The sequence below is a fragment of the Schistosoma mansoni genome, chromosome 5, assembly GCF_000237925.1.
Source record: "Schistosoma mansoni strain Puerto Rico chromosome 5, complete genome".
NCBI lineage: Eukaryota > Metazoa > Platyhelminthes > Trematoda > Strigeidida > Schistosomatidae > Schistosoma > Schistosoma mansoni.
In genome coordinates, this window is record NC_031499.1 from 8,625,256 (window position 1) to 8,769,434 (window position 144,179).

General features: G+C 37.1%; 8 protein-coding genes across 8 annotated transcripts in view; 5 read left to right on the forward strand and 3 right to left on the reverse strand.

Annotated features, from left to right (window-relative positions):
- Smp_155240 (nyd-sp30 tubulin tyrosine ligase-related) overlaps positions 1-16,314 on the forward strand; it is a gene marked incomplete at both ends in the record, with an annotated part of 39,860 nt that extends 23,546 nt beyond the window's left edge. Inside the window, 5 exons of the mRNA XM_018797810.1 lie at positions 192-260; positions 3,844-4,497; positions 7,749-8,010; positions 11,584-11,746; positions 16,176-16,314. Coding sequence (XP_018652815.1) covers positions 192-260; positions 3,844-4,497; positions 7,749-8,010; positions 11,584-11,746; positions 16,176-16,314 — 1,287 coding nt within the window. The remainder of the gene's footprint in view (positions 1-191; positions 261-3,843; positions 4,498-7,748; positions 8,011-11,583; positions 11,747-16,175) is intronic.
- A 19,956-nt stretch (positions 16,315-36,270) lies between these two features.
- Smp_061510.1 (nardilysin (M16 family)) lies at positions 36,271-67,442 on the forward strand (the record flags this gene model as incomplete). The annotated part of the gene is made up of 14 exons (XM_018797811.1): positions 36,271-36,343; positions 36,379-36,577; positions 38,389-38,470; positions 38,993-39,220; positions 40,053-40,148; positions 40,310-40,432; positions 48,496-48,553; positions 49,972-50,042; positions 51,277-51,346; positions 53,868-53,945; positions 58,998-59,121; positions 63,964-64,278; positions 65,463-65,604; positions 67,336-67,442. The coding sequence occupies exons 1-14, from the start codon at positions 36,285-36,287 to the stop codon at positions 67,440-67,442; spliced, it is 1,752 nt and encodes a 583-aa protein (XP_018652816.1). The 5' UTR covers positions 36,271-36,284.
- A 944-nt stretch (positions 67,443-68,386) lies between these two features.
- Smp_061500 (methyltransferase-related) lies at positions 68,387-69,016 on the reverse strand (the record flags this gene model as incomplete). Its single annotated transcript, XM_018797812.1, has 1 exon — positions 68,387-69,016. The coding sequence occupies one exon, from the start codon at positions 69,014-69,016 to the stop codon at positions 68,387-68,389; it is 630 nt and encodes a 209-aa protein (XP_018652817.1).
- Positions 69,017-69,317: 301 nt separating this feature from the next.
- Positions 69,318-100,354, forward strand: Smp_155220 (family M16 unassigned peptidase (M16 family); the record flags this gene model as incomplete). The annotated part of the gene is made up of 13 exons (XM_018797813.1): positions 69,318-69,323; positions 72,079-72,175; positions 73,562-73,613; positions 75,029-75,112; positions 76,650-76,716; positions 78,232-78,365; positions 80,055-80,214; positions 81,447-81,515; positions 84,204-84,347; positions 85,963-86,205; positions 88,503-88,619; positions 93,264-93,359; positions 100,004-100,354. The coding sequence occupies 13 exons, from the start codon at positions 69,318-69,320 to the stop codon at positions 100,352-100,354; spliced, it is 1,620 nt and encodes a 539-aa protein (XP_018652818.1).
- A 3,164-nt stretch (positions 100,355-103,518) lies between these two features.
- Positions 103,519-115,538, reverse strand: Smp_061480 (putative ubiquitin-protein ligase BRE1). Its single transcript, XM_018797814.1, has 4 exons — positions 115,510-115,538; positions 112,132-112,301; positions 107,106-108,208; positions 103,519-104,686 (listed from the first exon to the last, which is right to left on the reverse strand). Exons 3-4 carry the CDS (start codon positions 108,198-108,200, stop codon positions 104,210-104,212), a joined length of 1,572 nt encoding a protein of 523 aa, XP_018652819.1. The 5' UTR covers positions 108,201-108,208; positions 112,132-112,301; positions 115,510-115,538; the 3' UTR covers positions 103,519-104,209.
- Positions 110,060-110,236, reverse strand: Smp_182060 (hypothetical protein; the record flags this gene model as incomplete). The annotated part of the gene is made up of 1 exon (XM_018797815.1): positions 110,060-110,236. The coding sequence occupies one exon, from the start codon at positions 110,234-110,236 to the stop codon at positions 110,060-110,062; it is 177 nt and encodes a 58-aa protein (XP_018652820.1).
- Positions 115,539-125,681: 10,143 nt separating the features above from the next.
- On the forward strand, positions 125,682-126,547 carry Smp_155210 (hypothetical protein; the record flags this gene model as incomplete). The annotated part of the gene is made up of 1 exon (XM_018797816.1): positions 125,682-126,547. The coding sequence occupies one exon, from the start codon at positions 125,682-125,684 to the stop codon at positions 126,177-126,179; it is 498 nt and encodes a 165-aa protein (XP_018652821.1). The 3' UTR covers positions 126,180-126,547.
- A 1,182-nt stretch (positions 126,548-127,729) lies between these two features.
- Smp_210980 (putative protein phosphatase-1) overlaps positions 127,730-144,179 on the forward strand; it is a gene marked incomplete at both ends in the record, with an annotated part of 20,548 nt that continues 4,098 nt past the window's right edge. Inside the window, 4 exons of the mRNA XM_018797817.1 lie at positions 127,730-127,936; positions 136,176-136,412; positions 139,390-139,878; positions 143,301-143,996. Coding sequence (XP_018652822.1) covers positions 127,730-127,936; positions 136,176-136,412; positions 139,390-139,878; positions 143,301-143,996 — 1,629 coding nt within the window. The remainder of the gene's footprint in view (positions 127,937-136,175; positions 136,413-139,389; positions 139,879-143,300; positions 143,997-144,179) is intronic.

Here is a 144,179-nt window from a genome sequence, read left to right on the forward strand (position 1 = left end):
ATATATCGGGATTAGTTTAAAATCTGCATTCCTTGTCATTGAAATGGTGGAAAAGATTTGTAGCTCAGGGGGATGTTTTTGATGGAGTTTTGTTCTCTGAGAAAACCATCTAGCTTAGAGAACAAAACTCCACCAAAATTCATTGTCATTCTTTTTTCATGTTATGTTATTCTCTTCTTGATTTTATCTAGGAAGATGATATTTATGATGAATTGTCAAAATTAATAAAAAAGGAATCAAAATTGAAACCTGGAATAAATGTAAGTCGATAGATGCATTCATTCATCCATTCATTTCATACTAATATCGAAATTCGAAACCATTCTTCTGTTTTCTTTGATTATTCAATTTGTAGGTCCATCAAAGAACTGTTCAGTATTTTTTTTTATTTTAACTGTTGTCAGTTCCTTTATTTTCATCATTTGAATACTTCGATATTGTTTATAGTCACAGTTTAAATGTTTACATATAATGAAGAATAGAGTAATAAAGTACTTAAAGCACATTTATAGTGGTATTGGTTCCTAACCATACGATCTTCGGAACTACATATAATTACTGAGAAGATTCATTTTCAACGTGCAACACAAAGCGAAGGTTAAAAAAGGTGAATACGAGGACATTAATCAATCGACATTGCGTGGTCATCCTTGTGTAATCTATACCTTTCCACATTAAATGTATTATTCTATCTCCAGCCAAAATATGTTCTTCCTAAGGATTAAACATCATATTACGGATTGTCATGATATGATGAGTCGGAGTAGATAATAAAGTGACTTCCAAATAAGATCTTATAGATTAGGTAGTCACATAACGATAAATCCACAATTTTAGGATTAGGTCAATTGTTCTATTGTTACCAATAACGAGTTAAACCATAATTCTACATTGGTGAGCCCGACTGTAGTTGACGAGTCTTAAGTAGAAAGAAGCATGATTTATTGAATTACATTGTTAATTATGTTTGTAAATCCACATGTTTGTTATGTGCACTAAGTTTCTTACAGAGATATGCAGAATGGTGATATTTAATTGAATGTGTTAAATCAAAACACCATTATCAGTTCATGAAATCATTGTCTGTTAGTCTGAGTTGTATTGGTAGAGATGAAGAGTACTTGATTAGGAACTGTTCAATAATTTCAATCAATGTTTGAAGATCTTGAGTAACATGACTAAAAATGAGTCGAAATGTACATATGTACATGCATTCACTCTTTATCTTCCTTGAGCTTTAAAATTACTTTAGTCTCTTTTATTCTGCAAGTCTATTCTTTCTTCTTGAATTATATGGTGTATGTTTAATGTTTTCTACTACCACTGATACTATAATTACGACAACTACATCACTCTCGCATTTGTCTGAATTAATTTCATCTCATTGTATTGATATTAGTATGAGAAAGTGAACGACCGAGGCACAGATATGTGCAATATACTTTACTATTTACAACTGAACCAACTGAGATAATTCAGAGAACAACATATACATTATTTATTTATTTAAACACATAAATGTTGGTACAAGGGGGCATCAGATACATATGCGCCACACAATTCTCATTTGATTTGTGTGAGGGCTGTGATACTGTCCAGGTGCCCAAACTGAAGCAGGTGGTTTTCTTAGGCGGACACACCCGGGGCCTTCGATCTGAATTAGTTGTATACTTCTTGTATGTAATTGATATCAAAGAAAGTTTTCCGTTTGACTTATGATTTAAAGAGGCTATATGTTTATCTCACTAGTCGACGTTTACTTTTACGACTTGTAAATTTTTGTATATCATCAATCATTATTGACTGTTCTCCATTATTCTTTCTCGAGCTTTTAAGAAAAGATTTCTCTGTATTACAGAGAGTGCTAAAGGTAGTTAGCAGGATGTGTGGTGATTATTTCGATGTCATTATGAATATGATTATAGGTAGACATTTAAAATCGTGCAGACTCCTGGAATGTGTTATCTTATCAGATTCTAACAAATTACTCCATTCACATATTTATCCTTGTATATTACCTGGTAAAATGAGACACCGATACATTAGAATCCATGCAAACAAGCAAAAGTATAAAGGCTCTACAATACCATATTTAGTAAGTATACCATCCAACGAACAGATTGTAAGACTTGACCTAATCAAAAACTTGTATTCTTAGACATGTTGCTAATTAAAAGTTGTATAGAGTCTTATCTTATTCAAAAGGACATTCCCTATAATTTCGGATAGTTTATTTATTTTATATATAATTTTGTGCAGTTATCGATTAATTTGTATTTCAGAGGAGGTTTTGTGAAGAATTTAGTATTTTCACAGTTGAAATCATGAGTCAATTGAAGCTAGACCACCATCGAAAACCTGGAAGCACTGGACGGCCGTTTCGTCCTATTATGGGACTCCTCAGCAGTGCGAATGCACGAATCCGCTCTCCACAAAACCTCCTCTGATCTATAATCATATGCTCACTAGTGACTGACTTCAGAGATATTTCCTTGAGTTCTAGTGGGAAGCAGTGGCCAGTGGAGTTCTACCAGGTCTGTTGTAGAGATATCATCTCACTGAAGACAATTGGTGAACGGTCGCTCAAAATCGTGGATTGGTTGAAGTTAGACATTAACACCGTTGTATGCCAGCTCAGTGGTCTATCGGTTAAGGGCTTCGGCTCGAGACTGGTAGGTCCTGGGTTCGAATCTCGCTCGCGAGAGCGGATTCGTGGATGCGCACTGCTGAGGAGTCCCATAATAGGACGAAACGGCCGTCCAGTGCTTCCAGGTTTTCGATGGTGGTCTACCTTCAATTGACTCATGATTTCAACTGTGATAATTTGTATTTGTTTTGTAAAAGTAACTTGTTGAAATAATTTGTGCTGAGAATTCCAAATTGTGCCAAACAGATAATATTGCATAAAGCCATTAATAATAATAACAGTGGTAATAATAATGATGAGGCTGAATGTTTCAATCAACGAGGAAGGATATTTTATTTGTAGTTAACAGAAATAGACCAATCATTATGGAAAATGTTCAGTTATATTTAGGGTGCACACTCTTCATTTTCCCAGTCAAAATTAAATTCTTAAATATCTTACATCTTAAATTCACTTAGTATTGTTTGTTTGAATCTTCCCATTGTTGTTTATCCACTCGGCCACTGAGGCCTGATAGCTACTTGCTTGTGCAATGGATAACGTGATGGCGTTTGAAGCGAAAGGTACTTGGTTCGAGTCCCAGAGTGAACATCAACTCTGAGGTGCAGGTACATCCAGCTGACGAGTCCCAAATAGGACGAAAAGCGCGTCAAACTGGATTCCACTGCTAGCCACTATCCATCTTTGCTTACAATGCTTGTGAATTAAGGCTATATCGAGGCAATACGCACAGTATTCATATGTGCCAATTAGAGACTGACCAGTTGCAGTCCTAAACATCAATGGGAAGATTCAAACAAAGCAATACTAATTGAATTTAGTCATAAACATGGTTGTTGATTTATATGGCATTGAATGTTAATTAATCAGAAATATTGGTTAAACAGGTCTTTTTATTATCAATTGTTTTCAAAGAGGATGCACTGTGATATTGAATCATTTAAGAGAATTGACGTATTGTAACATCATCGTTAGAATTTGAACGAAAATCAGCGAATGAACAATATGATATTGGTTATAAACCCATCACATTCAAGCTTCTTCATCTTTATTGACCGTTTAATGGTTTCAATTATTGTTTTTTTTTACTTTAAATCACAATATCTGATTATCCATAGGAAGATGACAACCAATCAGAGTTAAGAACTTTTAAACCAATCAGAATAAAAATGGGTTTTTTTAAAATATCACTTTAGGTTGAACAGTATTTGGCTTCAGTATGGTCACACTGTGTAGACAACCGTGACACAAGTGATAACATTGATTCTTCTTCTTCTCTTGAAGATGATGATATACACAATGGGGGTAACTTTGTTCATAACAGTCTCAATGAAAATTACCACTTTTCTTACACAAAACATAATGAAAACTCTACAAACCGAATTCATTTACAAAATGATTATTTTATTAAATCATCAATAGATAGAAAAATGAAAAGTATGCCAACATTGTCAATATTACCACCGTTAAAATATGTATCTTTTAATGGTGCTAATTTAAAACTCAATTCGGCCCCAGTATCTCCATGTAAATTCTTATTAAATGAAAATCCTAATGTAACGAAACAGATGACAGATAAGCTATCACTTGGCAAGAAATGGAAATCATTGGACATTGAACGAAATTTAAAACATGCAAACAAACGAATACAAACTAATGATTATGTTAATAATACTATCGCTCAGGTATCGTTTCGCCCTACTAACCAAAATGGTGGTCATGATAATACTCAACTCGTTGGCGACATTGGTGATGATCAAAGTTCAATGGGTTATATTGATTCGACCAATAAATATTTGTCGTGCACTACTAGATCGGATCAGAAGAAAACAAGTAATTCAAAGTCAATAGTAAGACTATAATTTTTTTTTAAAAGTAACTTGATATCCGTGTACATTATGGATTATTTTCATAACTAACTATCATTTGTTGTAAAGCTGTTAAAAATCATGGTTTACTGATCATCTGTTTTATTGTTATGACTTCTTAACAAAGGGAACACATAACCCTATACAAGATGATAAGATCTCTCACTTATCTAAAAGTTGGTCAATAAGTTTTGATATATTTCGACACTTATGAGTTATCCATATTGTATTGGTTAATCTAATCAGTGAATAAATGTCACTTCTTTATATAGTTATCTAATTTGGTTAAGTCTATAAGTTAGGCGTTTCTTCCTACCACAGCAATCTTGTCTTGGAAAAATTGTTATGGAATTTCTAACCTTTATTCACGATTCACTGTATATTTATTCAATATCATATTGCCTTCACAAATAAAACAATCTAATTGTGACAAAACTATACCAATGACCTACAGGGAATTTATGTTTGGTCTCGAGGTTAACCAATCAATAATGGCCAGTAAAAAAGCACCTTTCATTTACGAGCTCTATAATTTAGGAATACGATAAAAATATTGGGGTTTGTGAGTTGTAAAATCATTAATCAACTTATTACTGCTATATACCGATTATTTAGGTTGGATATTATAGTTCTAAAATCAGGATAAGACTTAATTATTATCTTCACATCTTTTAGGACCTAACTTCAAAACTATAAATTCCTTGTCCCTACCTCCCAAACCTACACCTCCTCGACTTAGACTATTAACTCTAATACTTCTTGCCAGTGGCTCTCAACACTAATTCCCCTAACCTTGACAATCTTAGCCTAAACAAACACCGGCCTTAACAGTTCATTTGAAAAGGAAAACATCATCCAATCATTTAGAAATATGAAATGTAATAAAAGTCATTAGCTTTGAAAACAGGTTATCCGGAACAGCATTTTAAATTTGTGCATCGTATAGCATAATTTTGATTGATCGCTCAGGGCTGTTGAAATGGTATAGCATTGCTCAGTCTTTTTAAATCCCCATTTACTATTTTCAATACTTCATTCATTCATTTTTGTTATGACACTTAGTGTCCCATAGGTAATACCAATACACACTTCCTATACATGAACACTGTTCTAAAGAAAAAAGGCGGAGGGTGAGCAAGAACGTTTATTTAGGTATACCGAGTAGATCTCATGTGGATTCATTTCTCTCTCTATGTCTCTGTTCGCCTCTCTTTCCATGCAGTGGAAAGTTCTTCTGGAGGTACCTGGAAAGGAAACTGTTTTAGAGTTGGTCTTAGTGACCTAAGAGCATGACCGCAGTTTTCAAGGGAAAACTACTAGAGGTCGGTCACACACTACCTTTTTGTGGGTACTTTTCATGTTACCTCCGTACTTGTTGGTACCCTACCTCCGGAGATGGATATCCGTGGAATAAGGCGAGGTGTGCATTTTTAGGGTCGACCTTTTCTAATCCCACCCTTCCTTGTGGGTGTTATATATATATATATATATATATAAACTATGTTTTCAACGTTCAACAAATCTTTTATATTCATCAATTCCAATCCTGTTCATTTAATACGTGAATGTTGTTGGAATGCAATTATTACCAAGAATTTCTTTTCAATCTAATGAAATGACCCTTAACCGTCTACTCTGAACATATCCAGTGTAGCAGCGCAACTCAACATACCAGATGAAATACATAAGTGTAATATAATTTTATAGTGTATAGTGTAGTCTGTTACGAAAATTACACTATCCAATTTACTAAATAAACGAAAAAATAAGTGAATTTATTGAATGGAACACTTTTACTAAACTTTGAAAACGTTCCGGATAGCCTCTCAACCTTTTCTATCAATAAAAAGTTTTATGCTATCTATTTATTAGTACACTTTTTAGCTTGTTTATTGTGGTGTATGCTACTGATGTTGACAGTTCTAAGTAGTACGTATTACCAATCGAAAGTGGAATAAATAGCGGCAGAAGGTTGAGAAAATCGAAGAGATAAGAACGAGAACATTGAGTGATTGGTATAAAAACCAAAGAACAACAAAATATGAGACGATTTAAGGATATATAGTGTCGATTGATATGTTAAGCCCATATACCTTATTTTAGCTTCTGGAGAAGCTAATTTACCTATCCATCTTGAGTCACGTTTTGGCTTTATTAATTATTCACTTATTAACCTTGACTGTTTTTATATGAGCGTAGGTATGTGTACACTTTTCATCCTATTCATCACATGTCTGTCATTTATTTTTGTCTGACAATAAATATTGATCAACGCTTGCTTAAAATGAGTTGGCTTCCCCTCCATCTCCAATGCGTGTGATTTTTGTTTCGCTCGCTGATATTTACTCATGTGCTTATGACTTTCTGGCCTGCGTCATTTGTCAATAAAACTGTAGCTGCCGCTTCTTCTTTGCTTTCTGATTTTTATGCACCATTAAGATTTGTATTATAACGGTTATCGAGGTGAACGATTAACGAAGCATGGCACTATAGATATATCACAAATGAAGTATTGCTGTATGGCTCTCACATTTTACTGATAGATTCTCTAATTGTGTATTAAAATACATTTGGTTATCCCTACTGGCGTTCTCTTTCACTACATTTTAACGTCCATTAGGAATTCTTATTTGTTACGAAAATTACACTCTTTAATTTCAAGCACTCATTTACTAAATAAACGAAAAAAATAAGTGAATGTATTGAATGGAGCACACTTACTAAACTTTGGAAACATTTCGGATAACCTTTCAACTTTTTTTATGAATAAACAGTTTTGAGCTTTTTATTTACTAGTATACTGTTTAGCTCGTTTATTATGGTAGGTGCTACTGATATTGACAGTTCTAAGTAGTACGTATCACCAATCGAAAGTGGAATAAATAGCGGCAGAAGGTTGAGAAAATCAAAGACAGAAGAGCGAGAACAGAGAATAATTGGTATAGAAACGAAAGAATAATAAAATATGAGACAATTCATGGATATATATGGCAAGTGAAGTATTACTGTATGGTTCTCACTTTTTACTAAGAGATTCTGCTGAGAAGTCCCACAATAGGACAAAACGCCCGTCCACTGCTTCCAAGTTTTCCATGGTGGTCTACTTTCAATTGACTCATGATCTCAACTACATATAAAGATTCTGTATAATTGTGTATTAAAATACATTCGATTGTCTCTTAAGCTCCTTCTTTAATACATAGATATACTTTTTTCTTTTTCTTTTTTCCAAGGCAAGTATCAAAGTAGGAAAACATGAAATGAATATTCTATTAGATTTCAACAATACATCTAATAATTTACATAATTTCAAATTATCATCATCTCATCTCATAAACAATAAGGATGATTATTTAAATAAATCATCTATGAATGATCAATTTATACCAAAACAATTATGTTTATTACCAATGATACATTGGAATTATTGTACATTGAATGAAATTGTACCATCATTATTTAAAAATAAACAAGATCAATCTACTTTAATTAGTAGTATAAAACAACAATTAATCAATTATTTAAATAAATTTGAAAATATGATAAAAAATCAAATTAATTTAATTAATTATTATTTATTAATTAGTTTATTCAATAATCAATTATCCAATAAATCGATATATTTAAATAAATTAGATCAATTAAATTCTAAATCATTAAATAAAGAAGATTTATTAGATTATTTTAATATTCAATGTTTTAATAAAAAACGAATCATTATATATCAACATGATGAATGGATACAATCAGTGATACATAATTGTTTAAATTCATTAAATTTAATGAAAATTGAAATCAAATTAGAAGGTAGGTCCTGGGTTCGAATCTCGCGACAGCGGGATCGTGGATGAGCACTGCTGAGAAGTCCCATAATAGGACTAAACGGCCGTCCATTGCTTCCAGATTTTCCATGGTGATCTAGCTTCAATTGAATCATGATTTCAACTATGAAAAAATTCTAAATTCTCCACAAAACCCCTTCTGATGTATTATTATTTGTTGTATTCGTTTATTTGTTATTTTTTTTCAAATTAATTATTCCGTTTGACATATCTAGAGCTTAGATTCTTAATATTATCGCGTATAACTTGAGCACTTGAACACTAGGACCCTCCAAGTTACAAATGAGAAGATAAATGAAAGGAATGCTATTTCCAAACAGTGTCATAGTTAGAGCTTAGATTTCTTAATGTGATTACATATCACTTGAGTAGTTGAATGCTAGAACCCTTCAAGTTACAAATGAAAAGACAGAAGACAATTGAAAAAAATGTTATTCCAAACAGTGTTAATTATGGTACAAAACTGTCACGCATTTGTAGTTTTTTCGTAAAAAGAAAGTCGTCATTATAGTCTTTCAATCTGGATAGAGGAGGTTATTGGCATTTGTCCAATAGGGAATCTAGACGTAGGGATTCTGGAATATTCTTCCAAAAGATGATTAGATAGAATATCTTCGTCTATTTCTAAGCTTCTTAGAGCTTCCTCAAGTTCACTTGTGGGTTGTCCTCACATTATTGAATCATAGCATTCGTATAACGTAAAGTATTAGCTAGTGAAAATTATTACATGAAATTATTTAAGCGAGGGAACTACCAGATAATAGTTTTTTTCTACTGGTGTTTGTCGAACTCGTTAACAGTTACTTACTTACTTACGCCTGTTACCCCCCGTCGAGGAGCATAGACCGAACACCCGCATTCTCCATCCAACTCTGTTCTGGGCGATCCTTTCCAGTTTTTATTCATCCTTTTCATATCTGCTTCTATTTCCCGGAGTAACGTGTTCTTCGGCCTTCCTCTTTTCCGCTTCCCTTCAGGATTCCAAGTTAGGGATTGCCTCGTGATGCAGTTTGGTGATTTCCTTAACGAATGTTCAATCCACTTCCAACGTATTTTCCTAATTTCCTCTTCAGCTAGAACCTGGTTTGTCCTCTCCCATAAAACGGTGTTGCTGATAGTATCCGGCCAATGGATGTTGAGTATTTTGCGTAGACAACTGTTTATAAATACTTGTACCTTCTTGACCATGGTTGTAGTTGTTCTCTCTTTAACAGTGCAGAATTACATTTCCCCACAGGGAGTTGAAAAAAAAGGATTTTTATGGTGAGCCATGAAAATTTATTCACCATTACTGAAAACCAATAAGCACTCACGGCGTTCTTCTTATATAAGAACTTTCGTCTAAATTAGAGCGAATAGTTTCACAGTATTTGAGCGCCGAGTTGATGTAAGACATTAAATAGGAAGAATAATATATTTGTAAAATCTCAGCGAATGAATTTGTAGTAAATCCAACGTTTCGCCTGGCAATCTGGTCCAAGCTTTTTCAAGGAATTATAATCAAATATCAAAATTATCGAATATAAATAGGTACATGGTTCTCCGGGTTCATTGTACACTGAATAGGTCATCCAATCAACGTTAAAAATGTCTAAACTAGGTATATGTAATAGATGTGTGATGTGAAATGATAAGCGTTAATATAACATATTGTATAGAAAACGTAAGTGGTGAGAGGAGAAATTACATTCACACTATATATTGTCTCTTATCGGTGAATTTATAACGTTGGATTTACTACAAATTCATTCGCTGAAATTTTACAAATATATTATTCTTCCTATTTAATGGCGTTCTTCTTAGTTTGAGGATACCTCAGTAGTGTGAATCTATACCATTAATCAAGTAAGTTGGAATTGGTCAAATTACACAAAATATCTACAAAAGTAATCTAAATGAATATCACTATATTTGCATATAAGCAAATTATCGATCCCTACATAAATACTATTTGACAGTTAATGTATCTATAGTAAAAAAGTATGAAAGTTGATCATCTCTCTTTTATTAAAGCGGTTTGAAATGAGAGAAAAAATTACTGATTTTCATGAGTTAACTGGAATGTACCCATTGATTCTCTGGGTTTTTTCTTTATTGTTCTTGTACTGGAGAAGTGTATGTGTTGAGATATTTCCAGAAAATTAGAAAAACAAACTATCAGACCATCATTGATCTTTCACATAATTGCTGAAATTCATTTTGAAAACCTATAATGCAATTCATTTATTTGTATCTATTTTTCATCATAGAATAACGTCATTTAGAATGCAAGTGAAAACCAAATTTAAAAGATAACCATTCAGTTTTAGTATATGATTTTTCAATACCGAACCCTGCTTGCAATCCAGATGGGGATTAATAGTTAAAAACATTTAGGTTTTAAGACGAGCTGCTAAGCTGCCACCTGAAGGTCTACATTTTGAAATGCAGTCAGTTCGTGTTCTACTGAGTTCCATCTCAGAGTAAAAAATCTTACAGATACTAGGTATTTAATGGTAAACTATCCAATGAAGATCAGTCAGCTAGTCATAAGTAGAACTTGGCAAATATATGCATCGGTTCAAGTTATCCCACCATATCAGTATGGTGCGAAGAAAAAATCAAGATAAACCCCAGGGTAGTAAAACCAGAAGGAGTAACAGTAGTAGAAAAAGATTAAACATAAACGACATTATGATACAAGAGGAAAAATTAGATTCTTAGGATAAACATTATAAGATCATTTTTAGACTCAAGATCTGATGGAAGACATAGAATACATCCATCCGCGCCAGCATCACATATTCTAAGCCATGTTATCCAACGCCACTAATCATTGGTTACGACAACCACTCTGACTCTAACCAGACAACCTTTACCTATTGACACTACTTATTTACTTACTCATGTTATTCCTCGTGGAGTATAGGCCGCCCACCAGCGTTCTCCATGCAACACTGTCCTGAACAATCCTTTCCGGTTCTTCCCGGTGGCTATTCATTATTTTCATGTCTGCTTCCAACTCCCGACGTGGTGTGTTTTCTAGCCTTCCTCTTCTTCACCTTTTGACATAGCTAAGTCTAAACAGTCAGTTACTTCGTAGGCTGATATCACTCCATGATTAGTCTACTTCTACTTTTCCTTTAACTTAACTATACCAGTTTGTAATAGAAAATAATTAACAAGTTGAACTACTTAAAAAGACTTCGTAAACAAAGTCTATCCCTTTACTTATAAAAACATTTAGGTGATTATTTGCCCAATGAAGACATATGTAAACAATTTGAAAATGGTTTAATGAATAAATTTATTCGTGGTTTACGAATAACACGTTTATTAAATCGAATCAAAAGTCGACTATTAATAAATCATGGTTATTTATTGAAAAGTATAATTCAAATGATACCGAAGTAAGTTAAACCATTAATAGTTTTTTTTTCTTGAAATATTGTTTGAAAGATGATCATAACCACTTTGACTGTCTTGTCGATCAATTGATTAAATGACTTCAACTACATTAACTGATTACCATCTGTTGAGGATGATCATCGTCATTGACTGATTACAACTTGATAGCGATTGGAAAAGTAGTACATATGTTTTATTTAAATTCTGGACTCCTCAATAGATGAAGTAATGAAAAGATGAAGATGATCAACAATTTAGGTAGATGGTTTCGGTGTTATTCATTTTACTGAGTTGAGTGGATTGATTGCAGATATTTCATTGCTGTTTTGGATAACATTATCAGCGTTTACTTCATGTAGAAGTGAGCTTTTTTGGTTATTTGTTAAGGGCTAAAATAAAAAACATCCTGATGGCTCTGGTTATGATGGATTGTCTTTATAGCTTCCCTTATTCTGATTTGTCCATTAATTTTTATGAACTGTCTTGTCTGATTGACTTCTGACTTAGTGATTGATTGACCTTATCTATATGGGTTGTTAAATAGGATCTACGCTGATGCGCCTACTTATTGTTAGTTACTTGAATTACATGCTTCTAGAAATCCCCTGCCAGTCGGTACTTTATCGATCTAGAATATTGGCGTATTTCCAATCGGTGTACAAACATAAACATGCACAAATAAGACTATCAGGATAAACCAATTTGAGGCTTGTGAAATAAGTAAAAAGATCACCCTCACATGAAGTAAAGAGGTAATGATATTCTCTTAAACGACAATGAAAGCTCCATAACAAAATCACTTTTATTCAGGGTATTCACAACAGCAAACGATCAATTAATCGATACTTTAAGTAGTAGATCCTCTAGATCTTACTATTTTATGGAAACAATATTAATAAACCAGCCGATTCAGTCAGTCACAACGTAGAACTTCGTACGTACGTACATCAGTTTGAGTTGCCATACCACATTAGCACAGAGATGCAGTTGTCGATTCAAATTCCATAGTGGTAGAAGTAGTAAGAGTATAAGCATTATGTGAAACATTAGGGTTATTCAAGGAGTATAATACAGTGAAATAAATTTGGAAAGAGAAAAAGGATGGGGACATGAGGAATTCAGAAGATTAGAATTTAGTAGAACACACAAAGAGTGGATGCACCTTCGCCATTCCAAACGATTTTGAGCCATGTCATTCAAGGTCTCTAACCATCAATTGCTATCATCTCGTGGATCCCAACCAGGTAGTCTCCACCTACCAACGTGGCTCAGCCTACATGTCAGTGACTTCATGGATTTATGCCATGTTTTGGTCTGGTCCAACCTACTTCTACGCCATAAAACATTACACGTCGAGGAAGTCGATGGTTGAGCATACGTAACATGTGTCCCAGCCATCTCAAGTGATTAAGTTTCACTACTTCATCAATTGATTTGCCACCCTTACCTCGTACCCGTTTCCTAACAACTGCATTACTTACCCGGTGGTCCCAGGATATACGAGCAATGCTTCGAAGATACCTATAATCGAATACTAGTAGCCTACGAATACCCTCTACTCTTACCGGCCATATTTCACTGCCATAAAGTAGGACGAAACGAACTTCTGCACAGTAAACCAGCCGATTGATCCATTAAAATCTTCTTTATTAAAGTCAGTTATGTCATTCTATGCCAAAAATATTCATTTATCTATACTGACTTTCTATTTGTTTAATTTTTTATGTAAAAATTCCAAAGAGAAGAACGGTTCTTCAATAGAATTTCATTATTTTGATTGTTTTGGATGAAGATCATAGTGATAACATAATATCAGATAAAATTAATTTGGAACGTTATCTTCGAACATGTTCCATTGAATAGTATCTGCACTTGGAAACTGGATAGTTTAGTATATATTGTCTTCACTTGTCATCCTATACAGCAAAATCAACACACACGCTTTTACTGAATCAATAAGAAGTAAACAATAAGAACCCCATCACCTCATTATCTAAAGATAGTCTAATAAGTTCTGACGGAAATTTGCGTCATGAATTGACTGTATTTAGACAAATATAGAAATTTGTAGAGTACTGGACAAATGTTTTGTCCTAATTTGAGACTGGCCTCCTTAACAGTGCCCTCCAACAACCTTACCTTAGGTGGAACCAAGGGATTTCAGGGTTCACGAAAAGCGCTTAACCTTTGGGTCATTGAGTCACATTTGCTTCCTGAGTCACTTCATTATATTATGTGACCGTTATCTATTGATGATGGTGATACTTGTCTCACTGCTTAAGAATCACATACTGAGATGAAAAAACTGTCTGAAGTTCCCTAATTTTCAATGGATATCTAAGTAATACCACGGTTCTTTAATGCATTTCCCGGTACGGTAGTGGTAATCCAACTTTTATTACCTTTTCCAAACATTTTCTTCATTGGATTGAATAAATCTTACGAATTTAATCCTAGAGGCTTTAACGACACAGTATTTTCTAACGTGGGTCAGTTTAGGTTAGGAGTATGTGATTATAGGATACAACGATCAGTCCTCCACGATCTATGGGTCGAGTTCTTGAAAACCATAGCGGATCAGTGGCTTAAGACGTTATCAGATAAGGTTTTAAAGAACAGAAATTACTTAATGAGGCTAGTCGTAATGAAATCTTTATGAATTATAAATAAAAATAAGGAATATTCTATCTTATCGACTGAATCTTATTCGAGGAATCGAAATTCAAACACTTAAACTTCGTCGATTAGATGTGATCAACACAGGTGACTGAGTAGAAAACTTTACTTGTCAAAAACCAAATAATATTAATAACTCAGTGGGTATGCTGACCAAGATAACGATGTAAAGACTATGACCTTCGCTACGAAGATAATTCCCTCACACGAAACTTTTTATTAATTATTGTATTTCATCGACTATGTGATACATCTTATGATCTATCTGGTTGCATTTGGCTTGTATCTTCCCTCAGTATTTTAGATATATCGATCTTACAAGTACTAATTATCTCGAAACGTAAAAAACCAGAATTTCTTAGAGATAATGTTCAACTGCCTGACATTAATTTAATTAACACCTAAAGGTTGTCAAGTTTCTATATCATGGGAGTGCATCACTGCAAAGTATTTGACTTATGAACAGTCTAGTAATTTATAAAAACTACATTTAACCTCAAATCTCTATTGGTATATATGCAACCTAAACGGATTGCTTCGACATTGTAATTTAGTTACAAGTTTTTAGTGTTATTGGATACCGACTATCCGTGGAATCCAGGGTGAGCGTTTGAGCCTATTCGAAACTCGTCAGCTGAATACATTTTAATCCCCACATTACTAAAAACTTTTGACCAAATGTCAAAATAGAGACAACGCACATATGCCAAAAGTAGACTGGTCAGTTACAATTTTAACCGTCAATAGTAGTGGAGTAAAAATCTTTAGAAATAAGATTCATACCTGTTTTACAAGCTCGTAAATATTTGAACTCAATAGCTTATCTTGTTGAGCGTTTGAAGCGAAAGAATTTATTGAGAACCTTGATGTGGGTATCACTATAGATGCTCTTAAATCCAACTAACTTGTCACTAATATCAACAAACGCCAATCGTCTATTCCACTACTAGCCACTATGCAACCCCTTCATAAATACTCATTTCAAACGACAGTGAATATACGCTCCCAATATTATACATGTATATAATACATTTCTTTATATAATTTTTATATCAATCTATTTTAGTCTATCAATAGTGAATGAAACAATAATGGAGATGCCCATGAAATATTTACTTACTGAACCATTGTTAAATGTTGAAGAATTATGTTGTAAACATTTTCTTAGACTTTGTATAGAATCTTTTATTTTAGATTATTTGAAATATTTAGATGGATTAATCAAAACTACTGATAACAATGAGGATAGTATACATTTCAAAAAGATTACTTAAAACATATATTTAGACATAAACAATATTTTCATAGTTGAAATTATGAGTTAATTGAAGCTAGACCACCATGGAAAACTTGGATGGCCGTTTCGTTCTATTATGGGACTCCTCTGCAGTCCGCATCCCATAATAGGACGAAACGGCCGTCCAGGTTTTTCATGGTGGTCTAGTTTCAATTGATTCATGATTTCAACTATGAAAACATTGAAATATCCACAAAACCCCTACTGATCTATAAACAATATTGTTTGTCTTAAAAATAAATCACATTCTTTCTAAGATATATGTCATATTATATTGTTGTCCTACTGAAATACAGATACACATACGTTTCCTGTAAATTGGGCCCCACACCTGCCATGCGTAAGAGAGGGAGATAGAGAGAGAGCTGATAAATAACAGATAAGAGCTAAGATTAGCTAACCAAATAATTAGATATACAAATCATTAGCACCTTTATACAACCGTCCTTTTGTTTCAGACAAAGAGAAGATGTATTCCAGACCTTAACTACGACAAGTGGTGCGGTCCGAGTATTTTTCAATAGCATGTGGTTAGTTTATCGAAATATGGATAAATTGAAATATTTCAACAGTACAAGTTTATTACTACCAAAATGACCACCTAAAAAGATACACACCAAACCGTTTGATTCTAGAGGTAGAATGACTATTGCGGTGTCTCTAGGTTTAAGGAGGAGGAACTAATTACACAAAATTTGACTAAATTACATATAATAACTTTTCAAAATCTTGTAGGTCTATCTCAATCTTGCCGGTTACTTTCAGAGGTTATTAAATAACCTTCTTCTGAGATAAATATATGAAAGGAATCTGTAAGTACCTGTGAAGTGAAATGTAATTTTCTAGAAGTTTATCAACAAATGCAATAAATCGTGTTTTTTCAAACTATTAACTAACTAATCAAACTATCAAAATACTTCAGTTAACATTTTATTTTACAATTACTGATAGAAAAATTCATTAAAGTTATTTTGATTAACATGAAGCTCTTCAGCTAACCTATCACTTATGATTTCCAATAACATATGACTATCTATTACATTAGTAGTTTACAATAGCTACATTTTGTTCATATGATAAGAATACATCATTTCATCTTTGAACTCAGTAAATTAGTGGACTTTGTGTCCTAATTTGGAGCGATGAGTATTGGGTTCACCGAATGGGATTCAATTATAACTTCGAATATTATGAAAGACACATATCTAATCACACTACTAAACACACTCCAGAAATATAGTTAGAATTTTAACTAGAGACACTATAAAGGTTTTTACATTAGATGAATATACATGCCAGGACATATTAATCAAATAAAACGCTGAATATCATTCATGCAGAAATACAAACCTTTATAAACTTGAAATTATTTATTACTGACGTTCATCACTGAAGTGATTGGTTCCAACTGTTATCCACGACTAAACTTGGTCTTAATAATGATGACTGATAGTCATTCCTCGATTTACAAGATTTGAACAATATTTTGTGTAAAAATGCACAAGTGACTTTAACAACTGTTAACTATTCGTATGAAAAAAACAAACACTATATCTCAGCAACAGTTTATCAAAGGAATTTGTTTAAATGTTTTAAGGACAGTCCGGATAGTTCTTTAATGAAGTCTTTCTGAGGGTGATACAAACATAACTTGAAAAACTGACTGATCACTCACTAGTGGCCGACGTCATGACTGTATAGCCCTTTAAAGCTAACCGAATTCCATCATTCAAGTTGCAATATGACTATTCCAAGCGACTCATCATCGTGTTGAAACGTAAGATGGTGGTTGAAAGTAGTTGACACAAAAGCTGATTCCAGGTTTTGTGCTATTCAATGCTCACCAGCAAGGTGTACCTGTTAACCTTAGGGCAGTGATGCCCCCCGACTGCCTCGATCCTATGTGGATTGAATCGGACCTGCATTAGGAAGAAATTGTTACATAAAGTCTCGGTCACTATTAAGAAAGCCATTAATTATAGGTGCGTCTGTTCTACAAGATGCTAGTTATCGCATGAAGAGTTCAGTGGTAACGCCACTAACTGTGAAGTTAAATGACACATGATTGAATCCACCAGTGCAAATCAGCATCTTCAAGATTACAGGTAAATGTTGTAAACGAATACAAGACAACAAGAAACCTAAGTTTGCTGTAGTTTCCAAACACCACTTTATGACTACGGATATTTTGCACCTCAAAATTCCAGTTACCTATTAATGTGTTTAGAAACAATACATTTCCCTTTATATTTGTCTACAGTCACTTAACGCATGGAGGTAAATAAACAAAATGTGGAAATTTAGGCGGATATCGTAGTATCTAATAACGGTGATAATGCATTTACAATAAGTCGACAACCGCAAACCGAATGCACCTATTGCCAGTATAACATTCAGGAAAGCAAAAGTTCAGAAGCATTGTCCTAAATACCTCACACATATGACTCGAAATTTCGGGAATCACGGACAACGCGCAACACAATAAGGCTCTTCTTTATGCAATATTCATCGAAGTCTGGTATAACCAAACACTAATTACAGAATGTATCTCACGAGATAGAGTTAACATTGCGAAAAAAATAAGAGAAACGAACATGATTTAAAATAGGAAAATGAACAACATAATCCATCAAATGAGCTACAATTCGCATAACAATGCAGCGAAGGACTTCTAGTTAATAGAGTTCTTCCCACTATTGCGGAGGGAATAGGAGAAATTCCGTCAAGACCGCCAGTAGATATTATCCCCCGAAGCTTATAAGTGCTCCCAAACTTAGCCCGCAAAAGAGACAGATATGTCGCAAGTGCCTCACGCAACATCGTAATGTTTTCGAGCTATGCAGGCGGGCCATTAGGTGACGGCAGCTAGCGCTAGGATTCTGGTCAGCATAGGAAACCAATGAATTTACTACAGCTGAGAGGAAAATACAGTTATCGGATATCAGTTTGACCAAAAACTCGTGAGTTCAAGTTTAAATGAGTCTTACTATGGAAAAATGAAACCCGACTTGACTTACAAGACTATAGGATCAGCAAGCCAGGTCGTGAACTGTCGACAACCATCTAGCCTCAATTCCAATAGTAACGCAGTAAACACCATGGGGTGTGAGCGACAACATTGACTATACAACGATCCTAACTAATGAGTAGCTGCAAATAGTTCACCCACCTTTACATAATAAGCAACAACTTCCATATTGTTTGTTATCACTACTAGGTATCTAGATGAAGGTACGCCCTAGGACGCTGATATTTTGACAATGAACTTGCAGGAACATGTTAAGAGATAGCCACTTCCATACAGACGTGAGATCATCCATAAGCACCAATATCGGAAAAAGTGACCGTTGAAAACGTTCTAACTGACAATTTCGACCACCAAAGTTATTTTAGCACCCTCATTACATACAATACTCGAATACCTAAAAGCGAGAAGTCATACTACTCTGATTTACCAACTTCAGATATACGCTTGCCGAGTCAACTTTGCTGTTGGGACTGAGTTTTTGGCGAAACACAATATCAAGATAACAGTTTAAAGGCGTTTTACTATCAACATAGAGCCAGTCTTACTGTAATAAGGACAAACATTTAATATGGTAGCCAATTACGGTAACATACCCAATTAGTCGCAATAACAACTACGTAGCTAGTTAGTCAACTATAAATTTGAATACTCAACAACCAACACGAGAAGGCCTTCGCATCGACAACCTCAGTCAGTCAGTCAGCGACAACGTAGGACCAGGAACATTTACGCATCGGTCCAAGTTGCCATACCTCGTTAGCACAAGATCAACACCGGCATCGACAACCTAATATTATAATACAAACTTTGAAAGAATTTTATTCAACAAAAATAGTATTTGTGAGGTTTACGTTTGTTGCAAACCAAGGTACACATAGAAAGACAGAACTCCATGATCCCGTAGTCAATCTGAAAAAGAAAAACAATCGTGTGACAATATGTATTGGAAACTTCAGACTCATTAAACCAGCTAACATTAACCGACATTTAATACGGACAACAACAATCATCATTATACTAACCTAGTCAACATACAGTTCAGCTTTCACCGGCAATCTTTGGCTTAAAAACCAAAAATTTTTGAGCATTAGGAAAAAGACCATTTTTGCGGTACTGAGAGTTCCCGAATACATACAGTAACGCCTCCCCAATGACAATGCTACACCAGACTTGATTAATTCAACAGCTTGTGATTCACATTGCACGCTTAATCTTCGAATGATGATTAGTTAGCTGTAGGGCAGCGCCTAAGGAAGAAACAATTGGTTATCATTTGACTCAGAGACATTGTAAATCATGTTATCATAGGATTGACAGATTGTGAAGTTACATCACGTAACCAACGGATTCCACTACTTACCTAGAAAATAAATAAGAGTAGAGATAGTGACTTGAGCATGTCAAGTGAAAAATACGCGAAAAAAACTGCATGAAACCTCAGACTTCTCCTAAATCAGCGCAGCGCATTTTCACACGGTGGGTTCTAACCGTGCTGTGAACAATCACTAAAAATTACGCTCTGAGAACGGAGAATTGTCATCACTATATTAATACGCAACCAACACTCACATACCTGTCATGCCCACCATGCGACTGTGTCATGCTGCACGCCACAACACTCAAGTATATATAGGCACTTTTGACAATGCACAAAAACAAAGAATTGTGTACGACTGAATGTTCAATATATTGCATTTTATTAGAGAGGTGTAGTTTTTTAATTTCCATAGCTTCTGAATCAACGGAGTCAAAATCAAATTCCGATCATAAATATCATAGTTCATATTACTGATAATGTCTATTCAAATGGTTTTGGACGGAATAGATGTAGCTTTCGCTTAACTGGCTTCCGTGTGTAGTAGCAGTGGATCACCAGTAACTCCAGACAGAAACCTAGGTATATTATCGATAAAAGAGTAAAAAGAAATAGTAACTCATAGTAAGATGCCGTTCTTAGTCCTTAAGAATATATCAAGTTTTCTCTTAAAGACTCCTCGGATGTCGCTTGGACTAGTAGCTGCGAACTCCAGCATTTGACTGCTGTGTTTTGTCTCCAGTTTCTGGATGTTACCTTTTAGGTTTGTGTTGCAGGTAAACTTAGGAGGGTGTTCAAGGGGATGTACGGAAGTGTTAAGGATGCTGTAAGATATTAGGTCACCTCTAAGACGCCTGTACTCTAATAAATAAAGGTTTAGTGGTTGAAGGCGCTCTTCATAAGACTTGGAATCGAGCGCCTGGACTGATTTCGTGACTCGCTGTTTGATACGTTTCAAAGTGTCCTTATTCTTTTGGAGTGATGGAGGGACGGATAAAACTTCTGAAGGTTATGTGAAAAGCCATTCCGTCGAACTGGCCGAAAATGCGCTCCAATGTTACCAGTGCAAGGTTTTCTCGAAAAGCATTTTTGTCACAGTTATCTTAAGACTTCAAATCGCAGGGTACCAGCGCTCCTAAATCTTTTTCAATTAAGGATACTTTTAGAGAAAAGTTTCTTAATTTGTAACTGTTGTCTGCAACATGTCTCTGATGGAATTCTTTACACTTTGAAGTTTTAAAGGTAAGTCCGTTGTCGTCTGCCCAATTTTGATGTCGAGGCAGATCCTCCTGAAGTGCCAGTATATCCTCTTGTTTGCGTATTATTCTCCAACGCTTCACATCAGCAACAATAAGTAATAAGTCAGGTGATACTTGCTGTAGAAGATGGTTTATATAAATCACGAAAAGAGGTCCTAGTAATGAACTCTGGGTGATCCCACCAGGACATTCCATGGCCTGAGAGAAAGGGAAGTTAACCCTGACTTTAAAATGTCAATTTTTTAGATATGCAGTGAGCTAATCAATTAAAGGTTATTTGGTACCTTAAAGTTTAAGCTTATTGATAGGACATATTTGGTCGACCGCATCAAAAACTTTTGACAAGTCAAGCATATCAGGTACTCCATAATTTTCGAGGATGTAGAGAGAAGTGCCACCGGTTGTTAACTTGAAGGCTCACTGAGTCGAACTCCTTTGAAAATTGGTGTAATGCCAGCCAGCTTCATAATTTCAGGTCATGTACCTCGTCTCAGTGAGTATGAGGAGATCACGCTTAGTGGTGTTGCCACGATTGAAGCTGCTTCCCTTAGTATGGCAGAATGAACCATACCCGGACCAGAAGAAGTGACTTTTCTTAGGTGCTGCAGTTTCCGGTTAACTAAGTTAGCACTCAAGTTCACTCCCGAACGTCATGTGGAGTTGGAGATAAAGGTTCTATTGACATGGTTGTTGTGGGTCGGTTAAAATGTCCGAGGGTATTGTTCAGCCAGAAAGTTTGCGGCGTCACCATCGTTGGTGGAAAACCCCAGTTTTGGCTCGCTGAAGAGAAGCTGTACGTTTTGTCAACAGCAACCTGACCAAATCATGATCTGAACTTTTTAATGTCATTTGAAAACAATATTGCATACATTGTTTATTTAGAAAGTCTGGATTTATTCTTCAATTTGCCAGTTATCTTCGTTATCATTATTAGTGTTAGCTTTATTCGATATAACATTTTTAGTACAATATAGAATTCTGACCACACAGAGTATTTCAACAAGTTTCCATCTCTTACTTCTTAGTCGATCCTGATGATAAAAATTGGGTGATCGTCAATTATAAATTAGCAGTCCAGTCAATCGACATCTAACTAACGTATATTTTTTTCGCTGCATATTGCCAGTGACCACGATATCTCTGATCGGGCCCTTTGTAACCTATACGACGAAAGGTTGTACACATATCAGAAACGCACCTGAATAGATTATGCAATAAATAGTCATAATAATGTATTGAAACAAACGAAATGAGATAAGTTGTTGAAATATCTAGATGACAGGAACAAGTAGCCCAGATGTTCAAGCAGGTCGCCATGATATAGACGAACAAGGAAAAACTGTATGTACATTTTTCTTCATGTGAATATTATTCTTTTAATGTCAAGCTCGAAATAGCTGAAGGTAACAAAATAACCACTTTTGACAGGTATTTGATATATTGGTTGCATTAAGTGTCAATGAACAAGAGTACGTCTGACGAAATGAATTTCTATCTCACAATTACACAGCTTCATACGAATGAGTTCAACTGCATCAATTACTGACGTTCAATTTCAGTGTAATAAATAAAACCCTACATTTATTTACCAGACGCCAAAATGAGAATTATCACTAAATTGAAGCATTTTTGTTAAATTCTGCATGTACCATTGCCAGACAGATTAGTGTACATCAAATGACATAGACATTGATGAAACTTATATATGTATTAAATGTATATAAATGAAAGGCAATCACATTATTTTTGATCTCAATTGACTATATTTCTTAATCACTATGGCTAGAAGCGATCAGTGTTGGTTTAGTTGATCTTTCCCATAAAACTAATGTCACTGTACTAGTGAACTGATCGTAGAACATTCATCTACCGTAACTATGTGATAAACACTGAAATATTCTGATTAACTTTTGTGTATACTATTGTTATACGGATTATTGTTCATTAGATGAGATTTTCTTCTATACGAAATCATTTACTTAAACCTTATATTTAATAAACCTTGAAAACCGTCTAAGAGTACGTGAGCGATAATGGCATTATAATTATTAATCTCCAATGAAATTTTGATAGTCTCATCACCTAACCTTTGCCATGGAAATGAAGAAATGGAACATAAAAATTTAAATCAAATTGTGGTGACCCTGAAAATAGCCTTTACTTGGTTTTTAATAGTCCAGATTTTCCCGAACAAAGGCGTTGCCATGATTCTGTTATAACGCCGCATATGGGACAGCGGACTCCATGGACGTGTGATGATGTGTTGTGAGTACAAAACGAATAAAACATTGCTTCGCACAGACAACAGCCGTGAACAATTTCATTGACGTTATGACTTCTGTCACAGGGATGAGCAAGTTACTCTTCAACAGGTGACAGGCGGAGGGCGTAAGTTTCTCTTGAAGACGATGTAGTTGAGGCTCCCGACAGATATTTGCTTTTTTTGGGACAATCAGATGTGTATTTTTGAAATCGTGCTTCCATCCAATATTCAATGAGAAGAAGCACACTGAATATAGGATCCAGAACAGGCGTTTTCCTATTCAGTTTATATATCTTCAGAATTCGATGACTTGTCTCTACGAAGTTCGTATTACTTTGTTAAAGAAGCGCCACTGATGGTCGAAAAGCATTTGACTACTTTCGTTGTTTAGGCAGCAAGTGATCTCTCACATATCAATAAAAATATCTGTCTGATGCTTTAATTAATGACAAATAACTGTGGAAACTACGAATGACTGTAATGCACATTTTTATTTACCTTTCCACACTTCGAGTGAACACAGGATGGGGGAATAGTTGTACAATTTCAGATCGTAGCCTCTGCAATGATAGTTGACGGGTTATAGTAAAGGAACGAAAAACTTGCCTTCTTTGTAACATTACGAATAAGGTGTACGCGACACAAAATGTGATGGGAATTCGGATACACCTGGGTAATAGCAGCAGCGATAGCAAGTGAATCATCTGTAACAATGCCAAACACCTCTCGATTGTTAGTTGACCGGCGGAAGAACGACAGGAAATGAGGTAGCAACGTCGATGTTTCGCGGCTAACAAATTCTATACAAACAGGTATTGCCCTGAAATTAATACTCAGTGGTACAACCTAGTACAAATATATGTTCTCGTTATTGGTTCTGTAGGTCCCATCAAAATCAACAACATAAAAAGGAATTGACAGGTTCATTTGATCTGCACTTGTGAAAAAGAAATACAATAGACAATTATATTCATCTAATTGATAATCACAAAGCCCACCAAGTGACATGATGTGAACTTCCAGTATGGCGTAATCACCTAACATTTACAATATGAATAGTCACACCGATTGTCAGGATGGTTGGCATGTGAGAACACTTTGTGGCGCATATTGAAAACATCTTGAGCATTCGGACTCTTTCCATAAGATTGGTAAACAAAGTGCGTGATAGTGAATGCTTCTGTCCCAGATATCAGAAGTGGTCGCACTATTTCAAATTCAGTCTCCGTTAACATGCACATTCAAGAATTGCTGTCGTACCTCAGGGGATCGCACTTATGATTGTGATGTACATTCCCAAGGACAACAGTTCAGTGATTCCCAACAAACTTGCTAAAGATAAGTTTCGGGCATTCAATGCTCATGGAAGTCCCTCATGAAAAATGTAATAACACTAATCAATTTACCTCCTTCGTCTAGTCGGCTATGAGGAACCGTTAGGTGTTCTACGGCAATTTGTCCAACATACACATTTAAGATATGGCTTCTGATCTCTATGGAAATGAGGACCTCTTACAGCATAATTGCAGTACGTAGCTCTTTCATAAGTTCTGATGGGGCTTTTCAACGCTTCAAGTGATTTGAACGCTACGAAATATAATGTATTCGAAAATAAGTTATCCCTTTCCGTGGCAATGTGAGAAACAACAGAGCTTGCACTTTGTACGCTACCATCGTCTATGATGTGAAGAAAATGTTCTCTGTCGACAAGTACTGATATTTTATACCAATTTTAAAAAATAAGTAACGAATTACGAAGAATTTAAAAATAACTATTAAATTAGACGAAACTGAATGAAAAACATTGGAAAATTTGATGAAAAATTTTTCGAAAGGGATGAGAAAATTCATTAAAAAAGATTTTTAAAATGGCCGTGCGTTTAATGATATTCGTTAAACCTCCGTGCTTGGGAATATTCTTTTTCTCAAGTTTCTTAGGGTTCCCAGACATCACTAGTAAGCACAGTGGATGTGATGTACCTGTTGAAATCGTGTGCTAATGTTTTCTCGACTGCAAAGAACTGCGCACATGGGTCTGACAGGCTGTGCTCGTTAACGCCAGCGTCTACGTGGCATTATCAAGCTTTGATATTGTCCGTCTAGAATTGCATTAGCCGAAATGATGGTGGCGTAAGAGTCTTGATCTAAGGTAACTTAAGAGTCTGTCCGGTCATGATGAATATAAAGTATAGCAATGGGTGAGAAAAAACCGAGCATAATAAAAATATATCTCACTATGTTAACATCAAAGTTAAAGAAATGTTAAATAAAGTTCCAACAAGGTACGGACCCACAGTTTGAGAATCGGTGTATTAAATCACGTCGGTTTCACCTCTAAGACGCCACAAATGTTCGAAGTTCGACGACGCCTTGGTGAGATGTGTAGCACGGTGTGCGCACACGTGACCTGGTGCAGATTCACAAACGAGCGCCTTCAGTCAGGTGAGATAAGTAAAACTAATGTCGTCAGCATCAAATGTCGAAAACTCTCAGAGATATTGGTTTTAGGGATTTTTTTGCCACTACACCATCATTTGGTCTACTTTTGCAGAAAAATAATAGTTTGCTTATTCATTTGAGTTTGATCTCCGAATTAGGGTTTTCCCAAATTCCTTTTTGATGATATACATTTAATTTCTGTTGTCATGATGAATAACGACTTCGCTTCCATTTGTACTTGATCGAAAAAACTTCATCCCGATATACATTCACTGACAGTATAGTTGGTGTCGTTTTTTTCCCAAGGTAAAAGTTTTTACCAAAACTCGAATGAAACAGTCAGACAGAACTATTTATTCTACATTAAAATTCAAATGTAAAATTTCAAATTCTCAAATCCAATCAAAGCACTTTATGTTATTTGGATCTGAAATAAACAGATCACAAAGACGTACATTTTACAGCAAATTAAAAATTATTACAAGTGACAAAATGTTTGTTTATTATCACTTGAGCACACATTTTCAAAAACAAGTTCAAAAATTCGTAATTTTTTAATCAAACACTAAAATTTCTAATAAATAGGTAGTAGGGAATCATGATGGCCTTTCAATTATTTCAACCCGATTTAACCAACCGACAACTGTTAGACCAACTCTTCAACAATATCGAACTGCAGCATGGCTGAACAGTAGAAACGTTGCTGCGAATAGGTCATTAGCCAACAAACCTGTGACGATAACTTGTTTAGACACCATTTCTCGTCCAAGCTTCCACAACAGATAAAGGCGGTGATTGTCTAACTTCAAAACAACGCTGTAGACTAACTGGCTGCAACTACCCACCGGATTCTGGAGATCGCTAGAACTCGCAAACCTCAGGTTCATTTAAACAATGAAAAACCTAGAACGACACGAAATGACGCCACAGACCTCTGCCATACTTTGGCACTTACCTTCGTATTTATCACTACCGTAAACGATCAAAAACTCCTCTATGGATCTCTTAACGAAAACATTCTGCCCCTAGATCACGAGAGACAGGTAACCCCGACTGATGCCAGCATCCCAATCACTATAGAAAATCTCGAAAATGCAGAAAACCTTGTATTTTTCCGAATTTAAAACCGACCGACACGAAAACGTTTCGGTAGACTTCCCATGAGACACGCTAATAACGGCAATGGTAGCCGGAGAATATAACCATCTGTTATGTATTACTGATCATTATCAGCAACAAGTTACTGTGGGAGACAACAAACCAGATTCCATCGGAGGGAGAAATCAGGAGGAAGCTCTGGAAGTGGATTGGGCACACTTTGAGGGAATCACGCAATTGCATCACAAGACAAGCCCTCACATGGAATCCTGAAGGCTAAAGGAGAAGAGGAAGACCAAAGAACACATTACGCCGAGAAATGGAGACAGACATGAGAAGAATGAACAGCAGCTGGATAGAACTAGAAAAGAAGGCCCAGGACAGAGTGGGTTGAAGAATGCTGGTCGGCAGCCTATGCTCCATTGGGAGTAACAGGCGTAAGTAAGTAAGTATGTACCACTGATGTGATAACGAAAATTTACTACCTCGTCGACACTGGTGCGGAAGTTAGCTTTCTTCTTTCAAACTCTAACGACCGGTTGTACGGAGCAGTTTTCAACTTGCAAGCAGCTAATGAGAAGCCTACCGCCACATATGGTAAGCTATATGTTTAGCTTAACATGGGTTTATGCAAACCCATTCACTGTATTTTCGTTGTTCAGTATGCTTTTACGCCAATCACTAGTAAAAACCTGCTACAACATCATGATCTACTCATCGACTTGCGCAAACGGACGAAAAATACTAATTTATAGGTTTTTGTAAACTCTTTTTCCGGTTGCAGATTATCCCCAGTTGCAGTAAGGTACATGGTTGACCCTTACTACCAACAAATATTCGATAAGTACCCTGAGGTATTGCTGGAGCAAACAATGTAGTTGTAGATGCCTTATCTCATCGACTTTCTTGAAGTGTCCAAGAAATCGACCTTCTTAAACTAGCCCAGCCTCAAAAAGACATTGATCTTCAGCACGAGTTATATTCGACGACCCAAAAACTGAGTACCAAACGGACGAGAACAATTAAGAAAACTTTACTATGCGACACATCTACAGGTAGGGATCGTCCAATCGTGACGAAATACTATCGGCATAACATCCTCAACACGTTGCACAAGCTTTCTCATTCATGCGTTTTAGCAACCACCAAGGTCATCTCATAACGATCGGAATTCTCCTGTGTGAGTCGTCAGAAATCTAGGGCGATTATATACAACAAATGTCCCTTAGGCTCACTAACAACTCCCAACCCTCTCTTTGACCACGTTCATCTGCATTTGGTAGAACCTTTACTGGATTTAAATGGATACTATTATCTCTCAACTTGTGTATGTTGTTTAACTGGGTGGCCAGAAGCAGTACCAATCGAAGACACTGTTGTTGAAATTGGCTCGTGCCTTCGTCGAACGATGGGTAGAAAGCGCCATTACCCCTCAACTATCACTGCTGACCATGGACGCCAGTTAGGATCTGGACCTTTCAGTTGTCTGACTACATTATTAAGAATCACGTTATTCCGAAAGACATCCTATCAACCACAGGCAATGGATTGGTTGAACGATTTCGCCAACACTCGTTTGCTTCACTCGTAGCTACGAGAGGTCCACAGTGCACTAACACTTCTACTCGTTTTACACGGCATTCATAATGCGGCGCAAGCTGACAATGGGTAGACTGCAGAACAGCTCGTCTACAGAACGACGCTCCGACTTCCAGGAGGATTCGTCTTCTCCAGTGAATATAGATCCCAACTCCTACACTAGCAGACTTACAAACGCTATGAGTTCAGTTAGATCAATCTTCAACAGACCTTAGTCAACTGACACTTTTGCACAACCTGTCTCGCGACACAGCACACACGTTTTTGAACGTCACAAATCATTACGATGGTCTTCCGAAATAGCATACGACGGACTCTTTAAAGTCTTTCATCACAAAGCCAAGAACTTTACCACTGAAAAGAACAGGATCAACCAAAGCGTCAGGACTGGACGTGTCAAGGTTGCTTACTTGGAGAGAAACCCTAATTATGTAGATTTTTCACCTAGACAGCAGAACGATACGAACCTCACGCTAAGGATCCCCTCTTCGATGATAAACATCCACGACAAAATTTCGCTGGTGTCCGAAAACTGACTGAAGACTACGCGTTCTTGAACAAGGTAGAGGTATCCACAACATTCAACCGATCACTGAGCAAGCGATCTTCCGCAAGTCAACACGATAGTTTATGCCATTAAGTGAAAAACATAAACACTATTTATCCAAATGTACTTGAATATGTGTGTTTATTATTTTAGGAAAATCGAAGGAAACAATTTGTGCAAAACGTTTTCAAGCAGTCTCATAGCATATATACTAATATCGGGTTTTGTTTTCACGTTTTGCTTCGTTACACACCCGCGATTGTATTTTGACTTACACTTACACTTTCTTGTTTTCTTTGCCAGGACGTCTGAGAAAGACGAAAAACCGACGAAGAATACGATGAATATAGACTTTTATATTAAAATTTTTATTGCTATATTGTTTCACGGGGTCCCACACATAAGATGAAAGACAGCCAAATACTGCGGGACATAGCAAGCTATCAGATGGGTGTTTAAACTTTTGACCAGCCACGTTGTAGGGTCACCGATACCCCACTAGAAGTGGAGTGGACTGTAGCAGTAAATAAATCCCCAGAATTAATGGTTTGTAGTGGCATTAGATCTTAACCACACAATTCTCAAAGCTGAACACGAGACAATTGGGAAAGTACATATTCAACATTTAGCGGGGAGAAAAAACCCAGCGATGGAGAGGGAGGGAGGAACGAATTCAATTCATCAGATGGAATGGCTTGACTTTGCAGGCGTGGTCATTCTTGTGTGACTTTTATACATATTACACAGTGTTCTATCTCCAGCCTAAATATTTGCTATATCATATACTGGGGATTATGAGATGCGATGAGTCAGTGCAGATAATTATGTGACTTCCGTTTAAGATCCTATAGATTAGGTAGTCACATCATCACAAATCTAAAGGTTTAGGATTACATCCACTATTTGGGCAGTACTAATGAAGAAGTAGGTCATGATTCTACAGGTACGCTCTGTTTGGCATTGATGCTGAGTTCATTAGTTCTACTGGACATACCCTAGCTGGCGGACCACAGTCACGAATCCGCATATTTGTTTCTTAAAACTTGTACCTCTTTGATGATGGTTGTGCTAATTATCGAAGTTTGAGATCCGTACAGTAGAACTGTCTTGACGTTCGTATTGAAGATCCTGATGTGGACATTGGTTGGCATTGTTTAGAGTTCAATATGTTCGTCGACTGTGGGAATGCGGCCCTTGCTTTGCTAATCCTCTCCTTTACCTCTGAATCCGATCTTCCTTGTTCATCGATGATACTGTCCAGGTATGTGAATGTTTCCATATCTCCCAGAGTTTCTCCATCAAGTGTGACTGAATTGACGTTCTGTTCGTTGTATTTTATGATTTTGCTTTCTCCGATGTGTATGTTGAGGACTACTGATGCAGAGTAGCTGCTACACTAGTTGTCTTCATTTGCACATGTTCGTGTGGATGGCATAAATGGAATAGGTGGTCTGCGGAGTCCGAATCGTCTAGTTGCATCCAAGCTGTTCATTTTATTCCATGTTTCCCTTGAGATATGGAGGTCTTCATAATCCAGTCTACCATCAGAAGAAAGAGAAAAGGAAAGAGTAAGCAGTTCTTTCTGACACCGGACTTCACTTGGAATGAGTCTATCTTCTGCTGTCCATTCACCACTTTGCAGTGTGGTCTGTCGCATGAATTCCGTATGATGTTGATGATCTTTTCAGACACACCATAGTGCAATGGAAAGTTGCATAAAGTTCTCGTATCCACGCTGTCAAACGCTTTCTGATAGTCAAGGAAGTTTATGTATAGTGACGAGTTCCACTCAATTGGTAGTGTCGCGACTTGATCTACACACGACCTATACTTATGAAACCCAGCTTGTTGATCCCGAAGCTGGAGGTCTGCTAGATTTTTTCATCCGGTTAACAGGATTCTGTTGGTAACTTCTCCTAACACCGATAGTAATGTGATGCCTCTGTAGTTCTCACGCTTGCTCAGATCTCCTTTCTTTGGTATCTTGGTGAAATATTCGTCCTTCCAGTCCGTCGGCACTTGTTCCTCCCCCCAAATTTTCATTAGCAGATCGTGAAGTATCTTCGCAGTCTCCTTAGTGTTTGACTTCAATGCTTCAGCCGGTAAATTGTCAGGTCTTGCTGTTTCCCCACTCCTGTGTTGTCTGATGGTCATCCTGAATTTTTTTGATTATTGGTGAAGTGACATCTATAGGAAGGTCTGTGTGTGTTTCTGCAATGTCCAGTGGATTTAACGTGTTCTTTGGTCTCTCTTTTCCTTCGACCTTCAGGGCTTGCCTTATGGCGCAGTTGGGTGCTCTCCTCAGTGTTTCTTATCCACTTCCAGCACTTCTTCCTCTGCTGTAATCTGGTTTGTTCCCTTCCACAGTAGGTTGTTGCTGACAGTCTCTGGCCAATGGATCCGAAGTATCTTGCGTAGATAACTGTTAATAAACACCTACATCTTCTGGATGATGTTTTTCGTAGTTGTTCAGGTTTCCACCCCATACAGTAGAACTGTCTTGACATTTGTATTGAAAATTCTGATCTTGTCGTTGGTTAACAGACAATTGTTTTGAGTTCCAAATGTTCTTCAGTTGTAAATATACTACTCTTGCTTTGCCGATCCGCGCCCTCACATCTGCATTAGATCCACCGTGTTCATCGATGATGCTGCCCAGATATGTAAAGGTTTTCACATCTTCCAAAGCTTCTCCGTGAAGTGTAATTCGATTGATGCATACTGTGTTGTATCGGAGAATCTTGCTATTCCCTTTGTGTATATAGAGACCTACTGCTGTTGAGGTTACTGCTAAACTGGTCGTCTTCTCCTGCATTCGTTGTTGCGTGTGTGATAGAAGAACCAGAACATCTGCTAAGTCTAGATCTTCCAGTTGCATCCTAGCTGTCCACTGTATCCCATTCTTCCCTCAAGATGTTGACATCTTCATGATCCAATCGATCAACGGGAGAAATAGATAGGGTGAGAGTAAACAACCTTGTCTGACACCGAGTCAGTGAGTTGTCCTTCATGAACAATTTAGCAGTTTAATCCATCATGGGAATTCCATATGATATTGACTATCCTTCCAAGTACTCCGTGATGTCGAATAAGCCTTCATAGTGTTGTTCTGTCCGTAGAGAAAAAAAGTAGGGGACCTAAGATGGCTTTTTGGGGTACACAACTTTTGATCGGTTTCCATTAGGGTAGCTTTCCATTAACCCTCACTCTGTCTGCGGTCACACGAGGAGTTTCCTACTCAGTCATGTGGGGCACCTGTTATTCCGAAGCTCGAGAGCTTCTGCGTAAGACTTAAGTGCGAAACATTGTCAAACGCTTTGCTGAAGTCTATGGATATCAAATTGGCAGGCAGACCATTCTCCAGAGCTGTTGTACAATCCTCTCTCGCAATAAGTATGTTAGTCAAGCAAAAATGCTTGTCTCGAAACCCGTGTTACTCTTTAGTTAACAGACTACGAATTTCTGTGACCTAGTCAATTAACACGGATTATCTTTTTAAGTAGCTTAACGACTGTGCTGGTTAGGCTGACAGGCTGGTAGTTAGATACGATGGGTCTCCGACCATCCTTAGATATAGGACTGATTAGAGAGTGTAAGATCCATTTCGAAGGTTTTGTGTGTGAAAATCCCTTCATGCATACATCTGCAGCTTTTTCTCATTGGTTTCTTTAGTTATACATTTTGTTGGTCTTTCTGATGTCACTTGAGATTGTAATGTTTCGTTTTATAATAGTTTTCTCATTTTTCTTTCGCTTTCATCAAGTTTCTATGTTACTTCCTGGACAGCATTTATGTTGTTTTAGTTGATTTTTAATCTTGGCGGCAGCCTATTGATAGTTTTGCTTGAGTTGACTGGGATCGTGCATTTTGGTTTTGAATTGAAGTACTTTTCCAGAATTGTAAACACTTTGTGTTATAAAGCAGCAAACTATTATCTTTTGAACGGATTTTTACCTAGTCTATCCAAAAAAGATAGAATAACACTTATTTTTGGTGCGTTCGGTAATTTTCCTATATTTCTTATCACTTTGCTATATATTGTAACTTAGATAGATTATTGTGAGAACAATTATTGATTGAATAACTGAGTGATAATATTTGTTTAGGTAAAATTTTACATTTGTATTTATGATGAAATTTGAAACCGTTATTTCCACAATCACCTTGTTCTGATTTCAAAGGGGTAATAAGGTATCCCTAGTCACCGAGACAGTTATTTTTCAGCCAGACCCCAGTTTGGTTTTTACAGAGCCTCTTTCCAATCTCTAGGGAAGTTGAGCGGGTGAAAGGAACATGTTGAAGAGCGTTGCGAGATGTCTTGAAATAATGCCCGCAAGCGATAACAGCAAACCTGGATGTAACCCTTCAGGGCCCGGTACCTTACAAGGTTAGAGGTTAGTTATGAATGGAAGAACAGTTTCCTCAGTCATATGTACAGATCGCATGGTTGGTATCTCGGCGTGATTGGAACAAGTACTTGCAAAAATACACGTGGAGTAGACTTCACTAAAATAGTTTGAAAAACTCTCAGGTTTTGCCCGATCTGCTTGAGCTAGTAAATCTGAATTTTCGTGCTACACCAACGGGAGAATACCATCACTTGGTTTTTCTCGCCGTTTAACGTACGAAAACAATCGTTTCGGACAAGTAAGGCTATTATATCCCAAATGTTGTTTGTAAATATTATGGGATTTAGCTATGATCTTTATACAAATATTCTGGATTTCTTTATATTCACACTTAAATGATGCCTCTCCTTTTGGCAAGAATAAGTTCAAGAAGTGTTTTCTACGCTTCAACTTCCAGGTTTCCTCATTAATCTATGGAGGGCAATGCAATAGCTTGCGTGTTGACCATGGTATAATGGTAATGTGACAGAAGTGAATGTAGCCTTAAAATTATTCCATTCGTCTTCGATCGATCCATCAGCATAGATCAACCAGTCAGCCGAGATAGCACAGTCTCTGATTGCCGGAGTATATCTTCAGATAGTGGAACGAGGTGGAGCGGATCCAAACTGTATACCATGTGTCCAAATCTTAAGTTGAAGTACAACGTGATAATTATTCACTAGGGGGGAAGGTGCTGAATGTGGATGAAATCTTCCCAGTGGTGTGTGAGGACAAGTTCCAGCAATGATTGGTCATATATTATGCTTCCCCCTTGAGACTTATATATCTACCAATTCTAATACAGATGTAGCCTGCAATGACGGGAGAGCAGTCTATATCTGCGGTGAGCCAAGTTTATGTGATGACTATTATATCGGGACCCAATTCATCCACCATCAAACTTGCTCGGACATTTTATTTTAAAGACTATGAGCGTTCGTGTCGCACACATTTAAGGTGATTTTAGGAATCATTTGTCCTACCCATACAGGTCTCGAAATCATTGACTTCCAAGAGCTGACCACCCGAAAACCTTTGATTGTAAGGTTCGTTTCACCATATAGCCTCCGAGTTCATAAATCCGTAAGAGCATTTTTCCACTTGATTCGATCCTCAAGCAGCCAATCTGGTCAGATATGAATATTTGAATCAAGAACTTTGTGTGTGTTATTCAATATTACGTCTCTTTCTTCAAAACTCTCGAGTACCAACTTCAAGATCCTTATTGGTTGGATCTCACCTCCACCCTATTAACCGAGTCTTTTTACCTTCGAGATACGTACCCCTGAAATATCTGCAGGCAGTACATTTCTGATGACAGATTCCACTGACTGCAGATCGTGTGCGTGTCTTTTAGCAGGGTCACTGTCTTTCGACTCCTCTAGTCTCCAAATAATTAAATTAGGAACGGGTTCAACATCTTTGAATGCCGTGTTCACGGCTTTCAACCGTAATGTCAGATCCTGCCTGTCAACTGCTGGCATCTTACCTTTGTTTTTTGTAACAGAGCCTTGGGAATCGAGTGAGTGACTCACAACAATGTTTGCTGACGACAAACTTTTCCGATCTACGATAGGATTAAATATTGTTTTACTTTCGGACTTTGTCAGGGTGATCTGTAACGCAGAATGCGAGTTCACCAAGAAGTTTTAAACTAAACGGCCGCTTTCTCTGGCTATCTTTCTTTTTCTTCTACGTTTCCGCGTCGTCCGTTTCCCATCAGTCGCAGTATCCACATTAGAACTACTTGAGACGATTATGGTTTTGTTAAGATCATCAGTGCCTACTGTGGAAAATTGACCACCATTATCTAATGGTGTATCGCCCGTTAATTGATTTAGCATAGAAAGGTCTATTGCGTGTTGCACAGTTGGGTGTATGGCACGTGCCATGACTGCACTTACGTCACTTACGCATTCCTCCCTATCAGTACCCATATTACCGACACAGCCCTCATCAACCTCTCTTCTAGTCAAAGCCAGAAAGATAATTGTTTCTTGGATGAGTAATGTTTCGCTCGAACAATAAAACCTACATAGCCGATGAGAGTTAGGCTTTGAGCACCTTTTAGGGGCAGTGGGAATTTAACGGGTGCGCATCTTATGGAACTACTTACAATCATCACAATGCATTCTTTCTTTCACAGGGGATGAGCTATATGGCTGATATCTGATCCGGCCATCTTGAAAATGAACTAAAAATGGTAACACAAAATGTATATGTAAAAAATTTCATTTATTAGCTAAATAAATCAAGTCAAAGTTGACGAAGTATGCTTTGATGTAATAAATACACAAAAGCAAAATCAAAACAGAGAAGTAAAATATCGCTTTAACTGAAATAATTTCAATCAAAGTGTAAACAGTAGTTTTGATGAGTAATTTACTATCAAAACAGTAAATTTGACTCGACGAGAGACAATACTACTGTCCTTTTTAAATAGTGAAATGTACTACTCTCATTTGAAGACAGGTAGTATTTTCTTAGCTTTTACCAACTTTCTCCAACGGCAGACGACACGAAAACATTTGTTACAACGTAGCGAAAGAAAAAATTATCCTTTTTGAAGGTCGAAAATGTTGAGATCCTCGTGGCGCTCCAATTAGTTGGCACTATAGAGCGCTGAGTATGAATTGTGACGGCTTTGCCGAGTTGGAGAAAAGTCGGATAGATTACCGCAGTTACAGGTAAGTTCGATGATGTGATTTGACAGCCGACAAAGGTATATCGAGTTGGACAATGGCCTGAGGGCCATATTAGTGTCCAACCTAAAGCCTGGGGAGGAAGCACCCGATGACTCCTTGCCGGATTCAGATCTTGAAAGTAATAGTTCAGAAAGCTTGGAAGACGAAGATGTTGATATCGAAGAAAACGCTATTGGCGATCAGGAGGCGAAGGCAAGATTTAATTATATATTTCCCGTTGTTTTGCGAATGTGAAAAAACTATGCTTTCTTACCTACCATGGTAAACGGTATCCTCAAGAGACTTTAGTTTTTGAGTTTACAGCCAAAATAGGAAATATTTTAATGTGGGGAGTACATTGTGTCGTAGGTTACTAGAAATTGCTTCACATAGCTATATCCTTATTAATAATGACAGAACGTAAGACCATGGTTTATTAGCTAATATTATAAGCCATGTTTAATGAGATTTTAAACAGTTGAATTGCAAAATTTTCAGAATTAATATTCGGAGTTTCTTGTCACAACAAATTCAAACACAACATAATGACCTCCTAATTAGCAGCGTTATGTAGCTTGATCATATTTTCACCAAGTTTAGCGAATAATGCGTAGTGAAAGCCTCTCGGGATAATTTGTCGATAGCATTTGGAAATAATTCACCATGATATCCTCAAAGGTAAGAATTGTGGGTCAGGTCTCTCTTGTTAAACTGCAACGAGTATGAACGTCTGGATTAGAAACTAAATGTCCCACCAAAATGTTCTAATCGTTAACGTTAATTGAATTTCTACTACGTCGATCAGTCGTATAAAACAAGTCACTGTTTATGATTTAAAACGTTAATATAAAACCACTACTTATTAAAAGACTGACAGTAGCTGTGATAAGTGTCCTGATACGCTTCTACTGGGATTAGTTTCTAAGATGTAATGTTCAGACCATCTAACCAGAGTTCTTAAGCTAATTTATATTTCATAATTGTCACTGCGTATTATTCTTTATTCGTCAACAATATCTGCAAATAAAAGGAGTAATTATTTGAATTTCTGGTCATTAATTGATACAAAACAAAAAAGTAAATGACATTGCTTAATTTGTTAGGATTCACTGTCTTTAATGGGTTTCCCATATAAAAGTGTTATGTCTACCACAAATTTCTATCCTATTACGCAGGAAATACTTGATTTAAGCAAAGATATGTAATGTGTTCAAATTTAGCTTTACGTATGGTCCAATATTAGACATCAAGACCTCTTCAAAGGTCAGTATACACCACCTCAGTGGATTTGTTAGTATCTAGCCCAAACCTTAAATCACAAACAGGACAAAACTCCTACTTGACTGATTCGTTTATCTCTAATCGTAACTCCTAAACTGACAGAATGATAGTTTGATTCAGTATCCCAATTTTATATTTCAAAAATAAGAATAACTACAGGATCTTTAAAGTGATAATCCATGGCCAACATCCGTCAGCAGTAAACATTAGTTCCATCACCGGGGAACTAATGATCCAGTTGTGATATGGATTTCTTTCCAGGAAAAACTTCACTGACACTCGGCATAATTTCAACGTTGCTTGGTTTGGATTCTCTTAGAGTATCTTAATTCTCGTACCTCAAAAACCAGTGATTTCACTTATTTCTTCTAGCTCCCTTGTGGGAAAGCAATCATTGTAACTTGGTGTCAAGGCATCTTTATGCTATCTGCCTTTTTGTACACGATGAAACCTTTTGAATAGTTAAAAGTAGTTAGTTTATTGTTTTGATAAATTTTCCAAGAATCAAAAGAGCTTTAGTGACAGTCAGTCGTGTGTTTGATAATTCCGCATTCTAATTATTAAAGCGGTATATATGACTGTGCCAATAGTTTTCTTCATAATAAAAACCGTTATCAAACAAACTGCATCAATCATACTTACTTTAGCCACTTAATACTGAAACCCTTTTATTATTATTCAGGTCAGCTACATTCTAATCTGGGTGTTGAAAGTGCTCACTATTTTTGTAGCCTAATTTGTAATATGTTGTATTTTGAATTCCTCAGTCTGCTGCTGCGTTGTGTATTAAAGTGGGAAGTTTCTCAGATCCAATAGAAGCTCAGGGCTTATCACATTTTTTGGAGCATAGTAAGTTTCATTGAGTTGATACTGTTGGAAATTTTGTGTACTTCTATGTATAGTTTATACTTATAATCAGTACCGATTCCTCATATTTTTTGACTTCTTGAATCATTACCACCCAGTGTCAGTCCAAGAAAGTAATTGACTCAAACTAGATATCTGAAAGATTAACCATATAAGAACTTGTTTTTTTGTCATTGTTTAACAGTGATTATTGTGTATATCAGTTTAGATAATATTATAGTCTATTACATAACAGTGTAATTTCTCGGCTTATCACGTGCCCAGCTGTTGATAGCTTACATTTACAAAAGATTACCAAATGTTTCTCTATATAAGTCTGTCAGGAGTATACTGTTTTGATTCCAGTAAAGCGTATCCATGGTAGACGATCGTAGCATTTGTATTATAAGGTGAATTTACTTAGGAATTAATTTGTTAATTTCCTTCATAAAATACAACATACTATTTGATACAAATTAACATTTATTAATAACACACATATATTGATCTTTATTTTCTTAACAGTGGTATTTATGGGTAGTTTAAAATATCCAACAGAGAATGATTTTGATGCATACCTTAGTCAGCGGGGTGGAACTAATAATGCTTGGACAGGGAATGAATACACTTTATTCCATTTCGATGTGAAACGTAAACATTTTGCTAGTTGTCTCGATAAATTTGCCAACTTCTTCATTTCACCACTTTTAAGCAAAGATAGCACAGATCGTGAGATAAATGCTGTTAATAATGGTAAGTAAAGTACCCCTTGGGTATATATAGTTCTGATAAGATTTGTTTGTATACATATATAAGCGAATCAACTTCTGTATAATTGCTTTATGAACACTTATTTGATCATTCTTGTACTTTTGTCTCAAATTGAATTCACACATTTAAAGTGTCTAAAGTAAGGGATATTCACTTGAAGGTGATTTATAGAGATTAGTTCCATATGTAGATTGCATTTATCATAGATTTATCTGTATCGCTGAAAACGAGGGGACCATTGTGGTGTGACTGGTGTTCAGATGTGTCAAAAGTGAAACGATTGTCACCAATGGCATTGCATGGCCGTTTTTGTCCCAAATTGATCGAAATTGAAATTGTACCGTTATATGCTAGCTCAGTGGTTCTTATTGTCAGACGTTCACTGCAAGACCTGAAAATACTGGGTTCAATCCAGGATGTGTGATCGTGTTTGCGCATAACCGAGGAGCCTCATAGCATGACGAACCAGCTATTTAACATGTTATATCCGAAGGAAGATTAATTGAATGGTATCTGCTAAAAATTATTTGTCGACTATTATTACATATGTTCCTATTAGACAACTATTAAGTAACTAGGTTATATGTATATTCATATTCCTTTTATCACTAACTTTCATTTGACCTATTGAATACTGTTATACGACTTACTATTCTGAAGTTATTCCCAATCTATTAGTTACATTCTTACACTCATAGCTACTCTTGGCTTAATCTTGTATAGTTATTTTCATTTCATGGTGTGACGCGGTTTGATGTGCTTGTACATAAACTACGTATTGTATTGTTCATACAGTTTTTTTTCTTTTTTACAGAATTCGAACTGGCATACACCAAGGATTCTTCACGACTTCACTATTTAATTGGACATTTGTCTCGTAAAGATTCTCCCTACAAACTGTTCGGTTATGGTATGTATGTTCATCTTTTATTAGCCAATTTTTTATGTGTTTATGGTTCATTTTCCACTGTTCGATACCTTCAAATGTGAATTATTTAATAAAATCCTTGTTTTAAGCTTGTCGTATGTAAATTATCTTTGAGATTGTTTCTTATCTTCTTTTGTCTTCAGGCAATTGTAAATCGCTGCGTGAAATCCCGGAACAAAATGGTACTGATATTTATTCACTTTTGAATAAACATCGAAAGAATTTTTATTCTTCTGAACGAATGACACTTGCTGTACAGTCGAAACGTAAGTCTCTTGAAAGTGTGTATACTTTAAGGAGTTGAAATGAGTTGACAGTTGACTTGATCTATGCTTTTGATACTGCTTTTAGAAATTGAAACTTTTCGTTTGGAAAAGTATTCTGCTACATTTGGATGCTATTGTATACCTTATTTTATTTCTGGCATATGTGTTGATATAGTAGGATACAGCAAATAGATTATAACTCTGGGCTATTACATTAACCTACGTTTTCCAAATTTTATATAAATCCACAGGAAAGTTAGGATAAGCTGATGCTTTATCTGGACTAATCGCGAGTCAGAAGCTGAAAATTTAAGATGCTATTATTACATTATCGTTGGAAGACGATATTCACCACATACTACAAGTTGCTATAAAGGCAACACCATTATCTGATGAAGATATTAAATGTTATGCTCACGAAGCTGACGAGCTGAAACGGATTATTAGTTATCTCGAGCATGGGTGGCCTATTCATATAGACAACAAAAACATTGAATATTATGCTCATTGACGGAATTCCTTATCACTCGTGGACATGTGCCCAATGTTTAGAGATCGGATAGTTATAACCCTTGATCTTGCGTCCTAAAGTGATGTCAGATTTGCATGCTGCACACACAGTGATAGCACGGATGAAAGCACTTGCACATAGATACGTCTACTGCCCCCAAATGCCCTGGTACGGCCGAGAGTGAGGAGAGTCCACTCTCCCTCTCGAAATGCTCTCACATGGCCAGCGAATATATAGCCTCTGCCACACAAGTCCTACTCACTGCCTTCTCATGGCGGGGGTGTTGTTCACAAAAGTGAGAGGACGAAAAGCGAATGTCCGGCGCTTTAACCGGGTTGGTGGACACGGAGGGTCCACCTAGGGGAGTTGGAAAACCCTGATTCCAAACCAATGGTGTACATGGGCTCCAGTATCCTGATGGAACGAATGGCGAACGAACCTGCTGTTGGTCATCGGCTACCATGGGACTGCATCTCCTCACGATGCGCTACTGCCTTGTGGATCAGACCTTTAGGTCAATGGCTTGGGGTGTGGCCCCCTAAGAAAACCACCTGCTTCGGTTTGGGAACCCGGGCGGTATCACAACCCACACACAAATAAATGAAATGATGAATTCTATTGACGATACTATTCTCCCTCATATTAGAAGCAAGACAATTTACACTACTATTATTATTATTATTACTATTATTTACTACGTCGCTTTTTCACTCCCTTTATTCCCAAATTGTGTATCCTTCCTTTCCAACTTATGCAGTAGCTCGCCCATGGTAGAAACTCTGTCCTATCTAAACGATCTCCAGTCACTGTCTGGTTGAAAATGAATGCTTCCACCGATTACGAATACTGACGCAGTCTTTCTGAAACCACGTACGCCGTTCAAGCTGGCTTCCTTCAACGTTCGCACACTAATGCAGATCGGACAACAGATGGGGCTGGCTATGTCTTTAGAAAGTCTTAATGTTGATGTTTGCTGTCTATCCGAGACCCGTATTCAAGACTCTAGTGAAGTACTACAAATTCGTTCTCCATCTGTCGCTTCGAAAAGCTTGTTTCACGTGCACTTATCCGGGGACTCTGTGGCATCTTCGTCTGGTCTTGCTGGCGTTAGTGTCGCACTAAGCGCTAGGGCTGAGGCAGCACTAGTCGATTGGATCCCCATTAACAGCCGGTTATGTGCTGTTAGATTAGAAAGTTCCATCAAAGTGAGAAGAAACCGGCGTGAGAAACGGTGTCTCTTCGTCATCTCCGTCTATGCCCCGACAGATTGCAGCCCGGATGCAATGAAGGATGAGTTTTACCACCAGTTAACAGTTCTTCTCCAGAAAGCGCGTTCGACAGATATTGTAGTATTAGCCGGAGACTTGAATGCTCAGGTCGGGCGTCTAGGCACAGAAGAGAGTCGTTTAGGTGGCCGATGGGGACTTGTTGGTCGCAGGACAGATAACGGGGACCGTTTGCTGCAACTGTGCACAGACCACAACCTGTTTCTGGCTAGCACTAACTTCCGGCACAGTCATCGCCGGTGTGCCACCTGGCGTCCTCCCTCTGCATCTCAAGCCTGGACTCAGATTGATCACATCGCGATCAGCTACCGCTGGCGTGGTTGTGTACAAGACTGCCGCTCCTTTTGGAGTACCTATCTGGAGTCTGATCATGCCCTGGTCTGCGCCAATCTCACCTTACTTTTCAGTGGCCGAAGGATTGACCACCACCAACGGATTGATGTTAGTAAACTGGCTGCAACATCTGTTGCAAGTAAGTATCGAGCGGAATTAGCCTCTAGGCTAGCTACCATCCCACCGAAAAGTATAGATGAGCATTGGTTGCATCTTCACGACGCCATGAAAATGGCGAGTAAAGCCGCTTGCGTCTTCGCGAAACGTCCCGCTTACAAGCACTGGGTTTCTTCTGGCTCCTTACAACTGATGGAAGCCCGTCGGTCTACTCCGGGTGACCGTGAGTTTGACCACAAACGAAGGCTGTTACGTAATGAAATCGGGCAAAGCTTGCGTAAGGACCGGGAAGCCTGGTGGTCGGAGCGTGCTAATGAGATGGAAGCAGCAGCTGCATCTGGTAACTGCCGGAAGCTCTTCCAACTCATCCGAGCCACTGGCAGCAAGAAGTCTGGTGTGAGTGAAACAATCTACGAGGATGACGGGATGCCAATCACTAACATCTGTCGACGTCTTGGACGATGGGCGGAATTTTTCGAAGGGCAGTTCAACTGGCCTGCTGCTCCGGCAACATCAACCAGTTTGTCCTGCCCCCCATGGCCGGTGACGACTGTTCCACCAAACGAGGCGGAAGTCCGCAAGGAACTCCAACTCTTGAAACGTTACAAATCACCGGGTCCAGATGACTTACCTCCGGCTCTTTTTAAAGATGGTGGTGACTTTCTGACTAAGGAATTGACTGTGTTGTTTGGAAAGGTTTGGGAGCAAGAAAGTGTTCCAACATCATGGAATGAGTCAATAGTCGTCCCTATCTCTAAAAAGGGTTCACGTTGTTCCTGTAACAACTATCGGGGGATAAGTCTACTTCCGATTGCGTCCAAACTATTGGCTTCTGTCATTCTTCGTAGGTTGATTAAAACCCGAGAACGATTGACTCGCGAGGAGCAGGCTGGTTTTCGTTCTGGTCGAGGATGCATTGATCACATCTTCACCCTCCGCCAAATGTTAGAACACCGTCATACTTATCGCAGGCCAACAATCGTAGTGTTTCTTGATATCAGGGCTGCCTTCGATTCGTTGGACAGGACTGTTCTCCGAGATTGTATATTGAAGAAGGGTGTGCCTGAGAAGTTCATTAACATCTTAAAGGCCCTGTATACGAACACCTCAGACAGAGTGAGGGCATACAACCACCTTTCTCCCTTGTTTCATTCGAGCAGTGGGGTTAGGCAGGGTTGCCCAATCTCACCATTCCTCTTCAACTTTGCCATCGATGACATCCTGGAAACAGCTCTGATGGATGTAAGTATTGGCGGTGTGGATATATTGCCTGGAGAACGACTTCTCGACCTTGAGTATGCGGACGATATTGTCTTACTGTGCGATAATGCCCAAGGCATGCAATCCGCACTTAATCAGTTGGCAATCAGTGTCCACAGGTACAGCATGTGCTTTGCACCCTCCAAGTGCAAAGTACTCCTACAAGACTGGCAGGATTCTCATCCTGTACTCACCCTAGATGGTGAGCAGATTGAAGTAGTTGAGAAGTTCGTGTATCTAGGTAGCTATATAAGTGCTGATGGTGGTGTGAGTGATGAGATTGATGCACGTATAATGAAAGCCAGAGCGGCTTGTGCCAATCTGTACCGTCTTTGGCGCCTTCGTGATGTTAGTCTGGCTGTGAAAGGTCGGAGTTACAACGCGTCGGTGAGAGCAGTTTTGCTCTATGCTTGTGAAACCTAGCCTCTCCGAGTTGAGGATGTTAGACGTCTCTCTGTGTTCGATCATCGTTGTCTCCGAAGGATTGCTGACATCCAGTGGCAACACCATGTTAGTAATGCAGAGGTTCGGCATCGTGTGTTCGGGCGCCGAGACGATAATTCGATTGGTGTCACCATCTTGAAACACCGACTTCGGTGGCTTGGACATGTTTTACAAATGTCGTCCCAGAGACTTCCACGTTGTGCACTATTTGCCGACTCTGGGACTGGTTGGAAAAAGCGGAGAGGAGGTCAGTGTATGACATGGTGTCGTGGCATGAAAGAAAGCTGCAAAGGACTGGCTTCTGTTGGTCCTTCACGACTCCCTGGATGGGGTCCGAGAGATGGTGCAACACAGTGGCTAGAGACGTTATCAGATATGGCTCAGAATAGAAGCCAGTGGCGATCCTGCTGCAACCTTCTTTTACTTTCTACATAAAGAGTGGTTCTAACTTTCTTAACTGAAAGAGTCTTCTGGTTGTACATTTTAGTCCGCGTTATCTTTTCATCCTTTCTCTTCCTACTTTCATTATTTTGTGTGGCGCATATGTATCTGGTGCCCTTTTGTACCAATATATATGTGTTTAAATAAATAATAAATAAAATAACACGGATGGATGTTCAAATCGAAGAATGTATTGCGAAATTTTCTGCATGTGCTCAAACCGCTAAAGTTTATTGAAAGACAAGAATGAAAAGTTAGGGAGCTACGACAAAGCCATAGTCAAGAGTGCACGTGGATTTTGCCGGTCTCATAAAGGGGAAACAGTTCTTGGTAATTATCGATGCTTCCTCCAAACGCCCAGAAGTTCACTACATGAAGTATGTATTGACGAAAGCTAATGTGGAAAAGTTGAGGCAAGTATCCAACATTTTTGAGTGTCCAGATGTGTTGGTATTGGGTAATAGACCTCAGTTTACCTCCGCGGAATTCTCCAAGTTTATCATCGCCGATGCCGTTAGACACATCAAGACACCCCCTCTAACACCTTCAGTCTAACGGTTTAGTTGAGAGATTTGTGGTCACCTTTAAAAAAGCACTGCTTAAAGCTGAGCGAGAAGGAGAAATGGAGGATGTCATTCAAAGACGTTTGCTAACTCACAGCGCTATTCCGAATCCAGAAACAGTTAGTCAAGAAAGTCCAACATAAGAGATGTTTGAAGGGAGATTAGAGTACCAATAGAACAAATAAAACCAAAACCCAAAACTAGTCTGTGCAACGATAAACGAATGGAACAACAATTTAATAAGTGACATGGTGGATTGTCCAGAGAGTTCATTAAGGAGCAAACGGTAGTAGCAAGAGATTTCCATGGAGTAGAGCCAACCTCGAAGATTGAGACTATTATCTACCGAAAAAGAAACGTCATTTATGAAGAAAAAGTCGGAGAACAAATCTGAGTGCAGCATGTAAGCCAACTACGGTCGACTAGACAAAAGTGGGAGACTGGGAGTGATTTAAAGCCGGATATGCCATTAAACATATTAACTGAATTGGATAATGAAGCCAAAAAGGACTCAAGTAACAAGAGAAAGTGTACAATACTTCCAACGCTGTCTCAGCTCACTGGATAGATGTTTTTCCGTAAAATGAAACTCATCAACAATGCTCATCCACCATCTCACCGGTAATCAAGCCCGGTCAGTACCATATTAATTGTATTGAGGATGGTTACACAATGTTACGAAGTAACTGAAGTTAGACGTGTAAATTGTTAGATGCTATGTCAGTGGTCCAAATGTTGAGCGTTCATCATTAGACCTGAATGTCCTGAGTTTAATCGCCTCTGGTATAGTGGATTCATATTGCTAAAGAGTCCCATATTAGGAAGTGTTATAACTTGTGGCTGAGTGGCTGCCCAGTTGTTAGATCGATTGTCTGCGTGCCCTGTTTGATATATGACGTTACAAGACCGCCAATCAGAGAGGAGTGAATTGTCGATCAGAGCAATGATACACAAAAGCCGTATGAGCAGTCTAGAGCACTACTCGATCCTGTTATCTGCCTAGCCCAGCCAGTTAAGTGGAGAACATCAATAACAACCTCTGCAATATGAATCATTTCTCTCAAACACACTGGGTTTATATACCAAACAAACTGAACACATTGTACCATAGAATAGAAAATAACATTTGTATAAGATTTGGCTAAATGTGGCTGTGAATAGGGGGAACAGTAATTAATAGACTGGTCATAACTCAAGAAAGGTAAATCGTACGGTAATAGTCTATGGGTCAAAATAAAGCTTATAATAAGAAGAACATGAATAGGAATAGTTAATTTACTTAACAATTATACAATAGGAAATACACATATCTTATTGGTCCATAAATAGTTCTCAAAGTTGCCATTCATAATTCTCCACGAGGTATAACAGGAAGAAAACAACTTTCCAGTAGTTTCTGATTTTTAAAGAATTTTTAAACTTAGGCCGTTTCACACTGTAAATTATCAAGTTCACTAATCTCAATTAACATATTTTGATCGTGAGTAAATTAGTCAATACTTGTACAACTGATTCACTTGCTCTTTTTAACCGTAAAACTTGGCACAAACCAATTCGTTAGTATCGTCTAAATTTAGTATTTAGCCAATCACTCTCTTCACATAAAAAAGAACAATATTGTTTACGTAATCACTTCTAGCAATTGAATGCAAAATGAATAATCAACACATTTGTATAGTTTTAACATTACATAATATATATTGCAAGTTTTAATGGTCGCTTCTGATTTGACCAGAAATCCTAAACTAGTTGTTTGAATTCACAAGCATTAGCACTGTTTAGGATAACTGAAATATCGGAACAAAACAGCGTTGAGCATGTAAACTGGAATCCGGAAATATCTTGACTGTTAAATTTTGTGATTCATTTTTAATAAGGAAATACGTAGTTGAGTAGTTTTAACGTATGAATATGTTATATCCCGAAGCGATTTATGAATGGTAACTTTGAAAACTATTTATGGACCAATAAGATATGTGTATTTCCTATTGTATAATTGTTAAGTAAATTAACTATTCCTATTCATGTTCTTCTTATTATAAGCTTTATTTTGACCCATAGACTATTACCGTACGATTTACCTTTCTTGAGTTATGACCAGTCTATTAATTACTGTTCCCCCTATTCACAGCCACATTTAGCCAAATCTTATACAAATGTTATTTTCTATTCTATGGTACAATGTGTTCAGTTTGTTTGGTATATAAACCCAGTGTGTTTGAGAGAAATGATTCATATTGCAGAGGTTGTTATTGATGTTCTCCACTTAACTGGTTGGGCTAGGCAGTTAACTTATTATTCATTTATTTTATTTAAACACAGAAATATTGGTACAAGGAAGCACCAAATACATATGCGCCGCACAAATCTCATTCGATTTGTGTGAGGGCTGTGATACCGCCCACGTGCCCAATCTGAAACAGGTGGTTTTCTTAGGGGGCCACACCCGGAGCCTTCGACCTAAAGGTCTAACCCACAAGGCAGTGGAGCATCGTGAGGAGATGCAGTCCCATGGTAGCCGGTGATCAACAATTGATTCATACGCCATTTGTTCACTCAGGATACTGGAGCCAATGTGCGCCATTGGTTTTGAATCAGGGTTTTCCAACTCCCCTAGGTGGACTTTCTGTGTCCACCAACCCGGATAAAGCTCCGGACATTCGTTTTCATCCTCTCAATTTCGTAAACAAAACGGGTGCCACGAGAAGGCAGTGAGTAGGACTTCCCTGACAGAGGCTATATACACGTGGCCCTGTGAGAGCATTTCAAGAGAGAGAGCGGACTCTCCTCACTCTCTGGCGTACCAGGGGATTTGGGGGCTCTAGACTGCTCATACGGCTTTTGTGTATCATTGCTCTGATCGACAATTCACTCCTCTCTGATTGGCGGTTTTTTTAACGTCATATATCAAACAGGGCACGCAGACAATCGATATAACAGAATAGAGTCGATAGAGATTAGCGCCCTTCAGTAGTAATAGTAGTAGTAGTAGTTACTCACCTCGTACAACGCTTCACCTCCCCGTCATTAAACTTTTATTTTAAAAAAACACAATCTTTTTATTCAAATTTAGTTAATTTATTTGTCTAAAAAAAAATCACTTTTCAGATCATTTAGACGACCTGGAAGTACTAGTACGAAAAATTTTCTCTGATATACCAAAAATGTAAGTTGTATGATAATATATTATCACTATTAAGAATAACTTGACCTAATAGTAAATATATTTTTGTTATGTCCGAATGATGTTTCGTGACTTAATGTAAGGCACTTCTTTACTCTGAAGGAGGGAATTAGATTGATTCCCAAACATCTGAAATGCCATCTTTCTACTCATTTGGATATAAAAAATATATTTCTTATTAAATTTCCATCCAATGTTTCAACTATCAAGTCTAACCTTGGCATTGATACTTATAAACGCTCAACTAAATTTGAATGAATAGTTTCATAGTAGTTGGGCTCCGAGTTAATGTAATGCATTAGGAAAGAAAACTATATTTTTATGATCTCAGCGATTGAATTTTAAGTAAATCCAACGTTTCGCACTAGGTTATCTGGTCCAAACGTTTTCAAGGAAATATAATCAAACATCAAAATTATTGAATATAAATAATTACATGGCTTTCTGGTTAAGTGTATACTCGAAGAGGTCATCCGATTATGTTGACAATGTTAAAAGTAACAATTCGCTATAGTATCTATGAGACATCTGATGTGTAAAGAAAAATATGTTTAGATAACATACACCTGTTTGATTATATTTCCTTGGAAAAGCTTAGACCAGATTGCTGAGCGAAACGCTGGCTTTACTTGAAATTTAATCGCTGAGATTTTACAAATATGATTTTTTTATCCTTAATTTGTTATCAGTCAATAAAAATGCTTCTTTGTGTACGGGATATATAGAGATTATCGAGTTGCGTAGTTTGTATCACAAACTGACCTTAGTTATACAATCATTGAGAAGTAGGAAGGACTACACAACTGGTCTTAGTACTGTAATAGTGATGATCAAGAAGTAATTCATGAAGTCCTACTGATAAACTGTGACCTATGGAGTTCAACCGTGTCGAATATGAAACTGTTACCCACCAATGACATTGGTAGATGTTTGCGCAATATTACGAAGAGATTGAAGTTGTAGGTGTGAAATGTCGGATGCCAACTCATTAGTCTTATAATTGGACATTCATGTCGAGGCCCAAAAGTTCTGGTTTTGATCGATGGTGGCTATGTACTTCTGGGGAGCCTCACAGTAGGACGAAATAGCCGTCTTGAAGGCTCAACCGATTCCAATCCTGTACAGCTTTCTTCCAAACCACGACACCCTGTCATATACTGACATAGTCTTCATGTAAGGCATGGAATTCGTTGGTGAAAGCTGTTAACAGATCGTTGTCATCTCTGTACCATATATATCACATAAAGTGTTAACATGACAAAACTAAGTGGATAGAATTATCTTTTGACAATGGTTGAACGAAAAATATCCCTCAAATAAGTCTTGAATTTTAATTTTGATAATATAATGATTATTTATATTTTGTTCTTATATTTCTGTTTTATCATTTATCATTCTAGTGGACTACCTGTAACAAACTTACAATGTGTTGAACCTTTCGATGTTAATTCATTTGCTAAATTATACAAAGGTGAGTATAAAATTATTTCGTTACAAGCTAACATTATCGGAAGAGCCATTGAAAAAAATTAGGTCACATTAACTATAACTAACTATTTTGTCTGCATTTAGAGATCAACAATAGTAGTCGGAATTCATCTACCAAGTCATCATACATAGACATCAATCTAACATCTTAAGAGCTATCTCTCACACTATCCGTAAGCTAAAACATCATTAATTCCACCTAAAAATCCTCAAGATGGGCAATATTGTTAACTTCAGTTTATTATTAATAAATTATTCTGGTGAGTTTTTTAGGTTTGATTCCTAATCCCAGAGTTGTAAAGGTAGTTATGGTAGAAAATATTAGCTATGGAAGGTCAGATTGTGTAAGAAAGCAACTGACATTCGCTTTTTGTCCTCTCAATTTCGTAAACAACACCCCCGCCACGAGAAGACAGTGAGTAGGACTTCCTTGGCAGTGGTTGTATGCAGGTGGCCATGTGAGAGCATTTCAAGAGAGAGAGAGAGGACTCTTCCCACCCTCGAGCCGTGCCAGGGCATTTGTTTTATATACCAATGTTACCGTAAGGTATTTTACATCAGTCAATGTTTAAATAACTTGGCTTTCAAACTGTAGGTTAGGTAGGTTGGTTTAAAGATCAATTCGCGTACTTTATTTTGACCAGTCGAATAGCATTACTATACCTCAAATAAAATGTATCTCAGAATTTCAAGTGAACAACCTTATGTGTGATTAATAAAGTATTATCTAATTTCTTGTGAGAAGTTTAAACTGATGGAGTTTAGACAGGTTGGTAGTGAAAGAATTATCAGTTAAATGGCATTAGATAGTCGCCGCGCTATATCGCAAATTGACTGAAGTTACCAGAGTAGTAATGGACGCCGGTCAAATAGTTATAATAATCACAAGTTTATTGTGAGATCTGAAGGTCTTGAATTCGATTCCTGATAGGTTCATGGATGCTCACTGCTTAGGAGTACCATATCAATACGAAACAACTATTTAGCTCTCCCCGATTTTCAATGGTACCCTAACTTAAATCAATCTGTGCTAGATACTACCTATCCAGTTAAAAAATCAAATAACTGGCTAGTATTTAAAAAACATCGTTACTATAATCATTGATTGGATTGAGAAACTTGTTACGCTATCTTTTCGTTTGGATTTTTTTCATCATCATTATATGTAGTTTTCTTTCTGTATTTTTTTTTGTTTTGTTTTCTAATGATGTCAACAGTTTATCCTTTGAGTGTAAAGGAGAAGTTACGTATTGTTTGGATTCTTCCACCACTAATTAATCATTATGAGTAAGTTGTGTTGATCATAATGATGAGTTTTACAAGTTAGTTAGCTGTTACTTTTGTTATCGTCGTTGCGTAGGTTAAAAGAATTGAGTAATTGTGATTATTTCTAATAGTGTGGTTGATTTAAACACGTGGATCTGCGGTTCGGTGTTGTTGAGATGTCTTACTTTCAACCACTTGGTCATAAATTCGACTCCCTCCCAACTACTTCAATCTGTCACTTGGTTTCATTCAGTTACTGGTCCTATTAATATTATTGTTATTACTCGAAATGAAGTGTATGAATCTGTGTACTCATTTATTGTATCAGTGATTTAGTTTTCATTTGAGGGATTAGTAACATGTTTGTATGTTATTTCCTGTTCCTCTGAATTCTTGTACCATCGACTTAAGAAAACTCCGTATATTTGTAGTGTTAGGCTAATTCTCATTATGTTATCAAATTTACTCCCACTCGACAAATTCAAAAGGTAAATACAGTTTAATTTAGAATCAGTTTGTTACAAGTCATTTAACTCAACAAATCATACATTTATCAGTCAAATGAATGAAGAGGAGAGGTTGAATAGGTTGTTTTGTGAATACCAATATGAATATATAAATAAGTTATGAATATTTTACTGAGTGCATTCACAACCAACAACAGAATAGATGTACAATTGATTGATCACTGAGTTGTGAGCAATGTTATATTTGTCAAGTCCTTCTTAGTGTTGATTGAATTTTATCATGTTGCAGTGTGGCCACTAGTCGAAGCGACTCGATATCGCGTGCACTATGTTGAAATGTAAGTTGGTGGTCGAAAGTAGTCGATAGGAAACTCTGGACTTAGGTTTCATGTTATTCGGCACTAGTCAGCAAGGTGTACCTGTAATCTTGACGCCATTAATGCTCTATATAATTCGATCAGCACTGATAAGTACTATATATATATATATATATATATATATATATATATATGATATTGATCACTCCTCAATGATCAATCAGTTATAAATAAATCTCAGTCACATAGGAAGTCAATCGTGACCCTGATAGCTCAGTGGTAAAATCTTTGACTCTAAAGTTGGGTGATACGGAATCGAATCTATCAGGCAGCATCAGTTCCCTTGAGATCGCAGTTGAACATTACTGGCGAGTGTTGAGTAGTACGAAATGTAGGTGGAGCAGCATTTTCTGTTGAATACCTCCAACTATCACCGTAAAAGAGAATAGATAAAAATAGTTAATAAACGTGCATGTATTTTCAGGCACATATGGGTATATTTACATGGCAGATTGAATATATGCATCACAGTTAAATGATTGGTGTAAATGCAATGGTATACTTGTTTTCTCGATTGATGATCGTCATTACGTGAGTTGAGATAGTTGAGATATTGTCCGGAAGCCTAAACTAAGAGATGTATTTTTCTTTAGGAACTGTTCACCTAACTTTCAACTTAAAAGTTTAATTCACTAAGTGGCTCAATGTTGCGAGTTTAGATCCCATAGTACCTGTAATTAAAGTATGTTCGCGGCTCAGTCATTCTCTTATGACCCTGGAGCCTCCGTGCAACGTTGACTCGGCACTAGTGTTTATCAACTATCCTGGATATGGGACTTCTATATCCACTACGGCAATTTTACCTCCTTGGTTTTGTTAAAAAAACACTTCAGTTTAATGTAAGCAGTGAATCAAACTTCCATACAAAACACAGGGTTCTAGGTGTAAGCATTTAAAGAGGGAAATATGAACTTTTGTCAGTGCTAGTCACACCTAGGCGATTTAATTAAATGAGTTATTCACTCACAACTTCACACATATGATCCACTGTCAGTTAACTGTTGAAAAATTTTCTAACTTGTTTCTCAAACATGTGTTTATTTTTAGTCTAGATATTTCAACCCAACAACAATTTTACAGATTTGCTGTTGTTTTTTCATTGATAGCGTTTATAATTTAACTATATATTCAAAAGAAAATACATCGCCCCCAAATGCCCTGGTACGGCCGCTCTCCCTCTCCAAATGCTCTCACATGACCACGCGTATATAGCCTCTACCAGGGAAGTCCTACTCACTTCATTCTCGTGGCGGGGGTGTTGTTTACGAAAGTGAGAGGATGAAAAGCAAATGTCCGGGGCTTTAACCGGATTGGTGGACACGAGAAATCCATCTAGGGTAGTTGGAAAACTCTGATTCCAACCCAATAGTGCACATGGGCTCCAGTACCCTTAGGGATCAAATGGAGTATGAATCAGTCGTTGGGATGGCATCTCCTTACGATGCTCCATTGCATTGTGGATCATATCTTCAGGTCAAAGGCTCCAGGTGTGGCCCCCTAAGAAAAGAACCTGCTTCGGTTTGGGCACCTGGGCAGTATCACAGCCCTCACACGAATCGAATGAGATTTGTGCGGCGCATATGTATCTGGTGCTTCCTTGTACCAATATTTGTGTTTACATAAATAAATAAACATCGCATAATCATTGAAGTGTTACTATCTTGCGTTACATTATGTATTTTTACCGTTTCATTTTAGATCATCTCCAATGGAAGTATTATCTTCTCTTATTGGTCATGAAGGTAGAGGAAGTGTATTGGCTTTACTTAAAAAAGAGTAAGTATTGTGTTTAATTATCATTCCATTTATTATTAACTGATGATCTGTGAAATGTTTCGTAGATGTAGACCACTTGACTGTGAAATGTTTGATAATCACACTATCAGTGCTTGAAGATGGGTTACCTGGCTTAGAATCAATGGTAATGGTACATAGATGTATCTATTCTTTATCTTACTGTAAATCTTGAGTTCTGGTATTTCTTTTAATATTTCTCGAATTAATATTCTCTATATTCATTTTTGTATTGTTTGTTTGAACCTTCCCATTGATGTTTAGGACTGCACTTGGTTGGTCTCTTATTGGCGTACGTGCATCCTGTGCGGATCGCCTCAATATTGCCTTAAGTCACAAACATTATAAGCAAAGATGGATGATGGCTAGCAGTGGAACCCAGGTCGCGCGTCCTGTCCTATCGTGGTTCGAGTCCAAGAGTGAGCATCAACTCTGGGATACAGGTACATCCATGTGACGAGTCCCAAAAGGGACGAAACGCGCGTCCTGGATTCCACTGTCAGCCACCATCCATCTTTGTTCATTCTCTATATTGTCTCTAATCTTCCTCATTATCATTGTTATAATAATTATTTCGATCTGTTTGTGATTTGTGATTGTTTTGTGAAATGAACATTTGGGTTAATGCACATTTCGTTCAGGCTCTACAATGATTACGACTGATTTAGCCCTAACCCCAAAATTAGTTATCAAATTATCCAGTAACCTTTTTTTACATTTTTCTTTGGTAGTATAACCTATTTATGTATACATAATAAATAATTCATAATCGTGTTTCTTTCTGAGTCTTCCAGCCAAGTATCTGTAGGTTATAGGTGTGAAGTGTTCCGCTAACACTTCAATTTGATAACAACTTCATAATACCATCATAACTGTAACATGAGAGTGTTGGGATGCAGCATTGCTCAAAGCCATGTGCATAACTGTGTACCCGCTAAACGTTTGTTGTTTATTTTTCAACTCATCAGGTCCGCAGATTCGTGTACTTGGCTTTGAGTTACGCTCTGAATGTGAAGGCTAGTAATACACTACTTGGTTGCCGTGAAGAAAGTAGATTGAGCGAGGGTTCAAACCATCGGCTTATCAACTGAAAGTGGAATACCTTAGCCATTAAGTCACTGGGTCATTTCATGAGTATATTAATTACAAAACTAATTTGGTTACACTCGTCTAACTGTTCTACCATATAGAGTATCACATTTTTTTCACTAATAAAATTTCATATCAGCAATTTTCATGTGATACAAAACAAGGGATACATAAAATTGTACTTCTTTCAATATGTCATCGTTTTAGTAAGACAATAACATAATCATTAATAAACATATCTTTCTATATAGTTGAGATCATGAGTCAATTGAAGCTAGACCACCATGGAAAACCTGGAAGCACTGGACGGCCGCTTTGTCCTATTGTGGGACTCCTCAGCAGTGCGCATCCACGATCCCTAGCGGGGTTCGAACCCAGAACTTACCAGTCCACGAAACCCCCTTCAGGTAATGATCATATACACACTAGTGACTGGCTCCATGAGGTAATTCATGTAGTTCTAGTGAGAAGTTGTGACCAGTAGAGCTAATCCATGTCAGGTAGAGACAGGTATCTACCTCAGTACAATGGAAGTTGGTCGCGCAATTTTGTGGATTGGTTGAGGTTAGACATTAACACCGTTGGATGCCGGCCGGCTCAGTGGTCTATCGGTTAAGTACTCTGGCGCGAGACTGATAGGTCCTGGATTCGAGTCCCGTGAGGCGGGATCGTGGATGTGCACTGCTGAGGAGTCCCATAATAGGACGAAACAGCCGTCTAGTGCTTTCAAGTTTTCCATGGTGGTCTAGCTTCAATTGATTCATGATCTCAACTATATAAAATTACTAAAATCTCCACGATACCCCCTTTTGATATCTTTCTATCTATATCAATATATGTACATGTTAAACTTATCATTATCCAATTAATCATCACTCAAACTCTTATATATTAATAGTTTTATTACATAACAGTAATCTTATAAATTGGTATGAATATTTTAAAACTCATACATGAACCATGTCAAAAAGATGGTGACATTACAAAATACCTTGAAAAAAATATTTAACAATTTGATTAGTTCTATATATTCAAAGAAGTACCATTGAATGATCATAGTGTAGGAGGAGAGTATGTGTGTGTGTGTGTGTGTTTGTGTATATGTATACCTAACGATTTTCTGTTTTGTATACATTATTGATAATAATAACATGTCATGTATGTATTGATTGTATCATGCATTCTTTTTTAGTAGATTTGATCAAAAATGATAATACACTATAAAAAGGGAACATTATTGAAAAATGTATCTTTTCATAAAATAATTGAATCATTTCATAGAAATTCATTAATAGAATATAAAAGAATAAAGTAATAAGGATGGCTTTCAATAATTAATCAGTAAGTCAGTCAGTCAGTCAGATACAATGTAGGACTAGGCACATATATGCATCGGTCCAAGTTGCCATGCCTCGTTAGCACAACAAGATGAACATCGAATTCATAGAAGTAATTAATTTAGTGGTGGTAATATATAAAAGATAGGTTGTATATAAGGATATAGTATAGGAAGGAAGAAAGTTATGAAGCAATTTTAATCTCAAGGTTTAAGGGAAGATAAAGAGTGTATACACCTACGCCATTGTGGTCGATTTTGAGCCATGTCACCCAGAGTCTCCAACCATTGGTGACGATAGTTGCGCGGACTCCAACCAAGTAGTCTGCATCTGCCAACATGGCTCAGACGAGAAGTTAGTGACTTCAAGCTGTGATGCCACGTTTTGGCGGCCAAACCAATAATTAATGGTGTGTTGTATATATTGTGAAGTGTTCGTGAACAATGTTTATATAATCGAAAATAGGAGTATAATGTAAACAACTGTTTAACTGTGGTATTGTGAGTCATTTAAAACAGTGCAAACGTACACAAACACATAACTCTACTAGGTCTCGAATCTACTAAGTAGTGCACTGAGTTGTTATTCCATGGTTCATATTACCGAATTCAGCTTTTTTGTTTATTGGGGGAAGTTACTACTCCATTCTATTAGTTAAAGAGTATTCGAGTCTGTGTATGTAAGTGTGTGAGTTGTTCCATTGCTGATATGAAGAACTAGAATTTCGATCAGTCTCTGTTACACACGCATGGATCCTGTTCAGGATTGTATTGATGTATAGTCTTGTTGTTACAAGCTTTATTATATTTGAATTATAACTTTTAGTAGAAATTGAAAACGTCTTTTAGTGTTATTTTGATCTTCCCAGCTGGATGTTGAAGTTCACATTAAAACTCGAGTCCTATTTCTTTTCCTCAAACTTCAATATGTCATCCACTGAATTATGAAGTTCGGATCACCATTAACTTGTTCAACGCATATAAACTTATGCATGTAAAATGTTGACAGATTTCCTATGCCCATTCCCCCTTTTTTAAATACAAGGAAAAGAATTCGTTCATTCCAATTAATTGCCTTGGAACTCACCGTTCAATTAACCCAGTTAACTTCACTAAATCGATTGAAATATTAATTACTTAAATTCTATCAATTGTTTTAATGCATGATTCAATAATTGAGATTAAGAGCAATCGGTGAAATCTAACACCCTGTTATAAGAATATTGATTTTATTTATATAGACGAATATAAAAATCCGATCGTTTTGAAGTTTATGTATTTTCATCAAAATTTCAGTCTTCGCTGTTTGACTGAATTGAACATCAACATTGAATAGATTCTTAATCATAAGTATTTATGGGTTAGTTTAAACAGAAAGGGAGAGAGAGGGAGATAGGGAGTAAGAAAGATACAGTATCTGAAAGCTCTTCAATCTTACTTAATATTGTTTTTATCAGCACATAACCAGATACAGACTCGTGTACTTGATTTCCGTTCACCTACCGAATTTGACAGCTAGTGACGCAGCTTGGTTACTTGAACTAAAGTGAGGCAAGGTTCGAACCCATATCTTATTGACTGGAATTCGGAAGTCTTAACCACTGACTCATAACTTTGGTAATTAGTAATAGCTGGTTTGTTTATCTCATCTAGGATATAAAGACTTACGTAGTGTGTCCAATCAATACATAAACTGAGATCGTAAAAGTGTTGTTGATTAAATCGAGGGTACATAGATCATATCCTCACAAATGACAATGTACTTGTTCCTTCCCCGTTTCTATTGTTTAAAAGGAGTCTCTCAAAAGTTTGACTCGATGTTACACTTGTGAAACTATGATTTATCATCAGTGTCGATTCTTCCAAGGAAGCTAGAAGCTTGAGCGGTGCTGCATCCATTGTACACTTTTAGTCAGTTTTTAATAACTTTGGTTGGTTGAATAGTACTACTATTTGATTGAATTTAGATATCAATCATTAGATGCCAACTAGGTGGTCTAACGATTAAAACCTCAATGCCAAGTCCAAAGATCCTAGATTCGATCGGTGACAGAATCGTGCGTGGACGGAACATCTGTCTTTTGTTTATTGGTTTTCAATAGTCGTCTAACGGAAATCAATTCGTGTCGTAAAATATAAAAATTTAATAATCTTCACAAAACTCCTATTGTAATATTTCTGTATTTATTTTTATTAGAATGTAATATCACTGTTTTCATCATAAAGTGTAATGTTAATTTCATTTTTAATGGTTTGGATTGTCCGGTTGTTGATATTTTGATAAACATTCGATCACTTCTAGTTAGCATATATGTATCTTGTCCAGATTTCTTGGATATAGCCATTACAATACAAGTTAGTATAGAATAGATGCAATGTGACTAGAATTCGATTCTTGAACTTTCACTTCATTGTATTTGAGGCTCCTGTTGTGGCTAAATCCGAATCATGAAGTGAATATGAACTCTGGGTACATCCAACCGATGAGTCCTGATTAGACCAAAATATGCTTTGTGAATTCGAATACTAGTCACATTTCATATATTCTATATGAAGTTCTATATGTTTATCATTTCTTCATCGTGACTTATCATCTTTTTTTTATATAGAAATCTTGCCGTTTCACTTAGCGCGGGTGTTACTTGTACATCAGATTTTGATAATTCTAGTTTATGTACGATTTTTACGGTTAATATTCAGCTTACTGATTATGGTCGTGATCATATTTTCCAAGTAAGTCATCATTGTGTATTCTTTTTTTAATTAACTGTTATTATTTTGGGTAAATTTTTATTCTTAATGCATTGTTAATACGAATATAATGGTTATTATTGTTATTTTCATAGTTGAAAGCGTGAGTCAATTGAAGCTTGACCACCAGGGAAAACTTGGAAACACTGGACGACCGTTTCGTCCTATTGTGTGACTCCTCAACAGTGCGCATCCACGACTTATGATTTCAACTATGAAAATACTAAATCTCCACAAAAACCCTTTCTGATAATAATAATTAATAAAGAAATGATGTAGTAACAATTTTAATGATTAATGTTGAATATGGAGAATATATTTTGATAAGAGAGAATTAAAAGCTTATGTGTAAACAAAAGTGGAAGTGGAAGATCTAGAAGAAGATCGAAAGTGAATGCACACCTGGATTACGATTACTGATTCTGACTTATATCACTCAACATCTCCAACTATATTGGTCATGATAATTACGTTTACTTTAAACATGTAGGATTTGCTAACCAACAATATGGCGAAGTCCCGACCGTTGCTGCTACCTTGACGTAGTGGTCGGGCTTGCCTATCGTGATGATTCAATCGAGCTATACTGGCTGGAACAATCGTTCCTCAAGGTCCTACCATGCCAGGCAGGTCGTTTGAAGAGCGGTGAGACTAAAAGCAGCAAACCCAAGGTCCGAAGTCGTATTGCTGACTGTACAGAGGTGTGACAGCAGTAAGGTGTTTCCTTCAGACAACCAGCATGAGGGCGATGCTGCCTTCCCACAAAGAGGAGTGGGGTTAGAAAAGGTCGATGCTAAAAATGCACACCTCGCCTTATCCCACGGATATCCGTCTTCGGCGGTAAGGTCCTTTGAAGAACGGAGCTAACACAAAAACTACCCACAAAAAGGTTGTGTGTGACCGACCTCAAGCAGTTGTCCCTTGGGCACTGCGGTTACGCTCTCAGGTCATTAAGACCACTTCTAACCCAATTTCCTTTTCAGGTACCCCTAGAAGAACCCTTCCACGGTGTGGGCAACCGGGAAGTGATAAATACCCTCATACCTCTAACAGCACTCAAGACCACTGTATTTATAATCAATCTCCTTCTTCAATTCCTACTATTCCTTCTACCTTGACTTTCAACACTAAACTTCCTCTTTCGGTTTCCTCCTCAAGTGTCACCATGGCCAACGATTCTAGTGCGCGAAACGCTGTCCCAGGTCTACTAAAACCTCGCTCCAAACTACACATTGGAGCCTTCAACGTGCGTACTTTAAGTCAAGTCGGTCAACAGGCCTCCTTAGCTAAAACCCTAGAATCTCGTACCATTGATGTATGCTGTTTCTCCAAAACACGCATACAGGATCCCAGTGTGGTCATTCACTTGACCTCACCTCGCCAAAATGGACAGCCGACGAAATACACCCTCCGTGTATCTGGCGACCCGTTGGCTAGTTCTCGTGGACTTGCAGGTGTAGGCATAGCACTAAGTACAAGGGCAGAACAGGCACTATTAGAATGGATCCCCGTTAACAGTCGCCTGTGTGCTGTCCGGCTAAATGGCTCCGTAAGAACTCGAAGGAGAGGGACACACGTCGTTGCCTTTTCGTCGTTTCTGCTTACGCTCCCACTGACTGCAGCCATGATGAAGTAAAAGATGACTTTTACAGAAAACTCTAAGCTTCTTCAGAAAGCTAAGCGCTCAGACATAGTAGTCGTAGCGGGTGACTTTAATGCCCAGGTAGGCAGCTTAAATCAAACAGAAAGACATTTAGGTGGGTGTTTTAGTATTCCGGCTCAACGGACCGATAATGGTGATCGTCTGTTGCAACTATGCTCAGACAATCGTTTATTTTTAGCAAGCACTAATTTTAAACATAAGGAGAGACATCGTCTAACATGGCGACCACCTGCAAAAAACCAACGATGGATTCAAATAGACCATATTGTCATCAGTCATCGTTGGAGAGGCTCAATAGAAGATTGTCGCTCGTATTGGAATACATGTTTAGACTCTGATCACGCTTTAATAAGAGCGCGCATTTGTCTGCGCCTCACTGGACGCAGGAAAAGTGCACTAAGAAGACCCATTAGGATTAAACTGGAGGGCGAGAAAGCCAAATGCGAATTCCAGAAACAACTGAGTTCACATCTAGGCAGTTCTGTAAACGAGACTGACCCAGATGCTGCTTGGAAAGACACACGAACAGCTGTGGAAACAGCAGTAACATCTATTAGTCATTTAAACCATAGGGCTCCAAAAACCAGTGGATTTCCTCTAAGTCTATTTCACTAATGGATTCGCGTAAACTCATCCCATCAGGCTCTGAACATGACGAAGAGCGTAAAGAAATTAGATCTAGGTTAACTAAAAGTCTAAGGAACGATCGTGAGCAGTGGTGGGCAACGAAAACAAAAGAGATGGAAAAGGCAGCGGCTGTAGGCAACACCAGGCAACTATTCAGACTAATAAAAGAAACCGGAATTAATAAGTCAAGTGTAAGTGAGACAATCTCGGAAAAAGACGGAACCCCTATCTGCTCTCAGCCCAAACGTTTAGAACGATGGGCGGAACACTTTAAGGAGCAGTTTAGCTGGCCTTCAGCTACTGTACAACTACCCACTATTCCCAGAAAACCTGAATGGAACATTGAAGTAGGCCCTCCGACCCTACTTGAAGTTCAAAAGGCTATAAGTAATCTGAAACGAGGAAGAGCAGCTGGTCCAGATGGATTGGCTCCAGAGGTCTTTAAATATGGTGATCCAATTTTAGCGATTAGGTTGACTAATATTCTGGCTAAAATCTGGGAGACGGACGTAATCCCATCCGACTGGTCACAATCACTGATTGTCCCAATATATAAGAACTGGTCCAAATCATCCTGTGATAACCATAGAGGGATTAGTCTGACTGACATAGCATCTAAAATACTAGCCTCAATAATTATCGGGCGCCTAACTAAGACTCGTGGACTGCAAACACGAGGAAATCAGGCTGGCTTCAGACCTGGTCGTGGCTGTATCGACCACATATTCACCATTCGTCAAGTTTCAGAGCACAGACATGCTTATCAGCGTCCGACAATGATAGTTTTTCTTGACTTGAAAGCAGCATTTGACTCCTTAGACTGAGAGGTTTTGTGGCAGTGTCTGTCATTGAAAGGCGTGCCTGAGAAGTACATAAACCTTGTGAAGGCTCTTTACTCGAACACTACCAGTCGAGTGAGAGCTCGTAGGGAACTGTCATCTGATTTTACAACCTCAAGTGGTGTTCGACAAGGCTGTCCACTATCCCTATTTTTGTTTAACTTCATTATAGACCTGTTGCTGTAAATAACACTCTCGTCGACTGAATTTTCAGGAATTGATCGACTTAGAATACGCAGATGAAATAGTCCTGTTTGGTGAAGACGCTGACAAAATGCAAAGTAATCTGCTGGAATTCAGTAATAATGCTAGGATGTTTGGGATGCGTTTCTCCTCATCCAAACGTAAATTCTTACTCCAGGACTGGCCTGCGTCAACACCTGAACTAAGGATAGGGAGTGAAGTAGTCTAACGCGTGGACAACTTCACTTACCTTGTAAGTCTGATCAGCCCTAATGGGTTGGTGTCTGACGAAATCTCAGCACGGATTGGAAAAGCTCGTTTGGCTTTTGCCAACTTACGTCACCTATGGCGAAGGCAAGATATCCGTCTATCAATTAAGGGACGAGTATAATGCGCAGCAGTTCGTTCTGTTCTACTTTACGACTGTGAAACATGACCATTAAGAGTAGAAGATACTCGTAAGTTACTAGTATTTGACCACAGATGCCTTAGAAATATTACTCGCATCTGCTGGGATAACCGGGTAAGTAATAGTGAGGTTAGACGCAGAGTATTAGGGAATGATGGTAAATCAGTTGATGAGGTGATGAATCTTCATCGACTGAGATGGTTGGGCCACGTGTTACGTATGCCTGAACACCGATTACCACGACGCGCAATGTTGACTAGTGTAGGGGATGGTTGAAGAAAGTTAGGGGCGGCCGAACCAAAACATGGCATCAGTGTTTGAAGTGACTAACTTCTAGTCTAAGCCATGTTGGTAGATGCAGACTACCTGGTTGGGGTCCGCGTAACTATCGTAACCAATGGTTGGAGACTGTGTGACATGGCTCAGAATCGATCACAATGGCGTGGGTGTATACACTCTTTATCTTCCCTTAAACCTTGAGATTAAAATTGCTTCATAACTTTCTTCCTTCCTATACTATATCCTTATTTACAACCTTTCTTTATATACTACCACCACTCAATTAACTACCTCTATGAATCCGGTGTTCATCGTGTTGTGCTAACGAGGTATGGCAACTTGGACCTATGCATAAATGTGCCTGGTCCTACGTTGTCGACTGACGAATATGGCGAAAGTGCATCTACTCTTTGTGTTCTGCCAAATTCTAATCTTCTGAATTCTTCATGTCTCTTTTTTCTCTTTCCAAATTTATTTCACTGGATTATACTCCTTCAATAACATCTTCAAACTCTAATCTTTCACATTAATGCTTATACTCTTACTACTTCTACCACTATGGGATTTGAATCGACAATTGCATCTCTGTGTTAATGTGGTCTAGCAACTCGAACTGATGTACATACGTACGATGTTCTAGGTTGTGACTGACTGACTGAACCAACATTTTTACTTATTCCATTTCTAGAATAAGTGATGCTACGATAAAACAGCTGTTCAGTCCCACCTCATTTTTTTAACATTAGCTCAGCTATGATCAATCTGTAATGTAATACATCTGTTATTTGCGTTATTGTTGTCTTTATGAATTTGTTTACATGTAGGTTTGTGGAATATTATTTGATTATATAAAAATTCTACTGCACTCAGCGTTAACTTCTACATCGATATGTTTAATGAATGGTGGTTTAGAAGGTAATAATAATGATAATGGTGAACGCGTTCATACAAATCACTGTCATAAGCATACATTCGCTACATATCTACCGGAATATCAAATGGTTAAAACAGCTAATTTTTTATATACAGAACCGGAGGAAGCTGAAGATACAGTAGTTAATCTAGCCAATATGTTACATCTTGTTAAATGTGAACACGTTTATTCTGGTTATAGGCTATTGAAAAAGCCAAATATAGAAGTAAGTCATATTATTATGCTTAGTATTGTTATGCTTCAGACTTGACTATCATTAATTAACCTAATATGTTCGATGGTTGTTGGGTTTACCTATTGTGATATGATTCACTAGAATCATCTTTATGGAAACAATAGGTCCTTGAGGTCTTCTACTATACTAGACTAGTTGGTTAGAAACAGTAGGAGTGAAAATAAGCTTTCTTAGAGAAATAATACTGCTGTTTGTATTGGGTTGTGTGATGTTTTTGTTGTCTATACATGACCAATTATTCAGGATTCTCTGGACTGTTGACATCTTGAGTTTATGTACCATATATTAAAATTAATACACATCGTACTATATTGCTTCGTGTATTCATTTTACTGTGCGTATTGAACACATACACTTATATTTCCCTTATCTTGTCAATAATTTCATTTATAGTATATGGAGACTGCAACATTTTCACAGTTCAAATTACGAGCTGATTTTAGCTAGATCACCACTGAAAACCTGGAAGCACTAGATGGCTATTTCGTCAGCCTCATTAGTTCTGGTGGTTTGCGCGCGCGAGATCGAATGTTCTGGGTTCGAATTCCGGATACAGGGTCATGGATGCACACTACTGAGGAGTTCCATAGCTGTAAAAACGTCTACCCAATGCTCACAGATTTTTAAGGACTGTCTGGCTATGATCATTTCGTGATATGAACTGTCGAAATTCCATTCGTAGCTCAATAGAGTTAATACCTTACATCGCTATCGAAGCCCATCATCTGTATATCATCACATTAAAGTTTCCATAACTCTACTGGTATATATTCCACATTTTCATCCTTTGTTTGAGATGTCATTAACTTTTTGACTTTCTTTTGTATTTCCAAAATTGTTAGAGTAGGGGATCGAATTAGGGAGTTATTAAGAATAAATTTGAAAACTCCTGTTATTTGTCATTTGTGTTGTTACTTCAGGTTGTCAAATCATGTAACAGAATCTTTATGTAAAAGTAACTCATTCGCCAAGTACGGATTTATACATTGTACTTCGTAATGTAGTTTTTGATTTAACCACACTAGCTATGCTACCAGTCATGGTCTACATACATACCAGGTCCTATGTTAAGACTGACTGACTGTAACATCATTTCACTATCACTGTGTACCCATTCTTAATGGTTATTATCGTTGTTATTTGCATAATTTCAGTTGTACATTGAGCTACTGAGATTGATGACACCAAATCGTGCAGCTATATTCTTTCTGTCATCAACATTTGCATCTTCAGTGAAAGATGATGAATCAAGATTGGAACATGAACCATGGTTTAATGTGGCTTATCAAAAAGAAGGTATGTTAATTAGTATATCTTTACATGATCGTTGTTCTTTGGTGATACTGATAATAATGATGACGATTATTCTTTTGCTGTTCATTTTTATCGTGCTAGGTTAATGGTAATATAAAACTTGATGTTTAGAAGTACAGTACAGTTGTAGGTTACTAGTATTTAATTATAGGTGTCTCTAAAATATATTGCTCTTGTATGTTGGAACCGGCGACTCAGCAATGTTGAGATGTAGATTCGGGGTTCTAGTCAGTGGTGGTTGATCGTTTTGGGTAAAATTGTAAATATTTCATTCTTTGAGGTAGCTGGGATAAATATTACATATGTCCAACCATCACTTATTTGTAATTATAAGGTTGTGGTGATTGTTGAGTTCCATTGAAATCATGAACCGATCAATGTTAGATCATTATAGGAAACCTAGAAGCAACGGATGACCACTGTTAATGTCTAACTTCAATCAATCCATGATATTGCGAGACCATATTTCATTGTCTTCGGTCGGTAACTGCCTCACATCCAATTGTTTACTTTCATGTATGGTATTGTTTGACTTGAGAATAGACTGTTAAATAACTGAGAGGGTTCAAATCAAAACGTGATATCAATCTGGCTGGTCTATACCATGTTGTTGGATACAAACTTCTTGCTTACTTGAGATCTACTTGACTAAAATTCACCCATTAAATAAATCAGCTGAAAAAGACCAATATCACAAAGTCAGAACTTGTTGTAAGCATTTACAAATTAATATAAATGACAGCTAATCTCTGTTTAGACACATATTTCTCTTCAAATGCTTTATCAATTGGGAATCGTTGAGGTAGTCCCAAAATATCTCTCATCAAAGTCTTTAGAGACTCACAAACGCCGTTAAACTTTTTATCCAAATCAGTGTCGAATCGAAGCTTCATAGAAACATTAAAAAAAATCCAGAATCACCTATCAATATTTTGGTTGGATATTCACCTGTACTGTTACTATATGGAGTATAGTTCCGGAAATTTTCAGAGACCAAAGGTCATGTGTAACTCTGATATATCTGAAGAGTTTCGAATTCACTAGTAGCGAACGGAACAAAGACACGTGACCAGAGACTGATAACTAGCTATACTGACGCGACCCAGACCCAGCTAACTAGAGTAAGAAGTCCAAGTTGGAGCGGGGAAGTTATATTCCGTAGCAGCCAGAAGCACAGCAATCGAATAAGGGAAAAGTCAAGCGCATTTATACAGCAACAAATTGTCCTTGAGCATTATTAGTAAATAGCACACACAAAGAAACAATGGACCAATAGCGTTTAAGATAGTTTACAAGTGGGAAATGTGACGTGAAGGTAAAAGAGCGCTTTTGGCGCGAAAACAGCTAAATTCAAATTTTCAAAATAAAATTACAAGATTAAGCCATTTACCAAGTAAGTTCTGGGGATTTTACATCCCCAACAAACTCTAAATACCCTCATTTTTTTCTGTACAAAAAATAACCTTGGAGCAAAGCTTTTTACTCACAATGTGCACCTTCTCTTTTTTGTTCCAGTTGACGTATCGAAGTAGTCTGTGGGTTATAGGAACCGTCTAGGAAGATAGTTTAGGCGTATCGGTAGCAAGACATTAAGAATTTTATTGCATTATTGAATATTTTGTTCTGAGGATTCTTCACTATAATTAAACATCATGTTCACTTTGATTATATCTTTACATTAATACTATTGAATAATATTTGTTTTAAAAATAGATATACCTGAAGATATTATGAACGGGTGGATCCATTCAAAACCAGACGATGAACAATTACATCTTCCGTATGAAAATAAATTTTTGAGTACGTTTTTTATTGCTTGAAAACGTGTTTAGTGTTTGTATATATTTTTCGCATGTAGGCTTAGCAACAGAATCTACTAAGCATATGTTTCATCCTATTTGGTATTCGTTAGCGGAGGATGTACCTGTGACAACTCACTGTCGTTGATAGGCTCATTGGTCCTTGAATCCAATAACTTTCGCTCCAAACTGGGAACGTCATATTTTTGTCGGTTGTTTTTTTGATCGTAAACCCGACACCACGTTAAGAAATATTGTTTTGAGTTGTAAAGTATAGAACAGGTGTGTATCGTCTTTGTTTTCTGGGGGAATTTTTAGAAGTATCCACTTTATTGCCTTAAGGTTCTTGATTCGACTAGATAAAATTGTGTGTGACTGGGTGCTATTATTGATTGGTCGTTAACTAATTCAGTTAATGCAGAACTTGACACCGTCGGATACCAGCACAGTGGTTTAGAGGTCAAACATTCGCGTGCGAGACCGTGGATTCGCATTTCTGAGAAGTCCCATACTAGGACGAAACAGCCATTCAGTGCCTCCAGGTTTTCAATGATGGTATAGCTTAGATTGACTCTTTAATTTAACTGTTAAAATACTATAATCTCCACATATCCTACCGTGTACATCGATTCAAGTTGTCACACCAAATCAATACAGCCATATAAAATTATCAAGACAAATATCAGGCTAGTAAAAGTAGTAACACAGTATCAGTTGCATTAGAAATCTATGAGCATAAAAAGTATGATTCAAGAAGAAAGAATAAAATAATTTTTAAAACTCAACATCTAAGAGATAACAATCGGTGAGGATATATCTATCATCTATACAACCGATTCTAAGCCATATCATTCAATATTGTTTCTAATCATTGGTTATGATAATCACGCCAGACTACAACAACAAACTAGGTGGATCTTTTAATCTACAAATCTTGGCTGAGCTAAATCAAACCTTCCATAATCTCAAAACAATAACACACCTCCGGGTTTTATATACGTAACAAGATTTTTAAGTGTGCGGTGAAACAATTCAGGATTTACTGCTGATAATACGAACACTAAGACTAGAAAATCTAAACTATTTTTACGACAAGGGATTTCATCATTAGTTTTGGTTATATCATGCTGCAAAGTAATACAACGATCAGCATAATATCCTTTGGATTCTTTGAGTATAGATAGAGCCTTTTCAGAGAAATCTGATACATATATCAACAGTCCAGGACTTTTTATAGCGCGTAATATTGGAAATATCGTATTCCCCACACCACAGCCGACCTCCATTATGTGCACGCTAGGTGATATCGAAGAAAATAATTCATAAAACTCTTTTTCTAACCAATTTCTGTCTTTGATGAATCTATCTTCATGATGGGAATAAAACTTGTCCCAGTATTCATGCGCAAGGATCTCAATTCGTTCTTGAGAGTCATCTGGGAGTTTAGCAGTGCTATTCAAAAGTATCATTTCTTTCTCTAAGTTTTCCTGCTCTTCTGTCCATTGAAAGTCATCCCAAGCACTCAGCTCATAAACATCGGAAGCTTCTGTAAGATATCGACATCCAAATATATCGTTATAATCTTTGGAAGCCATTTATAATGATCTTAATAGGGCTTTTATTATGGAATACCTATCTGTCCCAACTTTTCTGGTTTCCTGTGACAATTAGTCAATGAATGATTTTATAAACTGATGATGTCGCATTTCAGTTATTGGTTTACTTATAACATGGTCTAATATTATAGTATCTATTTGTTGTATTCTGTGTAGTTCTTCTTAAAAGCTTTCTATAAAATATGCAATTTCCATTATTTTCCTTAGTATACTCTGGGTTTATATTTAATTTTCTTCTATTGTAGCAACGGATTTTAGTTTATTGGATTCAAAAACTGATATGAAAGTTAGTGTTCGCTTTTTGTTTTCTTCATTCGAAAAAAAATTCTTTTTTTTCTATCTTCCATATATTGGATTGTAAATTCAGCACATGATAAATAATAGTTGGGCTTCAAATGCCAGTAAGGACCGGAGTCAGACAAGGCTGTCTACTCTCCCCATTCCTCTTCCTTCTAGTGATTGACTGGATTATGAAAAATTCGACATCTGACGGGAAATACGGAATAAAATGGACAGCTCAGAATCAATTAGATGATTTGGACTTCGCAGATGACCTAGCCCTCCTCTCTCATACACACGAACAAATGCAGATGAAGACAGCAAATGTAGCAGCAGCCTCCGCATCGATAGGCCTCCACATTCACAAAGGAAAAAGCAAGATTCTCAAATGCAACACGGAGAACACTAACCCAATCACACTTGATGGCGAAACTCTGGAAGAGGTGGAAACATTCAAGTACCTGGGGAGCATCGTTGATAAACAAGGAGGATCTGATGCAGATGTAAAGGTGAGGATTGGCAAAGCAAGGGCAGCATTTTTACAATTGAAGAACATATGGAACTCAAAACAACTTTCAACCAATTTCAAGGTTAAAATCTTTAATACGAACGTCAAGACAGTCCTACTGTATGGAGCTGAAACGTGGAGAACTACTACGACCATCATCAGGAAGGTACAAGTATTTATAAACAGTTGTCTACGCAAAATACTCAACATCCATTGGCCGGATACTATCAGCAACAGCGTTTTATGGGAGAGGACAAACCAGCTTCCAGCTGAAGAGGAAATTAGGAAAAGACGTTGGAAGTGGATCGGACATACATTAAGGAAATCACCAATGTGCATCACGACTCAATCCCTGACTTGGAATCCGGAAGGGAAGCGGAAAAGAGGAAGGCCAAAGAACACACTACGCCGGGAAATAGAAGCCGATATGAAAAGGATGAATAGCGACTGGAAAGAACTGGAAATGATTGTTTGGGACAGATTTGGATGGAGAATGCTGGTGAACGGCCTATGCTCCTCGACGAGGGGTAACAGGCGTAAGTAAGTAAGTTCAAATGCCAACACATTACCCACTTAGCTACTTAGCCCTAATGGCCGCTCGCTTGCGCGACGGGTTCGAGTCCCTGAGTGAACAGCAACTCTGGGATGCAGGTACGTCCAGCTGATGAGTTCTGAATAGAATGAAACACGTGTCCTGGGTCCCTACTGCTAGTCTATTTCATGGGAACGTTTTTCATAGTGTCTATATCAAAACGATCTTCATAGGATACATGTATGCCAGCTAGGACTGATCAGATTTCAGTCAGAATATCAACGATGGGATAATTCAAACTACTAAAGATTAAATTAATGATTAGACCTGTTAGTGTCGGCTTTTAATTTCATTTTATGGCTCGTTAACAACGACCTGCGAAACCCCCGTATCTGCCAAATTCGTTGAGTTCTTGATAAATGCTTTACATTACTCGTGAGTCATTAGTGCTGGTCGAATCCCATCGTTCAAAAATGCTGCTCAACGAGTGCAGCGGTAATGTTTTAGACTGTGACAATGGGTGGGCAACTTGAGTTCGAATTCATCTCAGAGAGATGGAATCAATTCCCTAAATATTATAGACACACCTTCCCCTATGAGTACTAATTAGCACATAACCATTGTTCAGGATATCCTGCTGACTACTTCCAAACACCTAACATCATGTCATTTCTTATTTAGGTGTTCAGTGTTTCGCACTTACGTATGTCACATTTGACACCTGGATCGTAAACAATTTTTCAATTAATTTTATTATCTTTTAGCAGCAATTAGTCATAGAAGTGGGAAGGAAGAGAAGGATCATATTAAATAATTCGATCTAGTGGCCAGTTAACAGTCATTCTGTCACATTGTTTACCATTGCTCATCACCTAACTATGGACATTATACTTATCATCTCTCTCTCACTGTAATTGTCAACTGTTTAGTTAATGCACAATCATTAAACTGATCTGTTCTCACGACTTTGCCAATGAATGGTTGCTTGTGGGTTTTTTGGCTTTATTTGTTTTTGTATCCTTGTCGAGCTAATTGTTTTGTTGACGCCTGACTGACTACGTGATTGATTGATAAATAGAGTCTATTTCATTATACCTGTCGATTGTAGACTGGCTCGAATGGAGTGCTTCTCGAAATTCGCTGAGATTTTTTGAATTCCCTGAATTCGGTATTTTCCCACATTCATAATAAGATTCGGATCAGTAGTTGTCTGTATACATTTATATGTGGTAATAATTCATATGGTTTTCTTTCTCTAGGATTTTTTGAGTATTAGTAGATGGACCGGAGATCCACTTCGTCTAATGACGTAACAGCAACAGAAGACAAACGCAATAACATCCACGGAATAAATTACACCGCTTGCAACAAACATTACATCGTATAAAAGTGAACACCTTTTCATCGGGAAAATTTTTTTAATTCCTCATTTACCAGGTATAGATTCATATACCTGTCCGCAAACCACATTCAAAGTGTAAAAACTATTGGTACTATCCATTTCTCGAACTGGAGCACTGTTTGAATCCTGGATTTAGTGACTAAAGGTCGAATGCCTTAACTACTGAACAACCGTCCTATTAGGAAAAAATATAAAAATCACACGTGTGTATATATTAGGTGTCATAATTAAAACATGAACTGGTTCCCAGTTTTCCCTTTAGATTGTATTGCATAATGTTAGCGTTTTTCTCCCCTGTTTATGTGTATATATATATTCAGCAACCTGTAGATCTAAACTTGGAGCCTGATGCAGAATCACGTTTAAAATATGGTCATTTATGGTTTCAACAAAGTACTCGTTTTAAATGTCCTAAAGGTAATTTTCATATTAATTTGATATGTTTAATGTACCTAGAAAATTGTATTTTCCATTATCCTGTACATTCAAACTTTTTAAAAGGGGTTTTCTGAAATTTGGCTTTATTTACGTGATGAGTTTGTCCCCCAAGAATCAGATATAATCATATTAGATACCCGAATGCTTGACATTGAATTCTAACCGCTTTCTGGTTCGCCCCCCAGAGACCTACACTTAAATCTCTAAAGGAAAATAAAAGGAGAAATTATGAAAATAAGCTTTAATTCCAAGGTTAGTTTAGGTATAAAAAAGAATGGGTATTCATGGATTTATAGGCTTTGATCTTGATACTCTGGAAGCTTCTAAAACCATACGAAAATTAATTAAAGAAATAGGTAATTATCTAGTCAGGATGTAATACATAATCACTTGTTTTTCTATAACTCTATATGAAGTTTCCACCGAACGCTGATTAGACGAAGAGTTTATAGTCTTTTTTCCGTTTCTGGGAAATGTTTGTGAAGAACTCTCAAACGCTGTCAAGAGATGGTTTTAACGATGAAGCTTCTATTGCCTTTCGTTTCACACATTATATACTGATGATGTTCTACAAAATAAGACAACTGGAACATTTGATTGAGCTCAAAAACGCAACCCCTTCTTTAAAAAATATCATTACTGATTTAAGCTGAAAATGTTTTTCACTATAATCTTTGTTGAGTTTCTGATGGAGATTGAATTACGTTTAGTTGCCAAAAAAGTTCCTCTTGAAACTGTTGATATCAGAGTTATTGAATGCAGCTATCATATGGCTTTGCATATTCAAAATATTTTCCACTCAGAAACTGTTTGACAACCTAACAATGTCATTATTCTTTAATCACTGATAGTAATAGTGTGGTGTATGCTACTTATGTTGACGGATATAAGTAGTATGTAACATCAATCTGAAGTAGAATGCCTGGCAGCAGAAGATTGAGGAGATCGAATTGAAGAGAACAGGAATGTAGTTGTAATAACAACTGGAACTAAGGAACTATGAAGTTCGTAAGAGACAACAACCGCTACAGCCGATGCCACTCCGCAGAACGCTTTATTCGACATCACCTTCTCGCACCAGACTGCCCTAACCAGCGCTTTCTCTGCTGGCCCTCGCGACGGCATCCTCAAAACTCCCGGAAACCTCTTCTCAAAGCGGGTTTAATTCTCACAGGCGGGGTCTTGGATGCCTACTGCTGAGGAGTCCCATACTAAGATGAAATGGCTATTTACTACTTCCTGTTTTTGAATGCGTGGTCCAACACTGACTATCGGTTCATGGCTTCAATGAAATTCAGTAATTTTAACAACCTCATGCTGATAACTAATGTGTCCGTTTTGTTTATTTTGTTTTTCTCTTCACAGCTTCTGTCATGATTCATCTTTGGTCGGATATTGTATCAAAGACAAAAGAAAAGTAAGTCATGTAGCAGGGAAATGATTTATTTCATTTCGCGATTGTGGGTTCGTGGATGCGCACTGCTGAGGAGTCCCATAATAGGACGAAACGGCCGTCCAGTGTTTCCAGGTTTTGCATGGTGGTCTAACTTCAATTGACTCACGCTTTAAAACTATGAAATATACTAAATCTCCACAAAAACCCCTCTGATAATTAAATGATTTATTACTCTATATACATACATGTATATAGTTAAGAAGATTTGTAGCCTTAGTGAGGGATGCCTTTTTGGTGTTATTGAGTACTATGAACTGCTAGATGATTTGACTGTTGAACTTGCATTTTCCTTCTGAACTATATCAGTATCATCGTCCGAGCTTACTTCATGTAGAAGCGAACTTTTCAATTATTCCACAAGCGTTAAATCAGTTTGATTCGCTGGCATTATTTGTAAGTGCTTGTCTTAGTAGATTTTATTGTTAGTGAGATTAGACGCAGGGTATTAGGGAATGATGGTAAATCAGTTGATGAGGTGATGAATCTTCATCGACTGAGATGGTTAGGCCGCGTGTTACGTATGCCTGAACACCGATTACCACGACGCGCAATGCTGAATAGTGGTGGAAACGGTTGGAAGAACTTTAGTAAGGGTCAAACCGAAACGTGGCATCAGTCCATAAAGTCATAAACTTCAGGTCTCAGCCACGTTGGCAGATGCAGACTACTTGGTTGAGGTCCGCGTGACTATCGTAACCAATGGTTGGAGACTCTAGGTGACATGGCTCAGAATCGATCACAATGGCGTAGGTGTATACACTCTTTATCTTCCCTTAAACCTTGAGATTAAAACTGGTTCATATCTGTCTTCCTTCCTATACTATATCCTTATGTACAACCTATCTTTTATATATTACCACCACTAAATTAACTACTTCTATGAATCCGGTGTTTATCTTGTTATGCTAACGAGGTATGGCAATTCGGACCTATGCATAAATGTGCCTGGTCCTACGTTGTAGCTGACTGACTATTGTTTTCCTTATACATTACAAACCCTTGCAATTACTTGCAAATATTCACTTACCAAATGAACTGAATAATAGTCGAAATCATAAGAAACATCACACCAACTAAACAATAAAACACAGTGGTTAACCTCAGCCTTAATATTTATGAGTTTGTGTTTCAAACTACAGTTTCAGTTTTCAAAAATATTAGTCAATCGTTTTCAACGTAAAGAGTATTAGTTTGCTTAACACTGTGTCACATGAATATTCGTTGACATGGCAGGAATAGGTAGCCCATATGTTCAAGAAGGCCGCCAGAAAATCATGAATTGAGATACATGTCTATTTAATTTTCACTGTATCGCATTTCTGTTAATTGTTTACTTTTTTTAGTTAGATATTCGTTTTATCCTTAATTTTTTACAGCATGGCATTGCATACATTAATGGTTTATGGCTTAAATCAGTCACTGAGTACAATCACCTATGAAGCTGGTGAAGCAGATTTAGTGTGAGTTGTTATTCGTTGTTTGTTTGTTGAGAAAAGCTCATTTATTTATTTATTTAAACACATAAATATTGGTACAAAGGGGCCCTGAATACATATGCGCCACACAAATCTCATTTGATTTGTGTGAGGGCTGTGATATGACCAGGTGCCCAAACTGAAGCAGGTGCTTTTCTTAGGGGACCACACCCGGAGCCTTCGACCTAAAGGTCTGATCCACAAGGTAGTGGAGCATCGTAAGGAGATGCAGTCCCATGGTATTATTATTATTATTATCTTTATTCAATATTATATTATTTGGTACAAAATCGTTTCTTATTTCTTCGTTGCTCCTGATGATAAATATTCAGTGATCGCCAGTTAGATGTCAGCAGTTCAGTCAATCGACATATGAATAATGTATATTCTTTTTGCTGCATGTTCCCAGCAAACACGATATTTCTGATTAGGCCTTTTGTAGTCTTTACAGCGAAAGGTTGTACAGTTTTCAGAAACGCACCTGAATAGGTTGTGTGCTTAATAGCCATAATGATGTATTAAAACAAACAATATTAGATAGCTTGTTGAAATATATAGATGATAGGAACAGGTAGCCCAGATGTTTAAGCAGGCCGCCCAGATGCTACTAGCCGGTCAACAACCATTAATTCATACGCCATTTGTTCCTTCAGGATACTGGAGCCCATGTGCACCATTGGTTTGGAATTAAGGTTTTCCAACTCCCTTAGGTGGACTCGCCGTGTCCACGAAAAAAAAAGTTTAATGATGGTGATTTCATTCATCAATTCACCCAAGTTTATTGTATTTGCTTTATTTAAGCCATACTATTTGTGTGCATAAGTTGTTTAATGAATACTATTATTATCTATCTAATGGTTAAACTGAATTATGTAGGATATGTTTCAAACTTGTTGCCTGATGTTATTCGTAAAGGTTTAAATTATCCCCTTGGTAATAAATTCAGAATTGACTTCTGATTAATATTTTTTCACATTCAGTATATTCTATTCGGGTTACCTTGATATTGTCATTTTGTTTGATAAAATAGATGGTTTTAACATTGTCAATGAAATGCAGAACTCACGTTCTATGGTCAAATAAATCTATTTCCACTAAGGTTCATTTTGAAACTGGAACTCGATACTTTTTGCTTCGAACCCTAATGCATTATCCACTGAAATACTAAGTGCAGATAGCCACTAACTTGTTGCTTTTTTCATGCACACTACTGTTAGACGGTTGGCAATAATCGGCGAAAAAGCTTACTTCATCCAATTGCCATATAAGTTGGTATCGATCGTCTACAAGTCGTATCTAGCACCTTGGTCAAATTGATGCTTTCTTACGCCTTCTACCATTAGTCTAATTCCAACTTATGTCACAATTTCTAATGTTAACACTGAATTATTCCAGCTGACACTATTCATGAATAAATGTAGATGCTTCTTTGAAATACTTCATATTATCTCATTGTTTTAAGTGTATGTATGTAGATATATGTATGAAAGATCTAATATATTTTCTTCTTTATGTTTCATAGACAAGATGTAGCGTTTCGTGATAATGGCTTACGTATTTGTATTAGCGGTTTTAGTGAAAAACTATTTGTAAGTTTTATTACCATTTTCATTGTTTAGTTGAAAATATTTTCTGAAAATTGATTTATTTTTCATCACAGATTGTTCTCGGTTAAGGTATAGTTAAAAACTAGGAATCTTTGTACAACAACCATTCACCATAAGACTTGGAGGTTCTAACTGACACCCCCGGGATGGATCTTGGGTACATACTGATATGACATTTCATACTAGAACATACTGGTATAACCTTATTTACAATCATAATAAATAGAATAAATTTTTGTGTGATATACCGAATGCTCAATTTATTTGGAATTATCAAGTCCAACCTTGGCATTGATGCTTACTTATATAGAATGATATCTTAACCGAGATCAGTCTTTTGCTGGGATTATAAGAGTAATGTTGTTCTTTCGTAAATATTTAACATTATCTATATTTTTACTTCGTAAGTTACATCAACTTTGCACTATATGTAATCCGTAAATTGATTTCATTGTGCATTTCTAATAAAAAGCCTTAGTATCATGTTTTATCAGAAAGATGGAATTGTGTAAATGCATGCATGCATATACCTGAGTGATAACAGAAAATGTTTGGATGAATTCATAGTCTAATAGTTGGATTTAATATTCAGTTTTCCCGACTGTAGCTGTTAGCTTGACGTGGTGATTGTACTTGTATATTTTTAGTGGCCCAATCTACCTGTGTATTGGTTGTTTCTTTGGGTTCCACCATGCCAGGGAGGTGGGTTTAAATAGAGTTAAGACTATAACCAATAAACTCATACTCTGAAGGTAAAGTTGTACAGTTCAACTGGAAATTGTCAACCGACCTCGAACCTCTAACTCTACTGGAGGCCATCTGGTTCACAGTTGCTGTTACGAATACCCGATAAAAACTTTATTTGTTCATAAAGCTATGCATCGTAGTCAGTAGTTACCTTACAACCACATACAACATTTTATCATCGGTTTAATGTTTGATTTCCAAATATCTCATGATTTATTCAATTTCTGTAACGTATTATCATTCTTCATACTAACGAATGTGCCTTTGATTTCTTCTATTTACCTTCTCTAAACATCAATTGCTATCATCGATGGTTAGAGACCTTGAATGACATGACTCAAAATCGTTTGCAATGGCGAAGGTGCATCCACTCTCCATGTTCTACCATATTCTAATCTTCTGAATTTTTCATCTCTCTATCTTTTTTCTCTTTCCAAATTTATTTCACTGGATAATACTACTTGAATAATATCTTCAAACCCTAATCTTTCACATTAATGCTTATACTCTTACTAGTTCTACCACTATGGGATTTGAATCGACAACTGCATCTGTGTGTTAATGTGGTATGGCAACTCGAACTGATGTACATACGTACGAAGTTCTAGGTTGTGACTGACTGACTTAAATTATATAAGTTATGAGTAACCATTATAAAACAGGTTATTTGTTTATTATTTTAGGCTAAATTACAATGCACTCAGTGTTCAATTATGCTTTCCTCTGTTGTTTTTTTGTCCTCAAAATTAGTATTTTTATTCAACTATACTTGATCATATATTGGATCAAACTCAAGATTTATCTAAAGAATATTTTGAATCATATCGTGATGCTGTACTTCAAATTTATTATAATGAAGCCCTTAAACCAAATGTACTCAATACGTAAGTGAAATAGTATAACAAACTTATATCGTGTGAGTGCCACAGCCATATTTGGCCAAATCTTGTAGAAATATTTCCCATTTTATGGTACGATGTGGTCTGTTTGATTGGTATAAAAACGCAGTATGTTTGAATAATGATTCATATTGCAGAGGCTGTTATTGGTGTTCTCGACTTAACTGGCTGGGCTAGGCAGAAAGCAGGACCGAGTAGTACTCAATACAGCTCATACGATATTGTGTATCATTGATCTGATCAATAAATTCACTGTTCTCTAATAGGCGAGCCAATCGATATAACTGGGTACTCAAGCAATCGATATGACAATTGGGCACGCACAGACTTTCACGTTATAACACAAGCCAATTAACATTACTTTTTTAAACAGTTTCATTGTTATCGTGAATGATGATGATGCTTAAATGCAGTGGACAATAAAGTTGATTACTGTAAGACGACTACTTATAACGTCATGTAATGTCTTAAATGACGTATACTGGTGATCATATTTCTAAATGATTCAGCCTCCTCAGTTCGTATGATTAAAAAGCGGAAAACTTTCCAGGAAGTCAGGTGTGGGTGGTAGTCCAGGCGATTCCAAACTGATCATATACTGTCTCAGCATCATGTTCGGTGAGAAATGCGATTCGAAATGGACCATTGAATGAGGTTTTTAATACTATTGCTTCGATCCTGACCCCCAAATTGTTTTTGTTGTTATTCAGAATTTTTTTCATGGCGTACTGTTCTGTCCGGGATAGATTAAAAGGTTGGAATAAGAAATCTATAATGTCGTATTAAACGTGGTATCAATCCATAAGATGATTAACGATTCCTAGATGCTGACTTTTTGTGTTTTAGGCTCCCGTGATTATTGATTAGATTAGATTTCCTATAAATCACCGGTTTATGTATCTGACTCTAGGCTTAAGGATTAGTGCCACTCACCATGATGCTCAGACTGTCATAGATTAAACGCATGATTGCAAATACAGACTTCTGCCTTTTTTCATACGGAGTATCTTATTAATAAGCTAACCTAATCCAAACATTGTAAAGTACGATAATAGGCAGGAAGAATGTATATTATTCCGAAAGGTTGTAAAGTATTCCCATAATACTTAAACATAGCCTTCGATTGTCCATTTGCATCTCCCAGTGTGTCATGCGATCTGAACTGTCTTCCCGAATGGTCTCCGAGTTTTCTGCCAACTCTGTGCTTTTGACGCTCTGAAACTCTTCACTCTGTACGACAGTTGTTGCAACTTCGACACTAATTTCCGCTACACGCTACTTATAAACATCCCTGTCAGTAGCGTCTACCACAATAGTGCGCACTTATGTTCACATGCTATCTTAAGACTAAGTTTTAGGTAGGTGATGATAAACAAGTAACTAGTAATTTATGTATCTGACGGACATATATATTTTTATATGTGCAAATGTGTAGTGTGTGTTAGATTGCAAATTATACCTTCCTACTCATTCTTAATCTTCTCACTTGCACAGCAAGTTGAACTCGAGTATAGTTAGTGTGTACGTCAGTATATAAATGGGTTGAGCGTATAACATAACGCTTGACCACCACTATACTCATTTTTATCCTGCTGATTAATTCATTTACTGATCATTTATATATTTACTCCTCGAATAATTTTCGTTTGTTTGTTTCGTCTGTTTACTTCACAGTCATCTTCAATTTTATCTTCTTCGTAAAGAAGCTTATCTAATTACAGATATATTGAGTGCACTGAAAAATTTGTCAGTAGCTGATCTTGCTGCATATAAACAAAAATTTTTGTCCACTTTACATATTACTATCTATGCTTATGGTAATATAACAAGACAGGTAGGTCTTCTTCCATCATGTGTGTATGTTTAAAAAGATCTCAAATTATCTAGTTCAGTTCATTTAGTAAATAATAGTTCTGATGTGTAAGGAGGTCTGGGGTTACGTTTTTCCATTCAGTTCATTGCAAATATATCTCAGTTCTACAGGAGATCATTCACGGCTCAAATAGCTCAATATCGACGTCTCCGACTGTGGAGCTGGTTGAAACTAGATTAAATTCACCAGGGAGCATCAGTTCCCCCAAGAATACAAGTACATCTTGCTGATGAGTACCAAGCAGAATGAAACCTAGGTTCAGGGTTTCCTGTCGACTACCTTGGATCTCCACTTAACATCTCAACATAGTGTACGCAACGTCAATTAGCTTAGACTAGTGGCCACAGTGCGACTTGACCAATAGATTTCCAACAGCACTAAGAAGGACTTGACGTATATGACAGTGGTCACTACTCAGTGATCAATCACTTGTGAATTTTCTCTACTGACGTTTGCTATTGTGCGATTGGTTGTCCTTATTTTCAGCTTGCTGCTTCTGCTACATATCTCATTTTCATATTTGCTGGTATATAAACAAAGTTGGTTTATTACAATTCAGTCTTTTCTAATCATCAAGCTTTTGCTTAAGTTCTTGATTTCTATCTCTATTTTTCTCTTTCCTATCAACCGTGTATGTGGAATTATTGAAGAAGTGTTATTCATTAGTTGTCTGGTTTGTGTAGTTTGCATACACCCCCTTTAATATTAGAAAAATCTTTCAGTCATTTATAATTAGGACTTACCGTCAGCCGTATCAAAACAAAACTGTATGTTTTGTTAAGATCACTGATTGACTTAAGTTAAACGATCGTGAATCAAACCCTTGACATTTGGCCCCTCACTCGAACTCCTAGCTTCTAGACAATTGAGCTGGGATACATTAATGTACAAATTCAAACTCAATGGAGCTGCGACAATACACCACCATCTTCCATTGTCTTCTTGATCTCAGTAAAATTCAACAATTTCCAAAAACACATACTATGAGCAGTATGTGTCCATAACTGTAGAAATGCGAGGAAAGAAAATTTCAAAAACCGTCTGTTTTGAGAGATAATTTAAATAACCAACGTATATGGATTTATGTGTTTATTTTTTAAATTTTTTATATATTCCACGTTGTTATATATATTCTTTTGTTTTCTGTCATGTTCACTGCTGCCGCCACACACCGACCATCCAACTATCTGTAGGATGCTATTTCTTTCTTTGATTATACAGTGGAGAAGATTCAACCTATCCCTAGATCCACAAGAAAACTGGTAAGTTAACTCTAACCTTAATTTACTCACTCAGGCTTATTACTCTTCGCGGAGAATAGGCTGCCTACCAGCAATATCCAATCTACTCTATCATGGAGTCGTCCAGTTTTTGACAAGTCCCATCCATTTTTATGATGACTACCTCCGCTTCCCAAACGCGATATTTTATTTGGTCTGCCTTTTTCCCTCTTGTCTTGAGAAACTCAAATTAGGACTTTCTTTTTACGCAGTTTGGCGATTTTTACAGTGTGTATTCTATCCACCCCCACAGTCTTTCCTTAATTTCCTCTTCATCTGGAAGCTGATTCGTTCTCTGCCACAGTAGGCCATTGCTGATGGTGTCTGATAGACAGACATGGAGTATCTTGCATAGACAACTGTTTATGAATACCTGTACCTTATTAATGATAACTGTAGTAGTTCTTCAAGTTTTAACTCCGTACACTGTAACTGTCTTGATGTTTGTATTGAAGATTCTAACTTTGATGTTGCCTTTGATGGTTGTTTTGAGTTTTGGACGTTCATGAGTTGTAAGAATTCTTCCATTTCTTTGTGAGTCCATGCCTTTACATCTGCATCAGATCCTTCTTGTTTATAATTGATGCTTACCAGGTGGTACGTAAAGGTTTAAACTTCTTCCATAACTTTCCCATCAAGTGTGATTCGGTTGGTGCCTGCTGTTTTATTGTGAGATCTTTCTTTTTCCCTTGTAACCTTGATCCAATTAAATTGAGTTTTTCTCATACTTTTAACCCACATTATTATTGTTTTTTAACTGCACCAAAATTAAATTATAATAGTTTTGTATTTTCGCATTGTTAGTGTTAACGATTGTAATTGATCAGTTTCCCTGTGGTGGCATATTTACAGCCCTAAACGGATTACCTCCATATTGTCAGCTTGGAAGCGAAAGGTATTAGGTTAAAATCTCAGTGCGAAAATCAAAACTGGTCAATGATAGGTGCATCCAGATAAATGAAACCGATTATTATCTATGATCTTCATACAATCATAAAGTGTAACTTGAAACAGTCAACATGATTCCTTATACTATACATACATATATCTTTTCTAGGAAATATTTGTTTAGCTACTCATTAGTAGTAGGAACTACTAGTTAATAAAATATTTTGTGTACCTCGAATTCATGCCCATCTGATGTCATTACAACTATTATCCTTCCCCTCTCTTCACTTTTTTTTGTCTACACCTTCAATGCGTTATTTTGTAGAATATTTAATACACTACAAATTTTCTTTCTTCCAGTGCCCATAGAGATCACCCCATTATTCAGTTTTTGTAATGTTAATAATTCTCAGCCGTAAGACTTGATGTTAGTGCTATTGTTAGCATTGAGAATAAGGTACTATGATATTGATCATTCATTCTCAATGCACCAGTTGAATAGGTCGGATTCAGCTTTATTTACAGCCGGTCAGAACTTTGAATAAACATTATCAACAACTGTCCTCTCTGTGTGATACGTTCGTTATTCTTCCAGATAACATTTTAAGTACAAACGTTTGATAGAACTGATTTTTTCGGACTTAGACACAGCTTATTCTGTCAAACCTGATTCTAGTCGGTTGTTGTAGACACCTGCTCTCTATTGATCTCTATATTTATTTAGACTTTATTTCCCTTTGATTTGAATTCTAACTTCACGACTGTTCATAGTTCTTCTAATTGTCCATAATTATTTACACTTTGATATAAACGAAAGTATGTTGTGCCGTTTGATAAGTAATTAGTGTACATTCTATTGAAGAGGAGGGAAGTACCCATTTTGTCACGCTATACTTATACCGATAAACATTTATGGATCATCAAACATAGATATTTCATCTTAATTTAAATATAGTTTTGACTACAAACTGATGTTGTTCAGCAAGCTATTAACAAGTGATGAGCACATAATTAATCTGTATTTTGTTGTTATGATTTTAAATACCTCAACATTGCAAACGTATGGCTATAAACATGCACGAAATGTCGAACTTGTGACCTTTCAGGTCTTGTGGTAGTGAACATGCTACAGTTTAATCAGTGATATAAGATCTAATCATTTATATTACTAGACGAATAGATCTCCAATTTTAGGTAATTTGTCATTATTCTTAAGCCTTTTAGACTTCTTCCCAACGTAACGTAGAATCTGCTACATGTGCACACCGGTTCACGTTTCTACACCCCATTGGCACAGATGAAATTGTCAAGAGAAATCCCAGAGACGTGAACGTAGTCACAGTATTAATATTAATAGAAAGGAATATATATCAAAGATATTATTCGAGGAGAAAATATGGGTTAATTAGGTAAAAAATAAAAGATAAAATTCTAAGGTACTTTAGAAACTCAAAATCTAGTTGAAGGCAAGGAATGATTCCACCTGTTCCATTGCAGATGATTCTAAGCTTTGTCACCCAGTGTCTCTATTCATCGTTTACGTTAATAATGTGAACCCCAACCAAGTAGTTTGTACCTACCTACATGACTCATTTCAATAGTCAAGGGGGTATCCGTCAATTCAAAGTAATGACTAACTCCTTATCCGTATAGAGCTTTTTTACACCTCATAGTTCCATTCTTCTATTCAAATGAATTTTACCAAATTTATTGATTTACTAAAAACATTCTTATAACTGTATTCTTTTATTTTTTGCCAAAAAATCCTACATAACTGTTTAGATTGATACCTCAATCCTAGATCCGGGTACATATTATTTACGTGTTATGAATTGTAATCCAAACGATGTAAATATGTGTCTAGCTAGAATACATTTACTTGGTGAATCCGATATTAAACAACAATGCTATAATAAACTATTGGCAGTAAGTGGAATCCTTTTTACACACATACACACTTTTTCTTTATTTCACTGGTTTTGCACTACTTTTCAACCGATTTATGGGGCTAGTTTTCGAGTGACGGTTTGTTATCACTAAGGACAAGAAGTTCACTAACCTTCGGTCTCGCGCACGAACGCTTAACCTCTAGACCACTGAGACGGCATCCAATGGTGTTAATATCCTCGGTTCGAGTTCCTCATGCGGGGTCGCGGATGCGCAATGTTAAGGGGTGTCATGCTGGGACAAAACAGCCGTCCAGTGCTTCCACGTTTTCAACGGTGGTCTAGCTTCAATCGATTCATGAATCCAACTATTAGAAATTACTACAATCTCCACAAATCCACTATTCTAATATACATATTAGTTCATGTGACTATTATGTTTTCTTACAGTTTACAATATTTTCTATTGACGAACAATTTTTAGCAGTTCTGTTAATACCAACAGGATTTGTTCAAACTAGATAATTCGAACAAATGAATGTATAACACTTCAACAACAATCCGCTTCACGATTGAAAAGAGTAAAATCAAAAACTTCGACGGTTTAATATTCGTACAAGTTATTTATTATTTATTTGAACACATAAATATTGGTACAAAGAAGCATAAGATACATATGCGCCACACAAATCTCATTTGATTTGTGTGAGGGCTGTAACACTGTCCACGTGCCCAAACTGAAGCAGGTGGTTTTCTTAGGTGCCACACCCGGAGCCTTCGACCTAAAGATCAGATCCACAAGGCAGTGGAGCATCGTGAGGAGATGCAGTCTCATGGTAGCCGGTGACCAACGATTGATTCATACGCCATTTGTTCCTTCAAAATGCTGGAGCCCATGTACACCATTGTTTTGGAATCAGGGTTTTTCTAACTCCCCTAGATGGACTTTCCGTTTCCACCAACCCGGTTAAAGCGCCGGATATTCGTACAAGTCGATATTACGATAGAATAACCTTGTTTGTATGGCAATAAATACGTCTCTGAGACACGAAAAAAAAGTAGCAAACTAAGAGCGAAAACAATGAGTTAGATAACAGAAAAGGTCATTTCAAAAATATGAATTGGAAAAACACTACTGTGGACTTTATTGCAGGGTAAAAATATTATTTGTTCAACAAAAGTAATAAGACTAAATAATTTCATTTCTTCATAACAGTATCTAGTCTAGTGAGTAACGATTTAGGTACTCAGCTTTGAGCTATTCATTTTGTACAATCGGCAAGGACTCGTAAGACTATCAGACTTTTTAGACCTTAGTTGTCAAAGTAATGTCCAGAGCCGCATATTGCTGATGCTGTTGGCTGTAGTCCTTAACACTCAGATTTTAACTAATTAGTTGTAAGTTCAAACACAATTGACCCACGTAATTAAACGTGAACTGCTGAATATTATCACTAACCCTTACAATTACATTGTAACACAAAGTTGAGTACAATTTGAATCTTTACTTGACATACTATTAAAACAAAAATTCTTAATCAATCGCTTCCCCTTAAATAACCCTTTCAAATGCTAAATTCTCTTAAACTAGTCATGCGCTGTTTTTGTTTAACTAAATCTCTTTTTCTGTTTTCTCTCATATATTTGTGTTTCAGTTTATATTATCTGAACCGGCTTTTGATTATCTGCGTACTAAAGAAACTTTAGGATATACTGTTTATCTTCGATATTGGCGATCATCTCCTGGTGGTACATTACATTCAGGTATCAGTTTAGTAGCATATAGTCCAGCTAATAAATATTCTATTGATTATGTCGCTGGGAGATTGACTGCTTTCTGGCGTCGAATAGCTCCAAGAATTATTGCTGCTATGCCATCGGAAACATTTAAAACATCTGTAAGTGTAGAATGTTGTGTTTTCCTTGTTTTGTTTTATTTCTACAGTATTTATTATTGCAGAAAAATTTTGAAAAATTTTCCTCCGAATATTCTGGCTATTAAGTCTAAAGAGTTGGTCAAGACTACAGTATCAGTCAGTAATAACCATTTTCACGATCACTTTTTCCCTTTTTGGTTTAATTAGCTAATAGTATACTCATACAATATAGATTTTCTTTATAGTCAGTCATTTTGTTAAGTAAGAAATCTTTATTAATTAATATTCAAATAGCGCTCAAGTTTTGGTCACTAGAATAGAATACTGTCAGTCAGTCAGTCAGCTACAACGTAGGACCAGGCACATATATGCATCGGCCCAAGCTGCCATATCTCGTTAGCACAACAAGATGAACACCGGATTCATAGAAATAGTTAATTTAGTGGTGGTAGTATATAAAAGATAGGTTGTGCATAAGGATATAGTGTAGAAAGGAAGAACCTTATGAAGTAATTTTAATCTCAAGGTTTAAGGGAAGATAAAGAGTGTATACACCTACGCCATTGTGATCGATTTTGAGCCATGTCACCCAGAGTCTCCAACCATTGGTTATGATGGCCGCGCGGACCTCAACCAAGTAGTCTGCTTCTGCCAACGTGGCTCAGACCTGAAATTTATAACTTTATGGACTGATGCCACGTTTTGGTTTGACCCTTACTAAAGTTCTTCCAACCGTTTCCACCACTATTCAGCATTGCGCGTCGTGGTAATCGGTGTTCAGGCATACGTAACACGTGGCTCAACCATCTCAGTCGATGAAGATTCATCACCTCATCAACTGATTTACCATCATTCCCTAATACCATGTGTCTAACCTCACTATTATTTACCCGTTGATTCCAACAGAAGCGAGCAATATTTCTAAGACATCTGTGGTCAAATACTAGTAACTTACAAGAATCTTCTACTCTTAATGGCCATGTTTCGCAGCCGTAAAGTAGAACAGAGCGAACTGTTGCACAGTATACTCGTCCCTTAATTGATAGACGGATATCTCGTCTTCGCCATAGGTGACATAATTTGGCAAAAGCCAAATAGAATACTGTACTTTTGTACATTCAAAGTTCTTCATATATTGACGATCCACATTTTCTATCAATGACATTTACTGTTCTCGCATTGGTTGATTAATTGTTTTGCTATTTTTATTTTTCTATGGATTTTGTGCCTTTCGATTATTAAGTTGGCATTTCATAGTTTATAGATTTCTAACTATTAGATCCCGACTTAGTGGTCTTTAGGTTGAAAGTTCACAATAAGTCATGAAGGTCATGAATCCTATCTCTGTCAGGGTTGTGGACGTCCACTGTTGAAGAATACCATTCTACAATGAAACACTTGTCTACCGTTTTCGATTCTCGATGGTTGTCTAGCTACAGTCAATCTGTGACGCAAACGACAGAATCCATGTTCTTCACGAATTCTTTATATATATATATATATATATATATATATATAGACTATCTTCTCAGGCACGCCGTAGTGTCGAAGAAGCCTCCATAGTGTCTTCCTGTCCACGCTATCAAATGCTTTCTCGTAGTCAATGAAGTTGATGTAGAGTGATGAATTCCATTCAATTGATTGTTCCACAATTATCCGTAGAGTTGCGATTTGGTCTGTACACGATCTATCCTTACAAAATCCAGCCTGTTGATTTCAAAGTTGGGCGTCAACAAAGTCCTTTATTCTGTTTAACAACACCCTGTTAAAGACTTTTCCTGGTACTGAGAGAACAGTGATTCCTCTATAGTTATCACACTTGCTGATATCGCCTTTCTTTGGTATCTTGATCAGAAGTCGTTCTTTCCAGTCTCTTGGTACTTGTTCTTCATCCCAAATCTTGTTGAAGAGAATGTGGCGTATCTCTGCAGTTGCTGCTATATCTGCTTTCAGTGCCTCTGCCGGGATGTTGTCTGTGCCCACTGCTTTGCCGCTCTAGATTTGTCTGATGGACATACCTTATATATATATATATATATATATATATATAACTTTCAACCACACTGTTAAGAGTATTGAAGACTAGCAGTCATACGATTCCTTCGCCTAAACCGATGTAGTTAGAGGAGAGTGGTATTTTGAAACCGGAACTTGAACGAATTTAAACGTTGAATTCATTTATCACTGGAACTATTCCTTCATTTTATGATTAATCAATGTGTTTTTCTTTTGTTTAAAAGCAAACAATCGAATTATAAAATTGTTTACAGTTTATAATTCACTTACTATAGTAGAATTTAATTTAAAACTTCCTATAGGTAGAATCATTGATATCTGTACATCAATTAGAAGATCCTAATATGATGACTGAATTTGAAAGAAATTGGGATGAAATTATGGAAAGTACAGCAAATTTTAATTACCGTGAAGAATGTGTAAGTTGATTTGGTATTAAATATCATAGATGATGAGATCCAAATTGTAAGGCTATATCGAAGCAATACACACAGTATGGACATATGCCAATTAGAGACTGACCAGTTGCAGTCCTAACACATCGATGGGAAGATTCAAACAAACAATACTAAGTGAAATTAAACTTCACCCCATTGCATAAGCAAGTGGCTATCAGGACTCAGTGGCCGAGTGGATAACGTGATGGCATTTGAAGCGAAGGATACTGGATTCGAGTCCCAGAGTGAACATCAACTCTGATATGCAGGTACATCCAGCTGACGAGTCCCAAATGGGACGAAACGCGCGTCCTGGATTTCACTGCTGACCACTATCCATCTTTGCTTACAATGCTTGTGAATTAAGGCTATATCGAGGCAATACGCACAGTATGCACATATGCCAATTAGAGACTGACCAGTTGCAGTCCTAACACATCGATGGGAAGATTCAAACAAACAATACTAAATGAAATTATTCAAACTACTTTCAACTAGATATTTGCATTAAAATAAGTTCATTCAAATATCAAACACTATAATCCTCTTGTAGTCAGAAAAAAGAAAAATTCATCATATTGTTATGACTTTTGTACCTTTAATTATCATGTGGCAAGTTCGTCAATCATAATGTTGACTTACACGACCTTGGCTATGTGCCAAATCAGTAATGCGTTAACCAGCACGAGCAGTTTTGAGTCAACTCTTCCCGCCTAGCCCTGTCCGCTTGAGTCCAGAACACAACCTCAACTTCCACTGTATGAATCATGTATTTCAGACATATGCAGTTTTATACAAGCAAACTAGACCGCATCACACTATAAAATAGAAAATAACAATTGATATGACGGGAGGAAAAGTCAAAATTACATCGTTTTATTCATTGTGATACTTGGTCAACATTACTTCCGTTTTAATTCAATGTGATGATTACACAATGTAGTACTTGTTTTGTTTTCCTGCATGATATTTTATTCTGTATAACATACGATATACTTGTATTTAATTGACCTGAACTATGCTCAGCATGAAATGCAGCATGTGATTTGTGTGGTACCTCCAAGTTTTTTTTTTAGATATATGTGATTTTATTTTAATTATTAATCAAAATGAGTGTGCAATCATTATATAAATGAGTGTATTTTCGACTAAAATCGTCCTCGTGACTCGTGATTACTAGCAGAGCTTAGGAGCTGAATCTAGCGTTCAATCAGAAGACATATAAACAATAATACAAAAAGGGGTTTTTGCGGATATTATAGTAATTTTAATAGTTGAAATCATAAGTCAATTGAAGCTAAACCACCATGGAAAACCTGGAAGCACGGGACGGCTGTTGCGTCCTATTGTGAGACTCTTCATCCACAAGACTGATAGGTCCTTGGTTCGAATCTCGCAAGGCGGGACCGTGGACGCGTGTTGCTGAGGAGCCCCATAATAGGACGAAACAGCCGTCCAGTGCTTCCAGGTTTTCCATGGTGGTCTAGCTCCAATTAACTCATGATTTAAGCTATAAAATTACTGAAATCACAAAAGCCTCTTCTAATTATAATCATATGCTCGCTAGTAACTGACTCTATGAGGTATTTCCTGGAGTTCCAGTGAGAAGCAGTGACCAGTGGAGTTCAACCAGGTTTGTTGTGAGATATCAACTCACTGAAGACAATTGGTGAATGGTTGCTCAACTTCGTCGATCGGTTGAAGTTAGACATTAACACCGTTGAATGCCGGCTCAGTGGTCTAGTGGTTAAGCGCTTGCGCGCGAGACGGAATCGTGGATGCGCACTACCAAGGAGGGGTCCTATAATAGGACGAAACGGCTGTCCAGTGCTTCCAGGTTTTCCATGATGGTCTAGCTTCAATTGGCTCGTGATCTCAACTATCAAAATTATGCAAGATCAAGTTAAAGTGGCTGTAAGTGTGAGAGGCTGTAACTAAAAGACTGAGAATAACTTAAGAATAGTAAATCGTATCATAATAGCTAATAGATAGAATGAAAGCTTATGATTAAAGGCATATTAATACACGTATAATCTAGATACTTAATAGTTATATAATGAAAATATATATAATGATAGTCCACAAATAATTCCTAGCAGTTACCATTCATTTATTCTTTATTAGGATATAACATATACTGTTATGTCTTTCAACCGCTGATTAGAATTACTTGACAATGGCATCAATCGAAATCCCAACTTCAGTGATTTAGTGTTTTTAACTTGTCTAATTATACGTTCAACCAGCACTAGTAACTTTGATCCGGTAGCTATGTTTCTATTGGTCCACTACTCACGGACTCCTCTCTATGCCCAGCTTTCAGTTCAAAGTCATCAACTAACCTCTAATATATTTATATTCCAAGTAGACTTGGTTTATGTACAGGCATAACAAACCATATCACATCATGAAATGAAAAGAAACAGCCAAACCTGACTGTAAATAAGGGAGATTCTAAGTGATAGACAGGCAACAAATTAAGAATAGTAAGTAATGTGACAGTTTTAATAAAATCAACCGAAAGCTTTTGTTCAAAAGAATATGTATAATAATATTCCATAAATCAGTCTTGAAAGTTACCTTTCCTTTATTTTTTTTCCTAATATAACACTTATATCTTATAATCTCTAATGGTTATTCCAGGGCTTAAAGTGCGAAGGTTTTTGTCGATACAGTCATTGTGATAAATATTATCCGTAGTAGTCAATGGTGACCGTAGAATATCATAAATCGAGTGAAGTTAGAAATGTCAATTTATTTATTTATTTAAACACATAAATATTGGTACAAGGAAGCACCAGATAAATATGCACCGCACAAATTTTATTTCATTTGTGTGAGGGTTGTGATACTGCCCAGGTGCCCAATCTGAAACAGGTGACTTTCTTAGGGGGCCACACACCGAGCCTTTGACCTAAAGGTCTAGTCCACAAGGCAGTGGAGCATGGTGAGGAGATGCATTCCCATGGTAGCCGGTGACCAACGATTGGTTCATACGCCATTTGTTCCGTCAGGATACTGGAGCCCATATACACCATTGGTTTTGAATCAGGGTTTTCCAACTCCCCCAGATGAAATTCCCGTGTCTACCGACCCGGTTAAAGCACCGAACATTAGCTTTTCGTCCTCTCAATTTCGTAAACAACACCGGTGCCACGAGAAGGCAGTGAGTATGACTTCGCTGACAGAGGCTATATATTCGCGTGTCCATGTGAGAGCATTTGGAGAGCTAGAGCGAACTCTCCCCACTCTCGGCCGTACCAGGGCATTTGGGGGCGAAATGTCAAATAAATATTTGACAGTATTTGAAATGTCAAATATTGAATGTCAACTCCGCAGGGAATAAGTTCTCACTTCAAACACCTGACAGTCTTGGATTCGATCTTTAGTTAGGATTGTGCTCGCAGATTGTTGAGAATTTCAGTTTTCCCTGGTTTTTATTTGATCAATTTCTGCCATTGTATTTATAAAGCTATGAATCCGCATGTAACGGTGAAATAAAAGTTTATTGTCGTATATAAAAAAATACTTATTGAGAGCCATCTTCTCCCTCCCCCCGCTGTCACACACAGATATACAAAGGATATTAAACTTAGTAACTGATATATATGCAAATAAATAATAAAATGGGGAAACATTGGTGTTATGATTTGACCTAGCCGTCGCCAATTATTATGTCTTGATCAAGGTTGTCGCTAATTCGTTGACCTTACAAATTAAACAAGGACGTAATTCGCGTAAATTATCCACCAATAGAATACGACTTCTACGACCTTCACACTGTGACAATGACGTTCGATTAGTATGAGTAATCTAGCGTCCTTATTGGCCCTTATCCGCCTAACCCGTCCACTTGACTCCAAAACACCAATAGCAGCTGCTGTAATGCGAATCGTTTATTTCAAGCATACTTTGTCTATATACCAAACAGGCAGACCACACCATAAAATAGAAAATAATATTTGTACAATATCAAGCCAAATGAGGCTGTAAGCGTTGGAACAATAATCAATAAACTGAGTATAATTTAGGAACAATAAATCATATAATAATAATCAATATGTCAAAGTGAAGCTTGTAATAAGATGAATATAGATATAAATAATCTAGTTACTGAATAGTTATACAATAGGAATATAAACAGAATAATAGTCTTATAAAAGGTCCCGTAAATTATCCGTACTTACTTTTTCCCTAGTATATAACAATTGGTAGGACAAAATGAACAATATTTTGGTAATATACATTGCAAGCCGTAAAGAACGTGAGAACAGTCCCATCTTATCATAGGACTCTTCAAGCTCACTCATCCACGACTCTATCGGAGATGAAACCCAGAAAATTCAGGTTGTGTGGTCTCAATGTCAAGCGCTCATCGCAACACCTGAAAGTTCTTGTTACGATCCATGTTGGTATCATGGATTCAAACTCTGAAGCAGTTGTTCTATACTAGGATGAATCAGTTTTCCTGTACCTTGTGGCTTTCAATAATTGTTTGACTAAGTTCATAAGTCTATGATTTAAACCATAAAACTCACCAATCTATACAAACCTCTATAGCGTATTTGTTTTATGATAGCACTGAAGATAGCAATATCATACTGTATGTTTTTTTTATTTATTTAGGTGAAAATTTTGTCAACTATTACTCAAGAAAGTCTATTGAATTTCTTCTTAACAGAATATTTGGATGTTAAAAAACAACGTTCTTTATTTGTACAGGTAAGTAAACATTGTATTGACGAGAGGTTAATTTAGGCCACTGGTGAAACTATAATTTACGGACGACCTTTAAATGACTTTGGGAATGTTTACCTACTTACTAGGGTTAAATGAGTGTTATAAATCTGTGTGAAAAATGATGATTACGGTGTACTGTTAATGGTTAAGGTTAGGAATTAGATTTAGAGTTTTCATCACGAACTGACATCAGTTAAAATGCCAAAACGTTATTTAGCCAAATGGATGAATGAATTTCAAGTCAAAGTCTAAGACTTGTTATCCTAAATCTGATTGATACCTCCATAAATTATAGTCTCGCCTAGTTCAGCTACATACGCTATCTTACTCTCGATTTTCAAATGTTATATTCCTTCTTTTTTCCCGCCTTGATTCTATCTTATCAAGTTTGCTATATCTCGAACTTAGATTCTTAATCTGTCTCGTAATACTTGAGCATTCGAACGCTAGAACCCTCCCAAGTCACAAATCAGAGGACAGAAGACAAGTAGAAGGAATGTTATTCCAAATAGTGTCGATTATGGTGCAAAACTGTCAGGTATTTATAGTTTTTAGTAGAAACGAAATCATCATTATAGTTATCCAATCCGCACACAGGGAGTTATCAGGATTGTCCAATAGGGAAGCTACACGTAGTGATTCTAGAATATTCTTCCAAAACCTGATGGGATGGAATATGTTCGGCTCCTTCTGGGCTTCTTAGAGCTTCCTCAACTTCATTTGTGGACCATCCTCACAAAGTTATGTCAATTTATGTCAACGTATTTATATGCATAAGGCTCTACGCTGATTACAACTAACTGCATATAAAGTGGATTGAAATGCAATTTGACTCGTTTATTCACGAATGACCATATTGATAAATCGTTCATAAAAGGTTCCAAACTTAATTTTTGTGAAACACTGGGATATTAATCTAAATAGGAAGTTATTTGAAATTCATGAGGGACATTAGAAAACTATTCATCGTCATAGTTTATTATTGATCGATCGTTGTAGCGCTTACTTACATAGACCCCAGATTTAATCAAAGTTAAAAAACATTTAACAGATCCCCTGAAGTCTTTGAATCTGATATCCAGTTATCTGCATCTTACGAACTCATTCAATTTATGAAGTAGAATTACTGTCCAGTACAGTTTTTTTTAATTTTATGTAGGACTTCGATCAATCAAACTTCGTGTACTTATTCGTCTTTATCGAAATTAATCACCTCTTCTGCTTAAATTTTTACTAAATATTACTCTATATTGAGATCCAGATTGTAGCTGCTTCTACTTTGATGTTTAATGATCAGGCTCATGTATTATGATGACTCAATTGATCTATGTTGACTGTAAGATTTGTTCTGTATTGGCTGGTACTACTGTAGTGAACAGAACACGAGTGGGGACAATCGAATGTATTTTAGCACAGCATTACAGAATATCTCATTAAAATATGAGAACCATATAGTGAAGAGTTAATTTGCAAACTAACAATCAATTGTCTCATTTTAACTGTTTCTTCTGCAAATATCCATCCATAGTCTCCAATTATAATTGTTCATGCATTTTCATACCAATTGCGTGCCGTTCCCGTTCTCTGCTTATCGATCTTCTACTGAAATACATTCAATGCCCGACCATCACCATATACTACTAATTATTTGAATATCAGTAACCCACACCACACTACCATCTTCCGATATCGCGGTGACGGCCGGTAATACTGTAATTATTCTTTGTCCATATTCTTAGTTGTAATAAATTTGTGATGTATAAAATTAGAAGTTACTCATTATCATAATTGCTAGGAGGCAATAAATTTCACACTCAATGTTGGTGAACGATTTCACAGAAAATGTTCATCTCTTTACTAGTCACCTAATTGGTACCGCGTAATTTTAAGACCTATTTTCAACCAATCATTGGAGAGTTTGTGTAAATTAAAAGGACTTAGCAACAAAATAAATATAATCGGTTAAAATTTAATGATTATAGGAAATTTATTAGTTTTCCAAGGCCTTAATTATATCAATTTTTCAATCTCATTTTTATAGAAAGATTATTAGAATATGAATTCCATTGATAAAACGCATCAGTAACAAATTCATGTACTCAACTATGAGTGAGTTACACATTATGTAATAAGGACTAATGATATTCTCCAGTTACACACCATGATAAACTAACATAGGTTATTCTAGCTTCTGGATGGACCAATTTATTCATTTTTCTCAAGCCACACTTTGACTTTGTTGATTATTCACTTGTTAACCGTGAATGTTTTCTATATTATCATATATGTGTCCATTGCTCATCCTGTTTATTACGTGGTCTGGCTATAAATATTAAGATACACTTAGTCGAACTGAGTTGGCTCACTCGCCTTATCTGCTGCGCATCGCTTCGTTTCCTATTTCCCCGACGACATTATCCGCTTCGCTTTATTCTCATCGTTTCTCTGATTGTCTGTCTGGATCAACTAGTGTGTGAAATAAACGTATTCAAAATTCGTTTTCGTACTTGACCTATTTTATTCCGTTGTTCTCTAACGCGAATAAAGTCGACAACTATATACGTAGGTTGGCGGCATGTATATTTCAATAGTTATCGTTTTACGATCTAAATGTCGACAGATCCACTAAAGTTCCTCTATGTCATTTTGAGAATAATAGGACTAGAAGAAACAGTTCGACGTCCGAGAGTGAATCCATGCTGTCGATTGTAATTAGGGGGGAGTATGACGGCAATACAGGTGTCTCCCTCAAACAGTGAGCTTTCGCAGCAATACAACGGCTGTAAACCTAATACATCTCATAAGGTTCCCGATCATATCCTTCCACCTTTTCTTAGTATTTCCTCCCTCCCTACTATCACTACTCCTCTTATGACTTCATTTTTATTCTCCAGACATCACCAATAGTAACGATTTCACTTCATGTAGTGTTATTCTCGGTTATTGCTGAAACTCCTTTGTTAACGTACGTACGGAAGATTTCATTGTTCTAACTTTATGTCAAATCGGACAAATGATTTTATTACCTAAGACTGTAGAACCCTGTCACCATATACTGTTATCACTTCTACTACTCCTATCATTGTGTTAATATGATATTGTGGCAACTGAAACTGATTTGTCAGATTCTACGTTGGCTTACAACTGGTTAACTAACTGTAGAAATGACTCGATTGCATAATCGTTAATTATTATTCCCATTTAAACATTAATAAACACGAATTTCTGCTAAGGGATCTCTTTTCAACGAATTCACTATCAAGCTGTACAATCGTAAATATATATGAACACATGATGACGTAAAGGGTGGTTATCACTACCTGATTGCGTAATGTTAGTGATAATGACAAAAGATTGTTTGTATGCAAATAAAAATTAATAAATTAGCAACCAATTATAATATGAATAGAGTAAGATAATTAAAATGTTTTGTTACAATGTTACGTAATCTAGTACTATAACCTTTCTTTTGCTTCATCACTTCTAACTGAGATTTGCGTTGATGATGTCGTTCGGAAGAACGATGAAAAATCCACGATCAAGTCATCCAACTCAGAAGACAAAACTCCACCAAAATGTTACGTCATCATGTTTATTCCTTGTTCATATATGTCCTCAAGGAATTAAGACTTACAATTAAAGTTTTCATATGTACATACAATTATACAGCTTGATAATTAATTTTTCGAGACAAGCTCCCTTCACTGAACTTCTTGTTTTTTAATACAAGGTGTTCCAGTGTTGTCAAATTTGATGAAGCCGACTGGCTTTTCTGAGAATAGTTCCCGTTTTCAAGGCTTACAAACCCACTGCGTAGATGTAATTTTATGAAGTCAATACCCCGGGTCATCTAACGCGGTCACTGCAGCAGGGGCATTTATGGTCTATGTGTTTACTGGTAACACATAAGTTTTCACCCATACAGTCTTTTGCATACACACAAGTATATTCACCCACCTGGGAGGGTAGATGATCACTACTTCTTTCGAACGTATTCGCTACAACTGATTGTTACTTACTCATTACATGCATACCATAGTTACAAAGGTTTTCACCTCTGAACTGCATGACAGACATATAATCATAAACACTCTTTCAGGGGGGGGGTCGACGGTCATCTCTCTTTAGCATTTGCTACCATATTTTTTATCTCTTCGACCTGAAGAATTAGACCGCTTTTTTTATTAGACATATGGGAGATATTCTTTCAGCTTACGTTCCTTGTGGTAACCGATGCGTACACCCTTTGCATATACCTACACTCATAAACTTTACAAGCCAAAACTTATTCAATTCTTATACATAAACATCCATATCGGACAGCCTGGAAGATTTTAGTGAGCCACAAAATTGGAACCTGATTAGTGTCCAGTTTAAAGGAGAGCAATGGATTAGTCCGATCTCCCCTGACCACCCATATTAGCTAACAGGATTGCTCTCACTACTCAGTAGCACCAAGTGGATGTTTTGAGTCGGATTCCACTATCATTATTACTTTCTTTTGATAAGGGATTAACATGTTTCACTGTAAACCCTGACTTCGTCATTAACGATCAGTGTTTTTTTTCTTTTCTATCTGACCTTTAACTTCACTTTATGTTAAGGATTGATCGGCTGATTTATTATTATTATTATCGCTATTGTTACACTTCATACTGATTGTTTTATCTATTTTTTCTTAAGTATGTTTGTGTAGGTTATATGTTGTTTATTGTATATATTAATCTTAATACTGATTACAATGATCAGGCTATAAACACAATAAATCTTACAAATATAATATTATTGTGTACTAATTTATTTATGATGAATAAGGTACTCATTAGTGTACTTAGTTATGAGTTGTAATTGAACTATGATCATTGATAGTAGTAAGTGGTCGGTCGTTTAAATTGAAGTAGATGAAGCGAGACTACTTAATAACTAAAAAAAAACAAATCAAATAGTATTTCAATGTTTTATTGTTGATAAACTTCCATTTTCACTCTATATTTCTGATATTGTAAAATGTATGGTGTATCAATTTGGACTGATAAGTTTCCGATTTGTGTCGTAATTGATTAGGTGTATTTGTTTATTTATTTAAACAAATAAATATTGGTACAAGGAAGCACCAGATATATATGTGCCACACAAGTCTCATTTGATTTATGTGAGGGCTGTGATACTGCCCAGGTGCCCAAACTGAAGCAAGTGGTTTTATTAAGGGGTCACATCCGGAGCCTTTGACCTGAAGGTCTGATCCACAAGGCAGTGGAGCATCGTGAGGAAATGCAGTCCTATGGTAGCTGGTGACATAATAATTATCTCCCAAATGCCCTGGTACGGCCGAGAGTGGGGTGAGTCCGCTCTCCCTCTCCAAATGCTCTCACATGGCCACGCGTATATAGCCTCTACAAGGGAAGTCGTACTCACTGCCTTCTCGTGGCGGGGGTGTTGCTTACATAATTGAGAAGACAAAAAGCGAATGTCCGGCGCTTTAACCGGGTTGTTGGTCACGGAAAGTCCACCTAAGGGAGTTGGAAAACCCTGATTCAAAACCAATGGTGCATATGGACTCCAGTATCCTAATGGAACAAATGGCATATAACCCAATTGTTGGTCACCGGCTACCATGAGAATTCATCTCCTCACGATGCTCCACTGCCTTTTGGATCAGATCTTCAGGTCAAAGGCTCCGGATGTGACCCCTTAATAAAACCACTTGCTTCAGTTTGGGCATCTGGGCAGTGTCACAGCCTTCACACAAATCAAATGAGATTTGTGTGGCACATATATATCTGGTGCTTCCTTGTACCAATATTTATGTGCTTAAATAAATAATATTAATAAATCAGTGAGTGCAGGATATTGAATTGTAATTCTTTCTCCATATTTTATTTTAAACATTTGGAGTTAATTGCCAACTACTTTTTTATGATATGAATATGTTATTGTAGTGTTTAATCTAAGATATTGCATAAAAAGTCTAACTATTGTGCAAGTTAAGCCTTGGAATTAAATCTCTACTAACAGTTACACCATGATATTCAGTATTCATACATTGAATGAAGCAGCAACAACAACAAAAGATGATCAGAAGTGATTGGATATAATAAAAAAAATTTATTATACATTAAAGATACTTTGAATAATCAGTCTCTTCATCAAAGTTTTTATTCAAAATTATCTGTAAAATCTTGTTTTCCCGTTAATTTCTCACAGAAATCAAACAATCGATGTTTTCTTGATTCTAATCAAGTTGTATATTTTGAAATTCATGAATCAGTGAGATGGAGGTATCAATCAGATTTAGGATAATAAGTCTTGGATTTTGGCACGAAATTCATTCATCCATTTGGCTAAATAACGTTTTGGCATTTTAACTGATGTTAGTTCATGATGAAAACTCTAAATCTAATTCCTAACCTTAACCATTAACAGTACACCGTAATCATCATTTTTCACACAGATTTATAACACTCATTTAACCCTAGTAAGTAGGTAAACATTCCCAAGGTCACTTAAAGGTAGTCCATAAATTATAGCTTCACTTATAAGTCTTGTCTTTGAATAACCGCATTATATAATAATAATAATAATCGTCCTTATGTGTTCTTTTTACTTTGAAAATTAATTACATATAGGTTGATGTAATTGCCAATCCAGAATTGACTACAACTACTGTCTCCAATTCTTATTGTTTAGATTTTAATACAATTAATACAAATTTGGAAACATTAAAAAATGAATATATCAGTATAAACAGTATTGATATAGGCAACGCTTTGATGACATGTGGTTATGATGAAAAAGAAGCAATGAAATTTATGATGAAATCATATTCTAATACTAATAATAACAGTAATACAATCGATGACAATCTACTATTGGAACATGAAGAAAATGAATCAGATGAACAAAAGACTATGATTTTTATAAATAATTTGTTTAAATTCCGTTCAACTATTCAATATCAAACTGGTCGAAATGTTTAATAATGACTGCCAAAAAAGAAAAGAATAGACTTTGACTTCAGATGGTGTAATGTATAACATGTTCTTCTTCTTTTTTTTTAAGAAACGTACATTATTAGTATAGCCCATTTTCTTTGCTTTATCATCAATACGGTGATAATTCACTTTTCCTAAGTCTACATGATGTGATTACAAATAACTTGGTTACTATGTATGTGTGTGTGTGTTGGGGGACGCCAGAGTGATGAATTCGAATTTCGTTATATTTAATAGGCTTGTATTGGTAGTTGTTCTTTTTTTTTATTCCTTATCTTTGTACTAAACCTATTCATGGTTCTCGTCTTTTCATTTATATTTGTACATATGTTCATGTGTACTATTGTACCGTTGATGAATATATAAATTTGATAGGCAAATATATGCAAACATTTGACAATAAATGATAGTTTTTCTTATCTTCTCGGATATCGGTTGTTATAGTTTTGTAGAATAAAGAAATGGCAATTTCTGTCAATGTGATTTGATATAGGATCACTAAACTGGTCACCTAACTAGATCAATAATCCAGATAGTACGTCACAACATTAGACCAATGTCATACGCAAATTTATTTCTAAAATATCCAATTCACGACTAAGAATAAAATATAAGCCAAAAATAAAGCATAAGCAACCAACACAGTGAAGTCTCGGTGGAATCGCCTAGACTATAATTTGTGGACAAACCAATGAAATGAAAAAAGCAAGTCTTGTAGTTTGACGTGAAATTCATGCATATATAGTTAAAATACCGTTTTTGTATTATAGCTGGTGTTCCAAGTACCTAAAACCATATAATTAGAACATCGTGAACGACTGACACATTATGATTAGTTATACAACATCGGAAAGTAATATTCTTATTGAGAAACTTAAAAATAAAACTGGTCTAGTATTGAACGGCTATAGCAACGTTAGAGCGTTGGATGCAGAGCTCAAGGAGTAACTACTTCAGACTAATTGTACATTTCATGCATATCATGTTTCAGATTTTGCTTCCTTAGCTCTAAACCTTTTGAACCTTACTGTGGACAAGAAAAATCAGTGGAATGCAAGTATGTATATGAAGGTGTGCGGTATTTCTAGGATAAAAATTTTCCTAATTTATCCTTTTCTCTATAGGAAAAGGAACCTAGTAAAGATCCTAGATACGTGTGATAACCCCTCCCCCAATCAATTCAATTTTACAACTCACTACTCTAAAATTTATCAATTTCACTCATACTGTACACTAAAATAGTTTGCTTAAAATGTGATGAGGTTTTTTGAAAGTGCATACATATGTTTTTGATGGAGTTTTGTACTCTAAGCTGGATGGTTTGGTCGTGGAGCTTTAATCGTCCTTCTGAACAACATCATCAGCACAAACTTCGGATAGAAGTGAAGTGTTTGAATTTCTTCACATGTAGTTTACAGCTTGTCCTGTACACCTCGATGTTGATTGGTTCTTGTTGACCTTAAATCTGTCATTGTTTACTTATTTCTTTTGGTTATATTTCCCATTCGTTTAGGACCAAACCATCCAGCTCAGAGAACAAAACTCCATCAAAATCATTCACCTGAGCTACAAATTTTCTCCAGCATATATATGACTAACCAATATAGCTATCTACAATTGTTACAGTGTAGGCTAAAGTACAAGTATTCAGTCAGTTACAACGTAGAACTTCGTACGTACGTACATCAGTCCGAGTTGCCATACCAAATTAGCACAGAGATGTAGTTCTCGATTCAAATCCCATAGTGGTAGAACTAGTAAGAGTATAAGCGTAAACCGAAAGATTAGGGCTTGAAGATGTTATTCAAGGAGTATTATTCACTGAAATAAATTTGGAAAGAGCAAAAAGATAGAGACATGAAGAAATCAGAAGATTAGAATTTTGTAGAACATAAAGAGTGGATGCACCTTCGCCATTGCAAACGATTTGAGCCATATCATTCAAGGTCTCGAACCATCGATTGCTATCATCTCGCGGATCCCAACCAGGTAGTCTACACCTACCAACATGGCCCAGTCCAATTATCAGTGACTTCATGGATTTGTACCACGTTTTCTTCCATCCTACTCCTACACCATAAAACATCGCTCGTCAGGGTAGTCTGTGATTGGACGTACGTAACACACGTCCTAGTAATCTCAACTGATGAAGTTTCACTATTTCGTCAATCGATTTGCCATCCTTACCTAATACCCGTTTCCTAACAACTTACTTGGTGGTCCCAGGAAATACGAGCAATGCTTCGAAGATATCTATGATCGAATACTAGTAGACTACGAATATCCTCTACTCTTATCGGCCATGTTTCACTGCCATAAAGTAGGACGGAACGAACTGCTGCATAGTAAACCCGTCCTTTTCTTGCTAGACGGATATCTCGCCTACGCCATAAATGACGCGAGTTGGTGAAAGCTAGACGAGCCTTCTGTATCCGTGCTGAGATTTCGTCACACACCAGACCACAAAGGCAGATGAGACTCCCAAGATAAGTGAAGCGGTCAACACGCTCAACTACTTCACTCCCTATCATTAGTTCAGGTGCCGATGCAACCCAATCCTGAAGTACAAGTATTGTCTAAAGACCAATCAAATGTTCAATATTCAATTATATTTAAATGTCAACATTATTTATCTCTGTAAAAAATGTATACAATTCGACAGTTTGCCAAATAATTCCTCCAAAAAACAAAATATATCATCATAGATGAATCTGCTATTACATAAACACCAATGTCATTTAAAAGAATTGAAGAGAACTTTTTCTTAGAAGGCAAAAATATTTTTGTGAAAGTATTACTGATAATAATAATAGTACTAATAAAAGTATAATGAGGATCCTTGATGAAGAAAGTGTTGTACTTTAGGTGTTTCTTGTTCTAGAAAAAAAATGATTTTCTATTATTTGTATAATATGTATGTATGTATGTGTGTATGTGAAAGTGTACTTGAATGTATGTATGAAAGTGAATTTGTGCGTATATAAAAAATGTGTATTAGTTTTCACATATATCTATGGATATATGTGCACGTGTGTGTGTGAGTATATATATATATATATCACCGAGATACACACACACAAAATAAAATAATCTCAAATTAAAACAAAGAAAAACAGTATATACTACTTTCTGAAATTTTCTTCTTTTTTGTACAAGTTATCTAAACATACTATCAGCAACAGCGTTTTATGGGAGAAGACAAACCAGCTTCCAGCTGAAGAGGAAATTAGGAAAAGACGTTGGAAGTGAATAGGACATACATTAAGGAAATCACCAATGTGCATTACAAGGCAATCCCTAACTTGGAATCCGGAAGGGAAGCGGAAAAGAGGAAAGCCAAATAACAAATTACGTCAGGAAATAGAAGCAGATATGAAAAGGATGAATGTTAACTGGAAAGGAAGGCTCAGGACAGAGTTGGATGGAGAATGCTGGTGAGCGACCTATGCTCCTCGACGAGGGGTAACAGGCGTAAGTAAGTAAGTAAGCATCTAAACACCAGGGCTCTTCTTTGTTAACAGAACCAAGATACAAAGACACACATTGTTTTAAAAAAAGATCAGAAATCAGATTTTAAAATAAGTAAATAATCTGTGTTTTTCATCATAGAAACAATAAATCAATAATGAGATCTAAGTAACAAGAAAGTAAAAGAAGAAGAAAAAACAATCACTCAAAAGCATCGAAAAATAAATAAAAACACACAATCACGACAACAACATTGGAATGGAATAAAAGTTTCTCCAATAAAACTCATATATATATATATACATATATATATATATATATAAACACACACATACAATCTTATTTATCTATTGGGATCTGAACATAAATTGATCATGGTACACTTTGTAATTTCTCTTTTAATTCAATATTCTCTGTCATTAATTGTTCACACATGAGTTTTAATCGATTAACTGTTTGTATATTCACACTGGATAATGATGCTGACGACGATGTTAATGTTGATGAATCTGATGTTAAGGTGAGATTTTTTAAGAATGGAAACCATGTTGTTGAATTGGGGAAATTTGATGATGATGATGACGATGAAATAGTTGTAGGCGTATACGGTGAGATATTTGACGGAACTGATCGATACTGACTTGAGGATACGGCTGGGGTTGATATTGAGGTAGTAGTAACAGTGATACTGTCATTATTACCATGATAAAGTAATGGAGATTGAAGATAATTATCTAATCCCTTTTGTATAACTCTACTTTTAGCCATTAAATCTGCTTCTAAACGTTTTTTACATCTTCGAAGAGTACAATTTTCTTCTTGAACTTCTGACATTCGATCGATTATGGCCTGGAAAGAATTATCATATATAAATATATGATATAAGACTATATAAATGGTAAAATGATTCTACTGAGAGACTTTAAGTATATTCAAGTACATTCTACATATTACGTTTATCATTTGCCTCAACAAGTAGTTATGACATTAAAATATCTATAATACGATATGTTGCAAAATATGTACCGATTTGTCGTAAGAGTTTGAAAATATTCATCGTCAAAGTCTCTAGAAACCCAGAAACGCCGGTGGATATTTTATTCAGTCAAAAATAGAATATAAGTTCCGCAGAAACATCTAGAACATTCAGCATCACGGTGCCACGGTTTTGATTAGATATTTACCTATATAATGATACAGAAATTTCCAGAAGCCCAAGGTCATGTTTAACTCTATAGGTACCCTTGTTTTTTTGTACAGAAACTAACTTTGAAGTAAAGGTTTTATTCTTAATTCGTGCCTCTTCTTCATTGTTCTAGTTGACGTGTAGAAGTAGTTGGGATTATAGGAACTGGCTAGGAAGATAGCTTATTACAATTGGAAGTACCATACTTCACATCGGTACAACAGGGAGACGTATAGAAAGATAACAGGAACTTCACAATGAATACATCAAGACCGAAGAAAGTATTAACACTTCTAAAAGATTATAATGTATGTAATTTCTAATTATTCTAGTAATTTATTTTATTAAAGAAAAAAACAAGAAACAGATGATCGATAAAATTAGGTGACCCATTGTTCGGTCGTAAAGTCGCACACCGTTAGTGAATATGACAATTTAATAAACCTACTTACGAGTTTTTAACTCAGTCAAATTGTAATCATAACGCATGATCAATCGACTAGCATTGTACTCATTATTTTCCTAATCGAAACAGTGTTTATGGTGACTAAGATTAGACATTAACCCCGTTGGATGCTAGCCGTTCCAGTGACCTGGAGATTAAGTGGTTGCACGCGAGACCGAAAGTCATGGGTTAAACTAACGCATAGGCACTGATAAGAGGTTGCATACTAGGACGAAACGGCTGTCCAGTGCTTCTAGGTTTTTAATGATGGTCTGACATAGATCGGTTCATGATTTCCATCAAATTCAACAAACTCCACAAGCTTACACTGAAAAAAACAGCATATTGACCCGAAATCATACATATTGCTTGAATTTAGCCAATTTCTTAATATTTATTGTTAATATATTCAATTATTTCTTTTAATAAACTACTTTAAACAATGGATTACAAAGAAGACAAGACCTCACATATCATATTAGGTCAATTTCATTTCGATCAATAATCCAACTCATGGTGTGTTTACTTGTTAAAACACTTGTATATAGTACAGATATAACAATCCGATTGTATAAACAGGAAAGTGAGAAAAGAAACAAAGATGATAAGGAAGAAACAATTGTGAATCACAAAATTTCGAGTAATGAATCAAGATGGGTTTAATGTAAGTACAAATTGTATTTCACTCCATACAAAAGAGAAAATTTGGAGTTTTATATGGCTAAGAATGCAATCAAACTTACACGCCCACTCAAAATAAACTATATACATAATCACTAAATCTCATTCTAGATCAATCATAATGCATAATGTAAACTATGTGTTTATCAGTTTCAAAAGGTGGGTGCTTTTCATCCGCTTTCGGTCGATCATTTAACCTTATTTGTTTTTGCAGTCATTTCGATAGATAAACAGAACACCCAACATCCAAATCACAATCATTACTACTCATCATGTTTATTTGTCTACCTCTTCTATATCATACATTCTACTGATAAACGATTCATATTTTCCTTTTAATACGCCCCCAAATGCCCTGGTACGGCCGAAAGTGGGGAGAGTCCGCTCTTCCTCTCGAAATGATCTCATATGACCACGCGAATATATAGTCTCTACAAGGGAAGTCCTACTCACTACCTCCCCTCACCATGGGTGTTGTTTACAAAAGTGAGAGGACAAAAAGCGAATGTTCTACGTTTTAACCAGGTTGGTGGACACGGAAAGTCCACCTAGGGGAGTTAGAAAACCCTGATTCAAAACCAATGGTGCACATGGGATGACTCCAGTATTGTGAAGGAACAAATGGCGTATGAATTAATTGTTGGTCACAGAATACCATGGGACTGCTTCTCCTTACAATGCTCCACTGTCTTGTGGATCAGATCTTTAGGTCAAAGGCTCCAGGTGTGTCCCCCTAAGAAAACTTTTAGCTATTCATTAGTTTTGTTTTGTTTTCTAGGAGAGTCCTTTAAACATTGCATATCAAATTTAACAAATAGGCAAGACGACACTATGATAAAACAACTATGGAAAGCTCCTGGATTCTCCACCTGAAATCAGTCCATTAAGTAGAATGTCTTCTTATTCTAAACAAAATCGAAGAAAATACAAAAGAACATATTCTATTTTGTACTTACTTTAAAATCAGCTGTTGAAAAAAATCCTTGAGGCATTTCATGAAAACCGCCGCTGTTATTTTTCTTCATCATAGAAACATTCGATGATTTATCATTCATTATTGAATCATTTATAACTTCATTAGATATTCCATCAGTCGCTGAAGTACCTGAGATTATATGATTATTATTATTACTAGATAATGAAGATGATGATGAATGTAATGAATTTTTTCTTAATTTTATAAATGATGATAATTCAATATCACCATTTTGTTGTTGATTACGTATAAATTGACTTAATTGACGTCTTAATTCATAATTTAATTTTTCACTACGACGTTTTATAATAACAATCTGATTACGTAATTCATTTTCAATTGTCACCAAGTGATTATATTGATCTTGAGATTTATTTAAATCAATTAAAAGTGTATTATTTTCATTGGTTAATTTTTGAATAGTTTGTTGATAATTTAAAATGTCCAATGACAATTGAGTTTCAAGGTCATCAACTTTATGATTTAAATATTCAATGGTTTGTTTTAATTTATCATGAGTTGAATTAGCTTGGTTTAATGAATTTTTAAGATTTTCTATATCTTCAATTAGATATGTAGGAATTTCTTGATTTGTATTATCATTATTATCAGTTTGAATTGATTTATGATGGAAGGTAATGATAATTGTTTGACAAGATTTTGAACATTGAATTTCATCATCTTGTCGACTACTACTACTACTATTAGTAGTATAAGTAGTATCTATATGATTAGATGATAATTGTTGTGATAATTTATCTAATTCATTAGTCAAACGATAACATTCAGCTCTTAATGTAGATGATTGTAATTGAAATGATGATTCAGTATTAAATAATTTATCACGTAATAATTTATTTTCTTGTTTTAATTCTTCTAAATGTATATTACTATCAGAAAATGTAGTTTGAGCATTAGTTAATGCAGATTGTGTATAGATTAATTCTTCTTCTAATTGTTTAATACGTTTTTCTGCACGTAATTTTGCATCATTTGCTATAATTTGTGCTTCACGTAAATCAAGTAATTGAGATTGAAAACGTTGAAATTCTTCAGCAGATATAGAAGTAACCATAAGTGGAACTAATACATAAATATAAATATATACATACATATACTTCTCTCTTTCTATATGTATATATATATATATGGTTTATTAGCAAGAAAAATTAAAAAAAGAGGATGAAAATCAAGCATAATTAACACAAACTAGACGTCAGTCACAACGTAGAACTTCGTACGTACGTACATCAGTTCGAGTTGCCATACCACATTAGCACAGAGATGCAGTTGTCGATTCAAATCCCATAATGGTAGAAATAGTAAGAGCATAAGCAGTAATAGGAAAGATTAGGGTTTGAAGATGTTATTGAAGGAGTACAATACGGTGAAATAAATTTGGAAGGAGAAAAAAAAGATAGAGACATAGAGAATTCAGAAGATTAGAATTTTGTAGAACATAAAGAGTGGATGCACCTTTGCCATTGCAAACGATTATGAGCCATATCATTCAAGGTCTCTAACCATCGATTTTTATCATCACGCGAATCCCAACTAGGTAGTCTACACCTACCAACATGGCTCAGTCCAGTTGTCAGTGACTTCATGGATTTGTGCCACGTTTTGGTCTGGCCGCCCCTAGCTTTCTTCCAACCTACTCCTGCACCATGAAACATTACACGTCGGGGCACGTCGGTGGTTTGGGCATACGTAACACAGATTAGATGAGAAATAAAAGTACACTTTCGTTGGCTATATGTATGGACATATTAGATACTGATAATAGCACTAATAAAGTTTAGTTTTTTGTAAGTGTGGAAAGTTTTATGGATTGGCTTAATTACAGTGGCTTCATATCAATAACTGAGTTTAGTTAGAGAATTACTCGTGTAATGTGGGTTACTTATATTCACATAAGTAGTATATTACGATGGTCGGGCATTAAATGAATTTCAGTCAGTCAGTTACAACGTAGGACCACGCATATTTATGCATAGGTCCAAGTTGCCATACCTCGTTAGCACAACAAGATCAACACCGGATTCATAGAAATAGTTAATTTAGTGGTGGTAGTATATAAAAGAAAGATTGTATATAAGGATGTAGTATAGGAAGGAAGAACGTTATGAAGCAATTTTAATCTCAAGGTTTAAGGGAAGATAAAGAGTGTATACACCTACGCCATTGTGATCGATTCTGAGCCATATTACCTAGAGTCTCCAACCATAGGTTACGATAGTCGTGCAGACCCCAACCAGGTAGTCTGCATCTGCCAACATGGCTCAGACTAGAAGTTAGTGATTTCAAGCATTGATGCCACGTTCTGTTTTGGCCGCTCCTAACTTTCTTCCAACCATCCCCTACACTAGTCAGCATAGCGCGTCGTGGTAATCGGTGTTCAAGCATACGTAACACCTGGCCTAACCATCTCAGTCGATGAAGATTCATGACCTGAATGCATTTTAGTAGAAGATCGATAAAGAGAGAACGAGAAAGAAGCGCAATTGGTATGAAGATGCATGAACAATAATAATCGAACACGAAGAACTGATATTTGCAGAAGGAACGGTCAAGATTGAGATGATTGATTGATAGTTTGTAAATTGACTATTTACTATATGGTTATCATATTTTAGTGAGATATTCTGTAATTTTGTGCTCAAATACATTCGATTATCTCCACCCGTGTTCTTTTTCATTACACTAGAACTGAAGAAATAGTGCTTAGATATTTCATTCTCAGTATCAGACTACTCAGTGAAAGTGTAACATTCACGACCTCATCATGAATAGAACTCAAGTCTAAGGGAAAAGTAACACCGTTGGTAGGAAGAATGAGTATACTGAACACAAGAAGAAATGTGATCACAAGTTATTTAACAAATAGATGACTGAACGGAAAGACAACTGTAGATAATTCACTCTACAATCGGATTAATGCGTTTCAGGTTTAATTCTTGCCCTATGACACCAGTCTCTGACAACATTACAGAAATCAGGAATAACTGTACAGTCTATTCGTTTGTTCAACACAGGTAGATATAAAGACAAAGTCAACCTCCCACAATCAATACAGAGCCCGAGACAAATGTGCATTGTCCAAGTTGCCATGCCACATTAGTATAATGCAATAAAATTAACAGGGCTGTAGCTGCTACCTGGATGTAGTGATCAGGCTTACATATCGCGATGACTCAATTTAACTGTTGGTTGGAACGTTTGTACCTTTAGGTCCTACAATGACAAGCAGTTTAGTTGGAGAGTGGTAAAACTGAAAGCAACAAAATCATGATCCGAGGTCGAAATCATCATTTCCAACTGTATAAGGATGTGACAGCAGTAAGGTATTACCTCCAGACAACCAGCATCTCTAGCAATACTGCATTTTTGTAACAAAAAGAGGGACAGAAAAAACGCCCCAAAAATATAATACCTCACCTTGCCCTACAAGATTTCCGTTACCAGAGGTAAATTTGAAAAGTACGAAGCGAACACAGCAAAAACTACTCGAAAATGCCGTGCGCGACCAGCCTCAAGTAGCCGTCTCTTGAGCATCAAGGTTGAGTATTTTGGTCATCAAGACCACCCCTCGCCCAATTTTCTCAGATGTCTTAAAAAGTATGCGTCTACGGTGTGAACAACCGGGAAACGACAACCACTTTTGTACCTTAAACAGCACTTGATATTAACTTGTTCACAAATATAAAGCTAATGTATGCGGTATCGTATAATTACCTGTGAACAATAATTTACCATATGAAGGCTATGCTGACGAAATTACGGAGATGTTAATCGATATGAGCAAATAACAAAAACAAGGATGATTTCGTATGATAAAGTGGTAAACTGTTAAGATAACATTGCTGAAACTAGCCCCCCTTTCCATTGTCAACGAGAACACACCTCTTAAAATAGCCTTATCGACAAAAGAGTTAAGCAAATATATGACTATTGAACTATCGATCAATATCTTACATGAGTGGTAACAAATCATTGTGTACACACATTATTTTTTTCATGTAATCCGCTTTAAATGGACGACAAGAATGTTGAGATTGTATTTTAAACATTAAAAGACAACAACGCATACTAATCGATAGATCTTGAGAGAGAGAGAGAGAAAGTGGAATATAAAATGTATGTTGATCTTTTTTTCCGGAGCGAATTTTAAGAAAAGTTAGGTGTGTTTACACATTCTATTGCAATATTGATCATAGGGTTTGAAGACAGTTTTCATTACAAACTGATAGAAGTAAGAAAATAAATAGGAACTATTTACAACAATTAACGTCTTTAATGATTCCATTAAATGAATCAATCAAGCAAAACACAAACCAATTATAAATTGAAACGATTGAATGATATGAGTAGTTATAGATTATTAAGAATATTATTCAGTTTACATTATTATTATTTGAACACATAAGTATTGGTATAAGGAAGCACCAGATATATATGCGCCGCACAAATCTCATTCGATTTGTGTGAGGGCTGTGATACTACCCAGGTGCCCAAACTGAAGCAGGTGGTTTTCTTAGGGGGTCACACTCCGAGCCTTTGATCTAAAGGTCTGACCCATAAGGCAGTGGAGCAACGTAAGGAGATGCAGTCCCATGGTACACGGTGACCAACGATTGATTCATACGTCATTTGTTCCCTCACGGTACTGGAACCCATGTGCACCATTGGTTTGGAATCAGGGTTTTCCAACTCCCCTAGGTGGACCCTCCATGTCCACCAACCCGGTTGAAGCGCCGGACATTCTCTTTTCATCCTCTCAATTTCGTAAAAAAACACCCGTGTTGCGAGAAGGCAGTGAGTAAGACTTCCCTGTCAGTGGTTGTATACGCGTGGCCATGTGAGAGCATTTGGAGAGGGAGAGCGGACTCTCCCCACTCTCGGCCGTACCAGGGCATTTGGGGGCAAACAATATATTAGGGCGTGGATAAATGTAAAAGTAATTGGTCATACATGTGCACATCTAAATAGTCAACTATTTGACTTACATAAAGATGTTTGAACTAGAAATTTAATTGATTCGTATGTAGAAATGCGTAATACGAGTATCAAATGGAACCAAAGCTATTGAATACTTCAGTCATCATTTTTTACAAGCATTACATTCAACAGAATAATCATATACGTTTATATGATTTTGGTCTGTGGTGAATAATTCCTAAAAACAAACAAATATTTTATTTATGAGAATACTCGGTATTAAAATTCACTAATACAATTACAATAATGCAACAATTTGAATTGCGTCGAAGTAATAAGTGAACAGCCAGTATTTATTCAGTGTTACTCCTAGTCAGTTATATTGGTGGCAGAGTGACTTAAAGTTATAAGTACAAGTCTATAGTCTAAATGTACTGGTACGGCCGTAGGTGGGGAGATTCCTCTCTCTTCAAAATTACTACATAGAGCCATTCATTTAGACACTCAGCCAGATAACTTACACTCAATGGGTTAACATGGTATGGTTTTTATAAAGCTGAACATTTTGCACTTAAACTCGATTGAAAGATTCATAGGGTCCAACTATAGGGGTCGAAAAATACCGATTCCAAACCAAGGGGGTGAATTGGCTCCAGTATCCCAAGGAAGCGAATAGTGTATGCGTCTATTTTGGTCACCAGCTACCATGGGACCACGTTTACCAACGTTGTTTTGATGTCTTGTGGACTAGGCCCCTAGGTCAAGGCGCCCCCTTCCTAAGAAAGCCATTTGCTCAGCCTGTGTGCTGACAGTAACCAAACCCACATACAAATATGGTATATATTAGTGATAAAAAAAGATTCCTTCGCCTCGCTATTCATGAAAGACTATATTAATAATTATACTCTAAAGTATCTAAAATATAGATGACTTATACTGGTTTATCAAATAATATCTAAATAACAATACCCCCAAATCTTTTTACATGGAACATGGTTAAAACACATGATATGATTAAAAGTTGTTCTGAAGTTAAGTGACCGCCATTAAAAGTAAATCTGCAGCATACTTATGTTAAGAAAATAGTGAAACAGCCTGAAAGTGAACAACGAGACGTCATTTTCGAACACAAGCTGTAGTTACTTCGCATAACAATTAAGCTGGGTGAGTGTCAATCTTAAATATTCGTGCTCTCGCATTTATTTGGCCTAGGTTTGTTGTCTATGTTGCTTATGCACAACATATTAATGGATAAGATACTGTGGATGCAACTTATGGCTTATCAATAATTTATATTTCACGTCCTTACTTTTGTTGAACGACTCAGTTTATTTTTGGATACCACAATGTGCTAGGAGCAGATAAAAGATGCATTTGCCACTGTTCCACACAAAGCCTTAGCTTAGAAATTGTCCATAGGATAGTGTGATCCTGATATATATGGCAAAATATATTCTAGAACAAACTATGTTTTTGATAAAGATCAATAGTGTAATTAACTAACGAACAATGGTTGGAAATACTTCTTAATGATCTTTGACGGTAAAATTATAACATGTTAACAGCTTTGAGTTAACCAATCGAAATTAAGATAATACATCGATCCTTTTGCACCAAGTTTAAAAAGCAGTGGTATATAACATCTGTTATTGTTAATAAAGTGAAAATTGGCAACATTAGGTTTTCAGTGCTTTAAATCAATGAAAATATTTGTTATACAACAAAAAATTAAGTTTTAGACGGTGTCCAGGTTAAATTACATGGCATACCTGTTTTTAAGATATATTGTGTTTAAGCACCTAATGTCGTTCAATGAGTAAACAAGTGTTTGGTGAAGCTAGATACTGTATTCCCTTTGTTACTCTCACTCTAAGTCCCAGCCTCAATTCTCCTGATTTTGTGAGCAGAAGAGTGGTAAGGGGCTCTAACATGCAATATTGGATTATAGCTGATGTTAGTTCGTGTTAAAAACCCTGACTCGAATTTGTAAACTCAATCCAAAACTCCAGTTTAACACTTGAAAACTAACCCTACCCTTTTTGTGTTAAAAGTGACACTAGTTTTAGAAAATTTTATGGGGTGACAACCCTAACTTACAATGCTAGTCCGACTTCTAGTTAGCCCCCAAATGCCCTGGTACGGCCGTGAGTGGGGAGAATCCGCTCTCCCTCTCCAAGTCCTCTCACATGGCCACGCGTATATAGCCTCTGCCACACAAGTCCTACTCACTGCCTTCTCGCAACACGGGTGTTTTTCACGAAATTGAGAGGATGAAAAGAGAATGTCCGGCGCTTCAACCGGGTTGGTGGACATGGAGGGTCCACCTAGGGGAGTTGGAAAACCCTGATTCCAAACCAATGGTGCACATGGGATCCAGTAGCCCGAGGGAATAAATGGCGTAAGAACCAACCGTTGGTCACCGGCTACCATGGGACTGCATCTCCTCACGATGCTCCACTGCCTTGTGGACTAGACCTTCAGGTCGAAGGCTCCGGGTGTGGTCCCCTAAGAAAATCACCTGCTTCAGTTTGGGCACCTGGGCAGTATCACAGCCCTCACACAAATCAAATGAGATTTGTGCGGCACATATTTATCTGGTGCTTTTTGTACCAATATTTATGTGTTTAAATAAAATAAAATAAAATCTAGTTATGAACGTATATGTGAAAACATGCTCTTTTTTCTTTGCTAGACAAGATCGGTTGTCTTGAGAGCTTTAGTTATTACTATCGAAGCTGTTGTTCTACTGTTACCTCGTCATTTCGTATTGTTATTTGTTTTATAACTAAGCGTTTCCCAAACGGCTGATAAGTCACCCAAAATTGTCAGTATATTATACGTTTACCATTCCCGAATCTAAAAATTTAGGGGATACCGAAGCACCTGACAGATTTTCGGAGCACAAATAAGTGACGAAAGTCAAGAGAAATAACCAAATACTTAAAGGAAATAAAAGAGAGCTCGTTAGGCAAGAGGATTTTTTTTATGGGACCATTTATCAAAGCCATACAACCATTTGTACAGTAGTTGTCGCTGAAACTATCATTGAAAGGCTTAAGGCACATCAATAGCAGCCCTTGTGGACAGAACAGGGGAGTTAATACAAACCAACCACATACTTACTGACAAGACTGAATTTAGGAACCTTATGACACTCAATCGCAAAATCCCATATAGGATTTCTTAACGTAGCTTGAGAGTAGGATTTCCGGCGGAAAAAATGATCAACTATCACTTACGCAAGGAAACAAGAAATAGAAATGAAGGTGAACTAAAGGGAGATAAAGAGAAAGAAATTGTGCAATGTCTGTTTTCCCCCACTGGTATCTGTTTATCATCAATCATTGTGTTCATCCACGACCGAATTTATGCAATAACACATGCCAAAAATTTAAAATTACTTAATACACAGTACACTTGCAGTTAGACTGTTATAGAAAGCTTACCTAACTGTAAGAAAGAAAATGTGTACAAGCCATGTAACGCATCTTTCATATGCTTGGACCATAAAGAAATTCAATGCTCAACCCGTATCACGCACTGGTCAAAATCATTATGGGAAATACAATGTAAAATAGCTCTGTGACGGGCTAGCATATGCTTATTGATTTCTTCACACTCACTTCTTGACGTTTCGGTACGGTTCCATATATTTGTTGATGTCATTTTAGTGTTAGTCTGGCCACTTGACAGTACTAGTTTTTGTCAGTTTTGTAGTTATTCATGGATTTTTAATCTTTTGACGAGCAATTTAGGAAATCCAGCCGCTCTTCTGCGCTTATCCTTTTGAATTTGATAATTAATTGTGGGTCAGTATTTGTCAAGTGTAAATGAACGTGTTTGTTAGAGGGCATAAAGATTGCTAAGTTCAGAACTTATCACAATACCATGAAGTAGATTGGTTGGTTGCTCTAAAATGAGTTTGTCTGTGCTTCTTGGCCTATTCTAAATGTTTAGATCTGTCATGATATAACTGGCTAACTTAATTGATGGAAGTCGCACCAATGTCTATGCCGGCTCATCCTATCTAGACTTACCAATATTCCATTTAAACCTTCTGCAGAACTCATTTGGGCTGGAAAAAGAATAATTTATCCAATATGATGGGAGAGAAAACGTTCATCTCATTGTCCTTAAGTATTACTGCATAAATCATTATTCTACCATTACGTCCTACTACACCGATGATTAATTTTCACTTCACTTCGTAGACATGTATTGCCGTTTATTCTCACTCCGTTTCACAGACATGCTTATCAAATTACTTACACATTTCACTTTTATTTCCCTATTTTTTTCCTTTAAAATCAATTCAATATTCTTCTACATACTGCAGGACAAGTTCAGATGTGGCGACTATCGTTTGAACATCACTGAAACTTGCACATAATTGCATCTCTTTAGAAATTCGAAATGGTTTCTTCATAACATTTATGTACTTAACGGCTGTTTGCGAGTAATTGGATTATCTTGTGAGACTGACCACGCTTGAACGACAGAGTCATGCCATAACGAATAAGTCTTCTGGCGTTCACCCATTCCGACTTTATTCAAGTTTTAGATGTTGAATACAATCTTCTCAGTTGCCTTGTGTTTAGCTTCACAGATAGTGTGGTTGAGAACCAATACCACATGTCTAGTGTCGCTTGGATAATCCTGGTGAGTGGTGATAAGATGAAGTGCCCTGTCCTGAGAAGCTAGTAACTCGATCGATGATTTGTAGTGAATGTCGAGTCGAGGACGGACTATGATCGCCACTACAATTCGATTACGCGCCCACAAACGACTTGGTTCCTTTGATAACTCGTAAATCAGAAGGCTTTATTAATCCAGATCAAGTATATTTATTGGCGATCTCGTGGTATCGAAATAATACCGAGACGTGCCAAAGGGTACAGGCGAAATGGGAGGTGCGTGGGCAAGTTCGAACCAAACAAGGCGGATAGTGAAACAAGAAGTGAAACTGATACAGTTAAACAAATACAGTAAAACAATCTCTGCTACAATTGGTTACAATAATAATAATTATTTCTGTTATTCTAATCGTGTTCTTATCGAGACTGGACGGTCACTACAGGTTAAACTGGTTGTATCAATTCAATCTTGCATGTTTTGTTGTTTGTTTTTACCGTGAGTCAAGTTAACTTCCACAGATTCTTTTACTAGTTTGGAGGACCTCTAGTCTATATTTGAAGATTTTAAGTCGCATGCATACGAGCTGACATACTACCAGAATGACTGCCTAAATGAGTATACCTTTGCTTCTTTAATTCTGATGGAAACTTTTTGCAGATAGTAAGTCAGCACTCAACTCTTTCCGCTGGATATTATCTAGTTTTACTCAAAGTGGTTTATGAGACCATTTCGTAGAGGGATTACTAGGAGTCAGAAGTTCAGTCATAGATTGATATGTACTGAGGATACCACGGATATTCTAGTTTTACAACTAGCTACCAGTAGCACCTTCTATATTCGATCGTTCCCAGTCAGATAGAAATCAGAAGTCAGACGAGAAGAGGCAGGAAAGATATATTTGATTCGTTACCAATATATCGAGGAACCTTTACTATAAGCTGGCTAATGAACGTAGGAGCTGTGTCCCACGCCGTGTTGCAACGTGATCTGGTGCGGATGCATGACCGAAAGCCTTCAGCTAAACAAGTCCACTTAAACAACGTGGTCAGCATCCAATGTCGAACACTTAATGAGCTATTGATTTTGGGGAATTATTTACAGCTACAGATCACTCACCCTCTAGTGAGGTAGTGATGCTCCTAAGACGTGACCAGCCAGAAGTTTAAACCCAACGAGTTTGTCGTTGGTAAACACTCTCCTGATAGCTTGCTTCGTTTAGCAGCGTCTGGTCGTCTTTCCTTAAACTATGGGACCAAAATGTACAACATAGCAATAAAGAAATATAGTACAATGAAAATTTCGGTTCCTTGCGAAACTTCGTCGTTCTTTTCCAGCCGTCCTGGAAAAGAGGAAAAATAAAACGTGTGAGTGCATGTCGAAAATACACTCGTACTTGCGTAAGGACACAAGATGAGCGGAAAAAAATAAACTAATACACTTACAAACAGCGTAAAAGCGGTCGGAAAAAAAACTGGTTTTTTTTAAATATATATAAAAATATAAATACGCTCAAAAAAATAAAATGTTTAGTTTTTTTTATTTTGTTTTAAATAAATAAAAAAATGAGCATATTAAAAAAAAATTTATAATAAACAATGAAAGGGTAATTCAAGATAAAACCTGTGTCCTACGTGCAATATTCGTTAAGATGTTCTGGAAATCTTACTCGTCTTTCAGAACGCGTTGTTTTAGGTTTATCTATCGTCGTTGACGAAGTATCAAGTTGTGTGTTGGTTGTCGTGTAGGGTACTACGAGTGTAGTAGCTGTGTCGTTTGCTTGTACCGAAGGAAAATCGACGTAGCTAGGGTTTCCTTCCAAGTACGCTGCTTTTAGGCGATCGATACTGATGCTATCGTTCGTACCGTTCTTATCGACTACATAGTACTTAGGTTCGCGTTGAAGAACTTTGAAGAGTCCTTCGTATGCGGATTCGAGGGGTCGTCGATGTGAGTCTCGACGAATGAAGACGTGTGTACTATGTCGTAGTTCGGGTTGAACGAAAACGTCAGTTGATTGAGGTCGAGTGTGAGCAGGTTTAACTGAACGCATAGCGTTTGTAAGCCTACTCGTGTAAGAGTTTAGATCCATGTTCAATGAAGAAGCTGAAGGATCTATGAATTCTCCTGGGAGTCGGAGTGTCGTTCCGTAAACGAGTTGAGATACCGTGTATCCAATGTCAGCTTTCACTGCATTGCGGATACCTAGTAAGACGAGTGGAAGAGCGTCTGTCCACTGTGAAACGTTTGAAGCTGATAATGAAGCTTTTAGTTGTCGATGAAAACGTTCTACCAACCCGTTTGCTTGTGGGTGGTAGGCGGTCGTTCGGAAGCGCGTGATTCCTAATAGTGAGGTTAGACAACGGAAAAGTCCAGATTCGAACTGGCGTCCGCGGTCTGTAGTGATGGTTGAAGGGCAGCCGAAATTTGCTACCCACCGTTCGACGAAAGCGTGGGCCACGGTTTCAGCAGTAATGTCCTTAATCGGTACTGCTTCTGGCCATCGAGTAAAACGGTCTACGCATGTTAAGAGATATGAATATACGTTTGAATTGGGTAAGGGTCCTACCAAATCTAGATGGACGTGGTCGAAACGAGCGTCAGGGGTTTTGAAAGAGCCTAAGGGACATTTGTTGTGTCTTATGACCTTAGATTTCTGACAGCTTACACAGGAGCGTGCCCACTCCCTCACGTCTTTATTCATGCCAGGCCAACAAAAGCGTTCGGCTATAAGTTTGACTGTTGCACGAGCACCTGGATGAGAAAGATTGTGCAACGTATTGAAGACGTTGCGTCGATAATGTTTTGGTACTATTGGACGATCCCTACCTGTAGATGTGTCACAGAGTAAGGTTTCCTTACCTGTTCCCATCTGCTTAATTCTTAGTTTAAGAGTTGTCGAGGATAACTCATGCTGAAGATCAATGTCTTCTTTTTGAAGCTGAGCGAGTTTAAGAAGGTCGATTCCTTGGAAACTGTTCAAGGAACTTATTCGAGACAAGGCGTCTGCGACTACATTGTTTGCTCCAGAAATGTGTTGTATATCTGAAGTAAACTGCGAAATGTAGTCGAGTTGTCGAGACTCTCGCGGTGAGTACTTGTCTGAAGATGAACTTAAAGAGAAGGTAAGAGGTTTATGATCGGTAAAAAGCGTGAATTCTCTTCCTTCGATGGAATGTTGAAAATGCTGTACAGCACAATACATAGCTAGGAGTTCCCTACCGAACGTGCTGTACCTAGATTCCGCGTCTAACAACCGTCTGGAGAAAAATCCTAAAGGTTGCCATGAGTTGTTAACCCATTGTTGTAAGACTCCTCCGATTGCTGAGTCGGATGCGTCTACGGCGATACTAATGGGCGCTTGAGTGTCCTGATGAGCAAGCAGGGTTGCTTTAGCGATGTGTTCCTTAACTGTGGAGAATGCTTTACGGGCTATGTCGTCTAAACTAATTGATTTTGCATTTCCACGAAGCTGGTCGGTCAACGGTTTCATAAGGGATGCGCATTTGGGTATGAACCGTCTGTAGAAACTTACGAGTCCGTTGAAAGTTCGTAAGTACTTGATCGTGGTCGGTTCTGGGTAATCCAGAATGGCCGCCACTTTGCTCCTAAGGGGTCGGATGCCTTGGGCATCAATAGTGTGTCCTAAGAAGTCTAAGGAATCGGTTCCGATTTGGCATTTCTGAATGTTTTGCAGTAATGCCATGCCTTTGGAGTCGATCGAAAACAATGTCCAGATGCTTGAGATGCGATTCTCTGTCCGGACTTGCTATTAGACAGTCATCAACATACGCATGTACGAAGTTGAGACCTCGGAAGACATCGTCGATAAACCTTTGGAAGGTTTGAGCCGCATTTCTTAAACCAAAAGGCATTCGTAGAAATTCGTAAAGACCGAAAGGAGTGATGATGGCGGTTTTAGGAATGTCGTCAGGTGCCATCGGTATTTGGTTATAAGCTTTAACCAAGTCGATTTTTGAAAAGACAGTTGTGCCTTTCAAGGTAGCTGTCAAATCGTGAATATGAGGCAGCGGGTAACGATCGGGAATGGTTTTTGCATTCAGACGCCGATAATCACCAGTTGGCCGCCAATCGTTTCTGTCCTTTTTAGGGACCATGTGCAATGGGGATGCCCATGGACTATTAGATGGTCGAATTATCCCTAGGTCCATCATGTGGTCGAATTCGTTTTTAGCTAACCTAAGCTTCTCGGGAGCGAGTCTTCGGGCTTTCGAAAATACAGGTGGTCCTGTAGTCGAGATGTGATGTGTAACATTGTTGGTTACACAAGGCAATTTCGATTGCGATTGGTGTATCCCGGGGTATTTGTCGAGTGCTGATTGGTACGAGGGGTCTATGGTGTGTTTAATCGTGACTGGGGATAACCTGCAACCAGAACAAGGAGTTACGCAAACGGATAACTTAGTGTTTCCGTCTATTAACCTTCGTGAGCGTGTGTCGATGAGTAGATTGTGGTGTTGTAACAGATCTATACCAATGATTGGCATAGAGACATCTGCAACCACAAAAATCCAGTGTATGGGTTTGCGTAAACCCACGTTAAGGTAGACGTACCTCTTACCGTAAGTAGCGATCGGCTTTCCGTTTGCTGCCTGTAAACTTAAAACAGACTCGCGAAGTCTGTCGTCGGGATTCGCTGGAAGAACGCTAACTTCTGCGCCAGTGTCGACGAGGTAGCGAACTTTCGTTGCCACATCTGTGACGTATAACAGATGGCTGTGTTCGCCGGCTACGGTTGCCGTTAACGCGTGCCGGCTGGGAAGTTTCCCGAACTGTTTTTCGTGTCACTCGATTTTGGGGTCGGATAATTGCAGGGCTTCCTGCAATTTCTAGAGGATTTACCGTACCGGTTGTGATACCAGCACCAGTCGGGGTTGTCTGTCTCTCGACCACGAGAGACAGATCTCTTACGTGAAACGCTCCTACGTGAGGATTTTGACCGACTACGGTCACTACGAACTCTAAGATATCTTGTAAGCGTGTGACATAGTTCGGCCATGTCAGTCGAGGTCGATCGGGGTTTTTCTTTGGTGGAACAAACCTCGGCCTTAGAAAATTTGGTGATTTCCAAGATTCGATCGGCAGATGCAGCTAGTTCATCTATGGCATTGTTTTGAAATGAAACAAGCACTGCCTGCACCTGTTGAGGGAGTTTAGACAAGAAAAGTTGTCGAAATAGGCCATCATCGAAAGTTCGTTGGCCGATGACTTCTCTCATTCTAAGCAACATGTCCGTCGCAGAACCATGTTGCAAGTCGATATTGTTAAGGAGTTGGTCTAACCGTTGTCGATCAGTTAGGTCTCCTCGTTTTAAAATCGATAGCTTAAGCGTTTCGTAAGGTTCGGGAACATCACTAGTAAACATACTAGGTGTTACGTACCTGTTAAACTCGCGCGGTAACGCCTTAACTACCGCGAGGAAACGTGTGCGCGAGTCCGTGATTCCGTGCATGCGAAAATCGGCTTCTGCATAGCAGAACCAGGACTCGATATTGTCGGGCCAAAATGGCGTTAACTGAATCGAAATAGGGGGAATAGACTTAAACTTAAGAACCTTAGGAGAGTGTTCCGTCATAGTAATATAGATAACGAAAAATGCCTAATTAAAATATATCCGAGAAAAAAAATTCGCGAAAAAAAGTATATCACAATATATAAAATTCAAATAAAGAATAACAATGAATAATAATATTCCAAAATGGAACAGACTCACAGTATATTGACTTGGTGTACCAGATCACGTTGGGTTCACCAATGATGATGCAACGGATATTCTAGTTTTACAACTAGCTACCAGTAGCACCTTCTATATTCGATCGTTCCCAGTCAGATAGAAATCAGAAGTCAGACGAGAAGAGGCAGGAAAGATATATTTGATTCGTTACCAATATATCGAGGAACCTTTACTATAAGCTGGCTAATGAACGTAGGAGCTGTGTCCCACGCCGTGTTGCAACGTGATCTGGTGCGGATGCATGACCGAAAGCCTTCAGCTAAACAAGTCCACTTAAACAACGTGGTCAGCATCCAATGTCGAACACTTAATGAGCTATTGATTTTGGGGAATTATTTACAGCTACAGTACCAATATATCTATAGCTTACAAGTTTAGGTTTGTGGGATTCTTTGTAGGATTCGTTTTCAATCAGAAGTATTTAGCCGTATTTCTCGAAGTTGAACAAATTAAAAAACCTCTAGTTTGCATTCAAATCCTAGTTGATTAGTACAATAGCGTGAGTCTTGCAAACTGCTTCGAAAATTTGTTAGTTTGTCACCCGTGCTTAGCGTTTGTGGACTTATAATTGAGTACCGCGTTTGGATCTGAGTGAATAGGTTGAGCAGAAACCAAGTTATTACTACTCAAATATCTATAGGTTTGTGATGTGAAATAGATACGGAAGTAACAGAAGAGTCTAGTTTTAAATAGTTGCGAATCTTAGGGGATTCATCATCAGGGAAATAGCCTACACAAAGAGGCTTTACTTCCTTTAAGATTTTAAGGGAGTTTCTATTCCTTTCACCATTGATATAGGTTACTTGATGAATCATCCTAATGCGTGTCTGTCTACTTTTGTGACTATTTTCCTTGATTTGAAGAGGTAAGGTTTGTAGGTCAAATATTACTACATTGGGGGTCATGGCTATTCGATTGTCTTCTCTTTCGGGTTTGGTATTTTGAGACCAAGAAGTCTGTGGGCGTTTATTAATGACGGTGCCCATGAGTTGTACTGGAACCTTTGCGAGCGTTTATTTTCAGTTCTAAAGCATTGGGAGAGTTGTCAGTTCCCATTGAAAGGGTCTTGCATCAACATCTTACAGTCCACCGAGGTTAAACAGGGATCGCAGGGACAGTGGGCTCATTTAGAACACAAACTGTACCTCATGGTAAGGAATTACTGAAAATGCCTCTGAGAAATACCATATAGGTGTTTTGAGCGACTGCCACTTATTATGCAGTATATATATAAACGGTTCTCATAATAAAGTGAAACAATATATGGCGACATCCCTGTTTTTTTGGCAGTAAGGAAATCTACTTGTGAGTAATGATTAGTAGTTAGACTAAGAATCTAAGTAATTTAGATAACTTCGGACTGATATTCAGTGAAAAAAGCATAATTTATGGCAAATAATAAAGCACGAAGAAGTATCACGCCCAAAAAATTACAAATACAAAACGTATGATGAGGTGACACTTTTTGAATATTCGCCTGATTGAAAATATACACTTAAGGAATCATTCAAATCATCCCGTTGAGGCAACGCAATATGAATTTAATTTTGTTCTTGTGACTCATCAGGTTTTTGTTTTTCGTTTCTGACGGTGGGTGACCTATAAATGGTACGTTACTTCGACTTGAAGCTTAGTAACGGTAACTACCATATTCTTGCTACGAACCGCCTGAAGATTTTGATGCTTTTATAATGGACCATTATTTGAACGTACTTCGATGTCTTGGGCTTTCCTGGCACCTTCGATTCCATGATCTATATGTTTTTACATTCTCAAAGTGTTGCTCAAAATTGCATCTAAGATTGTATTTTTCCTAATAAGAGAGAAATACCGCATTAATTCTGAAAAAGCAGTGCAATACTGAATTTTCAAGAGAGAATAAGGAGTCGGTTCATTTGCGTAGCAGTAATTAAGTTTGAACTATTTTAGTTTAAGTTTCAGCTATGATTATCAAGTAACCTATGAAATATACAAACATTTAGAGACCAATAGAAAGTGGTTCAAAAGAATCGGGAAGAGGCTTTATCGAGTATAAATTTAGGCATCTTACTATGAATCATACTGTATGAGGTTTGGTGATATTTCAAAACCTATCCAGCTACAGAGGAATTCAAACCCACAGCTTGTCAGTTCAAAGGTGAATGCCTTTACTTTTAAATCACTGATTTGTTAGTAGTGCGAATTCGTCGGAGTTAGGTTTTAGTTGTTTCATGAAGACGTCCTACTTACAATTGAGAACTTCAGTGTAGTCACCACTGACATGTTTTCCCTGCCATATCTAGTAAAACGTCAAGCCAGTGAGTTGGATTATGTTAATAATCTTGTGCCTTTGGTCACAATATATTATCAGTTAGTAAAACTATCCATTTCTAGACTCTCTATCATAAACAGACCACCTTTTTCAGTTCAATGTCAATCCCCAGCATCTTTTAAGAATGCTGGACAGGAAATTCGCCTGAAATGCAGATACATTTTCTCTTAAGCCTAAGAATTCGATTGTCTAAAGTGTCTTACTAGATACTTATTTAAGCTGTGGACAACCATTCTTCAAACCTCAGCATTAGTTAGTCAATACTGAATATGAGCAGTATTGTGGAAACAACTCCAGGTGTAAACTGCTAGTTCTCAAATCTGCTCATTTCAGTGAAACCATGTTCGGTAAGGATAAAGCAGAACCTGGGCCACAAAATTGTGTTCCTGCATTTTTATTAACCACGCACCATGACGGCACCTGACAGAAATCCATCTGTTTCACTACACTTAAATCGATCTAAGGAACTTCCGTGTCCACAGCTTCGCAAGCATGATAACTTCCGGAATGCCCGCTCTAGCTTAGCTCCAAGATTGACTGGGATAGTCACAGTAATTGGAAACTGATGAAGGCTTACATTTTTACTTGTTGTTGGCATCGCTTATTGTATGTAATATGCATTAACTTTGTACAGGTGTTCATGAAATTGTAGAAACTTATTCCATCTGACCGTTTGAACACGTACAGTATTTGTATAGTCGTATTTAAATAGTGGCACTTCCTTGGAGCTATCACAGATTTCTTTATCTTTCGTGTTTTTTAACCTAGCTTTCAGAAATACCATGTTGGGACGTGAATTTTTCAGGTTGTTTCTCCGTCCATTACTTTATCGCATATCACGAAAATATGGAACACTCAGTATAACAACCTGTTGCTTTATGTATCCTATAAAATTGTCTCATATTTCTACTGAAACTATAATGTCAACTAATCAATACATTGAGTATCCCTTATTATCTTCATTACAATTACAAATAGACTCCACAATTAGTTTTATAAATCAACTTCTTAGAGAATACCATACAATTCTTATTAATTTAGAACACACTGCTATTCAATATGGTGAATTACAATTATCTTATATGAATTCAGATGAGGAAAATGATGAATTATTATTAGAACTACGTTCACAATGGTCTACACTTGCGCACAAACTTGATAATATCGAAATAACCATACGTTCTGCTGTAAATACTCTACAAAATTCATTGGAAACTGCATTTTTGTACGAAGAATATATTAAAACAACACCTACTAAACACAATCATTTACTCAATGAAACTTTGATATCACAAGCTGGATTAGCTTTTCATACAATAGAGAAAAAGATTGATGATCTTAAAAATAAACGAAAAGATATTGTTACATTATGGTCAACCCAGATAGCTGAGAATATTAAACGGTCTGGTAATTCGTAAATAATCTTTATTTCCATTAATTCAAACTCCCTTTGTATATTCAAAAACAGTTTTTTCTCATCTTAAATCTACCCTGGTGAAATTAGATTATTATCCAGAGTGATTAAGTTTCAGATTGTTTTCACATTATTTTTTTATGATTATGATTATTATTATCCCTGTCTCCTCTTACCCCCATCTCTGGTCTACTTGACCTTTTATTTTTATATATAAATGTTCTTAAGCATATGTGTGATCAGATTGTTTGAGATGTATTGCTCTAATATTATCATCACATAGTTCTGATAATCTACGTCTCTTCTTATTGCGCTATCGTAATTTATTTATGTTTGATTATTTTATAGAAATAAAAAAATGGACTAAATATACTTCTTTCTTTCTTTACTGATTCCTCATATTGGGTATGAATTATTTTAAACACTGTGCTGTTTAATTATTACACTGTTGTTTGAACTTTATTAGTTGTAATTAGTTGAAAGTTGTGGGTTTCTAATCTTACACTCTCAATCTAAGCATCCATTTTGTGGACAAAAATCACCCTCACAACAGAATGTCCTGAAACCTGCTTCAGCTATTTTTGGTTGGGTGTTCAACTAGTAAATGGTTCTGTATACACAGGATTTTTTATAATTATCGAAATCTTGCCCCCAAATGCCGTGGTAAGGCCGAGAGTGGGGAGAGTCCGCTCTCCCTCTCCAAGTCCTCTCACATGGCCGCGCCTATATAGCCTCTGCCAGGGAAGTCCTACTCACTGCCTTCTCGTGGAATTACTATTGTTTACGAAATTGAGAGAACGAAAAGCGAATCTCCGGCGCTTTTACCGCGTTGGTGGACACGGAAAGTCCACCTAGAGGAGTTGGGAAACCGTGATTCCAAACCAATGGTGCATATGGGCTGGCTCCAGTATCCTGAGGGAACAAATGGCATATGAATTAATCGTTGGTCACTGGCTACCATGAGACTGCATCTCCTTACAATGCTCCACTGCCTTGTGGATCAGATCTTTAGGTCAAAGGCTCCGGGTGTGGCCCCCTAAGAAAACCACCTGCCTCAGTTTGGACACCTGAGTAGTATCACAGCCCTCACACATATTAAATGAGATTTGTTTGGCGCATATATACCTGGTGCTTCCTTGTACCAATATTTATGTGTTTAAATAAAACAGAATAAAATAAATGTTACTAAATTCTAGTTTCGACCAATACTTTCTGTAGATTTTTTGGTGTGAATATTACACTTTTAAAATCTATTGTGATAATCTTATGATTTTTCTCTTTTGAACATAATGGTGTTAGTTACGAAAATAGTATGATTCTTAAGATGACGATCATTTGTTCGGTGTCCGTAATAATTCTCACAGTTTGTTCAGTTTAGGCTTCTTTTTGTCTACTTATTATTAGATTTCTATGATACAACTCGAAGCACTACCAAAGACACAACAAAATCATCTTCAATGGGATGAAGGTATTTTGAACAAAATTAAATCTAGTGTTGATGATTTATATGCGTTGAAAAATAAATTTTTGAATGAATGGGCTGATAAATTTGGTATGTTAAACGATTCAGCAAGTGAAGTTTGGATGAAAGCTGATAATATTCATTCAATGATTATGGAGTCTTGTGAATTGAATAAAAATAAGAATGAGATAACACAATCAAAATTTGAAGATACAGTATCCATATTCAAAGAATATGAGTCAGCTTTTATGCATGCACCTGTACTAGACAAGGCGGAATTCTGTTATCAGTACGGTAAAGTGAGTTTGTGTCCTAAATGATGTGATAATATTCTTTCAGTGATGACAATCTATTCTATAAAACTCGTAAAATCGTTATATTGAGGCGATCCACACATACACATGTGACCACGGAGATTGGTCTAAATTCAGTCCTGGATATCGGCAACGGGATTATTTAAACCCTTAGTAATAATGACATAAAAATCATACCTGTTGAACAAGTTGGTTGCTGTTTTGGTTCACCAGCTCAACGGATAACGTGTTAGGCGTTTAAATTGAAAGATGTTAGGTTTGAGTCTCCATTAAAATATTGATACTGGGATATGGCTGGTACATTCAGCTATGATGATTCCCATATATGATAAAACACGCGTCTTTAATTCCACCGCTAACCACAATTCATCTATTCTATGAAACTAGATAGGATAAATAAAATATGATTGCACACGTATATTGGGTTCAATAAACAAAGGCAAAGGAAGGGCAATACCGTTAAAAGAAGTATTGACTATAACCTAAAGTAGCATACTGAGGATTGTGTCGAGCATTCTTAGATCTATCTGCATTAAACTTACAGAAGTGTCAGGTTGATTATTCCATATATATATATATATATAAATTTCTTCTACCCACTTAATAACTATACTAAATGCCATACTCATTGAATGGATTGTCGGTGATAGTGACTTAGCAAACGTAGTAAACAATACTCTAGTGTTGGAAACTACTAGCATTGAAGTAATACTATGAGTAGGGTCACAGACGAGAAACCATTTAACTGATTAATTCTATATGAGATTTCTGCCCGCAAATGCCCTGGCACGGCCGAGAGTGGGGAGAGTCAGCTCTCCCTCTCCAAGTCCTCTCACATGGCCACGCGTATATAGCATCTGCCACACAAGTCCTACTCACTGCCTTCTCGTGGCATTACTGTTGTTTACGAAATGAACGAGACGAAAAGCGAATGTAAGGCGCTTTAACCGGGTTTGTGGATGTGGAGTGTCCACCTAGGGGAGTTGGAAAACCCTGATTCCAAACCAATGATGCATATGGGCTCCAGTATCCTGAAGGAACAAATGACGTATGAACGTATTGTTGGTCACCGGCTACCATGGGAATGCATCTCCTCACGATGCTCCACTGCCTTGTGGACTAGACCTTCAGGTCGAAGGCTCCGGGTGTGGTCCCCTAAGAAAATCACCTGCTTCAGTTTGGGCACCTGAGCAGTATCACAGCCCTCACACAAATCGAATGAGATTTGTGCGGCGCATATTTATCTGGTGCTTTTTGTACCAATATTTATGTGTTTAAATAAAATAAAAATAAAAATTTCTGTTTCACCGTCGTTGATCGGATGATCCATTCTACTATTAGTAACTATTCAATTTAAGTTAAAAATTGTCAGTACATTGCAATATCGAGGCGATTTGTTCAGAATACGCATCTGCCAATAATGATAATTAAATCGTTTACCAGGTACTGCCCAACCGTAGCTGTTATCTCGACATAGTGGTTGGGCTTACTTTTCGTGATGACTCGATCGAGTTTTATTGTCTGAAACACATGTTCTTCTAGGTCCTGCCGTGCCAGGTAGGTCGGTTAGACTAGAAGCAGCAACTTCAGGTCACATAGCGAAATTGTACTTCTGACTATAGAGGAGTGTGACATCAGTAAAATGCCTCTCTTGGGAAACCAGCATCTGCAGTGATGCTGTCTTTCGACAACGGAAGAAACGGATTAGTAAAGGTCGACCCTAAGAATATCACAGCTCACCCTACCCCACAGATTTCCGTCACCCCCGGTAGTGAAGTGCGGAGCTAACACATCAAAAACTTCCCACGACCGCCTTCAAGCAGTTATCCCTTGAATTCTGTAGTCACGCGCTGAAGTTCATTGGATTAATTAGTTTGATTTTGTTCGTCACTGTAATGGTGCTATAAAAATTTAATTGCTAGCGTGTGTATTGATCATATACAGAACTAATTGTTCTGATTAAAACGGCATGGCTGTTTTTTATTAAGCTGAGAAATCTGAATGTAAAGTTTCCTTACTAATATGTAGTTTTGATAGAACATTGAGAAGACGGAGCTGATCTGATCTCATTATTCTGTCAAAATGTATGCAATGGACTAATTTATTTAACAGGTAGTTGTTCTAATCAGTGGTTACATTAATGACAGTTCTTAATCACTAGATTTAAAGACTTTTTGCTTTAGAGACTGCTGAAATGGAAGATAGTCATTCAGTCAGTCAGTCACTTGTTAGCAACGTAGAACTTAGGACATATTTGTCAGTTCAAGTTATCAGAGCATTTCAGCACAATAAGAGATGGTAATATCAATATTATTACCAAAGTGGTAGAAGTAGGCATGGTATCAGTGATAGTAAAACTAACTGGATATAGTTCACAAAGAATGAATCCATGGAATGATAATTATAAAGTAACCTTAAAACTCAAAAATCTAATGAAAGATAGACAATGAATAGATCTACGCCATTGTAACTGATTCTGAGACATTTTCTCCAATATCTCCAAATATTGCTAGTTTGGACCTATCGACAATGCTCAGAATAACAACCAATCACTTCATGGACTGTTGTCACGTTTTGATTTGACCGTTTCTAACCTTCTTTCGAATTAGTACTCCTCTGCTCCTACCAACATCGGTCGTTGAGGTGTTTGTGCGGCAGTTGGTGATACGTAATACACAGTTTATCTACCTTAATCTATGAATATTTACAACCTCAGCCGACAGTATATGTCATGAATTAAGTCCAACCTGACAATCTCCGCTTCACCTGTTGCGTCATTATGAACGATTTTGGGCTATGTTATCTAGAGCATCTAACTATGGGTCGTGACAATCGCATGCATCCTAACCAGGTAGTTTGCATCTATCTACATGTCTCAATCCAACAGTCGCTGTCTTTATGGACTGATGCAACACCTTGACTCAGCTTACTCCTAGCTTTCTTCCAGATGACATCGCCTGTTAAGGTAGGCGGTGGTTGGTTGCTTCATGGTTTCGTCTTTTCTTGTGTTAGTATATAGATTGTGACAACAACATTTACATTCTTTCTTCTCAGGTTTCACACCGATTAAAAATGAAATAATCATTGATAACTTTTCTTACGTTCATTAAAGTTTATCGGCTAAATACGCTATCGTATAACAGACTGACCATAAACCATATCTCATTTTATGTTGACTAATAGTTTTCTACTCTACCATCTGAAATTTTGGAAAGCAGGCCGATTTGAACCAGTGAAATGTTCATGCTTTTTTGTTCATATTATTTATTCATACGATTTAATTATTCAATATATATATTTATTAACTCAGTTCCATAGTAACATTGCAATTGAAGAATACTCTAAATCTAGCACAATTTCACAAATTCAAATCCTTATATTATTTGTCAAATTGGTAACAACCTAGTAATAGTTCATTTGTATTGGCTGTTTGAGTCTTCCCACTGATATTTAGGACCTCAATTGATTGGTCTCTTTTTGGCATGTATGCATCTTGTGCGGATTACCTTGACTGATCAGTTGCAGTTCTAAACGTCTATCCGAAGATTCAAAAAACTAATACAAATGAACTAAACTTTGCACAAGACGGTGGCTATCTGAACTCGGTAGCTAAGTGTTTAACTGAACGGCATTGGAAGCGAACGATGTTGGCCTTGACTTCCAGAATGAACATCAACTCTGGGATTCAGGTACGTCCAGCTGACGAGTTCCAACCAAGACGAAATGTTCGTCATGGATTTCACTACTAGCCACCATCCATCTCTGTTTGTAGCCTAGTCAGTCAGTCAGTTACAACGTAGAACTTCGTACGTACGTACATCAGTTCGAGTTGCCATACCACATTAGCACAGAGATGAAGTTGTCGATTCGAATCCCATAGTAGTAGAACTAGCAAGAGTATAAACCTTAATCCGAAAGATTAGGGTTTGAAGAAATTATCGAAGGAGTATAGTACAGTGAAATAAATTTGGAAAGAGAAAAAGATAGGGACATGAGGAATTCAGAAGATTAGAAGTTGGTAGAACACAAAGAGTGTATGCACCTTCGCCATTGCAAACGATTTTGAGCCATGTCATTCAAGGTCTCTAACTATCAATTGCTATCATCTCGCGAATCCCAACCAGGTAGTCTACACCTACCAACACGGCCCAGTCCACTTGTCAGCGACTTCATGGATTTATGCCATGTTTTGGTCTGGCCACCCCTAGCTTTCTTCCAACCTACTCCTACACCATAAAGCATTGCACGTTGGGGCAGTTGGTGGTTGGGCATACGTAACACATGTCCCATCCATCTCAACTGATGAAGTTTCACTACTTCATCAATCGATTTGCCATCATTACTTAGTACCCATTTCCTAACATCTGCATTACTTACCCGGTGGTCCAAGGATATACGAGCAATGCGTCGAAGACACCTATGATCGAATACTAGTAGCCTACGAATATCCTCTACTCTTATCGGCCATGTTTCACTGCCATAAAGTAGGACAGAACGAACTGCTGCACAGTAAACCCGTCCTTTTGTTGCTAGACGGATATCTCGCCTACGCCATAAATGGCGCAAGTTGGCGAAAGCTAGACGAGCCTTCTGTATCCGTGCTGAGATTTCGTCACACACCAGACCACAAGGGCTGATGAGACTCCCAAGATAAGTGAAGCTGTCAACACGCTCAACTACTTTACTCCCTATCATTAGTTCACGTGTCGATGCAACCCAATCCTGAAGTAACATTTTGCACTTTGAGGGAGAGAATCGCATCCCGAACATGCCTGCATTGTTGCTTATAGTGGTCAGAAGACTCTGCATTTTGTCAGCGTCTTCACCGAATAAAACTATGTCGTCGGCGTATTCTAAGTCAACAAGTGAATCTCTCGGTAAAAGTTCAACTCCTGGAGATTGAGATGATGAAAGTGATATCTCTAAAAGCATGTCAACGACAAAGTTAAACAAGAATGGGGAGAGTGGACAGCCCTGACGAACACCACTTGAGGTAACCAATTCTGATGACAGTTCGCCATAGGCTCTAACTCGACCAGTTGTGTTCGAGTAAAGAGCCTTTATGAGGTTAATGTACTTCTTTGGTACTCCTTTCACTGACAAACACTGCCATAGAACCTCACGATCAACGGAGTCAAATGCCGCCTTAAGGTCAAGAAATACTACTATTGTGGGACGTCTGAATGTATGTCTATGTTCTAGGACCTGACGTAGAGTGAATATCTGGTCTATGCAACCACGTCCAGGTCGAAAACCAGCCTGGTTTTCTCTAGTCTGCTCTTCACGAGCTTTGGTTAGGCGCCTAAGTATTATTGAAGCTAATATTTTAGACACTATATTAGTCAAACTGATCTCTCTGTGATTGTCACAGGAGGACTTTTGTCCTTTCTTATAGACTGGGACAATCAGTGATTGGGACCAGTCAGATGGAATTACGTCCAGTTCCCAGATTCTACCTAAGACCTCAGTCAATCTCGTTGCTAGTACTGGACCACCATCCTCAAAAATCTCAGGGGTAAACCTGTCAGGGCCTGCGGCTCTCCCTCGCTTTAGATTTCCTATAGCTTTTTCAACCTCGTAGAGAGTTGGAGGACTTACCTCAATTTGCCATTCAGGACGACTGGGGATCGTGGGTAACTGAAGTGTGGCTGAAGGCCAGTTGAACTGATCCCTAAAGTGTTCTGCCCATCGATCCAATCTCCTAGATTGAGAATGAATGATATGCCCATCTTTGTCTGAGATAGTTTCGTTAATAGTTGGGTTCCTAATGCCGGTTTCTTTAATAAGTCTGAATAGCTGTCTGCTGTTACCTATTGCCGCTGCATTTTCCATCTCTCTTGCTTTCGCTACCCACCACTGTTCACGATCATTGCGTTGGCTTCTTATTAGCATTCGCTTAAGCTGACTCCGCTCTTCGTTATGTTGAGAGCCAGGTTGGATGAGTTTTCAAGCATCTATCAGTGTGGTAGATGCTGCCGAGATCCATTGTTTCTCCCTGACCTTATGACTTACCTTACTAGCAGATATCACTGCTGTTTCCACAGCTTTACGGATGTCATTCCACGCTGCTTCGGGGTGGGCACAACTTACATGTCTGTCTAACTGTTTTTCCAGTTGTTCCTGAAATATATTCTTAGCTTGCTTATCATTAAGTAGAACCCTTAGAGGTTTCCCTGCAGTGTCTTTCCTACGTCCAGTAAGACGCAGACAGATACGTGCTCGCACTAGAGCATGATCTGAGTCTAAACATGTGCTCCAGAATGAGCGACAGTCTTCTATCGAGCCCCTCCACCGGTGGTTGATAGCGATGTGATTTAATTGGGTCCAACGTTGGGACGAATTCGGGGGTCGCCATGTCAAAAGATGTTTTTCCTTATGCTTAAAGTTAGTATTTGCAAGAAATAGGCGGTTATCTGAGCACAGCTGCAACAGACGGTCGCCATTATCTGTCCTTTTAGCCACGACACCATAAGATCCACCCAGGTGTCTTTCCCTTTCACTTAGTTTACCTACTTGAGCATTAAAGTCACCAGCCACTATTACTACATCAGAACGCCTAGCTTTTCGGAGAAGGTCAGAAAGTTTCCTGTAAAACTCATCTTTTATATCGTTTGAGCTGCAGTCAGTGGGAGAGTAGGCAGAGACGACGAAGAGGCAACGACGAGTTTCCCTATCTTTCCGAGTCCTTACTGATCCGTTTAGTCGGGCAGCGCATAGACGACTGTCTACTGGGATCCAGTCTAAAAGAGCTAGTTCTGCCCTAGGACTTAATGCTATACCTACGCCAGCGAGGCCACGGGAAGCAGCATCAGGGCCTCCAGATACACGAAGCGTGTATCGAGATGGTTCTTTATTTTGATTAAGTGAGGTCAAATGAATGACACTACTCGGATCTTGTATGCGCGTTTCGGAGACGCAGCACACATCGATGGTGTGAGATTCTAGAGTCCTAGCTAAGGAAGTTTGTTGTCCTATTTGGCACAATGTTCGGACATTAAAAGTTCCTATATGTAGTTTAGAGCGTGATTTCAGGAGACTAGGAATAACGTTCCGTGTACTTGAATCGTTTTCCCTAGCGGTGCGAGGTGATAAAAGGACGTGGGAAGGGTTAGTTGTGGAGATAACAGAGTTATTAGGTGTAGGAAGGATTTGAAAGTGACCAACTTGGTCTCGTGTGCAGTTACGGGTATGAGGGCAGTTATCACTTCCCGGTTGCCCACGCCGTGGAGGGGTATTTCTTGAGGGACCTGAAAAAGAAGTCGGATTAGTGTTGGTCTTAACAACCTGGGAGCGAGACCGCAGTGCCCAAGGGACAACTGCTTGAGGCCGGTCACGCACGTCCTTTTTGTGGGGGATTCTTGACGTGTTATCTCCGTTCTTCAAAGAACCTTACCGCCGGAGACGGAAATCCGTGGGATAAGGCGAGGTGTGCATTTTTAGGGTCGACGTTTTCTAACCCCACCCCTCCTTGTGGGAAGGCAGCATCTCTGTCATGCTGGTTGTCTGAAGGAAACACCTTACTGCCGTCACACCTCTGTACAGTCAGCAGTACGACTTCGCCTTCGGACCTTGGGATTGCTGCTTTTAGTCTTACCGCTCTTCAACCGACCTGTCTGGCATGGTAGGACCTCGAGGAACGATTGTTCCAGCCAGTATAGCTCGATTGGTTCATCACGATAGGCAAGCCCAACCACCACGTCAAAGTAGCAACAACGGTAGGGTTTGTAGCCTAGTAATAGTAACGTCATAATTTAAAACGCAAAGTCACAGTTAATTTTGATTCTTGTTAAGAATAGGCTTAATATTGAATATTGAAATACTTTTAGATTATTAGAATGAATAGAATGCCAATAGATAGATAAACGCGATGATACTAATTGGGGAAGTGATAACTACTTATACGACCGGATAGTTAACTCATACTCGCAAATAAACTGATATCGAAGCAAGACTATTAGTTAGTAGAATAAAATAATATGCTTACATAAAAAAATCATGCGATTAAATGTCATGAAGGTTTGGATAATACAAATTTTTTGCAGGTCGTTCATTCTTCAATCAATTAGGATTTAAATGTATTAGGTGTAATTCTTACCATGTCACTTTATAGTGTCTAGCTCATGAGTAACGTGTGGATAACATTGATTTTATGTCACCTAATTTCTAATCCTGTTTTTTAAGCATTTCCTTTCTTTTTTTTATAATAAAACACGTATGTACTTAGGCTTTCAATGCGATTGATTCAGATTTGTATGCTGGTAGCAGTAGTAGTAGTCTTCATGCTATGACTGGTCATGATGATGATAATGATTTCACAAGTCCAGCAGTTCATTGGTTAACTAAAGCATTAAAATTTAATCCACAACATTTAGAAGCATGGTGTGAATTAGGTGATTCATGTTGGCGACAAGGTGATCCTTGCCAAGCTGCAGATCATTTTAGACAAGCATTAAAAATAGACGTACGTTTTATGTACTGTTGGTAAAGTTACTTTAATATACGTTGATTTTTCATTGAAATTTATGTACTACTGCGCGTACATTTTTTTAGTGTGTACTAGACAATTAACTTGTTAGTATACAGTTTGATCTAAGCTATAAAACTCAACAATCTCCACAAATCCCTTGCATAAATCATGCTGCTCAATAGTGACTGATTTCAAGACGTAATTCTCATAGTCGTAGTGAGAAGCCGTGGACAAGAGTTCACTTATATAGAGTGTAAGGTAGTTACCCATTAACTGGTCTGGGAGATGAGCAATATCGTGAGTTGAATGGAGTCACCCGAGTAAACAAACCACTAGATGCCTCATTTTTTTTACAAATAAAATGATCTCCTTGAGACCTTAAGGTCCAGACTTCGATCCTCAGTGGTATGTTCATGGTTATTTTTGAAGAGATTGTACCAACTAGGACGAGATATCGACCAATAATTCCTGGTTTTCAATGGCTGTCTGACTAAGTTTAGTTCATGTTCTAAACCATGAAGTAGTTTGTTGTTAGCATACTTTTGTTACAATAGATTAGTAATGGTTAAAACACCCCGATTTTAACCTGTACATCACAAGTTTGAATAATATCACTAGTAATAATAATATGTTTTTATTTATTCATTTAAACACATAAATATTGGTGCAAAGGGGCACCAGATAGATATGCACCACACAAATCTCATTCGATTTGTGTGAGGGCTGTGATACTACTCTCAGGCCTAGACCGAAGTAGGTTCTTTTCTTAGAGGGCCACACCCTGAGCCTTCGACATAAAGGTCTGATCCACAAGTCAGTGGAGCAACGTACGGAAATGCATTCCAATGGTAGCCGGTGACCAACAATTGATTCATACGCCATTTGTTCCCTTAGGATCCTGGAGCCCATGTGCACCATTGGTTTGGAGTCAGGGTTTTCCAACTCCCCTAGGTGGACTTTCCATGTCCACCAACCCAGTTAAAGCGCCGGACATTCGCTTTTCGTCCTCTCAATTTCGTAAACAACAATAATTCCACGAGAAGGCAGTGAGTAGGACTTGTGTGGCAGAGGCTATATATGCGTGACCACGTGAGAGTATTTGTAGAGGGAGAGCTGACTCTCCCCACTGTCTGCCGTACCAGGGCATTTGGGGGCGTAATAATAATAATAAGAAGAAGAATAGGAATAACGAAGGAGACCCATGGTATCACTGAAAAGGAATTCAGTGAATCAAAGTTTCTCTTCGACGATTTCATTTGCTTAAGCTGTACAATCGTATTTGTAGTTAATTTTATTTGTTAAGACAGTACTCTGTAGTAAAATAGAATAGTGTTGAATAATTAAATTGTGTGTGAAGAACAGATATCAAAGGGAAGATGGATAGTGGCTAGCAGTATGCACATATGCCAATTAGAGACTGACCAGTTGCAGTCCTAACAAATCGATGGGAAGATTCAAACAAACAATACTGAATGAATTTAGATATCAAAGGGAGTTATGTAATAATCGCCCAGTTCTTAATAGCTATCAAGTGGACAGTTATCTCCGTCTTAGCACTTCTCACTAGCCTATTATTAACTAACTCCCTCGATATCTGTTTTTCTTTTCGTAAACAATTCATGACAGGATACCATTTCAAGTTTTTTTTAATTATTCAACACTATTCTATTTTACTACAGACTACTGTTTTAACAAATAAAATTAACTACAAATACTGATTGCACATCTTAAGCAAATGAAATCGTCGAAGAGAAAACTTGATTCGCTTAATTCTTTTTCAGTGACACAATGGGTCTCCTTCGTTATTATTATTAGTAGTAGTATGAGTATTAGTATTATTCAAACTTGTGACCTACAAGCTACAATCAGGGTGTTTTAACGTATCGGCCGTCTATGAACAGAACAGAACAGAGGAGGATTTTGTCTTTGAAGAATATACAATCAAATCAGTCGTCTTATTTAATCTGAAATAAAACTCCACACTTAATGCACCATCATATTTTTTCATATTTATATTTCTTATATACAGATATTAATACATTTCAACTACATATTTATCTATCTATATCTAGTTATGAGAAGATTTTGTTGATCTGGAAATGTTGCCGCAAAGCTGAAGAGGTAATGACTTGACTTTGATCACACACACATACACGATCTTTCTGTGTGAATCGATTTTGTTGTGCTAGCTCTGTAATGTTTTAGACCTAACAGCCAACAAAGCCATAAATCCACGGGACAGGAAATGATGTGATATGTCTCAAATGCCCCGGTACACCTGAGGGTAGTAGGATCCACCATCCCTCTCGAAATGTTGGCACATAGCCACTGTCAGGAAGTCCAACTTACCACCTTTTTGTGGTGAGGTTTTGTTTACAAAATTGGGTGAACGAAAAGCGAATATCCGACACTTAAACCACGTTGGTAGGTACGGAGGGTCCACCTAAATGAGTTTAAAAACCATGGTCTCAAACCTATGGTTCACATAGGTTTCAGGATCCTGAAGGAACAAAGAGCGTATAAACCTAATCTTAGTTACCGGCCGCCATGGACCACATTTCTTAACGCTGTTTTACTACCTCGTGGGTTAGAGCCCTATGTCAAAGACTTAGGGAGTAGCCCCATAAGAAAACCACCTGCTTCAGTTTGAGCAACTGAATAGCTCTCACAAAAATTTTGTACGCCCCATATCTATTTTGGTGCCTCTTTGTACCAACATTTATGTGTTTAAATAAATAGATGATAGTTTCATGATCGATGTTTTTTAATCGCGCTTTTTGTCTTTGAGAAGAGGCAGTATTATTCACTGGGTTGTTCAATGTTCCTTTTGGGTGTTAATGTTTTCCAATATGATTATAACATTTGGAGTCACAAGAATTACATTAAAAAAGCTTGAATACTAGTTTAAATGATTTATATCCTTGTTCAGTTAGTAAATTATTTAATGAATATTTCTTTTTGTTATCTCTAGCCAAAACATGTAAAGGCACTTTGTAATTTGTCAATGGTATTACGTCAGCCACCTAATACTACTACTAATATTAGCGAGAATATCGATAATATATCATCATATGAAGCTGATAAAAGTAAATCTCTATCCTCCTCCTCCCCATCATCATCACCAACGTCAGATACAACGATGAAATGTTCCATTTTTCATCAATCTGTTAATTTAGCTCATAAAGCAGTTAGTCAACAGCCTACAAATGGTTATGCATGGTCTGTATTAGGCAATGCATTACTTACCTTATTTTTTAAAAGTTTTAGTTCAACTACCACATCAACTACTGTTTCATCATCTGATCAAAATTCATCAATCAATAAATCTCCACTGATCTCATCATCACCACAACTTATTATGACACGATGCATTGCTGCATATGCACAAGCTGTCAAAGATCGTTCAATTGCATTAGAGCCAAATTTTCATTACAATCGTGGTTTAGCTTGGCATTATCAGGTAGGAGCAAATAAATTAGCTGTCCTTTTTTCTCTGTTTTCTTTTTTCTATCATTTATTTTTTATTTTATTTAAACACATAAATATTGGTACAAGGAAGCACCAGATACATATGCACCACACAAATCTCATTCGATTTGTGTGAGGGCTGTGATACTGCTCAGGTGTCCAAACTGAAGCAGGTGATTTTCTTAGGGGACCACACCCGGAGCCTTCGACCTGAAGGTCTAGTCCACAAGGCAGTGGAGCATCGTGAGGAGATGCATTCCCATGGTAGCCGGTGACCAACAATACGTTCATACGTCATTTGTTCCTTCAGGATACTGGAGCCCATATGCATCATTGGTTTGGAATCAGGGTTTTCCAACTCCCCTAGGTGGACACTCCACATCCACAAACCCGGTTAAAGCGCCTTACATTCGCTTTTCGTCTCGTTCATTTCGTAAACAACAGTAATGCCACGAGAAGGCAGTGAGTAGGACTTGTGTGGCAGATGCTATATACGCGTGACCACGTGAGAGTATTTGTAGAGGGAGAGCTGACCCTCCCCACTGTCTGCCGTACCAGGGCATTTGGGGACTTTTTTCTATCAGACGATATGAGATTTTGTTTCTGTCAATTAAGTGATGTATGTGTTTTAATTGAAATTGGTTTAGGATGCGTTGTCTTACCGTGTATTTGTTTATTACTGGGTTGTATGGGTAGTCACAATATGTGTTTGTGTGTGTGTGTTTTGGACTGTTGAATATAATACTAGTGAATCAGTAATTCAGCTCTCGATCTATCTACCGACATTCATATAATGTTATTGTTACTAGTATTTATGCAATAGAGCACAACTCTATCACCCTATATACGATTAAGTACAGTGCTGTTAAAAGTTACATTTAATTCTACTGTGTCAGATGATTAGAGTGAATGCAGAACACAGACTGATTTTAAAACTATTATGGTTTTTCTCCTTTACCCTTAACGGTAAATTTTAATAATACGACTATAAATATTAGAAAAAAAGGATAGTGATTGGTTTAAGTGTAATCGAAATAAATTACCTCTGGTTGTTATTACATTTGAAATTGAATCTAAACTAATAACAACATGTTTACATAGTGTTGTTTACTTGTATCTCCTCATTGTTATTTAGGACTGCAATTGATCAGTCTCCTGTTGGCATATGTGCATCCTCTGTGGGCTGCTTCGATATTGCTTTATGAGCAAAGATGGATAGTGGCTAGCAGTGGAATCCAGGACGCGCGTTTCGTTCTATTTGGGACTCGTCAGCTGGATAGGTTCGAGTCCCAGAGTGAACATCAACTCTGAGATGCAGGTGCATCCAGTTGACGAGTCCCAAATAGGACGAAACGCGCGTCTTGGATTCCACTGCTAGCCACTACCCATCTTTGCTTATAATGACAACATGATTACTAGAGTTCATTGTTATTAAAAAAGGTAATCATTAGACACATTATTGGTTTTTATATCCATCTTTAAACAACTATAGTAACTAATTATATCATTTTAAAAGTAATAATACTATTGGATAACAGGTTCAAGGAGTACAAGATTGAGGGTGGGGGAAGCGATGGAAAATTATTTTTATAATACATATGCGGGTGTAAATAATAAATATAAACCACAGTTGGTTTTTGGCGTTATTCCAAAATGTAAATATGATTATTTTCTAATGGTAAAATACAAAAATACCGCAATCCACTTTAATTGGTAGCTGTAAGCTTTAAATTTAAATCACATAGATAGTAGCATACTTGGCAAAGTGAAGTATTGTTATATTGTAGAATGAATGACAATGAGTAATTACTAATCTCTTGTAATGAGAAAGGCTACTAATAATGTAGTAAGCGTCGCCTCCGTACCCCAAAATGCCCTGGTACGGCCGAGAGTGGGGAGAATCCGCTCTCACTCTCCAAATGCTCTCACATGGCTACGCGTATATAGCCTCTGCCACACAAGTCCTACTCACTGCCTTCTCGTGGCATTACTGTTGTTTACAAAATTGAGAGGACGAAAAGCGAATGTCTGGTGCTTTAACTGGGTTGGTGGACAAGACGAGTCCACCTAGGGGAGTTGGAAAACCCTGATTCCAAACCAATGGTGTACATGGGCTCCAGTATCCTGAAGGAACAAATGACGTATTAATCAATTGTTGATCACCGGCTGCCATGGGAATGCATCTCCTCACGATGCTCCAATGCCTTGTGGATCAGATCTTTAGGTCAAAGGCTCGGGGTGTGTCCCCCTAAGAAAACCACCTGCTTCAGTTCGGGCACCTGGGCAGTATCTGAGCCCTCACACAAATCGAATGAGATTTGTGTGGTGCATATGTATCTGGTGCTTCCTTGTACCAATATTTATGTGTTTAAATAAATAAATAAATAAACACTACTATCTATAAATACCCATATTTTTCTGTACATTTTTTATTCCTATCCAACAATCACTTCTAATTTCTTCTGTCTTCTGATTTGCGACTGTGAGGAGTTCTATACGTTCGAGTGCCCTTTAGTTTTATATCATATTCTGCGTTAATCAAGTGTAGAACGTAATAAAGTAGTGCAAAGGAACAAAACAAGAATATCTAGTACGATCAAAAAACAGGTCTAACCAATTCATTGTCATGTCATTTCGATCAAGGTGATTTATGTGAGATATTCTTATGTATTAGTGTGTGTGTGTGTTAATTGATTGAAAATGTAACATTTGTTGTCTGAAAGGATAGAATTGAATTTGTATGTATAATAAATGAGATGTGAATAGAATCATACATGGTAGCTCGGATAGAGATGGTCTAAGTCGGATGGATATTAAGGCCTTCTTTTTTATTGAGGGTAGTAGGATTTAGCAGTATATGAAAAGCCTCAGCTACTCGCCTTCATCTGTAGTTGGAAAAGCTTTTTTGTATTATTTTGATATTTTTAATATCAACTTGATAGTTATTAAAAATGGCATTCACTGCTATTATCGATCTAATTTGGAGTCGTTTAATTTCTACAGGACTATTATGTGGTTTTTTCGCTCGAGGCAAGACTTCATGTGAATGACTCTTCAATGTAGAAGGGATCATAATCGACACACCCTAATTTGTATACGCAATTCTTATTCTTTATACGAACTAAAGCATTTTGAAGAGTAATATTGTTGAAAATGGCGGATTGGGAAGGAATTCATGAAGATCAAAAGTAAGATAAAGAATAAGTCCACCCCCCACCATTATGATTAATTCTGGACCCTAACCAGTTGGTCTATATCTACCAACGCAGCTCACATCAAATGACTTGTATACCGACTACGATCAATCTGAGATGAATACAACTTATATTAAAAAATTTTCACTGAAATATTCATTTAATTGATATGTTATGTTCTCGGTTTCAATTCTCTCTCTCTTTGTCCTACATTTCATAGGATTTATTTGGACAAACATTGAAATGTTGGCTACAGGCTCTTTGCTTAGATCCAGAATGGCCTGCTCCACAATATGGTATTAAACGTATTATTAAATTTATCATGGAATGGCATAAATTAATGAAACAATTCCACAAAAAACAATCAATTCATATTCACTTTACAGAAATCGAATCAAATCAAATAGAATCATCATATGGCACATTAAAGACAAGTCCCATTAATCACGAATCATCAGTTGATACACAACAAATGATTAATGAAGATGAGTTTATTTCACCACTTAGTCCGTTGAAGAAATTGATAGTGACAACTGTGCTTGAAAGTAGCAATACAATAAATCCTGATTCGTCTACCAGTAATAATAATAGTAATAATGATGTTGTCCTCGATCAATCAGATATAAGTCAAAACGCATTATCATTGAATCCTAAAGAGATATCAGCATTAAATCGTCTATTAGGACCTTATTGTCCATTTTCTGATAATGATAAAAATAAATCTGGATCAAATTTTCAAACAAAACGGAGTAGTACTGGTAGTAAGAAGAAAAAACAATTGAAAGCTTCTAAATATAGTAGTAACAACAATAATAGTAACGACACTTTAACCGATTCATCAAAGACTAATGACAATCCGTTAAATTCATTGGTTAATTCACATTGTTTACAGTTCACCCCATTCAATAATTTACAAGTAATTATTCAAGTTATTGTTGTTATTATTTTTAACTTGTTTATGTAAAACAATTTTGGCGAAAGAATGCTTTATTGATTTGACCCTAAGGGGAACTCTTGTGGTGATCTTTGAGAGTGTCGTCTGATTTTAGCCAGTCAGAATGCAGCTGGTATAAATGAATAATTTATTACATATTAACCG

What these genes read in the sequence shown, in the direction of transcription:
- Smp_061480 (XM_018797814.1), bottom strand. Translation starts at nt 108,200, where the DNA reads ATGGTTACTTCTATATCTGCTGAAGAATTTCAACGTTTTCAATCTCAA. An exon ending in TTTCAACAGCTGATTTTAAA is followed by an intron (nt 104,687 to 107,105) that starts GTAAGTACAAAA and finishes AATTCTTTCCAG; the next exon opens with GCCATAATCGATCGAATGTC.